The sequence below is a fragment of the Nuphar pumila genome, chromosome 8, assembly GCF_984573655.1.
Source record: "Nuphar pumila chromosome 8, dmNupPumi1.hap1.1, whole genome shotgun sequence".
Lineage (NCBI taxonomy): Eukaryota > Viridiplantae > Streptophyta > Magnoliopsida > Nymphaeales > Nymphaeaceae > Nuphar > Nuphar pumila.
The window spans coordinates 99,063,745-99,207,923 of NC_143256.1; the positions used below are offsets into that span (position 1 = coordinate 99,063,745).

Here is a 144,179-nt window from a genome sequence, read left to right on the forward strand (position 1 = left end):
CCGTAAACCACTGTCAAATTTTAATGAATTGTAACACCATAGTTGTTTTTCGTGTAAATCCTTCACGTATAAGACCCAATGCTTTTCAGATTGCCAGAGTGTAGGAATCAATATCTGCAAATGGATCGTAAAAATGTTGTTAGCATTGTTTTGCTGTAACCTTGCACTCTAGGTTTGTTTACTTACTTTTTCACTTGACAAAAGGTCTCTGCAATAATTACCGTTAACCCAATAAGTTAGGTCGTCTTTAAATCCACTAGAGTATGGCAAACGGCGTAAGATAGTCTGCAAACCAAGACATTGTTAACAACAATGTTAACATACGAATCAACTGGACTAAATCAATAACCAAAAGCAATATAAAATACAACCGATATACCATGAAATATGGGTTGACGATGCTTATAGTCTTGCTTGGTGCGTTGCTTTTAATATAATTGACGAAATCAGATATAGTCTGTTTGCAGCAAATATGGTGTTGTTAACGTACGTACACATGACTTATGTATATAGACAACTCCTACTAGTTTCATACGAACAAAATTACTAATCATGTTGCATTGTGCGAATTCATTGTGCATTCATTTGATGTCCTCCAGGAGTGATTGACTAAGTTTTCGCCCAACTTCGTCGGTGGATGTTCTACTAAAATGAATGACATTGCAAAGAACAATATTGAAATTACATTATAGAGTACACAACACAAATCGCAAAAACGGCATGAAAGAGACGGATTTTGATAAAAATGGAGACGATGTGTAGACAATATACGCATGATTTGCCATTGTTGGTCGTGTAGTTGTCGTCGTCTGCTTCACCAACGATAAATTTCTATGTAGCTGGTTACATGTTCGAGGGAGGAACTCCAGGTTTATAAAGGAACCGTCGGTTTGACTGTTGCTGGTTCACAAAGTAGAAGATAATCACATCGTCCAGTACTTGTGTGACTATTTATAAGCCAAAAGATCTACTTCTCAACCATCGTGATGAATGAATAATGTACGATTAATAAAAAATTTGTGGTTACCGCTTGAAACTGCGTAAGTCGACTTCGTATTAGCTGCATAGCGAGTTGTGGTTATCGCGGGAAAGCGATTTATGCTGTCAAATGGACAGCGATTTGTTGCCATCGCTGGATAGTTTGTATTGTGAGCCGGACAACGATTTGTGGCTTCTGCAGGAAGTCGATTCATGACATCACTGAATGGCGATTTGTGGTTATCGTTGAATAGCGATTTGTGGCATCGCAGCATAGTGATTTGCGGGTATTGTTGGAATGTCAATCCAAGCGGGTTAAGAAGGGTTGTTCAAGTAAGCTTTGTTGGGCCATTGATCAAGGTTGTGATTCATCTTATGATCTGAGTAAGCTTTCACCTGCGTTGTTTAGGTAGGTGGTTGCACAATGTTGGACTTGTGTAATGATAATAAAAAGAAATCATTTTATGATCTGAGTTTTTTTGGTTGATTTAAACAAGTTCTTTATTTATTGAATTGCAATTTACATCCAATAAATAGAATGTGTCCCAACATAGCTGTCAATCTACTTCCAAGATAGTGTCATGTTCACAAGTTATGAGTGCCCTTCTTTATTTATCGTCATTTGCGCTTTAATCATTGTGTAAAGCGCAAACCTCCTCCCAAAATTGAAATAGAAAATATAAGACATTGCATTAAGTTTCACAAAAAATGCAAACCTCCTTAAAACATTTATTACATACCAAAACACTTGTAAAGCGCAAATGACGATAAATAAAATAATAATCTATTTTACAAGATGTTTATACTTTAAGGCGATTTATCATGTAGACCCAGCGATTTTCATTGTCGATAAGGGCTTAAACGATTATTAGTTACGAGGGGCGAACATGCACCATAACAAAATTGTCAAGAAGAACAAGTACAAAGAAAAAGAAGGGCACTCATAGCTTGTGAACATGACAGTATCTTGGAAGTAGATTGGCAGCTATGTTGGGACACATTCTATTTATTGGATATAAATCGCAATTCAATAAATAAAGAAATTGTTTAAATCAACCAAAAAACTCAGATCATAAAATGCTTTCTTTTTATTATCATTACACAAGTCCAACATTGTGCAACCACCTACCTGAAAGACGCAAGTGAAAGCTTACTCAGATCATAAAATGAATCGCAACCTTGATCAATGGCCCAAAAAAGCTTATTGGAACAACCCTTCTCACCCCGCTTGGATTGACATTTCAACAATACCCGCAAATCACTATGCTGTGATGCCACAAATCGCTATTCAACGATAACCACAAATCGCCATTCAGTGATGTCATGAATCGACTTCCTGTAGAAGCCACAAATTAATAACCCACACCAGATTCATGTGTCCCATACCTATCTGTCGAATGCATAAGAGTCTGTCATGAAATAGAAAATATAAGTCACTGCATTAAGTTTCACAAGAAATGCAAACCTCCTCCCAACATTGATTACATACCAAAAGACTTGTAAAACTGAAGCTACCGTTGCCGGAAATCTGGTCGGGAGGAATGAAGGTTTCAACGTTTGGTGTTACTTCTGTAGGGTATTGTTGCATGTTGGACATTACACGAGTTAGATATTGACAAGCTTCACGTAATGGGAAGCAATATAATGTCTTACATACCTGTTCATTCGAAGGGCTTTGTTGTTTTTTATTACAGGTTGGTTGTTTCTTAGTCCTTTTCTTGCCAACCAATTCTAGTGTACCCTTTGCCCTCCGACGACTGCGATCAGAGACAGGTTTTCTTTTGATACCCTTCGCTTCATGAATATGTCAATCATAATAAACAATGTTCACTACTGACTTGTTGAAGATAATGTTTACGCTTCGGCGCAACTTCTCAGGAGTGTCAAGCGAAACATGATTTTCACCTACGTTGTTCGATCCCATTATCTTCGACTGATATTCATTCTCTGCAACGGACTTAAGGTGAATTAACTCCATATTTTCAAGTAACTCCAATGAAGCTTTTCTCACGCATACATAGCCTTCTTCAGTTCTCGATGCCAAATCAGCAACATGCATAAATGACCTACACAGTTGTTGGTAACGAGAGGCTATGTGGCACTTCTCGTCAACACCAGATTTACTCACATTGTCTATAACAAGCATTTCAATCTTTGCACGTCTCTTTCATCTTCGCATTACGTAAGACTCAGGTATTTCTTGTATCTTCTCTTGATTGAGTGTCTTTAATGCATGACAGCATAAAATACCTTTGAATTCATACATTTTGCATGAACATTCAACTCTTCCGTTGTCAACATTGTACGTGACATGTGCTTCTTGCCTTTTGTGATGTTTTTGCCCTGCCATAAAATATGGTATTTGTGCATATTCTCGGTTTGCATGAGTTCTTCTATTTTGCAATTCATGACATGTAACACCTCTTTCTTGATCAATTCAAATACAGTTAGTGTATATAGAGCTGCAAGCCACATCAATATTTTCATGTCAAAAGTTAGAGGTTGTGTATTGAAGCATTTCACGTCTTGTTTAAGCTCATTCTATCTTAGACCGTCTACAAATAATTCATATTGTTCCATGAAACAAAATATTGTTAAACATGAATACAAGGTTTTCTTCTGCGTGGCATGCATAGATTTAGCTCTTTGTGTGTTTATCATACCTGCACAAAAGTATTGTCTTCCATATGACAATGCCCACTTCTCTTTTTCTACATATAAATTTTGTAACCAGGGACAGTCTTTAAGGTTGTATGTCTTAATCATTTCCTCCCAATCTGACATAAAGGTGACCTCGTCTACGCTATGAACTACACACCTTGTAAACTTTTTGTCAAACCCTGTCTTCTGATTAAATATGTGTCTTATGTTCTTTGATGTATTTTGAAAGATATGCCACAAACATAGTCGATGATGTGCATTTGACCACACATGAAGCACTGCAGCCGCAATTGCGTGATCACCATCTGTAAGTATAGCTTCAGGTTGCTTCTCGTTCATTGCTTGTATAAATACTCTGAACAACCACTCAAAGCTTTCCTTGGTCTGGTCATACAAAAATGCTCCGCCTAATATACAACTCTGCGCATGATGGTTCACTCCGACAAACTGCGCAAATGACCACTGTTCAGTATTAATCTTTACTGTAGTATCAAATACAAGCACATTATTGAAGCATTCATAATCTACTCTTGACTTTGAATCTGCCCAAAACACATTCACAACATATCCATCTTCATCCACTTGCATTGCACTAAAGAAACCATGTTCATTGCTTGATTTCTTCTGTAAGTAATCAACCAAAGAACATATTTCTCCATTCTTCATGTTATCTGTCATCTTCCTTCTCAAGTGGTTTCTTAGATCTAAATATGTGAATGGCACATTATCGTGACCACCATCTATGTGGGTAAACAAATTGTATGTCTTCCTTAGTGCAATGCTGGCGCTATCGGCTATTTCAGCCATTGCAGCATGCGCTATAGTTACTTTGCGATGTGACCTTAGCATAGGAGTCATAAATGATGTTGATAAATCATGATTATGATCACTGATTAAAGTACGAACTACAAATTTCCCATTCGGATGTCTTCTCAAAACCATTCTCGCTTGACATCTACATCTTGATTCTGGCATGCTCCTTGTTGGATTTCCCATTGATTTCTTTCAACCTTGCTTGGAACAAACATATGTCTTTCTAACCAAGACATCTTGTGCATTTTTTGACCAAGAAAACCTTTTCACACTGAAGCCAACTATTAAGGCATAATCATTGTAAAATTTATATGCAGCTTTCTTATTATTAAATTGCATTCCTTCTACAGGAACATAGTCAAGTGTAATTCCATGTACATTCTCAGTTCCTACACTTTTATTATGTGTACTGACATCAAAATCTACCTCATTATTGAATTGCATTTCTTCTACTGGAACATTCAAGTAAAGTGTACTTCCATGTACATTCCCGATGCCTACACTTTTATTATGTGTACTGTCATGGTAATCTACCTCATTATTGAATTGCATTTCTTCTACTGGAACATTCAAGTCAAGAGTGGGTCTAATGCCTGCACCCTTCTTTTCATGTGCATCATTAGTGCAGATGTTCAATTCTTCAGTTGCGTCATTACTATAGATGTTCAATTCTCCAGATCTTTCAAGTGATTGAGCTACATCATCTTTATTACAACCTGATGATAAGCTCAACAATGTTTTAAGCAATATATCAATTTGTGTTGGTAGCATAATAGCAAACAAATCGATGATATTAACTAACAAAAATATATCTCACAAAAATGGGAGTATGTTACTAATACAGCGGTTTGAGATACAATGCATATAATGAGAGAATGTAGGATACCTGATGGGGTAGAGGCCCTTCCTAGCATTTGTAAACAAGCATTCTTGTCAACAAGTCTCATCGTCTTACAAATATCGATAAGTTTCCAACCATTGTAAGAACAAGATCTACCTGCAATAACCAAACAATGCCTTAATGGCACACAAGACGACATGTCTTCTTCATCGATAGCATGATGAGATGGAAAGCTACTCACGCCGCCTTAATGGCACTGGTTGGAATGTTTGTGCATTATTGTTTTCTTCCATAATGCCTAACAACAACAAAAAAGAAGAGAAGACAGTGGAATGTTTTGTAAGCAATATATCAATTTGCGTTAGCAAGCGCATACGTTTACTACGATTTAATCAGGATGCATATAACAACGGATACCAATAAGGTTAAGCAAGTCAAAGCAACGATTTAATGAATGACAGTATCAAAGCAAGTGCGGTTTGATATTTGCTTATACTGAGCATCGAGTTGTCACTTACCATGCCAATAAAAGACACATGTCGTACATGTGTGTTAATGATAACACTCTCATTATATCCACGAGGCTGTAAAGCGAGTTCAATAGAAATCGCTGACAGAGCAGCGATATGAATGCAAAAATCGCCCCCGCATGCGTGTAACGATGTGTTTCTGCACGCACATGTTTTCAAAGTCTGTGTACAAATATCTTAGAAATACATATTACAAAACATATAATATCTTACAAAGCGATATACATATCGAATAATATATTGAAAATCGATACGGCAGTTCAGCATAATAACTTACAACTCAACAATACAAAACTATAATATCTAAAAGGTCGATAAATATATCGCACAATAAATTACAAATCGATACGAAAGAAATTGAGCATAATAGCAAACAAATCGATGATATTAACTAACAAAAATATATCTCACAAAAATGGGAGTATGTTACTAATACAGCGGTTTGAGATACAATTCATATAATGAGAGAATGTACGATACCTGATGGGATAGATGCCCTTCCTAGCATTTGTAAACAAGCATTCTTGTCAACAGGTCCCAGCGTCTTACAAATATCGATAAGTTTCCAACCATCGTAAGAACAAGATCTACCTGCAATAACCAAACAATGCCTTAGTGGCACACAAGACGACATACCTTCTTCATCGATAGCATGATGAGATGAAAAGCTACTCACACCGCCTTAATGGCACTGGTTGGAATGTTTGTGCATCATTGCTTTCTTCCATAATGCCCAACGACAACAAAAATGAAGAGAAGACACGGGAATGTTTTGTAACACAAGGCAGGCACGAGAAGGAGACAATGTGTTGTAAAACAAGATAAAAAATAAGGCGAAAACCTCGACTGGAGACGAAGGCAAAGTTTGGGTTGATAATGGAAGTTATTCTTACATCAGATGGCGCAGGAGTTTAATAAATATGGAACATCTCCACTTTAAATAGTTAACATCAAACTTTTTGGATGAAGGACTTTTTTGTCCTTTTCTCGAACCGTAGTTTCTCAACTTTTGAATGGAGGATATTTTTGTTATTTCCTCGAGCCGTCATTTCAGAGCAAGAAAAGCAAGTAAGGGTGATTAAGTCTTTGCAACAGCACCAGAGTCCGATGCAAAGTTATGTCATCATACACGGGAATACTAGCCCCATGTGCGTAAATACCTGGCGCTCATTCGACCCCCGAACACATTCACTGAATCATCGGGGCGAACATACACTACCCCGAGTTTAATCTTTGCCTTTATAATTAGTTTTCAGTTTCACTTAGATATAAACTGATCCTAGCCGTTATCGAAGAGATGCAACAGTTAAGATTGACATAGATCTTTTGAGAGATGCATGTTGGACAGCTCAGTAGGGTCCACGGTCTGACAGGATAGGATCCTTTTTGCGCATGACAGAATCCCTGTCAAAAAGGAAACATAAGATATGGATGGAGATGTCTATTTCAATGAATCTGCCGCCGCTCCCCGCATGGAGCGGCCCTCTCTATATGAGTCTTGAGTAACCTCTTTGATTTCTGTATCAGAACAAGAGATGGCCCATCTTCTTGTTGAAAACTCAGCCACCATCTTTACTGTAAGCGTTGGGCTCTGTTTTCTGTTGTGGGTGGTGTTGAAGAGTGTATTTTACAGGTCCAAAAATCACCCACCTGGTATTATTATAGCTCTTCTTGTCTCTGTAGGTTTTGGTTTCGTTGGTTTGATCATATGTTGAATTTTAGTCGCTTGGTTCCTTTTTCTTTACTAATGGTATAATGTTTGAGTATGTGTGTAGTGGTTCCTGCGTTGCCTGTGGTAGGAAATCTGCATCAGTTGAAGGCAAAGAAGCCCCACATCACATTTGCACATTGGGCTGAAAAATATGGGCCTGTTTATACCATCAAGACTGGAGCTTCAAAGCTTGTGATTCTCAACTCCACAAAAGTAGCCAAAGAAGTAAGAAAATGGTCCTTTTTTGCATATATATATATATACATATATATATATAGAGAGAGAGAGAGAGAAAGAGAGAGAGGGGGGGCTGCGTGTGCACATCCCGAGTTACATCCCGAGTTTACGGGCGAAAGCTATCGTTTTTTAGCTATCCAACCATACAGAAACTGGTCCTTGGTTCATGTTTTCTTTTATGAAGTGCATTTGATGAAATGGTCATCAGGGTCCTGTGTCAAACTGAAGGCTCAGGATCGAATCCTGCTGGTTCATGAGGCTGCCGTTTCTTTTATCACGGTTGGGGCACACGTAAGGCTGGGTGATTGTATCCTCAACATAGAGTTTTATTTCGCAGGAGGGCGGGCCCATTAAGTGACCTGTGACCTGGTTCAGGGTTTTCCTTCATCACAAAAAAAAATATGAACTTGTAATGTTTGAAATTTAAAAATTTGTGGGTCATTGAAAAAACAGATTACATGTCAGAATCGGATGATCCAAAAGCCAATTTTCACTAATTGACCATGTAGAACTCATTTGTACTCAGAATTTTGAAAAATGATAAAGAAAAGATGAAATTTTGATGTACACCATGTTCATGGAAATCGGTGCACACCTGCCCTTATATATATATGGTCTATGGTGGTACACACTTGATTTACATAAATCCAAGTTCCAAATGTGAAATCTTATCTTTGGATCATGTTAATAACATGTTCTATTTAATATTTTCATGTGTTAAAGTTGACTGAAATATAACGCTTTATACCATTTCTAGACCACCCTTATTTTCAAGAATTGTGAGCCGTTGATTTTTAGTGTCTCAAAAATAGGATCTTGATGTATTAGACATGAAAAACCTTCTAACATAGTAAATAAAATTATGCCAACACATCTGTATGGTTAGATCTACCAGTTGGTGGCTAGATCCATACAAATCGTATGGTATCATGGTACAAAACCACTTTATATTTTCCCTATATATATGTGTGTGTGTTCAAGAGAGAGAATTTTTTTTTTTACTGAGTTGATTTTGACAGGTGATAGGCTGCATGTTTCTTGCAGGGATCGTTGAAAGCATAATAACCCATGTAAAAATCTGTTGTATTATGGTTCTTGTGTATGATAACTTTTTGAATGGTATTGACAGGCTATGGTGACTAAATTTTCATCAATATCAACAAGGAAGCTTCCAAATGCTTTAAGGATATTGACTAATGATAAGTCCATGGTGGCCATGAGCGACTATGGGGATGAGCACAAGTTGTTCAAGAAATACTTGCTCACAAGCGTCCTGGGAGCCAATGCTCAGGTCTTGCAGAAAATCTTACTTCTCATTGTATTTCTCTTATTGTGATTGAACTTTAAGATAGAACTGAACACGTTAGCTCTACAAGAAGCCATACTTTTCTTCTTCTGTTTCATCAATTTAGAGAGGTGGCACTTGTTCTTTGGATAAAATGGAAAATATTTGCTTCAAACTTTTGATTGATTGTTGCATTGCAAAAATCACAACAGAAACGTCTTCGGCCTAATAGAGACGCGATGATAGAGAACATGGTAAAGAGTATGCATAGTGAGGTTAAAGCCAATCCAGATGGTGCAGTAAATCTCAGGACAATCTTCAAGCATCAGCTATTTAGTCTAGCTCTGAAACAGGTTATTGTAATTTTGTAATTTTAGTTATCAAGCATACAAGAAAAATGTCTCTTTGTGGCAGTAATTTCTGCCAGTAAAGGTGGTTAAGGGCAGCCACTTTACCGCCACAACGATGTCGGTATATGTCACTGTTGCTAAAGTATCAATGGTAAATGCAGTTTGCTTTTCTTTGCTTTCATGTTAGTGTAAGGCCGTTAAGTTGATCTTCTTGGCTCATTTCTTTATGGAAAGTTAGGCCCTGGGTCAGGATGTTGAGTCCATCTATGTTGAAGAACTTGGTCTTGAACTATCAAGATGGGAAATATTTCGCGTTCTGGTAGACGATCCAATGATGGGTGCAATAGAAGTCGACTGGAGAGATTTCTTTCCGTATCTGAGCTGGGTTCCTAACAGAGCAGAGTCCAAAATCAGGGAGATGGAGAGGCGCCGCAGTGCAGTTATGAAGGCACTGATCGAAAAACAGAAAAAACGAGTTGCACTTGGGAAGGTAATTACAATTGAAATTCTGTTTCAGTATGTTGCTGATTGAACTTGCTGTGGCTTATGTTTTAGTTTCAACAGATGGGAGTTTCCTAACAATTTTAAAAAATGTGCCATTTTTACTTCTGTTGTCACAGGAAGCTGATAGCTATCTGGATGTTCTGCTACATGAAGGGAAAACTCTTACAGAGAAGCAAGTGAGAATGCTGGTTTGGGAACCAATAATTGAGACCTCGGACACAACCATGGTAACCACAGAATGGGCCATGTTTGAACTTGCAAAGAATCCAAAGTATCAGGTGGTGAAATGATCCATTGGACCTTATCAATGCATCCTTGTGTCACATTTGTAATTCCCTCTGATTCTTGGATCTTTTCAGCTTTCTGTGATTGCCCTCACAATCGCAGCACTTTCTCAAGTTTAGTGAAATATGAGAAAGTGCAAGTTGTGATTGCGAATCCCACATGGGAATGCTTCTCTCTTGGATCCCGTGGAAAGTTGGTTACAAGACTGACCATGTGACCAACAATCACAGCTTTTGGATTTTCAGCTGTGATTGTTCATCCCTTCTAAGACTAAAGCAAATGTGATCCTTTTCCCTCTTACCCATGGGAATCTGAAGCAACATAAGATTAAATGTTTTCCTTTTTTCAAAACATTTCTCAAGTGCCAGTTTAACTACTGATTACATTCTTGATGCATGTAGTGCTGGCAGTGTTATCAAAAATGCGCCTTGAGGCACAAAAGGTGCGCCTCACCTTGAGGTGCGGTCCTCTGTGCCTCAAGGCGCAAGCCTGAAGCACAAATATATATATATATATATATATATATATATATATATATATATATATATATATATATATATATATATATATATATATATATATATTACAAGATTTCTGAGAAGTAATCAAAAAGATTTTTGTAGGTTAATTTCATATATTTTCCAGTTATTTCAGTTATGTAATCTGTTTTTTAGTATATTACTATATTTTAACTTTTGTTGGTTAATCTCATATATTTTCCAGTTATGTAAATGGTTTGTTAGTATATTTTTTCTTTTATTGGTTAATTTCATATATTTTCCAGTTATGTAATCATTTTTTTAGTTACTTTTATATGTTAATCTCATATTTTTTAGAATAATCTCATATATTTTAACTTTTGTAGGTTAATCTCATATATTTTCCAGTTATTTCAGTTATGTAATAAGTTTCTTAGTATATTTTAACTTTTTTTGGTTAATCTCATATATTTTCCAATTATATAATCAGTTTTTAGTTACTTTTATATGTTAATCTCATATTTTTTAGTACTTATTTGAGATTTTCTATTTTTTATTAGTTGTTATTTCATCAATAAAGCATTTCTTTATTTATTTGTATTTTTAGATATTTTTTATAATTTTTTTAAAGTTTTCAAAAAAAAAAAATTGAGGCTTACGCTTTACGCCTCGCCTTGGTTTTTGGTGGAGCGCCTCGCTACGCCTCAACGCTTTTCACAACACTGAGTGCCGCACACAAATACAAATACAATGCAATCATAAACATGGCAATAACATTGAGAATGACACTGTTCTCATCTTTGCTGTTTAGGTTCTGTTTGGGAACTAGTAGTTGGGATTGGAGTTTATGCATTTGACAAAAAACTTGGTCAAACTACCTTCGTGGTGGCTGTTTGGGAGAATGGTATTGAAGAGGTAGTTTATGTATTTGAGAATGACACTGTTCCCATCTTTGCTGTTTAGGTTCTATTTGGGAACTAGTAGTTGGGATTGGAGATTATGCATTTGACAAAAACTTGGTCAAACTAAATTAGCAGTGGCTGTTTGGGAGAATGACATTGAAGAGATAGTTTATGCATTTGAGAAAGACGGTGAGATTGTCTCCCCTTGGTATTTACACGAAAAACTGAATTTGGTAACTACCACATCTAGCTGTCAAATCCAGGAATTGGCAGCTGCCACCTTACAAATGAATAAGCTCTCTCCGCCTACCAGCTCCCGGACAGAGCCTTAATTCATTTCATTCTTTTCCCTATCTCAGTGTTTCCATCCCATTCTTGTTGAGTGAAAGAAGGTGAACTTTTGGAAATTGTGTAGCCAGAAATTGACTACTGTGGCTTCAGTATTTTTTTTGACATTTTTGTTTTGCTACAGGAATGCCTTTACCAAGAAATTCAGCAAGTCTGTGGTTCTGAGATACTCAAAGAGGAGAAATTGGCTCAATTGCCATACCTCAATGCTGTTTTCCATGAGACCTTGAGAAAGCATTCCCCTGTTCCAATTGTGCCTCTAAGATATATTCATGAAGATACCCAAATTGGAGGATATGATATCCCTGCTGGCACTCAGGCATGATTTATACTTTAATTAAGGCTTCAAGTTTCAGATCTGCTGATCTATTTTCTTAGGGGGGGTTCGCTACACCCTCACCCAAGGGAAGCTACTTTCCCTTGAAAGCGATGTGCAGGAGGGAAGCTGCTTCCCCATGGGAGAGCTGTAAACCCACTTTGACAAATGATTCTCTTTTGCATATTTCCCATGGATATGTTTGTTACACTTCTCTTAGGAAAGAGACCCTTTTTTCTGTAAAAGCTGGCTTCTTTCACAGGAAAAGACATGAAACAAATGCCCCTCACTCAAGAGAAGCCACTTTCCCCTGAAAAAGGACATCCAGTAAGGAAAGTGATTCTTTATGGAGAATATGTGAACCCATGATGTTTTTTCACATTTATTATATGGGCCCGGAGATGTTTCACTTCTATTAGGAAAGACACCCTCTTTCCTATGAAAAAGGGCTGCATTCATAGGGAAAGCTGTGAAACAAACGCACCCTTAGGCTCCGTTTGTTTTACCATGAAAGATCATGGCCTTTCATAGGATGGGGCATGGATTTCTAAAAAAATCCTGCCAGAAAGCTTTCATATGGGGAGGTATGAAAGGATTTCCACATAAAAAGTGGTAGGTGGTACGAAAAAATGGGTCTCACTTGTGCCAACATGTCAACCATGATGATTTGATGTCTGTTTCATTCATGGTGGGAAAGCAAAAGAAAAGGATTGCCAGCTCAGTACTTTCCCATGAAAGTTGCATGTAACAAACGAGCCGAGTTTGCAGCATTAATTACTTGGATTTTCAGGTTGCAATAAACATCTATGCTTGCAACACCGACAAAAATGAATGGGAAGATCCTGAAGACTGGAAGCCTGAGAGATTTCTGAATGAAAAGTATGAGACCATGGATCTATACAAGACAATGGCCTTTGGAGGAGGGAGGAGAGTGTGTGCTGGATCTTTGCAGGCAATGCTTATTGCTTGCACATCCATCGGAAGGTTTGTGCAAGAATTTCAGTGGAGGCTTTGTGAGGGGGAGGAAGAAAATGTTGACACAGTTGTACTTACAACTCACAAACTCCATCCTATGAAGGCCATTATAACCCCAAGGAACAACGGGACTCTCTCGGCCTAAAGTTGCATTGGTTGGTTGCATTAGTTTATCAAGAGACTGTTTGTGTGGTAGATGCATGTTGTTCTGCTTGCTTCATCTCTTTACATAAATAAAAGTATCATGCTAAGATGGATTTATTTGAATGAAGCATGCTTTTTCGTAGCTTGAATGAAATGGAAAAGTTGTCCTGGGGATTGTTATTTATCTACTAAATAGGACGGGATAATGTTTGCTACCTTTGTGGGTAAGGAGTCCCCTAGTGAAAATTCTAACGTTTTTTATTTATTTTTTTGCACATCTAGCCCTCTATATGTGATCTACATGTTTAGTTTAGTAGAAAGCACTTGGATCAGGTTCCCGAATGTGTGTCAAGTTTTTTCAAGGTTGAAAAATCAACATGATGCAACGTGCCAAACATTTAACTCTCAAAGAATCATATTTTTACATTGAAACACTATGATCCAAGGCCCATTCATATTATTTTCACCATGCTGAATGCATCCATAAGGCTAGATTTGGTCAAAACTTCTGCCTATTAGTTCTAACTAGGGGTTCCTTACCCATGATAGTTGAAAATACTCTCTAATAAAATTGTCATAGTTTGGTAATGTTGACTGTTGGTCCCATTGGATGTCTTCTCTAGTTTGAATCATTCAAATATTTGATAATGGTTGAACTTTAAAGTATGATGCCGTGCATTCATTTGGCCTGAGTTAACGTATTATTAGTTAGGACATGTGGTCACAAATCATGACCCTTAATGAAAGGTCATGAACAATGAATACATCTCTACAGCCAAGGATGCAACTTTCTAAGGAAAGAGGTGTTTCCCAAAGGGTGTGATAGGATCAAACCATTCTTCGTGAGTTTTAAATATGGCAAACTCACTGCCCCGGATCCTTCGGAATGGGGTAGTTGTAGGAGTGGAAAATGCATCGACTGTAGGAATGCGCGATGTGCGTTGGCTTGATTGGTGACGTGTGGTGGTAGCATGACACGCTATAGGTAGCGGTATCATCATTAGTGCATCGTTGTATGGTGGCACAGACGTGGAGCGTTGTTTGGTTAAGCAATGTCAGTGAATCAGAGGATGTTGTCTTTGGAGATTTGGTTAAGGACCTCTCGGCTTGTAATAGTTCTCATGCATAACGGTTGGACGCACAGGGGTGCGTGTGGGTTAGGGCTAATTCTCTCAGGAATCACATTAGGTGATTCCAACCGAGTATGGTGACTCGGGGCTAGGCGAGTGAATGCCTAGGCATCATCAAATGAGTCTGGGTGGTACTCTTCGCTATGGTGTTCAATGGTCTTCGGACTGGGGGCCACAAAATCTTGTTCTTTCGGTGGCGAGGTTTTGCTGTAGCATACGCATGGGGTTGTAATATACTCCATGACACGCAAGGCTAAGGCAAGTTCGTGTCTATTTCAGAAGTGATAGCTGGTATGGTATGGTTATGCACTAAGCGGCATGGACTACATAGAGTACGCATTTTGAAATACACTTGATAAACTTTCGCTAGGCAGCTGCGCACAGAGTGATGCACAGGGCCAATGAAAATAATTTAGCACATTGAAAAGTGTTGGTGCGCAGCCTTTGGCCGTTAGGCTGTTCAGATTGGGCAACTTGGTGCATTGCGGGTTTGCGAGAAATTCTATGCCCATGACAAATTAGACTCAGAGCAGAAATATTCACGGAGACTTTTTTGTTCATAGAGTGTGACACTGAAGAGGACAATGATGGTTTATCTTTGTTACTCAAATTTTCGCAGTTGAAGTATTGTTGATCGAGCACAGAATCAAGATGTTAGCAGGATGATATGGGACATCTTGACCACGGTAAGTAGAAGTGTAGGGTTGGTGTTCAATTGGCTAAGTGAACATAAATAAGCTAAAGATTCCTACTAGTTGTGTGTTAGGCTCGCTAGTGGAGCGTGACGTTTGTCTTGTGCATGCAGAGAATGCACGTTGGATTTGGCTGGATGAATTTGCACCTTTGGGTATGGGAGACTCAACTAAACTTATAGATTCTCTCTCAAGATTGTGAGTTAGCGGAGTACCCATGTTGAGCAAAATGCTCATTGTTTTGGTCCCTTGAATTGGGAGATCCTCTATGAATTTTGTATGTAGAAAAAGTTGTTGTTCGTGACTCATCGGTTCCTGCAAGAACGTTTTGCTGACTCTGGATGAGAGTTACATCGTGTTGGCTTTGGAAGGAGAATTGCAGCATTGGGCTAAGGTGCCCTTGTGAGGACGAGTGCCCAGAAAGACACTTTGAAGGACCACTTTGGGGTGATACGCAAGATGACATCCCCCTACTTGAGGACTAGTTTGGACCATTGGAAAACCATAAGTGGTGTTTAAGAGAGTTGATATTCTCGTGGCACACATTAGTGGTCGTCTTTCTCTGCGAGGACCATAAAGGGCTTAGAATTGCCCTTGTTGGGGTTGGAAGGCACCCCAGCCATGAGCTTGAAGATGACAAGTTTGTCATGTAGGCGAGGATGACCTGCTTGTGTATGAGACTGCATTAGGGTCTCATGAGCAGAGAATGCTCAATATTGATAAAGCAGAAGACTACTGTCTAAGTGATCGGAGATGTGTTAAGCAATGAGACTTGGCATGTTAAAGGTTGCGGCGATGGTGGAGGTAAACCAGAACAAGTTGAGTAGGCTGATGAAAAAAAGAGTAAATCAAAGATAAATATAAAGGAAAACTGACATATCAGTGAAGACTGTGTTCTTACCTGCACCACCATTGTTGAGGACGATAATGGTTTGGGTGGGGGAGAATGTCCTGGTCCGATCCTTCAGAATGGGGCAGTTGTAGTGGAATATGCGGTGTGTGTTGGCTTGATTGGTGACGTGCGGTGGTAGCATGGCACGCAATAGGCAACAATATCGTCGTTAGTGCATTGTTGTATGGCAGCATAGACGTGGAGTGTTGTTTGGTTAAGCAAAGCCAGCGGATCAGAGGATGTTACCTTTGGATATTTGGTTAAGGACCTATCGGCTTGCAAGAGTCCTCACGCATAGCATTTGGATACACGGAGGTGCATGTGGGTTAGGGCTAATTCTCCCAAGGATTACATTAGTGGATTCCAACTGAGTATGGTGACTCGGGGCTAGGAGAGTGAATGTCTAGGCGCCGGCGAATGAGTCTAGGTGGTGCTCTTCGTTATGATATTCAATTATCAACTAGTCTTCAGACTGGGGGTTGTAAGGTTTTGTTCCTTCGGTGATGAGGTTTTGTTGTAGCATGTGTATGGAGTTGTAATATGCTTCATGGCACACAAGGCTAAGGTAAGTTTGTGTCCCTTTCGGAAGTGATAGCTGGTATAGGACATCGATGCACTAAGCGACATGAACTACTTAGAGTACGCATTTTGAAATGCATTTGATCAGCTTTCATTAGGCAGCTGCGCACGGAGTGGTGCGTAGGGCCAATGAAAATGATTTAGCACATGAAAAAGTGTTAGTGCTTGGCCTTTGGTCATTAGGCTGTTCAGATTGGGCAGCTTGGCGCATTGCGGGTTTGCAAAAACTTCTATGCCCGTGACAGACCGATAGGAAGGCTTGCGACAGTAAGGAAGGATCGTCATGCCGCACTGGCTTATTAAAAAAGTAAGCACGTGATACTCACTCTCAAAGTATTAAGTAATGGGTTAGAGGCCATTGGAAGAAGAAACCTTCTTGTTCATTCCCTATGTTATCGCGTAGTCCTTATTTTTTCCACCCGAATTCACCCTCCACGTGATTCTAACATCATCTATCATTAGAAACACAAAAAAAACAATGTAAAGATGTTTGATTGTTGTTGTATAAGTCCATTTGACTCTACTATTTCTTCTTCTTCTTTTTTGTGTGTGTTTTTGTAGTGAGCAACCTGGGGGGATTCGGCTCACACCAAAAACTTTATTAACTACACACCTTATTATTACTCGAGTCGCATGATTTTTTCTCAAATTTTTTAAAATTTTGAAGCATGCATGGATGTCAAAAAAACTTTTTACAGTGAAACCTTAGCATTTAGGCATGAGAGACTCTAATATTTCTGAGAGTTTTTGGATCAAAACCACTTGGTTTTTATTTTCAAAGAAAACGGCCTAAAAACTGGTGATTCAGTCTATTTTTTAGTGGATTTCTTTGGGGCAAGGAAATATCTACCATTGTTTTCCCATTCCTCATCAAAACAACTGATTAAAATTGGGTATTTGCCAAAAATCTTGAGATTTAAAATCTAAAAAGGAAGAGAACGAGGGATTTTCAAAAAATACCGTGTTTCCATCAAGAATCCATCATTTTGAGCCAATATTGTTGTCGAATTCGATGTTCTTGCAGATTGAGAAGTCATTGTGCACCAATTTGCACCAAAAATAGCTCTAAAAATGCTTAAAATGTGAAAATGGGAAAGAAAAGAGACCTGAATGTTTTAAATGTTTTTTGGGGTCGGACGACTGACTTGTCGTTCAACGCCCTTTAGTTTATTATCAGAGTTTTCCCACCTCGGTCTGATGACAAGTGCCTTATCATCACAAGAGTCCGATGACAGTTGTGGTTAATGAATTGTCATGAGACAATCCATGAATTGTCGTCACTGTTGGATTTTTGTTATCGGATCCAATCTACGTATGACCCTTATTGACATGGGCAAATCAAGGGACAACATGGCAGTAGCTTTTCACTTTTTTACTTTTTTTTTTGTTACAGAACCATTGTGTGAATGCGAAGAGATATCATAACTGTCCATGCATGATATCTACCCATTATAAAAACCTTTCACCAATCTTCCATTGTATGTACACGAGAGCTACATGTGTAATACCTGTTTTTCATTCTCTTTGGGGTTCAAGGGTCCTGCTCACCTATCGACTTAACGGTCTAGGATAATCAAGGGTGTCGATTGGCTGAAGAAAATGTCGACAACCAACCTCTACCGAAGTTTCGTTCGAATCAACCATGTCCACTTCCGGTAAGTGGCACTCCCATTAGATTATACTTACATTGGGTTATGTGCCCACATCATAAGTTGCTTCTGTTGCGTGTGTCTTGGTTGTGGGTGCATCGGTGTTCATGCCGTGCTCGACAAATTCGTTGGCATTCTATTCTCCCTCACTAGACTCCCATTTGGTTTTGGGAGTCGACGGTGAAAGAAGGGATGTGTTGATCGACGATACACCGCCTGCCTGTTGCTAACATCGTGAAAGCCCTGTCAAGGCCGACAACAGTCATCGGCGAGCAGAGTAACCGAGAGTCGGGTCGTCTCTCTTTTCCTTTCTCTCTTTTTTTTTATTTGTTTGTTTTTTCTCATAACTTGCATACTTTTATTTGGTGACTTTGGCATAATATTATATGTATTTCATGTTTTTTTGAGTTGTTCACGATATTTAAGCATGAGATTATGATTGTATTCACTATATAAATGGTGTGGTATGCTTTGCAATATGAATATACTTACGATAAAAGATTTTGATTAACTTACTCTTGCAATCACCAAAGAGATTTGAGTTGTGTTTATTGAGGGTTCTTTGGATCATGTTGAGATTGAAATCCGATATTGCGATTGTGTGTGACTTTATGAAGCAATTTCTACACAAAGGCAAGTCATTGTGTTCCAAATTTACATAGGGTATAATGGTAGGTATGCACACTAGCCCATTAAGCATGTTCATACCCAAAGGTACACTACCGAATTGCCTCTAGTTACATGGTCTACCAGTTTCACCAATTAAGTGGCAATTTTTTGAGAATTAAGGAAACGAAACAACTCTGAGTATTATTATTTTTACCAAAGTTGAACGATAATGACTCTGTTACGCTTGCCTTAGAAAATGTGAATAATAAAGGGTCTCATTTTTGCCTTTTTGATATGAATCTTGTATGAACATTTGTTTGATTTTTTTTTTAATTCTTGCAATACCATGTTTCATGATCATAGATGGTTCTAGCAATATCCTTATTTTAGACGGATCAAATTTTTTTGATTGAAAAGAAATTGCGTTATTCACTTTGAGATATATGAACCTATATTTAACTTTAGGAACCGACAAACCTCTCGTTCTTACAAAACAAAGTACAATCAATCAGAAGGTTGTTTATGAGAGGTGAGAGCACTCAAATAGGCTTAGCTTGTTGCTTATGCAATCATGAGTAACTAAGAATATTAGATGTGTCATTCCTTACTGCAGGACAATGAAGAAACTTTTGATAATCATTGAGGCTCAATTTGTCAGTTCTAATAAGGCTAGGCTCAGTACTCTTATGTTCAAGTTGGTATCTATGAAATATTCTGAAGACAGTCACATTCGACAGTATATTCTAAAAATAAAAAATATTGCATCTCAATTGAATGACATGAAACTCACCATTTATGACTGCTTCCTAGTGCATTTGATTTTGACCTCATTGCCCATATAATATGGATCCTTCAAAATCTCTTACAATGCACATAATAATGAGAGTGGTCCTTTAATGACCTTTTAACTAAGTATGTTGAAGAGAAAGAAAGATTTAAGGGTGAGAAAGTGAAAAGTGCACATATGGATTCTCATCATGCAAAGTCTAGGCATGGGGCTAAGAAAAGTTCTTTCAAGAAGAAAAGCAAGAAGAACACTTCTTGGGAGAGTTCTAACTTTTAGGTGAATGTCGAATCCCAGACTAACGAATCTTCTATAAAGTATTTCTTCTATAAGAAGGAACATAAGAAGGTGAATTGCATGAAGCATAAGAAATGGCACGAGAAGAAAGGTAACAAGTCATTTATTTATCATGACTGCAATTTAATCCATGTTCTATTGAATTGCTGGTGGATTTATTCTAGTGTCACTGTATATATTGCCAACTTTTTGCAGACATTTTTTAACTAAAGAAAATCAATAAAATATAAAAGAAGCATCTTCTTAGTAAACAAGATGTGTTTGCATGTGAAGAACATTGAGACCTGCAGAGTTGTTTTAGAGTCTGGATTCATTTTGGATTTGGTTGATACATTTTATGTTTCATCATATAATCAAAATTTTATTTCAATTTTAAAACTTGATAAATATGGTTTTGCTTTTGATTTTGAAAATTTCAAACTTATTATTCTTAAAAATTTAATTCGTGTTGATTCTGTATATATGTGTGATGGATTGTATCATTTGAGAACTAAACTTCATATCCAAAAAATCATACTCCATTAAGAATATGTTGATTGGCAATAAGCGTGGTTTAAATGATGATCAATCTTATTTGCTTTGACATCGAAGGTTAAGACATATCTCAAAAGAGAGAGTTCAAAGACTTATAAAAGAAGAGATTCTTGGATCCCTTGACTTTATAGATACAAAATCATGTGTTAACTGCATAAAAGCTAAGGAGACCAACATATATAAGAAGGATGTCAAACACAATAACAGTAAATTAGAGATTGTGCATACGGATGTTTGTAGGTCATTTACCACGTGTTACATGGGTGAAAAGTATTTTATTACCTTTATAAACAACTACTCTCGGTACATATGGTCTTTCGAGTTTTTAAGAAATCTGAAGTCTTTCGGGTTTTTAAGAACTTCAAGAGAGAAGTAGAAAAATAGACCGATGAAGTTATAAAAGTGGTCAAGTCTGATAGAGGTGAAGAATACTATGATCGTTTCATTGAGATGGGATAAAAAGAATGGCTATTAGCACAGTTTCTAAATGAGAAAGATAGTGTGCCTCAATACACCATGTTTGGTAGTATCTACCAGAATGATATAGCTGAAAGGAGAAACCATATGCTTAAGGAGATGGTTTGAGCGATGTTAAATCAATCAACACTTCCCTTAACTTTATGGGGTGAAGCTCTTAAAAAGTAGTGCACATATTGAACAAGGTTCCTATAAAGACTATCCAAAAGACTACTTATGAGTTATGGATAGGTAAAAAACCTTTCTTGTCATATATGTGCACATGGGATGTCCGACTGAAGCTAAATTATATAACCCACATATAAATGCCTTTGATCTCAAAGCGATAAGTAATTTTTTTATTAGTTATCTAGAAAGATCAAATGACTTTACGTTTTATTATTCATATCATACACCATAATTAATGAAAATAAATAAAGCGAGATTTTATGAAAATAGTTCTATTGGGATACATGCACCTTAAAGTCCTGCATTTGAGAAATTGCAGGATTTTGTTTCTTTACTTGAAAAGAAAAAAGGCTTAGTTTTTCCATCATTGTCCTTTTGGTTGATGTTAGGAAAAATACAGTCAATAAGAATCAATCCCAAGTAGAAGTTGTTGATAAGAATATACAACAACAACAAGATGCAGCGGTTCAAATTAAACTATCAGTTGCACCTGTATGGAGGTCCACAAGGACCAAGAAATATGCTATTCATCTTGATTATGCGGTATATTTGCAAGAGCCTAACGATTTCATAGATATTGATGATAATCCCTTAACATTTGCAGAAGCCATTAAAAGTGATAGATTGACACATTGGATCAATGTCAAGAAAGAAGAGCTTGACTCTATGACAAAGAACCAAGTGTGAGATTTAGTACATCGACCTGATGGAGTCAGATCTGTTGGTTATAAGTGGGTCTTTAAGACCAAAACAGACTCTAAAGGGTGAGTGGAGAGGTGAAAAGCTAGGCTCGTTGTAAAGGGATTCAATTAGATGGAGGGCATTGATTGTAATAAAATATTTTCTTATGTCTTAACTAAGAAATCATTGAGAATAATCATTACCCTTATAGCTCATTTTGATTTAGAACTATATCAAATGGATGTGAAAGTGACTTTTCTTAATAAGGATCTGGAAGAGAAGGTATATATGCAACAACCTGCTTATTTTAGTATAGACAACTCAAACAATTTAGTTTGCAAATTGAAGAAATCAACCTATAGACTTAAACAAGCCTCCCGCCAATGATATAAAAAGTACAATCTGGTGATTTTGAATTTTAAATTTACTAAAAATATTGTTGATCAATGCATATACCTTAAGGCTGGTGGGAGTAAGTTCGTAATTTTGGTTTTGTATGTTGATAATATTCTTCTTGAAATTAGTGATTTGGGGTTACTACATGAAACAAAAGAATTTTTTTCCTCTCATTTTGATATGAAGGACATAGGTGGAGTCACTTATGTCTTTGAAATTAAGATCCGTCGTGATAGAACTAAGGTTGTACTTGATCTCTCTTCGAAATCTTATATATTTAAAGTTCTTAAAAGATATGGGATGAAGAATTGCTCTCCAGGTTCAACATCTATAGTAAATGTAAAGCTTCTGCTTTTTGCGGAAAAAAAAATTCAAACCCAGGTCGGATTCGGATCCAACCCGAGCCTGAACCCGAACCTCAGTACCCCTTTTTACCCCCCTCCCCCATGCCTATTTAAAGAATGCAGGGGAGGGTTTGCATTACATGAAACCCTCCTCTCCCCCCCCCCCCTTTCTCTTTCCCCGTTGCACAAGCTTCCTTCGCTCCCTCTCCGCTCCCTTTCTCTGACCACCATCGACGATGACCCCCGTCACTGCCCTCCCTCTCTGTTAACCTTGTCGGGCACTCGAGTCCAACCGACACCCTCTGTCGTCTGTGCATGCCCTTTCTCTCTCTCATTTCCCTTTGGTTTATCGGAGAAACCCCTGACAACACCGACGAGCCAATCCTCGCTCGCCGCCTCTCTCCCTGCTTGCACCGGCGATGCCCAACCGATACACCCCCCTCTCTCGTTTAGCATGTTTCGGCCATCCATCTGGCAATTTCGTCCGATGACCCTCTTCAGGTAACAACTCTCTCTCTCTCTCTCTTTCTCTCAGACTCCTGCCATCTTCTTCTTCTGCTCTTCTCTTCTGTTAACGGCAAAAGGGAGGGCACTTTCGCCCTCCCCCTCTCTCTCACCATGTTAGGTTCGCAGGGGAGGAGTGTCGCCCCCTTCCCTGCTCCCTCTCTCTATGTGTTTGGTTTGCAGGGGAGGGGCGCTGCCCCCTTCCCTGCTACCTCTGCCTTCTCGGTACTCGGGGAGGAGCTGCCCCCTCCCTGTTCTCCCTGCTCGCCCCTCTCTTTCTGTTGGGTTTCACAAGGGTGGGGCATCACTTTGTTCTCTTCTCTCCCATCTCTCTCTATACCACCAAGGTGGTATCCCATGTGGTAAGCAAGGGCCTCTGTTAAGCTGGAGGACCAGGATGGAACCCCTCTACCACATGGGGGTGATTGTTGTGCTGTTAGGGGTCAACCTAACCCCATCACCTGCCCCTTTTACTTCTGTCGGGCAGGGGCGAAGCCCCCTGCCTCTTTCTTTATTTTTTTGGCAGGAAGGGGTGAAGCCCCTGCCTCCTCTAGCTTTTTTCGGCAGGCAGGGGCAAGCCCCTGCCTCCTCTATTGTCTTCATTTCCTGCAAGGGAGGGGCACTCCTTCCCTTTTCTCCTTTTTACCAAGGAAGGGTGAGGCCACCCCTCCTTTTTTTTGTCAGGCCGGCGAGCAGAGGTTGCTACCCTGCCCCTTCTTTCTTTTCTGTAGGCCAGCAGGCAGGGGCATGCCCCTGACCCTGTTTCCTTTTGGAATGGACTACATGCAAGGGATGCACCCCTGCCCCCTCCCTTTTATGATAGGTCTGTGGGCAGTGGTTGTGCCCCCTACCCCTTTCCTCTCTTTTGATTGGCGGGCAGGGGTTGCACCCCTGCCCCTTCCTCTTTTATGATATTAACCGGTGGGCAGGGACGCAACCCTGCCCTATCTGGGGTCTCGACCCCCTTTTTAATTCCAAGCGTTTGAGTTTAGCTTGTGTGATTCTCACATTTTTCTTTTTGCAGCTTGCACAACGGATCCCGCTCGCGCCCCGCGACTCGAGTCCTTCGTCATTTACACTCGAAGACGTTCACAATGCCGCGACTCCCCAAGGTAGGGGAAAATTGCGCAAAGGACAATGGACGAACTAAAGTAAAGCAATTAAAAATTAAAGTAAAAAGGAAAGGACAATGGGCAAACTAAAATAAAGCAATTAAAGTTAAAATGAAAAAGAGAGGACAATAGACCATGTATATGTATACGTATGTCTATATACATACGCCTTTAACTGAAGGATGCAGTTTCGTGATCTTTGTCCTTTTTACTTTCCTGTTTTTGTTGTCGTCGCGTTTGATGTGCACAAGCTTTTACTTTCACATTTACTTTTTTGTATTTACTGCTTTCTGTCTTTACTTTGTCACTGCTCTTTATGTGCACAGGCTTTCACTTTCGCATTTACTTTCTTGTCTTTACTGCTTTTTGTATTTACTATTCCTTTCTTTACTTTGTCGTCGCGCTTTTTGTGCACAGGCTTTTGTTTTTGCAGATATTTTTTGTTCTTTACTGCTTCATGTCTTTCCTGCTTACCGCCTTTACTTTGCCGCCACACTTCAGTGCGTAGGCTTGGATTTACTATTTCTGTATTTGCTTTGTCGACGCGCTTTAGTGCACAGGTTGTTGCTTTTGCATTATTTCTCTTTGTCTTTTCTTGTCACCACACTGAGTGTGCAAACTTACATTTTTGGCACTTGTGACTCCTTAAATACAAGTCTCATAGGCTGCACAAGGGTGTATACCATTTTTGCTCTTTTCGAAAAGACGTGAATTTGTGTATAGGCCCTTCAGTCTCAAGAAGAGGATTCCTTGCACGAATCCCAACTTCTCGAGTTCGCAGAAGATGTTGTGGGTTGCAAATTACCAACTAGCTTTCCCCCAAGTCAGTAAACTTGGGAGAAGCATTTCATATTCATGGAGATTCTAAATCATGCATGTTGTTTCTTGTTTCACAAAAGTAAGCATGTCTAATTTTGAACTACTTACATCAGGTACTTGTGAAACTCTGTGTTGGGTTATCCTTTGAGAAACCCATGCCCCTACCATCGTAGTTGTACCTTTAGACAGATACGGTATGTTTGTACTACGATGAGTAGGATGAGAGGTCTGTAGTAACGTTGAAGTGTGCGAATGACACATTATGGAAATCATTTGCAAAGTGATGGTTTGCCTTCATAGGCAAGAGGTTTGTGTTGGTTTAAAGGACTAGAGCATGTCAAATATAAATTTAAAATGATTATATCATTTCTTTCACAATATATTAAAGTTGGGGTTTCTTTTTTAGAAACTCATACCCCTCTTATCGTAGTTGTACTTTTAGACTGGTACGGTATGTTTTCCTACAATGATTGGATGAGAGGTTTATGATAACCTTGCAACGTGCAAAGGCACAATGATGAAATAAAAATCACATAAATGGTGATAATTCACCTTCACAGGAAAGTTGCTCGAGTGGGTTAAAAGACCAGAGTATGTAGAATGGGTCTTCAGTTAAATAATACTTGACGCACCCATTCAACCTGTAGTTTTTCGTCAAGAGAGAGGATGAGATGGTACAAAACTTTGATAGACAGGTTGTTAACAATCACCCCTTAGGCAAATGACTCGGCGTCCCCAGTCATCGGAGTTAGGGGACAGGACTACCAAAAATTATCTTAGGTGGTAGATCCCATAGACTTCTGCAAAAGTTGGATGCATCCTTTGAACGAGTGACCTTTGGGAAATTCTCTCTCGGTCATTGGTCGTCCCCTTAGGAGCGGACTCAGCTAGCTAACCGGGGTATCTAAAATACATGTCATAATAAACCCCCGGATTAGTCTCAGTTGTTTCTATATTTGGTGCCTTGTACATACCCGCAAGCCAGCTAATATCGAAACAAAAGTTATCCTTCTCACATTACTATTGAATCTATATTAGTTTATATTACTTGTTGAATCTAGATTTGTTCATGTTAACTTGTTGAATTGTGTATCGTGAATGAATTTATTGCATATGTTAGCTTTATTTACAATACTTGTGATTGAGCCTCTTGTGTTAATTAATTGTTTATCTGTGTTAATTAACTGCTTATATCATGTGATTATGAATTGCTTATCTTGTGATAGTTAGCTGCTTATTTGCTTGTGTAATCAATTACTCATGCTACTTGTAGCTTATTACTTGTTAAAATTGCTTAACATGTTAGAATAGTATGCATTGCTTTAATTTTTATTCCATATTATCTTACTTGCGTACCTACCAGTTTTTTATTAAACTGACACATTTTATAGGTACAGGTGATGATTAGGTTTACGAGACGAGCGATGGAGCGATTGCAAGATAGCTTCAAGATCTCACTGTTTCTGATGGTGTTTCGCATTTAGGATATATTTTGAAGTTTTGTATTTTGTATAAGGGTTTCCTCAGAAAATCCCATTTTTTTATAAACTCGTTATTTTTCTTTTAATGCATATGGTTTTCTGAACATTTTGCAAGGATCCAATTTAGTGTGAAGTGAAGGTTTTTACGCTACCACACCCAAGGTTATCAGCTTATCTCTTTTCTTTTCGAAAAATCATTTCCCCTAATTTACTAAAACAAAAACTTTGAAAAATAAAAGATTTTCTAGCTTCTTTCAAATATTTTGAAAGATTTATAAGTTCAAAATTTTGTGGCGTTACAGTGAAAATGGATAAATTAAGCTTAAAGGATTATCATCAGAATGATAATGAAATGACTTAGATAGCAAGCATCTTATATACTTCAGGGATTGGGAGTTTGCAATATGTGCAGACCAGCATGCAACCTGGCATTGCATTTACTGTTGAGATACTCGGTATATATCAGTCTAATCCAGACATTACATACTGTAAGACTGTGAAGAAGGACATGCACTATTTGCAATAAACGAATGACTATATATTGACCTACAAAAAGATAGACCACCTAGAGGTCGTTGGATACTTGGATACAAATTTAGGAGGATGTCTCAACAATAGAAAGTCTATTACGAGATACGTCTTTCTATTAGCAGGTGGTGTTGTCTCATAAAAAAAGTGAAAAGCAATCTACAACTGCAGCTCATGCCATGGAGGCAAAATTTATTGCTCTATATGAGACTTCATCTCAGGTCGTATATATAAAAAACTTTATTTTTAGTCTTGGTATAATGGACTCTACTAAGGTGCCACTGAAGACCTTTTGTGATAATGAAGTTGTTATATATTTCTCTAATAATAACAAGAGCTCAACTTCATGTAAACACATAGAGTTAAAGTACTTTATTATTAAAGAAAGAACTGAGAATCATTTAGTATGTATTGATACACTCGGTACAAAGGAAATGATTACAAATCCTCTTACTAAAAGGCTAGCACCAGGATTGTATTCCCAACATGTAATGAGGATGGGTCTATTTGATTCATTCTGATGTATGACAACATATTATGGTTTTATGTAATCATATTTCTGAAACTAAATTGATTTTATATAGTTTTGTGTATTATTGATTATGTTTAAAGTGTCTCATTTTGAAGAGAGAATAACAAGATAACAATATTAAAAGGACCAAAAGAATAAGTAAGAGACCAACTTGTACATAAAGGTACTATTAACATCCTAAACACTTTAAATGAATGATATTATAGTATATGAAAATATAACATCTTATAGATGTTTATTTTCATGACTCGTATGATTCAGTATAGCATGTGAACCCACATGAAAGTTGAATCGAGATAACAATAAAGAACCTCGATAATGTGTTTTTCCATGTCAATGAGTCAAGTGGGCGAATGTTGAATTTTTTGAATCGGATCCAACCTAGATATGACCTGTATTGACATGGGCACATCAAGGGTCAACGTGGTAGTGACTTTTTAGTTTTTAGTTGTTGTTTTTAGTTACAATATGAAGAGATCTTATAATTGTCTATACATGATAACCACCCATTATGAGAACCTCCCACTAATCTCTTACTATATATAGGCTACCATGGGAGCTTGATGAGAGCTACATGTGTTGTATCAGTTTCTCATTCTCTCTGGGGTTCAAGGGTCTTGCTCACCTCTCGACTCATCAAGGGCGTGGATTGGCTGAGGAGAACGCTGACAACCCACATCTACTGAAGTTTCGCTTGAATCGACCATGATCGCTTTTGGTAAGTGGTGCTCCCATTAGATTATACTTACAATCAGATCTTGCTCTAAATTGTCGTCAGATCCTTCCCTGAATTGTCATCAGATTTTGCCTTTCTATCGAATCTTTTTGGGGCATTTTAAGTTTTATTTTTCCACTTTCACATATTTTTTTATTAAATCCAACACCTTTTTATGCATATGTTTGTGTTTCATGCATTCATGCATTCATGCATCCATACATTTAAAAAATAATAATCATCATTCATGCATAAAAAATCCATCTTATTGCATTTCAAAAATCATCATCATATAAAAAGGAACAAAAACATCCAAAGCAGAGCGAGAAGAGTCGAAATGACAAGTCAGGCTCCATGAGCTAGAACAAAATACAGACACACATCTATCTGCCACTCCCTAGCAAGAGGCTGACTACAAGAAGACAACTTCAACGTATGCTTCCAGGATAAGATGATCCTATCCAAGATAGCTGGCCAGAAAGAAGAGCTAACCTCAAAACCCATGAGTGGTTGTTATAAGGCACATCCTAAATCTAGGTAAATTGGAGGCTACACCAATTCAGGCGCTAATCCACCTTATAGAAGGGACCCATCAATAAGAGTGTACCATTGCATCGTCGAGCCAGGACCAATTTGGGCCTTTGTTACTCCAAATAGGGCATGATGTCCCACTTAATTAGACCTTCCTTCAAATTCTCAAGCAAATTGCAATAATAATGGTGTTGAGGAAATTCCATAGTGTAAATCAATGTGATACCCCTTTTTTTATTATGTATCTTGTACATACAATTCTTATATATGAGTATTTCTATAAAATAGCATGTACACTTTAATAGTTTTGCCTTTTTGTGTGCTTTATGGGGGTCTACTCTTTTTATGTTTTAACCCTATTTGGTTTACCTGATGAAGTTCATCTTCTTCTCTTTGCTTCTTCTTTTTATAAAATATGGTATTAGAGACAAGGATACAAGCTAAAGAGGAGATTTAAGTATGCTAATAGGAGTGTTGCATTCCTGGTGGGCCTAGGTTAGGTTTTAGGGCTTAAGTAGGCTAGGTTAGGTTCAAGGTCAAGTCAAAAAGTCAATTCGAGTAACAGGGTTGGCTGGATCTGACAAGGTTTGGAATAAATTTTGATATGCCTAAACAATGTGATAAAAAATCCCAAAAATTAGAGGATGATTCTAGATATCTGGAGCTAGCTCGGGTTAAATTTTTGTGGTCAAGGTACTTGTATTTTATGAATTAAAAATTAGACAAGTTGCATGTTAGGATTGGGTTTTATGCAGGCTAGACTGGGTTTCAGTAGAACAAATCCGGTTTATAAAATTAGTATCTTCGTACAAAGATATGATAAAATTCTGATTTTTTGAGGGTCTGATATAGGTATCATAAGGGTATTTGGGTCAAAGTTTCAGACACAAATGACTAACGATTTGGGTTTAGCGACTTTTGCAAATCTTATGAAAATTCAGCTACGTCAAAAAACAGATTCTTGACAAGTTTGGTCTTAGGAGAGGTTAAGGCTTAGGAGAAGGTCTCCAATGACTTACACATTTTAAACTAAAGGTCATAAGGCTGGTGAAAGGTCTGGTCCATTTGGGGTTGGCCAAGGTTGCATGTTCAAGGCTGGGTTGGATTTAATCCTACATGATGTTGATGCAGTCCACATTAACTCAAAGTAGATATAGTCTTACTTTGTACATTAGGCAAATTCAGACCTAAGCAAGGTCTAAACCACCTTCAGCTGATATGTAAGAACCCTTAAAAAGGAAAAATGAGTTACGGGGTAGGGACTCACAGGGGTAAGGAAAGAGAGAGAAAGGGGAACATTAACTAGAGAGAGTTGAGAAGCGAGTAAGATGATTTTAAGTGAGAATGATTTTATTTTATTCAACATATTCAAATACATCAAAATGAGTCTCTTTTATAGGATAAGAAAGTTACACAATAAAAAAACCATAATTAAATGGAAAACACCTACCTCAAGATAAAACGTATTCCTAACTTTAGATAAAACCACCCTTGACTCTTTAATTGGGAAGTTCATTTCACAAGAATCACTTGAGCTTCTTAAGTCATTTAAGAAGCGAACTTAACGGACTACATGACTTCCATGATAGGTCTTAATAGCCCTTGGGAGGCGCCAACTAGGTGGGGCACACACATCTTTTATGGAGGCTTCTAGAGGGTATGCCCCCATGTGGCTCCCACTTGCATTCATTTATCTCATTAAATAAGAGAGTGCTCAAGGGTGGGTCCCACATGGCAGATGTAGTTGCTGATTGAGGTGCCTACATGGCTGATGTGGAGTCACTTTGGCATGGGTTCCATTTAATGGAGGTGGCTTGGAGTATTTGGAGCTTGGATCTTGGATCTTGGATTTGGGTTAGCTATTAGTGGATCCATTTGCATGACTTGGACCTCAAGAGTTGGATCAGGGTCTCTCACTATGAAAACCTTAAAAATTTATGGATTTCTTTTATATTGAAAACAATTTTGATTTAAAACAACAAAAGAAACACAGTTTAAGAAAACTGATTCAAGAAAAAGTATTCTCAAAACTGAACCAACTCAAAAGTTAGAATCCAACTAAACTTTTTCATTTCATCAAAAGAAAATTCATTCATACATAGTCCATTCATAAATCTGGTGAAGTACAAGTATTTATTTACAAAATATCAAAATTTATAACACTTGGAAGTCCCAAAACACACAATGGTCCCAAGACTAGAATGAGTCCACGATCCAGCTCTAGAGATACTCAATCCATGTATCCATCGCCACCACATCACGCCTACCTGTGGGTACCTGAAAAAGGAAATGTAAAGCAGGGATGAGACCAACCACTATCTTAGTAAGAAAATTGACATCCCATCTGGCGATAGTGAACACGACAAGATCTACAAGCAAATTAGACCTACCAAAGATCGAAAGTACAACTGCAAGTTGTACACCCTCCCTCTATGAAAAAAACTCAACATATCCTCTAACTCTAGAGGAAATACCAATAATAGGTCATCCAAACCATGACATGCACAATCCTACATACATGCACATATTTTAATTACTTTCCTCCATTTAGGTTTTTCTTTTGTTTTTGACATGATACAAATACAATTACTTTATTTTGATTTTAATAATTGTTTTCACGAGGGCACCAACGCCTCGAGCCACTATAGAAGAACCAGTCTACATGGTGGTGTATTTTCAAACATGGTATTTTATGTTTTTTATTAACCCTAAGAGCACACGATTGCATCAACACCAAGGTTTAGAACCTTTCATTAAGGCATTCTTTTCCTTGAAAAAGTCATAGTGAACTATTGCTAGCATAGGTAGCATGAACCATCTGCTCTCAAGAATCCTGTCCCCTAAGCCATCGTGGTTGGAGACTGGTCCACTCTCAGTGACCAAGATGGTGCCCACAACAACAATATGCCACTATCGCTAAGAAGGAATTTGTCAGCAACCCACTGGGTTGGTGCAAACTCGCTCTCTAGATGAGTAAAAAGTCACACGAGGTGACAGGTTATCCCATCTTTTATGGCATAACAATGCATCTCTGTGTAACTTTTTTCACTTTATTTTTAGTTCATATGCATTAATGCAAATTATTTAGGTACCTACATCAGTACCTTGGACCCTTGCCTAATAAGTTACACATAAATTTATTTATGCAATATGCATTCTTTTTTTGCAAATACTCTTGTACCCCAATCTGCATCATGACATGCATACAACTATGTAGTGCCCACATCAACACCACAACTTCATAACCTTTACAAATATTAGCACAACCAGATCATGCATGCTTATACCTCACAATGTCATGTTGCGATGTATATACAATACTCTTAACAGCCATACTGAAAAGAAAAGAGCATGAACTTACACATTGCATCATTCTCATGTATGCATGCTAACATACTTATGCATTTTAACATAAATCAGGTCTCTCCCTGGACCATTCAACACATATCAGTGCATAAAGCTAAAAAATTAAGCAAACACAGGTCTACCATCATGTTCTCAAGGTGATTTGCTAGAATCTCAGGCTTAACAACATTTACCCAAGTTCAAAACAACATAATATCGCATTTTGGTGCATATAAGTCAACTCTCCTAAGTATAGGAGTCGACTCATAGGCCAAACTAAACATAAACCATACTTAGAAGTCGACTCATAGGTTAAACAAAATATAACACATACCTAGGAGTCGACTCTCCTTATTTCATGAGTTGACTCAAAGGATAAGGGGTCAACTCTTCACAAAGTGAGTCGACTCTCTCAATACAAGGTGTCGACTCATAGTCTACCAGGGTCGACTCTTCCAAAATAAAGAGTTAACTCTTTTGAACAAGGGTCAACTCATATGCAACAAGGGTCAACTCTTACACTTTGTAGAATCGTGTAGCTCCACCAAAACATCATTTTAAGCTATAAGACTCCATCAAACAGTGGTTTACCCCATCCAACTCCATTCCAACATGCTACGAACAATTTCATATATATTATTCATAAAAATCCCAAGCTTAACACAAATTTTAAGCAATCATAACATGTATATGAACTTGGGTTACTCAAGCTAGCACATATGCATATTTCAACCCAAGACTTAGCTCTAATAAGTTTTTAAACACAAATTTCATTATCAAAACAAATACATATTATTTATAGCATAACTTTTATACAAAACAAAAAACATCAACACAACTAGAAGCATGTAAAACCAAAGAACATGCTTAAATACACATTCTCACATAGAATCTGCTGCATATACAATTTTTGAAAACAATATATTTAAAGCAAGATATTTTTTTTTAAAACTAATAGTCTATTTTTCAAAGAAACACACTTAAAAACATCCAACATGTTAAAACTGCATTTCAGTTCATGTATACGGTACAAAAATCAGAATTTTAAACACACTTTATAGTATAAATGAGCTATAGAATTTTTAGTTCACCTAACATGTATAAAGTCATATTTTTAAACACTTTGAAAACAAGGAGCTACAGAAAATTCAGTTCATAGAACTGTTACAAAAAATCAGTTTTTAAATACCTTATGTAGTAGCAAGTGACAGAGATTTGTATATACACTTTTCTCAATCGCTATAAAAACATATGTTTTTATTCTTAAAACATAACTTGAGCAATAACTTGATAAAAACATATAGCTAAATTAAAAATCCAAGAAAACATGAGTGCAAATCAAAATATACAACATTGATTCAACTAACTAATGCACAATTGCTTCGGGCTGGTTCTACCAAAACCCAAGTCAAACAGTCCAAAAATCTCACATAATCCATCTTACTCATCACATAATCCACTCAAGAGTCGACTCTTCTGAGCAGAGGAATTGACTCTAAGTTAAATACAACATAAACAATACCCAAGAGTCGACTCTTCTGGCTCATGAATCGGCCCTTGGGCTAAACTACACTTAAAAAACATGTTTGAGTCGACACACTCACTAAAGGAGTCAATTCACAACCCAATGAGTCAACTCTCAATGGTGCAAGAGTCACCTTACCCAAACCAATTAGTCAATTCTATCATGACATTGAGTCGACTCACCCCCAAAGGAGTTGACTCGTAGCCTCTCTACAATATTATATAAAGCACAAGTTGGAGGAGTTGACCCTTGATCTACATGAGTTGATCCTTGGATCAACAAAACATATAATTTTTCACAGCAGTCGACCTTGAACAACAAGGGTCAACCCCTAACACTTTCTAGTTCAGTTGTACACTTTTTGAACTCCAAAATCTCAGGGTTCAAACCACCCAACTCGAATGAAACTCAACCCCAAGGTAAGTCAATCCAAGAGGGTAAGATGCCCCCTAGATGGGTCCATCCCTCTTGGCTGAAAATTCTATTTTCTATTATATGGAATTTGCTAGAATCCCAAGTAGAAAAAGGATAGAAAGGAAATTAAAGCAAGAAAAGAAAAAAGGTAAGAAATAAGGCTTACCTTGTGTGTGGGGGAAAACCGAAAAGGGAAGAGGGTGGCACCCCTCTTCCCTTCCAAATTTCATGTGAGGCACATTTGGTAAGGAGCCTCACACTCTCTCTTTCTATATCGCTCACTCTCTCTAACATTTTTGAGTGAGGACCTCCTTCATGTAGTATTTTATGTGGTGGTGACATGTGGCACATGCAACCCATTTAGAAATTTAGATTTTATTTATTTAATATAAATTAGGAGGTGCCACTAGATGGTAGAATCAATGGTAGATTAAGGGCTAGGATTTGAGGAGCATTAGTTAGGGTTTTGGGGTTTTTCTATAAGAAAATAGAAGCAAGAGACCTTTGCACACATTTTGTGGTCTCTTTCTCTCTCCAAGAAAAATGCCCCACCCATTTTAGTTCTTCCTTATCTTCTTCCTTCACCACCAAGTGGCTGGTCCAACAACTATTGTAGTTATACCTTGGAGGTGACCAGATACTACATGAAGGTGCTTTGGTGGTGTGTGAAGTGGAGAGACAAAGAACCTTGAACCCAAGCACCATACGAGGTAGGTGCATCAAACGCATAGGCATGGGTCAGTCTAAACACATAGATTATACATAAGGTTTATTTAAAGATCTAAATCAAGGGTGGTTCAGACCATAGAACAACAAAAAAGGGATTTGGTTTTGGCTTTTAAAATTGGTTTTAGTGAATCCATGTCACCATATTGGATTTTTGAAAACCGGTTTGACAAAAAAAAAGATTTGAAGCTTAAAGGCAAAAATCAGTTTTGGGGAGGATTAGATCAATGATTAAGTGTTAGATCTCAATTATTTTCAGCATATTTAATGTATGAATGATGAGTTTATATGTTGCAAGCATGAGTTTTAAGTTCTAAAAAATTTTGTTATGCTGAAATTCATGTTTTTGGTAGAGGGATTTAGGCAAAATCGATGTAGAGGTTTATATTTTATGTTAGAACATATTGGTATTAGCATATAGTAAGTTAATTCCATGTTAGTTGTATCAATTAGCATGAAAATATATCTGTACGTGTTAATGCCTTGTTGGTTTTATTGATGTGTTTGAACAAATTTTGGTTTTGGGGAAAAACCCAAAAAATAAAAACACTTTTTTGGGTGTCGATATGGTTATGTCAATTCTTGCTAGCATGTTAAAGGCCAAAATGTGCTTATGGTGTGTTATCAAATGTGTTTAAGCTTATGAAATCATTGTTTGTTATGAGTTAATAGCCATTTTGATTGTATTTTTTTTTAATGCATATGAATCTTGAAATTTTCTCTTATAATGTTCACATTTTTCTGCCTGATTAGCTTCTGAATTTTTTTTGTTTCTTCTAAAAATATTAATCTAATAAATAAAAACAAAAATACTAAAATGTTTTTGTAAAACCTGTAAATTTTGATCATTTTTGGAAATAAATAGAAGTGAACGTTCTTCAGAATAAATGTGATAATGTGTTGTTATTCGAAGGCATTAGGTCCAAATAGATCTTGTATCTGAACCAGATCATATGAAACTAGTAGTTCGATCCAGATATAGAAAATAGATTTGGATCCCGAATAGATCCAAAACACATTTGGAATTCAATTAGATTTTATGGATCCAAATATTATATAACCCTAATCAAGATCTGAAAATCAATTAGAGAGTTTTATAAATTCATAATATTTAGGAATCCAACCCAAAATTCAAGATCCGTTAGAAAACCCGTATGTATATAAATAAATTAATGTAGACATAATTGCAACAAAAAGTAAAGTGGTGTTGTAGAGAGGTTTGTTGTCACTTTGGGACTTGGCACAAGTTTAAATCCTACTACACACATGGTTTTGGTAAGAAGGTATTACATTCCTTTTTGACAAAATGGCTATAACACCTATATGTACATAAATAAATTAATGGAGACTTTGTTTACAACAAAAATAACAATAGTACTATGGAAAGGTTCATTGACTCATTGGGAAATCCTGTGCGGATCAATCCTTTAGTCTGTACTGCTCCATCTCTGGTTCAGACCAGATATCTCAAATCTGGGTCGTTTAAACCTTCATCTAATTCAGAATTGACAAGTTTGGGTCACTCTCAGAACTGAACTTACGTAATCTTATGTAAAAAATTTAAATTTATATTTTTAAAAATTCTCGGATATTACAATTGATATGTTCATGTTTTATAATATGTTGCATGAATTTAATCACTATAGTTGTCCAGTAAAATGCCTTACGATTGTCATGTTGTATTATACATGTTACAAAAGAATGTGTGTTTTTATGTATGTTTGGTTCTATGTTTGCTTGTATTTTTATTGTATTCCTACTGAGATTGAGTAAGCGAGTTTAAGCGATGACGGGATGCTATAGGCACCAAGAATCAACTATTTAGGTTTGAGATTTTTTTGTTGAATATAAAGGCTTGTTAATTTGTTTTGACTCTAAACCGTTTATTTAATTGATGGATGATTTAATTTGGTTCATGAATTGTATTCTCTTTTATATCTTGAATTCCAATTCTTAAGTTAAAAATGAATGTTTTTGGTATATTAAAAAAATTAGCTATATTTTTGGGTCAAAATTTTGAGTTTATGAAAAATGGTATATTCAAAACTTGTGATATTTTGAAGATCTCACCTACGACATCATGATTATACCAGTTGTTTTAAATATCATGATAAAATTGAGAGATTTATGAAAAAATGGTCCATACTTATAAGTTTACGAGGGGGCGTTTGAATAGCAGAAAGCAGAGAAGAGAATGGAACAACCTGTCATGTCTGGTCACATCCTGCCTTGTCCAACCATCTTTAATTTTTGTTTTTGGCATTGGTGATTGTTTGTCCACTGTTCCGTGTGGGTCGGGGGATGGGGGTACGGAGCAGTGACAGACGCCAAAATACTGTATGTAGGATGCACCAAATCAGCAGCGTCCCCTCGTCGCACGTTTTCATGGGTGAGTGGACACGCGTGGGGCCTGCGCGCAGTGCATCCTTCAGACGGGGATTCAAACGCCCCATGGAGAAAAGCCTTGTCTGCTGTCCTATTTTTAATAAAAATTTAGAACTCGTGTCGGATCGTACCGGTATCCTTGTGACATCTACTGAGACCCTGAATTCGGACTCGAACCTGACCCGTTTTACAGAACACCATGTATATAATGGAGAGAACTCGATTTTCCCCCCGGAGGCGGGCGGAAGATGGAGCGAAGGATCGTTTGCGCGCTCGTTGGATGGGCAACTCTTATCATTTTCGCCGAATGCTCGGGCTCCCAATCTCGCGATCGTCTCCCGGAGGTAAAATCCTAATCCCAAGGCTCGAATTCTCGTTGATTCGTCACCGGAATCCCAATCCCTCGTTTCACTTGGAGCCTGATCGTTCCTTTGGGGGCAAACTTTCCCTAATTTCCTCCATTTCTTCGTTTCACTACGATTCGATCGCTTAGTTTTTGTTTCTCTGATGTCTTTTTTGGATTGTTTCTTGGGCAGATCGGTTGCAGCAAAACTTGCGTTGCTGATAATTGTAACTGTGAGTGTCTCATTTCTCCTTCATCTGTTTTCTGGTGTTAGATAATATTTTTCTTTTGGCATGGTGTTGTGATAATATTAGTTTGGTCTTTGGAGTTTTAGCCTTTGTTGCAACTCTCATAAGGTATGAATTTGTGTAGAATTGAAAGCTCTAAGTATTACCGTTCTTTATGTGGTGAACTTTGGTGAATTTTCTGTTGTTTATTCTTGAACTCGTTGAAATTTTAAGAGGACAGAAACTGTTTGGTATTTGTGGTCACTGTGGTTCTTTTTAAAGTGGAATTTTCTATCATACATATTGACAATCACTGCCTGTTGAATAAAAGGGAAATTCTAAGTAGTGGTGCAAATTGGTATGTGTTTGGCTAAACATGAGACTGTACTTCCTAAACTTATATCTGATAGCCAACATGGTTTCTTAAAAAATGAAAGCAATATTGGTTGATTGCTATATCGAAATGACATGGCTCATTTACTCCTAGAGCATGCAAAGCAAGTATTATTGTAATCAGAAAGAATTTTGAAAAGGTTGGAAGTTGATATTTGATTTAGATAATGGAAAGACAGATTTGAGTTCCGTCAGACTTTGGATGCGTATCTATTAGTATGGCCATTGGAAGTGACATAAAGTAGGAATAGGGACCTGAAACCTGATTAGACTTGGGCCTGGCCCAAACAGTTACTGGGGATGGGCTGAAGTCTGTAGCAAATAAAGTATTCTTTGAACCAAACCGAAATTAAGTGTATGTATTGGCCCAATAAGATCCAAGCCAAGCTAGCAGAAAGTTAGGACTTCTGGTCCATTTTGTCGGTCCCTAAGGGGCTATGTCACATGTATACGGCTGTGGATACATGGATACAACTATTTTTTTGAAGTTACAAGAGTCAAAAATCAAAATGGAGTATCCGTGTAATGTAGCTAAGGGGCCTGACCAGGTCAACCAACCTGCTTCAACCTAATGTACACCCATATGGGGAAGCTCTCATTCTCACTTGTGGAGAAGCATAAGCATGGGGCCTTCATCTATAATAAATGTGCTTAATACCAATCTTCATCTTCATGATCGTGTGCTGGTTGACAATTATGGCATTCTCCTGTGGTTTTGAAGCCACAATAAATCATAAAGCAAAAATATTAAAATTTTACCTCTTTATCCTCCATAGAAAGCCTGGTTCATTTTAGAATATTAGGGCATGTTTTTGACTATTAAAGCTTTTTCATTGGGTACTTGGGTGTCTAATGTCAAATACCATTTGGCTTATGAGGGAGATAGTTGCTAATACATTGTATGATAAGAGTAGAAGGTTTCTCTTATTTGTAAACAGAGATGCCTGCAACTTTTGTGAAGATATCGATGCTATTGTTGAAGTCCACTTTAGGCACAAAATGATATGTGCATTGTAAGTTGCTTGAAAAACCTTGATATGCATACCGTGAAATTGTGGGGTGATTGGCTTTGTCTTGCCACATAAGACATGAGACCACTTAGAGTCCCTCTCCTATATTACTATGGAAACCCTAAATAGAGTCCTCCTGTGTTACCAAGGAAATCTCATTGAGGGTTTCCCTCTTTATTTTGAAAACTTAGTGTGAGACTTCTATATAAAGAGGGTGGTTCCAAGGTGAATTTCAAGAGAGGTTCTTTGAGGGTTCTTGTTCACAAGGGTGAATGGACGCTTGTTCAAATTGCAAAAAGGGAGGAGAAAGAAGGTAGTGCTGATTTCAGTTTTGACTTGTAGGGTCGAGGTAATCCGTATTGTCTGCATTATTAGTCTATATCTTCTTATTCTTGAGAGCCTTGTAACATCGCATACTTGCTGGTTTCAATAAAGATTTCTCTCGTACTCTCTCTGTAGATGTAGGTGGTTTTGCCGAACCAGGTAAATTCAGTGTCTTGTGTGCTTGATTACTTTCTTGTTCTTTCATTACATTGTGTGTTTGTACACTTCCCGCGCCCTCAAACTGGTATTAGAACAAGACCCGATCTTAGAGCTTGTTCACGATGACAATGAAAGGATCAAGCGTGAAGTACGAGATTGAAAAGTTTAATGGGAAGATGAACTTTGGGTTATGGCAATATAGAGTGAAAAATCTTTTAACCCAACATGGTCTGGTTAAAGTCCTCTATGGGAAAAATAAGAAACCCAATGATATGTCTGATGATGATTGGGATGACATATGTGAAAGAGCGGTTAGTGTTATTCGACTTAATCTTGCAAATGTCCTCTATAATGTCATGAATAGACCTGCCCCAAAGCTATGATTGAAATTAGAGAACTTATACATAACAAAATCGTTGACTAATAAGCTTTATTTGAAAAAGCAAATATATGCTCTTTAGACGGTGGAAGACTCGAATTTACAGGATCACTTGAATGTCTTCAATAGGATCTTGACTTAGTTGTTGAGTCTTGATGTAACGCCTTGGATTTCCAAAAACAAAACTTGGTAAAAAATTCATGGATTTTTTTTTCTTTGCAGCGGAATTTAGAAAAGGTCTTTAGCAGCGGAAATAGACGATAGTTAGTCATCGGTTTTAGAAGATGTTGGACAATTCACAGGTATGTGACCATACACTCATTGACCACCAAAGTATTCCATTTACACAAACCAAAATGAGTTATTTATTGCAAATAACATTGCTTGGTAAAGCGATATTCTATAAATTTGGTTTTATAAATGAAATGTCCAACACAGTCACGAGGAGCCCTGGAACTTGATGCCACCCTACTCCGCATATCACATCGTAGGTCTAGTACTTGTATCTCCCATAAAACAGGGTCAGAACCATTGCTGGTTTGGTAGAAAAACATTCAAATTCTAACAAGTATAAAGCTTGAAAACATGGGGAGTCTCTTCAGGGTCATGGTTGGAATATCGTAGCTCAAGTTTTCACGACTTAGCGTATAAACATGAGAAGCCTCTTCAGGGCCGTAGTTGAAACATCGTAGTTCAAGTCTCCACAACTTAGCGTATAAACATGAGAAGCTTCTTCAGGGGCGCGGTTGAAACATCGTAGCTCAAGTCTCCACAACTTAGCGTATAAACATGAGAAGCTTCTTCAAGGCCGCGGTTGAAACATCGTAGCTCAAGTCTCCACGACTTAGCGTAACGGTATCCCATGAATCAAAGCAAGAGCTCCTCGAGCTTAGCTTAGTCATGCAAATACAATTTGGGTCTTTTGCCAGATCAGTCCAGCAATATACCAATATTAATACCTTGTACAAGGTGATGCATGAGTAACACTAACGAACATTCATTCATCGATGTACCTATAGCTAATGCATCATTTCAATAATTACTCGTTCACCCCTTGGTACGCTAGAGAACTTAACTTTGGCATCAAACGAAGCCATTTGGGGGTTTATTATGCAATGTATTTTGTATACCCTAGAGGCTTGAGTGTGTTAAAATATATGTAATTCATATATATATATATATTATCTAAAATACCCAATAGGGGTATTTTAGTCATTTCACAAGTACCCGATAGGGGTACTTGTTTCTTTTCTTTCTTTTTTGTAAATTCTTTTTTTATTTTTTACTTTTTTATTTTTTGTATTTTTGCCCACCTAAAAGGGGCCCCACCATGGAGTCGGTGGGGCCCCCAACGGTCACATTTGTGACCGTTGGGGGCTCCCAACGACTCCATGGGAGCCCCTAGGTGGCTCTTCTTTTAAGGCCATAAGGTCACTCCTCCTCTCCTCCTTTTGTGTATAAATAGGGGTGAACCCCTCTTGTATTCTTCACTCTTGAGAGCTCTCTCTCTTTTCAATAAGAGACATTTATATTTTTATGTTGTGTTGTCTCTTGTGGGTTTGGGTGTTAGCCCTTTTGTTTGTTCATTAGTGGATGTTGTAAGTGCTTAATGCACTCTTTGCTTTTCAGCATATTTCATTACATGGTATCAGAGCCTTGTGTATGCTCTTCTTCTTAATATAGCTAGTTGTGTAGCTATATTTTTTTCTTGTTGTATCTCTCTTCATTTATCCTCTTGTGAGTGATTAAAATGGAAGGAGAACAAAAGATTGATCTCTCCTTCAACCTCAATGGCTCCAACTACATGATGTGGGCCGCCGCCATGGAGAACAACCTCAAGGGTAAAAAACTTTGGGGATACGTTATGGGCACCATTCCGGAACCACAACTCCAACTAACTAAGATGGATGGTGATCAAGAAAAAACTCTTGAAGGAAATGCCCACATGAAGGCCATTGAAGATCACCAATCTAAAGTGGAAGATTGGGAAAGTAAGCATGCCAAGATTCTTGCTTGGTTCATGAACAATGTGGAACTCAAGATTTGCGCCAACATTGCCAAGTTTCGGATGACTAATGAAGCATGATTCTTTATGAAAGGTATGTTACTCAAAAAGACCTTGCTCATAAATTCTTTCTTCAAGAAAAAATCCAAACTATCAAGCAAGGAGAAATGAGTGTAAGAGATTACTTTAGCACTCTTGGACCCCTATGGGATGAACTATCTTTACTAGAACCAAAATGGGTTTCTAGTGTGGATGTGGAATTAAGGAGAGAACAAATGGAAAAAGAGCACTTTCCAATTTTTACATGGGCTTAGGCCCGAATATGAACAAGTTAGATCTTCCCTCCTACATAGATCTAAGCCTCTTCCCTTGGAAGATGCCATAGCCGAAATATGCCAAGAAGAAACTCGTCTTGGCATGATTAAAGGAGAAGATGATGTCTTGGTCGTATCAAAACCCGACAATCATATGAAAGCTTACAAACCTCCAAATTTTGGAAGGCAAAATAATTATAATGGCAACTATAGAAAAGCCATTTGCCATCATTGTCAAGAGCCGGGTCATATAAGACCTAATTGCCCTAAGTTGAATGAAGCACCTAAAAATAAGGTTGCTTCCGTTGAAGAAGCTACTCAAAAGAAAAAGGAAACCATCAAAAGGAAGGAATCTTTTTCTCTTGCTCAACTATCGGAAGCACTACAAACTTTACTCAAGATACTATCAACCTCGGGTGCCGCCATAGCTTCTTCCTCTCCTCCAGGTATGTCTTCTTGGATCCTTGACTCTGGAGCTTCCTTTCATATGACCCCGCTTGAAAATGAGCTTTTCGATTAGTGTAATAACTATAAAAACTGCTATGTTTCAACTGCCGATGGTACATCTTTACAAGTAAAAAGTTTTGGAACTTTACACTTTTCCAAAGATTTCTTTGTGCTAAACGTGAGAGTTGTACCTCAACTTAATTTAAATCTCTTCTCTGTTGCTCAAATATGTGATCATGGATGTGAAATCTCCTTCTCAACTAAGGATTGCTCTATACAGGATCTCCGGTCCGAGAAACAGATTGGGCAAGGCCATAGGAGGGGAGATCTCTATTACATGAGCAACTTGAAACTCTCCACTAACTCTTTTTGTAACCATGTCCAAGATAAAAATATTGAAATTTGGCATCAAAGACTTGGACATCCAAGTTTCTCAAAATGTACTCATTTCCATTTGGAAAATTTTTTTGTAATGAGAAACATTTTGTTTGCAAGAATTGTATTTTTGGCAAAATGAAATCCACTCTTTTTCCAAACTGAACTTTTGTGTCCAAAAGACCTTTTGAGTTAGTCCATTCGGACATTTGGGGTCCTTCCCCGGTCATGTCTAAAGGAGGGTACTCCTATTACGTTAGTTTCATTGATGACTACACTAGGTATGTATGGATCTACTTTCTCAATTTAAAATCCGAAGTCTTTGACTTCAAAAAATTTCATATGATAGTTAAAAATCAATTTTCAAGTAATATCTCTACTCTTAGATCCGATTCGGGTGAAGAATATTTATCAAAAGAATTTCAAAATTATTTAGAAGTAAATGGAATTTGTCATCAAAGATCGTGTCCTAGGACTCCCCAACAAAACGGCTTGGCCGAAAGAAAGCATAGACACATCATGAAAACCACTAGGACACTCCTTATTTCCAAAGAAATTCCGAAGAGTTTTTGGGCCGAAGCGGCCTTAACCTCAACTTAATAAATAGAATGATATCTTCATCCTTAAAAAATACATCTCCATATGGAAAACTATTTGAAAGAACACCCGATTTCAATAGATTAAGAATTTTTGGGTGTAAATGTTTTGTCCTTACACATAAACGAGACAAATTATCTCCTAAAGCTATTGAATGCGTTTTCTTGGGATATGGAGAAAATCAAAAGGGTTTTAGATGTTTTGACTTGAAAAATAACAAACTCTATGTATCCAAAGATGTAACCTTTTTTGGAAAATGAAAATTGTTTTATGAAAACTAAAGATATTGACGAAAGTGAATATGCTTTTTTATTTGATCTTCTATCTCAAGAAGATGAGACTCCTCAAGAAGAGGAAATCTCTAATGAGTCTTTGAATGACCTAGAGGATATTCCTCTTGACAATGTTGTAGATGAAAGTGATAGACCAATCCAAACCTATGTTAGGCGTGGTCAACAAACTCAAATGAGCGCCTTAGAAAAATACTCTCAAGGATCCAACATAGAAGAAACCTCTTTAAGGAGATCCGGTCGGATCTCCAATCCTCCTAATAGGTTTGTTTCCTATGAGTCCCTAACTCCAAGGTATAAAGCGTGTCTAATTGCGTTGCACTCATTTCATGAACCTTCACACTATAATGAGGCCAAAAACATTCCCCAATGGGTTGAAGCCATGAACTTAGATCTTAGTGCCCTTGAAAAGGCAAAAACTTGGGAAATAACTTTGTTACCCACTGGAAAGAAATCAATTGGATGTAGATGGGTCTTCAAAATTAAAACTAAGAGTGATGGTTCATTAGAATGTTATAAAGCCCGGTTAGTAGCCAAATGATATGCTCAAGAATATGGTATAGATTATGAAGAAACCTTCGCACCTGTTGCTAGAATGACTAGTGTTAAGACTCTTATTGCCATTGCGTCAGTGAAAAAATGGCTTATCTATCAACTAGATGTTAAGAATGCATTTCTGAATGGCGAATTAAATAAAGAAGTTTACATGGATCCCCCACCAGGAGTATCTATTGGTAAAAATAAAATTCTAAAACTTAAAAAGGCATTATATGGTTTAAAACAAGCCCCAAAGGCTTGGCATGATAGATTTAGTAATGTAATGACAAGTTTGAATTTTCGTTCATGTTATACTGACACTGCTTTGTTTGTGAAAAGTGCAGGGTCTTCAGTAGTTATTTTACTACTTTATGTTGATGATATGATCATCACTGGAAGTGATGAACAAGAAATTTATGATATTAAGAAAGTTTTAAAAGAACATTTTGACATGTCTGATCTTGGTTTCTTAAGATACTTTTTAGGGATTGAAGTGACGTACTCTCCTCGAGGGTACATTCTCTCTCAGATGAAACTGGCTGCTGACATTTGTTCCAAATCTGGTATCTCCGATGATAAGAATACAGAAACCCCTGAAGTCATCAATGCAAAATTAAGGTTGGAAGATGGAACACCTCTCGAGGATCCTACTCCCTACCGGCAACTTGTTGGGTCCCTAACCTACTTATCCATTACTCGGGCAGACATAGCTCATGCTGTCCACTCTGTCAATCAGTTTCAACATGCACCTACAACCGTGCACATGAGTGCAGTCTTAAGAATCGTCAAATATATCAAAAACACCATAACTAAGAGAGTTTTTCTTTCCTCCTCCTCATCACTTGATTTAATTGCTTATACTGATGCTAATTGGGGAGGAAATCCCAATGACCAAGTCTCAACTACGGGATTTTGTGTTTTCTTAGGTGACTATGATTTCTTGGAGATGCAAGAATCAACACAAAATATCCTTGTCCTCAACGGAAGCGGAATATCGTGCTATGGCCACTACAACCATGAAACTTGTATGGCTAAGAAGTCTCCTCGGTGATATGAGCATTATCATCTCTACTCCTTCGAAGATGTGTTGTGACAACAAAAGTGCAATTTATATTGCAAGCAATCACACCTTCCATGAGCGTACTAAGCATATTGAGATGGACTGCCATTACGTACGTGATGAATACCTGAGAGGAACCATAGCACTACCTTACGTCACATCTGAGTACCAGTTGACAGACTTCTTCACTAAGGCCCTTGCTGCTCCTCGTTTTTTGTTTCTCCTTAACAAGCTTTCGGTTATATCCCCGTAAAGCTTGAGGGAGGGTGTTAAAATACATGTAATTCATATATATATATGTTTATATACATATATATATATATGTATTATCTAAAATACCCAATAGGGGTATTTTAGTCATTTCACAAGTACCCGATAGGGGTACTTGTTTCCTTTCTTTCTTTTTTGTAAATTCTTTTTTTATTTTTTGTATTTTTGCCCACCTAAAAGGGGCCCCACCATGGAGTCGGTGGGGCCCCCAACGGTCACATTTGTGACCGTTGGGGGCTCCCAATGACTCCATGGGAGCCCCTAGGTGGCTCTTCTTTTAAGGCCATAAGGCCACTCCTCCTCTCCTCCTTTTGTGTATAAATAGGGGTGAACCCCTCTTGTATTCTTCACTCTTGAGAGCTCTCTCTCTTTTCAATAAGAGACATTTATATTTTTATGTTGTGTTGTCTCTTGTGGGTTTGGGTGTTAGCCCTTTTGTTTGTTCATTAGTGGATGTTGTAAGTGCTTAATGCACTCTTTGCTTTTTCGCATATTTCATTACAGAGTGACCCTGTCCGTAGTGGGGTGACAATTTTCATGTCGGGAGACCCCCATCAGGCCGATTCGAATGCATCTTTCTACTGCAGTAGTAGGGTTCAATTGTAGATTTTAAGGATAACCCGACCTTCTAACCTTTGAGTGATGAGAGGTCACCTCAATTTTTTGGTCCATAACATCATACAGGTCACTCGAGGTGGTACCATCGTCGTCATGCCACGATGAGTGCAAGTCCTGAAGGGGTTCAACGATATAATCTTTCTTATTAAGACATTGAGTGCCACATAGGCATGTGAAAATCTCTATAAAAAGAGATTTTGTGTATAAACACAATACTAGAAACACAAAGTGTGCACAAAGGCATAAAAGGAGAACTCTCACAAGTGCACAAAGGCACGGATACAAATGCACAAACGTAAAAAAATATCAACTTCAATATCTTGGGTCCCAAAAGGGGGCTTTACAAAAGTGTAAGTTACAAGGGGGTAACACCCCATATTTATAATACAAGGGAGAGAAGGAATGAGGGAGTGTTGGGCTCCCAACGGCTCTAAATAGAGCTGTTGGGAGTCCAACAACTCTCTCTACTTTATGCTTTTTGACTTTGGTCAAAAAAGCATAAAGCCAAATAAGTCCAAAACTAAACTAAAAAAGAAAAAAAACCTAACCTAGTTAAATAAACTAACCTAATCCTAACTAAACTTAAAAGTTAACTAAAATTATGAGATTACATATTAAATTATGTTACATTATTTAACACCCCCTTCAAACTTAGGGTGACATAACCGAAAGTTTGCCAAGAAGGAAGTTAAATCTTGGAGAGCACAACACTTTGGTGAATAAGTCTACTAGTTGATATTCTGATGTAACATATGGAAGGTCTTTGGTTCTTCTTAAGTATTCTTCACGAACATAGTGGCAATTCATCTCAATGTGCTTCGTACGCTCATGAAATGTGTGATTTTTGGCAATGTAAATTGCACTTTTATTATCACAACATAGTTTTGTGGGCCATTGAATTTGAATATTCATATCTTACAGTAAGTTGCGAATCCAAACAATCTCCATGATAGTAGATGCCATGGCTCTATATTCAGCTTTTGTGGATGAAAATGAGACCTTATGTTGTTTCTTGCATCTCCAAGAAATTAAAGATTCCCCTAAAAAAATACAAAAACCAGTGGTGGAGTGACTATTATTTGGGTCACCTCACCAATCAGAGTCAGTATAAGTAATTAAATTCAATTTTGAAGAAGAAGATAGAAATACCCCATTGTTTACTATGCCCTTTATATATCTGATGATGCAGAGAATGGCGCTCATATGAACTCTAGTAGGTGCATGTTGAAACTAACTAGCAACATATACTGCATGAGAAATATCAGGCCTCGTAATGCTAAGATATGTTAAAGATCCAACCAGTTGCCGGTAATATGTGAGATCTTTTAGGAGAATCCCATCATCAATCTTCATCTTTGAACCTACTATTTCAGGAGTTTCACAGACTTTGTCATCTGTGATTCCTGATTTGTCAAGAATCTCACAAGCAAGTTTAGTTTGAGACAAAAAATAGCCTCTGTGAGAATAAGCAACCTCAATTCCCAAAAAATATGTCCAAAATCCTAAGTCTCACATTTCAAATCTTGAAGTCAGGATAAATTTAATGCTCTTGATTCCTTTGACATCATCACCTGTTATTAATATATCATCAACATATAACAGTAATATAACAATCCCTGCATCAGATTTCTTAACAAACAATGCAGTATCAATATAACATGAAGTAAAACCATTTTCAGTCATTATATTGTTAAACCTATCGTGCCAAGCCTTCAGAGCTTGTTTCAAGCCATAAAGAGCTTTACGAAGACGAAGAACTTTATTTTTAGGAATTTCTATACTAGGTGGAGCATCCATGTAGACTTTTTCATTAAGATCACCATTTAGAAAAACATTTTTAACATCCATTTGGTAAATATTTCATTTTCTAATGGAAGCAATGGTGATGAGACATCTGACAATAACCATACAAGCTACTGGAGCAAATGTCTCTTCATAGTCAATCCCGTATTCTTGACTATACCCTTTAGCTACAAGACGAGTTTTATACCTCTCAAGAGATCCATCACTCTTGGTTTTGACTTTTAACACCCATCGACATCCTATAGTTTTCTTTCTGTAGAATGTAGATGTGATGAGCAGACACCTGTGTAGAGAGAGAGAGAGAGAGAGAGAGAGAGAGAGTCGGCTGCACAATAAGAAAACTTGTTAAACTGTAATTAGGGCTACTCTTTATGTTAAATAGAGAGAGGCCAAAAAGAATAAATTACATCTAAGTCCATCATTAAATTAAAATTTCAAATAACCTCTAATCTAAGAAGACTTAAACTTAAAACCACCTAATCTCAACACTCCCCCTCAAGCTGGAGCATAGATATCAATCATGCTCAGCTTGTCACAACATTTTGAGAAATTTGGTCTAGCAAGAGGCTTTGTAAACATATCTGCAACTTGGTCTTCCGACTTTAGATATTTGGTAGTGATATGACCAGTTTGAACCATATCTCTTACATAGTGGCAATCCACCTCAATGTGCTTTGTTCTGTCATGAAAGACAGGATTGTTCGCTATATATGTTGCAACCTTGTTATCACATATCATGGTCATAGGAGAGGAAACCTTCACCTGAAGATCATGAAGAACAGTACGAACCCACATCAATTCAGCAGCAGTTTGGGCCATAGCCCGATATTCTGATTCTGCACTCGACCTAGAAACCACATTTTGTTTCTTCTCCAAGAAATCAAGTTGTCTCCCAAAAACACACAGAATCCTGTGGTAGATTTTCTATCCACTACAGATCCTGCATAGTCAGCATCAAAATAGGCCACTATCTCCAGAGTTCCACCTTTCCTGAACAATAACCCCTTTCCAGGAGAAGATTTTAGATATCTGAGAATCATTATAGCTGCATTCTAGTGTACCTCAGTTGGTTTGTCCATAAACTGGCTAACTTTGCTTACTGCTAAAGCAATATCTGGCCTGGTCACAGTTACATACAGTAGCTTCCCTACTAGGGAGCGATAGCTTTTGCTATCAACCGGTTTTGACCCTTCTTTAAACAACTGAACTTTATGGTCCATGGGAATATTTGCTGGTTTAGCTCTCAACATTCCCGTTTCCTTTAATAAGTCAAAAACATACTTCTGTTGAGACAAAACCATCCCTTCACGGCTCTTAGCAACTTCTATACCAAAAAAATATCTTAGTGAACCAAGGTCTTTTGTAACAAAGTGTTTTTGAAGATGAGCCTTTGTGGTTTCAATATCTTTCACATTGTCTCCTGTAAGAATGATGTCATCCACATATACCACCATAACAACTATGCCTGCGTTAGTTTTCTTGATAAATAGTGTATGACGCCTTTCTCAATCTACACACCTTCTGACACTCCCCCTCAACCTCGAATCCTGGAGGTTGTTGCATGTAAACGGTCTCTGATAGATTCCCATATAGAAATGCATTTTTCACATCTAATTGGTACAAGCTCCAACCATGCTGAACAACTACTGAGAGAACAAGACGAATGGTACCCATCCGTGCAACAAGAGAAAAAGTTTCAAAGAAATCAATACCATATGTCTGAGTATACCCTTTTGCTACTAATCTGGCTTTGTACCTTTCAATAAAACCATCAGATTTGTACTTTATTGTATATACCCATTTACATCCAACAATGTCAGCATCTGCTGGGGAATCAACTAGATCCCATGTATGCTGAGATACTAAAGCATCCATTTCTTCTTGCATGGCCAGCTTCTAGCGGTTATCAAGATCTGCCTGTTGATAGTTCAGAGGAATAGTTTCGGCAGATAAGGCTGAAATAAAAGTTTTCATCTGATTTCCAATTCTGGCATCGGAGACAAAATGAGATATGGGATATAAGGTACATTGTCGTGTCCCCTTGCGTAAAGCAATAGGCCTATTATCATCATCATGAAGATCACTATTGTTAGTAGAACTTACCTCAGGGGAAGAAGAAGATGAAGGCAACAGAGGTGGAGTTCTACGCACATATACCAATGGAGGATTATTAAATCTTGAAGAGGATGAAGTTTGGTTCGGTAATGAGGGCACAAATTCCAAAGGAAAAGGAGGTATAGGTAATTGAAAAGACTCAGTTGGATCAACCTACAGTGGGGAATCGATACTAGAGTAATATGGAGTGGATTCCAAGAAAGATATATCCGCACTGACATACTCTCGGCGAGAAATAGGATCATAACATCGATAGCCCTTTTGATTTTTGGGATAACCTATAAATATGCATTTTGTAGCTTGAGCAGCTAATTTATCACGGTCAGGGCCAAGTTTGTGTACAAAACAAACACATCCAAATATTTTTGGCGAGAAAGAGAAGAGTGGGGCATTAGGTTTCAGGATATGTAATGGAATTTGATCACCCACAGAAGATGAAGGCATGCAGTTGATCAGATAACAAGCAGTGGTAATCGCATCACCCCAGTATAACGCATGAACATTAGATTGAATCATAATGGTCCGGGCAACATCAAGCAAGTGCCGATGTTTTCGTTCAACCACCCCATTTTGTTGAGATGAATAGGCACAGGAAGTTTGGGGTTGAATGCCATGATCTTGGTAAAATTGTAACAAAGCTTTTGATTTAAACTCAAGAGCATTATCAGTGCGAACAATCTTGACAATAGATTCAAATTGAGTTTTTATTTCAAGAATTAAGGATTTGATAATACTTGGAACTTCAAATCGTTCTTTTATTAAAAACACCCATGACAATTTAGAGAAATCATCAACAATAACAAGATAGTATCGACACTGAGTCCTAGTAGGAATCTTACTAGGACCCATACATCTGCATGAAGAAGTTCAAAAACTTTATTACTAGACTGACTCTGACTCGAAGGGAACGAACTTCGATGATGCTTGCCCAGCTGACATGCTTCACACTGAAATGATGTAGTGGAAGGAATTTGAGGAAAGACCGAACAAAGCTTTGACAATAAAGGATGACCAAGACGACGATGCCAATGAACAGGACTGAATGAGTGTTCCACTGCAGCATGAACATTACCCACTGGATGATGTAGGTAGTAAACTCCATTTTCTTCATAGCCTCCACCAATCTTCTTCCCTGTCAGCAAATCCTGAAAATGACAATCCATCGGATCAAATATTACTCTACAAATTTGTTCTTTTGTAAGGCAACTAACAAAGAGTAAACTTTGAGGAAAGTTTGGAGCATGAAGAACATTTTTCAACTGTAAGGAGGAGGATATAGAAATATTTCCCTGACCAACAACCGGGGAGAAACTCCCATCAACTAATGAGACTCCTCGATGTACAGTAATATCCTTTAGATCTGAAAAAACAAGTGAATTTCCAGATAAGTGTCTGGATGCACCAGAGTCAATAATCCACTTACTGTCAGTTGGATGAAGATGATTTCCTGTTGAGTAGGCAACACTAGCTACAGGAGGAGTGAAACTCAAAGGACGAAGAGCTATCAGCTCATCATATTCAGCACGACTGAGGGTGATACTATGGTCACTTGCAGAGATATTATCCTGTACATTTGTTGCCTCGAGAGTAGTAACATTTGCTTTAGGAGCATATGACTTTGATGAAGAAGAGGTTGGCTGACCATGCTTATCCCAGCAACGATCTTCTAAATGTCCAGATTTTCCACAGAATGTACATTGAAGCTTTGCTCTGCCTTCCATACCTCGTCCACGACCTCGTCCTCTGATATTCTGAATATTTCTACGCCCATAACCAGATGAGACAACAAGAGCAAATGACTGAGTCACAGGCTGAGATTGTGGAAGAGAGATCGCAAGTCTACTCAGACGATTGTATGCATCAACAAGAGTAGGTAGATCTAATCCAGTCAACATTTGGACTTTTGCAACAGAAAATTCTGAAGAGAGACCTGTAAGAAAGCGAGCAACCATAGTTTGTTCTTGATGATCCTTTTGCTTCGAGCAACAAAGAGGCCTGTGAGCATTGAGTCTTTCAAACACAGCTTTGACAGAGGCATAGTACTGGGCCAAGGTCTGATCTCTCTGTTGCAAATTATATATTTTCTGTTCGACTTGCAGGATACGACTCACATTAGTCTCTTGTGAGTACGTATCTCGAAGATTGTCCCACATCAGTTTGACTGTATTATAGTAAATTAATCCATCTGCAATATGGGGTTCGACACTATTCATGATCCATGACATGACTATGTCATTATCTTCATCCCAAGTAACATATTTTCCCAATTTTTCAGTGGGTTCATCTTCCAACAAAATATGTTTTCTACGATGTCCAGATACCGACATCATAAAAGTTCTGGATCACCTGGCATAGTTGTTTTCATTCAACCTTACAGAAGAGCCGTACGAGAAGGGATTGACAAAAGCCTTATACTCCCCAATATGTTCAATTTTGGAATCACATTTCGAAGTTTTAGCCATACTGAAGATGTAATTCTATTTCAGCAAACAAAAAAAAATAATCAGATTACCTCACTTGAACAACAAGTGTTATAATCACGCGTCAGGCAATATGACAACCAGTAAATAACATCAGCCCATAAACAGGAAGAATTTTTCAACACAGCAGGGAATCACTGCTGCTGTTTCCACGACAGAAAGAACAACAACCCACAAAGATCACGCATGTTGTTTCCACGACAGAAAGAACAACAACCCACAAAGATCACGCCTGATATTTTCCAATACAGCAGGGAATCACGCTTGCTGTTTCCATGACAGAAAGATCACGCCTGCTGTTTCTACAACAGAATCTGAAACTAACATGCTTCTTTCACAACATGCATGTTAAAATAAAACCACGACACAGCAGGGAATATTGACTGCAAAAGAACCACAACACAACAGGGAATAACGACTGTTGAAATCCATATTCTGAAATAAAACAACCAACTAAAAACCAGGGAATCACGACCAACGATAATATGCAGACGCAGAAAAGGAATCACGACAATTGCTGCTCTCAAACATATAAAGCTCGACAACCAATAAGAATATCAGTTCTTCAGGGTACGGTTAAACAAATCAGTCATATCTCGATCACACGCAACAACACAGGAAATGAGTTTGCTGCTGCTTCCAAACAGCAAAAAATCACAGCAAGAAATCATAGCAGGAAATCACGGCAAAAAAGAATTACTCCAAACTGAGGAGCTCAAGGGTTACGGCTACTAGACCAAGGGCACACATCCACATCTGCTCCCTTAGATCTGATGACAGATCTAGGTCAAATCCCAGATCTGTTATCAGATCTTACAAAAAAAAAACAGCAAACCTGATTTCAATTTTTTTTTCGTTGGAGAAGATCAATCCCTATTGATCACGCTCTCGAGATCACTGGCTTTGATACCATGTAGAATGTAGATGTGATGAGCAGACACCTGGGTAGAGAGAGAGAGAGAGAGTCGGCTGCACAATAAGAAAACTCGTTAAACTGTAATTAGGGCTACTCTCTATGTTAAATAGAGAGAGGCCAAAAAGAATAAATTACATCTAAGTCCATCATTAAATTAAAATTTTAAATAACCTCTAATCTAAGAAGACTTAAACTTAAAACCACCTAATCTCAACACTTTCCACTGGAAAACGTTTGAAATTCTAAAGTGTTGGCTTTCCCAAGCGCTTTGAGTTCATTCTCCATGACTTCTCTCCATTCAATACATCGTTTGACATCTTCAAAATTTTTCGGTTCAAAATGAGTGAATAGCACTTAAGCAAGCCCGATATTTAGGAGAGAAAGAATCAAAAGATACGAATCTAGACGGAGTTCTTCTAGTTCTCTCGGTTCTTCTAGGGTTTGAATCATGTGGGGGGATAGATTCACTAGGTTCACTATATTGCTCAATAGCACTTCTAAAGGGGAGTCTATCTCTAGGAGTATAGGTGATAGGGTCTCTAGTTATATTTTCTTCTTGAGAGGTAGTAGGGTTAGAGTTATTGTTGATTTCAACCACTTCATTGTCACTGTTATATGTTGATTCATCATCACTAGAGATATCATCATCTTTAGATAAAAGATCAAAGAGAAAGGAATAGTCGACATTTTTTAAATGAGATTCATTCTTTTCAAAACCACTATCATTTTCCAAAAATGTTACATTCCTTAAGACATATAACTTATCATTTTTAGTATCATAACATTGAAACCCTTTTTGGGTTTCAGAGTAGCCAAAAAAAGCACAAAGAATGGCTTTAGGTGAGAGTTTATCATTCTTATCTGTAAGGACAAAGCACTTACAACAAAAAACTCTCAATCTATTATAATCGGGTTCTTTTTCATATAGAGTTTCGAAAGGAGAAATTTTATCTAAATTTTTGGATGAAAGACGATTAATAAGATAAACTGAAGCAAGAGCCGCTTCGGCCCAATTTTTTTTGGCATACTTTGAGAAATAAGAAGGGTTCTAGTGGTTTCAATGATATGCCTATGCTTTCTTTCGGCCAAATCATTTTGTTTTGGGGTCTTAGGACACGATCTTTGATGGACAATACCATAATCTTCAAGATATTTCTTAAACTCATTAAAGATATATTCACCTCCGAAATCGGTCCTAAATATCTTTAAATTACTATTAAATTGATTCTTAATTATCATATGATATGATTTAAAACATGAAAACACTTCATGCTTATGTTTAAGGAAATATATCCAACAATATCGAGAAAAATCATCCACAAAAATCACATAATAGGCAAAGCCTCCCTTGGATATGACGGGTGCCGGTCCTCAAACATCCGAATGAACAATTTCAAAAGGTTTTGTGGTAAACATAGATCTTTGTTCAAAAGGCATACTTCTCATTTTTAAAAAAAATTGATGATGTTGGCATTGATCTTGGTTTCAACGGATGAGAAGATCCAAGATATGATCTTGAAGTTTTTCATTTCGCATTCCTCATGTTTCTTTGAATATTCTTCAAGAGCCTTTTATCTTTCTTCTCCTTCAAGAATTTTGATTTCTCCTCTTTCAACCATCGTAATTTTTGGTTTGGGTTCCATTATGGAACCTTGAACATGTCCTCAAAGCCCATTTCCTTTAACATGAGCTTCCATATTTCCGGCCCATACATGATAATTGGAACCATTGAGCTTAAAGGCAAGAGAGAAATGAGAGTCTTTTTCACCTATTAGAGAGATAAGATGAATGAGAAAAATACGTACCACAAAGAGATTTTAACTCTTGTTGTAGTAATCTTCTAAAATATTTGATAAAGAGAAGTCTTCACGCCAATCTTGAAAAAATTGAAGGCACGCTTTTTGAGGCACTTGATATTGTGAAGAATTACAAGATTTTCCTTCCCAAGCAACCTTGCTTTGGTACCATGTGAAAATCTCTATAAAAAGAGATTTTGTGTATAAACACAATACTAGAAACACAAAGTGTGCACAAAGGCATAAAAGGAGAACTCTCACAAGTGCACAAAGGCACGAATACAAATGCACAAACATAAAAAAATATCAACTTCAATATCTTGGGTCCCAAAAGGGGGCTTTACAAAAGTGTAAGTTAAAGGGGGTAACACCCCATATTTATAATACAAGGGAGAGAAGGATTGAGGGAGTGTTGGGCTCCCAACGGATCTAAATAGAGCTGTTGGGAGTCCAACAACTCTCTCTACTTTATGCTTTTGACTTTGGTCAAAAAAGCATAAAGCCAAATAAGTCCAAAAGTAAACTAAAAAAAGAAAAAGAAACCTAACCTAGTTAAATAAACTAACCTAATTCTAACTAAACTTAAAAGTAAACTAAAACTATGAGATTACATATTAAATTATGTTACATTATTTAACAAGGCAATCCAGTGCATTATGCACCAAGGGAATATGTACCTCAAACGTCACTAAGTTTTTCGAAGCACGGGCCGGTTCTCGTGTGGCCGGGGACTATTGTTATGTTTTATTCATATGCATGCAGGACTTTGCTCTTGGCATCTACGGCCTTCACGAGCGCTTCACCCCTTGCAGGTGGGCAACCAACTCTGACACAATGACCCTTACAAGTGTTGTTGTAGTACAATGTTTTACATGGTCATGCATAGACAATGATCACTTTGGATAGACTGCTCGATGTATGCAGCCGCATCGAACACTGGCCTAACAAGGCGCAACAGCTACTCAGTCGCATCGACCTTTACGAGTATGGTGCCCTTGAAGGCGAAAGTGGAACAAGCCATCTAGGTAGAGTTTCGACAACGGGGGCATCATCGTGCCATTCATACTAGCTCAGGTAGTTAATTTGCCAGAAATTTTGGCAGCACTTTCTCTGTTTGATGGAGAAAGCGCGACATTCCTTTTTGCTATGGAGGGTATCTTGTCAGAAATTTTGGTAACACCTCCTCTGTTTGACGGAGAAAGCGCTACACTCTGTTAAGCTCGGTGGACATCTTGTCAGAAATTTTGGTAGCACCTCATCTGTTTGATGCAGAAAGCGCTACACTCTTTTAAGTTCGGTGAGCATTTTGTCAGAAATTTTGGCAGCACCTCCTTTGTTTGACAGAAGAAGGCTAGGTTCGTTCTGAGATAGATGCACACCGTTGCATGTACTTTGCATCTTCCATGGTTTATTGGAAACTCAGGCCTTACTTAGGTCATACGATGTTGACTTAGATGTTTACGTAAAAGCGGTTTTGTGTAAATTGCAAAACCTTTCCAATAGGAGTTTCTTCGCCAAACAACATCTTTGAATGAGAGAGGGCATTTGGAATCACTTTGGCGATAAGGGGCAGTCACCATTTATACACTTATTATAGCGCAACTATATTTAGTAAAAATGGGAGCCTATGCACATAACAACGCGATGACAATGTAAAAAGCGTAAGCAAGGCCCGGTGGGTGAAACCACACATTGGGCTAAGTAAATTGCGGAAAGCAGGAGCCATGACACCGTTCGACGTGGCGGCAAGACAAAATGCATAAGCAAAATACATATATATTGCGGAAAGCAGGAGCCTTGGCACTGTTCCGCCCGATGACAAGACGAAATGTATAAGCAATGTACATATATATTGCGGAAAGTAGGAGTCTTGGCACCATACAACGCGACGACAAGATACAATGTGTAAGCAAAGTATATCTATAGTTTTACGTATATATATAGTAAATAGCGAATTAGTCGCAAAGATAAGTGCGTGGACACCGAAGCAAGCTTGCGATGTCATAGAGGGCATAATCCAAGGACTAAGACTCTATGACACTTAGTTCACCATAAATATTGAGCGATAGTTGCAAGGCTACATGTGTAGACACCGAAGCAAGCTTGCGGTGTCCTAGAGGGCGTGAACCAATGACTAAGACTATATATTATTTTAGAAAGGTATACGAGAAGGAAAATCCCACCGTACACGACAGTTATTTCACCAAATAACTTGAAAGAGAGAGATCAACGTGCAAACCTACCAAGAATTGGCGACGGTGGCTCAACGCGACGTTTGAGACACTCCTGGGTCATGGTCGACATGTCCTTTACGTCCGGTATGGTCACAACCAAGAGTGTCTCTTGCAGAATTCGACGGTGCGGCGAAACGACGAGGTTTGTACCAAAATCGGATTGGACCTAGTTTAGGGTCAATTGGGTTCGAACCTACCTCAAGTGGGCTAGGCTAGGTCAGATTGGTTGGACCTAGTCAAGGAAATGGTAGAGTAGGTCAAGCAGTTAGGGCTAAGGGGTTTTGTCCCAACTAGGTTCGGTCTAGGTCAGGTGGGTCTAAGCTCACCTCAAGTGGACTCAGTCTAGGTCAAGTGAGTTTGACTTAGGCTAAGACCAAAATAAAGAAAAAGAGAGAAAGGCTAACCTTGTAGGTCAAATTGATTTGACCCAACTGAGCTCAGCCTAGGCTAGGTTGGTTCAAGCTTACTGCAAGTGGGCTTGGTTTAGGCTAGAACCAAGAGAGAGGAAAGAGGCTAGAGAGAGAAAATGTAAAGGGTGAGGGGGGGATGATTTTCTAAGAGGGGTCTCCTCTTATTTATAGAAAATGTTGTGGATCTTGGATCCACATGTGGTCTGGATCCGATTCAACTAGTCCACCTGATCCAAGATCCAAACTTAAGGGCAAAATAACTAAATAACATCCATGTCCCTATGGGTCCCACTTGATATTTCCATGAGATATTAATGTGGGGCCTACAAGATATTTTCGTGAGGTCCACCATATGTTTTTTGTGGGGCTCGCGTATTTTCGGGGTTTCGCCGATATTTTTTCGAAAAAATATGAGTACACCATTTTCTTCGTCTCGACAAGACGAAGCTGATTGGCTCTGCGAAATCTCCTAATTTTGTCTGAGAGAGTTATGACTCCTTGACTGTTTGAGCATATATCCTTTGGGATATATACACCCTAAGTATAATTGGCTCGATGAAATTTGCTCATTTCGCATTTCGGGTCAATATGATAATTTTATATAAAATATTTCTTAGTTTTATTCAGAATTTTTACTGAAAAATTGTGGGTCTTACACTTGAAGTAAAGATTGAAGAAGTAGATCGAGCTTTGTTACTTTTGGTCTCTCCCTCTATCCTATGATCACCTGGTAATCACTCTCTTATTCAAGAAGGAGACTCTTGAGTTGGATGAGGTTACTGCAGTTTTTTTTATTGAATGAGATAAGGAAAAATCCCAGCACCAACCGACCTTAAGGAGAAGGGCTTTTGACAAGAAGTGATTTGGGTTAAGAAAAAAGTAGATCAAAGTCACATGGTCCTGGAAATAAAAACTGGTCAAAGTTGAGAGGAAAAAACAATCTTACTTGATATTACCGCAAGAAAGAGGGACACTTGAAGAGGCACTGTAGGAAGCATAAAGAGGATATCGAGAATAAAGAGAAAAAAGGCAAGAGCTTAGAACAGGCAAGTGTGGCAACTGACATAAATGAAGGTGATGGTGCAAATCTTCTTTTAATTTCTGCAGGTATTAATCAATTCTCATATCATTGGATTTTGGATTCTGGATGCTCATACCATATGTGCTCATATAGAGATTGGTTCGATACCTATCAAGATTACGATGATGGTTATATTCTTATGGGTAATGATATTGTTTGTAAGATCACATGAATAAGAACAATAAAATTCAAGATGTTTGATGGGGTGATAAGAACTTTGATTGATGTGAGATATGTGCCTGAACTTAAGAAAAGTTTAATCTCTTTGGGTACTTTAAATGTAAGTGGTTGCAACTTTGCAACAATAGATGACATTCTTAAGGTAACTAAAGGAGCTTTGATAATCATGAAAGGGCAATTGACAAGGAACTTATACAGGTTGATAGGTAACACAATTTCAGGTGGAGCAACTGTGACCATCAATGAAGAGGCCAATGCAGATCAAACCACTTTTTGACATATGCGGCTAGGGCATATGAGTGAAAGAGGTATGATGGAACTTCGTAAAGGAAATTTGTTGAATGGTATTAAGTCATGCAAACTAGATTTATGCAAATATTGTGTATTGGGAAAGGGTGACTTTCAAAACTGCAAAACATACTAGCCGTGTGGATATAGATGTATGGAGCCTTGCACCGATTAAATCTAATGGTGGGGCTGCATATTTTATTACCTTTGTAGATGATTACTCAAGGAAAATTTGGGTCTACTTCATGAAAAATAAAGCTAAGTCATTATTGAAGTTCAAGCAATTGAAGGCAGAGTTAGAGACACAGACAAGAAAAATGATAAAGTACTTGAGGTCAGATAATGAAGGAGAGTATAAGTCTAATGAGTTTATGAAGTTATGTAGAAACGAAAGAATCACTCGTCACTTTACTACACCAGAGACACCTCAACGTAATGGTTTGACATAAAGGATGAACATGACTCTTATGGAAATGGCTTGTAGTCTATGTCACATGGGTGCGGGTGCGGGGGATTCAGCACTTCCGAAAAACCCGGGTGCGGGGGTGCGGCAGGGGCAAAAATGTATATATATAAGGGGGTCGGGGGTTCCTCCGTCACGGGTCGGGGGTCCAGTTTTTTTTTGTTGGTGTGTTTGTTTGAAGACTTGTTAACCACGTCCTTCTTGTTGTGTACTTTGGCGCAACGGGACAAAATTGATGAACCGAAAGGATTGGCAATCTGATCGACCCAGCCTGCTGCGTTCTGCTGACTGTCGTGATTCAATCATGCCTGAAACTCCCTGGTCTTCACGAAAAAAAATATAAGCGAAAGGTTTGATGTGGTTTGTTGGAGAGAGAGTCTTCACGAGGCCCACAACTCCACTGCCACGCCACTGCCTAGGGTTCTTCAAATTTCATTTTATATACAGTTGCACACAGATGACAACTAAAAGAAATTTATTGGATTTGACATGTGGAAAAAAGAAGTCTACACAAGGCTATGGCTAGAGCACCCATCTCGTCAGGAGAAAAGTAAATACTAATAGCCACCAAGGCTACCGCCACCATTATCATTTATTATGGAGAGAGAAAAACCTTGACTAAAAAGGATCTGGATGGTTGAAGGACAAACACTTTAAAAGGCTCTTGAATTTTGGTTTTAATTTTTGAGGAAGATGGATCATCATTTCCAAGTTATCAGTATGTTTTCCAACGCTGCGAATTAATTGTTTGGAGGCAGGAATAGCATGGGATGCCAACAAAGCTTGTCAGATGTTGTGGACACAAGTGCCCCTTTATAAAACAAGAGCAGCAACAACAAGCAGCTGTCAGCAGATTTTTTTTTTTAAATTACGCAGCCCATTTCATAGGGCAATTTAAAAAAAAAATCCAAAAAATGGACCGAAATGACCCTGGGTGCGGTCGACGCACCCAGGATCGGGTTGACCGTACCCGCACCTGCGTCGAGTCGCGTCGATGCGGGTGCGGCACCGTGCTAGCCGAATCCCTGTGACATAGCTTGCAGTATGAGATTGAATGCAGGATTGGAGAAAAGCTTCTGGGCAAAGGCGATTAACATGACTTGATTTATTATCAATAGGTCACCAAATAAAGGAATTGATGGCAAGACCAGAGTTGCCAGTCGAGGAAGCGGGAGCGGGAAGCGATACGGGAAGCGGAAGCGGGAAGCGAGGCACTTTCAAAAATTTAGGAAGCGGGAAGCGGGGGACCACTTAGGAGCGAATCGGGAAGCGTCTCGGAAGCGACATAGGAAGCGTCTCGGAAGCGACATAGGAAGCGAACCGGAAGCGACATAGGAAGCGAACCGGAAGCGACCTAAGAAGCTATAAATTTCTAAATTGTAAATTATAAGCTACAATGTTCTAAACTCTAAGTCTAACCTTAAAATTAACATAATCCACTACTTCACTTCATCATGCAAGATTCAAAATAAAAGTATACCAAAAAAATATTATAAGACCATGACAAAAAAGTAACATAAAAGTTTTTAAGTTGGACAACTCCAACTACATCATAAAAAAAAAATAATAATTCAAGACTTCATTAATCTGTCATCTTTCTCTTCCCCTTCAAGTCAGCAATAGATCGCGAACTTTCTGCATCATCACGTGCATCTTGTCCTCCACGACCATGTCTTCTGCTCCTTCCTTCATTTCCTATAATGAATACGTTAAAAAGTTAAAATGTTCAAAAACCATAATTTAAAATATAAAAAACACAATATCAACATACCTTGCCTAGGTCTCCGGCTAAAGAAACGATCAATCCGACCATGAGGAACTGATGGTCGCTCTTGTATATCTGCAGTTCTACTAGCTCTGATGGATTGATTTGTATCCTCTTGAACTTCATTTGTACGTATAATTATTGGAGGTAATGGAGCTCTTGGTTGTGCATCTTTATGTTTGGATTTGGAAATAGTGCTTGATTGTTGTGCACTATCATCCAAATCTCTCCATCGCATATCCTCTAATCTCAACGTATTTTCTTCTACAATAGGAAGTTCTGGATTGATATCCCATTTTCGACTAGGCCCTTCTTTATAGCGATTGTTGCACCTTTTATAACAAGAATATAAAATATGAATGTTAATAAACAATCAATGATAAAAAAATAGAAAAAAAATACCAAAACAAAAGTACAACACAGTTTAATTATACCTGTCAATCAAGCGAAGATTGGAATGAATATACACTAAGGTATCAGCACGATCTTCATTGAGCCTATTTCTTTTAACATTGTGAATGTAACTATAGGTGCTCCACACTCTTTCTGCAGAAGATGTGCTAATAGGTTGAGATAAAACCTTAATGGCTAATGCTCTCAACTCCGGTGTATCACCACCATAAAAACGCCACCAATTAAGCACTGACATTGTAGGATTCAGTGCATCTATTCGTGCTGCATTTCGGCTAAATCTTCCACTTCTTGATGCAAAAGCCACAAGTTGTGACCTATAAAGTGTAGATAACTCTTCATTTCCAGAAGATATGACTTCAAGCGCAAGCATTGCACCGTCTAAGATATCATTATCCTTTTCTGCAAAAAAAAATGTTTAGTAACTATAACAAGAGAAATGCAAATGAAATAATAAAATAATTAAATCATTTAACTTTAAACTTTATTAAATAGATAGAATTAATTTTTTACCAGGAGAAACTCGTTTGACCCCTCCTGCTGCTGGGATTTTGAGATACTCCGACTCGTAATATTTTGGAGTAAGCATGTGGGCTAGACTATGGAGAGGCACATTCATTCTGTCCCATCTATTTGAGACAATCTTATGAATCTTTTCATATAAATCTGGTTGTCCTTTTAGATTGTCTTTGATTTCCCCCAACATGTTGTCCATGCCTTCATACACTTCACCAATTATAGGGCCTTCCTGATCACAAAATTTAATCATCTTATAGATGGGTTTTGTAATCAATAATGCTAAACGTACAGAATCCCAAAATTCTTCATCAAGAACAGTTGTTTCTGTTGTAACAGCCCTTTTTTTCATAATTTCATCCGTGCATGATTGCTTCCAATCACTCCATCTATCTGAAATTACTGTGAGCCTTAAGCTCTCCCTCACATCAAGCAAGCGTTTCAAAGTAGTATAATGTGAAGCAAACCTTGTTTTTGCAATCTTTATTAATTCTAATTTTTCATTGCTTCTAAAGATTGCTAGTGCTTTTGAATGATTTGTGATATACTTCACAATTTCTTTACTCTGCAAATATGTTTCTCCCAACCAATGAAACTCATGTGCCAAATCCTTGAAGATCAAATTAAGTGTGTGCACAACACAAGGTGACCAAAAAATATACTTGTACGTTTGTTTTAATTCTTCACCTGCTAACTTGCAATTTGCTGCATTGTCTGTAATCACTTGCACTACATTAGAAGGCCCCACAAGTTTAAATCCCGTTTTCAAAAACTCGGCAATGTTTGCAGCTGACTGTTGCACATTAGAAAAATCGCTTGCATATAAGAACATCGAGCCAAAACAGTTTGAGGCAAGTATATTTATCAAGTGTTTGTTCTTGATATTTGTCCAACCGTCTGAGACAATGGAAACTCCAAACTCCTCAAACTTTTCTCGAAATTCATTTAACTCCCTGTGAACACACTCTTTCTCACTGTCAAGCAACGTTGTTCGCGCTTTTTCATATGATGGGGGTTTATATCCGGGCACTTTACTAACTGCAGATATCATCTCTTCCCAATATGGTGATCGAAGCACATTGAAAGGTATGCCATTTGCACACAAAAATCTGATAATTTTGTGATCTACATCATCTCTTTCTACCTTTTTAAAGGTATCACGAATATCAACTGTTTTTCGGCTTCCACTAGATGATGTAGTAATACTAATAGGCTTCTTTGGAGTATCAATTCTTGATCTCCTCAACTCAAATGCACTTGATGAAACCTCCACTCGACGAACTTGCCTCTTAATTTTTTTTGCCAATTCTGCATTTTTTGCAACTTCAGGGCAAAAGGCAATCCCAACACTTTGTCCCTTTGGAGATCCCATGAGATGTGCAAAAACTCGAGTATATGACCCATGATAAATATTTTTGCAGTGCCTGCACATAAAAACTTGGGTTCCACCTTGCTTTCCTTGCCCACTCTTCTTTTGTTTCAATACATGGCGCCATAACACTGTTGTTTTATGCATGCTAGGTGGTTCATCATCTTGGTCATCTTCAGAATAGTAGTCATCCAAGTCATATTCTTCTTCATCTTCCTCATCAAAACAATTTTCGTTTCGGTCCTCAAACTGATATGGACAAGCAGAAGACCTCTTCTTGCCCTTCCCAACACCACTAGATGATTCATGCTCCAAATTGTACAAAGAATCGTCATCGTCATCAGAATTATCGTGATCATAGCTTGAGATGGTCATTAATGAAGCAAAGAACATGCAAATATATCTGCATCATAAAAGTATCAGAATCAACCTAAAACACTTAAAAAAAGCTATTATTAACAGTAAATAATGGAGAGTGAAGAACACAAAGCATGGGGATGTAAACAAAAGACTAAGCTAAAAAAGGGGGGGAAATTACGTACAATCTGACTATCACTGAACTAAATACTCAAACAGGCACTTCAAGTTCTAATAAGAAACAAGCAACATAAATAACTGAGAATATAGAGAGCGAGAATAGTTTGATTGAACTGCTAAATCAGATCAAGAACATATAAATCCAGTTTTCTTTCAGGACTCCACTAAAGTTCAATACCCGACTCATTGGGAAATTCTCCAAGTACCCATCAACTTAATTTTGCACAAATGGAGAACATTAAAGTGCTACCAGCCTTGGCAAACATTGATCTCTGAGACAATAGACTTAGAACTGAGGTTCTAAATCATTACAGTTATCTTCTTCATGATAATGTTCATTTACTATTTGTACCAGGCACCAGCTCACATCCTCCAGCAGCTCTCAGCCTCTCACTGTACATCGGACTGAAGAAATAGCTTTTAAAATGTGGGAACAGCACACTCAAATGCTCTCCAATAAAACAATAATATTGCATATTATACCCGTTATACACCAATTAGTAAAAAAATTATTCATCAGTGTAGAATAGTTAAGATCATTAAAACCATCAACAATATCATGTTATCTCTAATGATACTTCCACCCCATCCGGTGCACTGATTTTCTTTGCCAACTGATGAAGTATAAAATGAACTTCCACATACATTATCACCATCATATCATAAACAACTGAAGAGTTAAATAAGAAGCTACAGCACATAATGGCCAATGCAAATTAACAATCCAGCTATATCAGAAAAGTTTTGTGACGAATGCATACCATCTGTTTAGATAAGAAGTTAATATTACATTGCTTACGCTATCAATAGACTAGTATCATGGAGACAATAAAAAACAACCCACTGCTTCATGCAGAATGAATAAAAAAAACGGCTGCGATAATGAATCAGAAACTAAAAAAACTACAAACAAACCCTTGATCTACAGTAAAAAAAACCCTTGATAGTTATGAGAAATAGACGAGTCAAAAACCACAGTGGTTGTCAACATCGTCTGAAAAAAGGGAGAAAGGGGGGAGGACATAGGGCCACCCTCTGTCCCTATCGCCCACTGTGAGGAAAAGAGGGGGCGGAAGATAGAGGGTGTTCCTCTGTCTCCACCCGGCACCAACACCAGCACCAGCACCATGAAGAAGAAGTGCGAGACATGGGGGGTGCCCTTGCCTCAGCCACCAGCAGCCATGAGAGAGTCACGGAGAGATAGAGAGAGTGACAGAGCGTGAGAGAGGGGGATAGCGTACCTGAAGGTGAACATCTTCATCTTCGGAAGTCGGTGGAGGCCACCGGAATTTTTTGAGGTCGCCGGAACTCGGAGCTCGCCGAAAACTCGAGAGAGAGAGAGAGAGAGAGAGAGAGAGAGAGAGAGAGAGAGAGAGAGAGTCGAAACGCGTGAAAAAACAAAACCCTAAGCCCCTTTTGATTTTATTTTTTCACGGGTTTTATAAAATACCCATTTTAACCTCGGTAAAAAATATAAATTCATGTGTAAAAAAAAAAATTAAGGGCAAACTCGACCTTTCCATAATAGCGTCCCCCTTTAAAGGGGTACGCGTACCTCTTTAAAGGGGTACGCGTACCCCTTTAAAGGGGGACGCGTACCCCTTTAAAAGGGTACGCGTCCCCCTTTAAAAGGGTACGCGTACCCCTTTAAAGAGGTACGCGTACCCCTTTAAAGAGGTACGCGTACCCCTTTAAAGGGGGACGCGCTTCCTCAATTGAACCTGCGCTTCCCCTCGCGTTTCGGAAGCGCTGCGTTTCGCGCTTCCGAAACGCGTCCCGGGGAAGCGCGCTTCCCCTATTCTATAGGCGTTTCCGGTAACTCTGGGCAAGACTCCACCGGAGATGTAGACTAGTAAGCCAATTTATTATTCTATTTTGAAAGTCTGATATGAGAATGGGGTGAAGGGGTGCAAGTTATGGGATCCTAATTCCCATAAGGTTATCATAAGTAGGGATGTTGTGTTTGATGAGGAGCATATGGTGAAAGCAATTAAGAAGGATTACATGCAACAAAAAGATGGTGAAAAGAAACTGGCACTTGAGGTGGAGGTTGATGAGATTGATCCACCAAAAAGGAAAGATGTGATTTCTTCTCAAGAAGCTCCTAGCATGGTTCAAGAGAAAGAACAACCCTACAACTTGGCAATGAATAGAGAAATGACCCACAAAGTGTAGGTGATCCATCATGCTATAAAGATGCTATCAACTTAAATGATAACAATAAGTAGATGTTGGCTATAATAGAAGAGATAAAGTCACTCTATAATAATAAAACTTGAGCAAGAAAGCTATAGGGTGCAAGTGGGTATTCAAGAAGAAAGATGATGCCTCAGAAAAAGATGGTGATAAGTTCAGGCATTGCCTGAACTTGGTTAATGTTTCAGGTTAGAAGCATGGGCCTTAGGGAGAGGGGGCATTGAAGGTGAGAAAATTTATTTTTGGCATGGGTGAATGCAAGCCAAACCTAAGGTGGAAATTATTGGGATTACGTGGCTTTGTCTTGCCACATAGGACATGGGATCACTTAGAGGGCCTCTCTTACATTACTAAAGAAACCCCAAATAAAGTCCTATGTTTCCAAGATAACCTCACTGAGGGTTTCCCTCTTTGTTTTGGAAACTTAGTGTGAGACCTCTATTTAAAGAGGCATAGAGAGTGGTTTCAAGGTGTGAATTTCAAGAGAGGTTTTTTGAGGGTTCTTGTTCATAAGGGTGAAGGGGCGCTTGTTCAAATTGCAAGGGAGGAGAAAGAAGGTGGTGCAAATTTCGGTTTCGACTTGTAGGGCCGAGGTAATCTCTATTGGTTACATATTAGTGTATTTCTTCTTGTTCTTGAGAGCCTTGTAACATCACATACTTACCGGTTTCAATAAAGATTTCTCTCATTTTGTCGAACCACATAAATTTGGTGTCTTGTGTGCTTGATTACTTTCTTGTTCTTTCATTGCATTGTGTGATTGCACGCTTCTCGCATCCTCAAAAACAAAGTATATGTGGGTAGTAGGCGAGTCCACTTATAGACACCCCAATCTACACCCTGGCACCTATGTTAAACCAATCAAAACAGGGAAGTGATAATAACAAGATCTATGAGTGTCTACGGAGGTCCCTAGCCATAATCCATCTACTTAATGCCCAAAGTTACCTAGACATGGTCAAAACATGAAGTTATATTGCCTTTTATATATGAAAGGTGATCTCAATGTTCAAGGTTGAGACATTCACATGCTCTTACAACCATGTGGGCATCAAGACATTGGTCCTTGCTCCCTTGGAGCGAGTTCACTTGTAGGGACAATCTACGCAAAGTTTTGCAGAGATGAGTGGAGCTTAGCATGATTTGTGAACTCCCACTATAAAATTAATTTATAAGTTGTGAGACACCCATTGCAAATTCAAGATATCTTTCTCTAGAGAAGGTAAATCTAGAATAAGTTGTTCTTTGTAGTTTAAGATCCACAATGTAAGAGATCTGAATATGCAAACTCCAAACTTCAAAGAAGATTTTGCATGCAAGTAAACTCAAAGTCACAAAATGTGTGTACGTAATTTAGAAACAATGATGAAAACCAAGATTGAAAGCAAATTGAAGCAAGAATGAACAAATGAATCTGGATCTTACTTTTCTCGAAATTCGAAGTCTGTTTTGTTTTTGTGCTCCACAGTTCAACTTTTTGTTCTAGTAGTGTCTCCTCTTAGTGTAAGGAGGTGATATAAGGGAGCATCTCTCTTGAATTCAGTAACATCTCAACGTAGGTTGAACAAATCAAAGGTTTGATCGGGTATAACTAGGGGTGGGCAACGGGCCGGGCAGCCCGATGGGGCAAGCCGACCCTGCCTGCCATGGGCCGGGTTTGGGTCAAGGTTTTAGGCCTGGGCCCATTAGCTACCTGGCCAAAATTTGGCCCGTTATATACGTGGGCTAGGTTCGGGTCAGCTTGACGGGCCTAACCTATTTATTAATTTTTTTAATAATATAAAAATTAAAAAAATAATTAATTGCATAGTAACTTGATAATTATTATTATTTACCTAATTAGTTGCATTAATTTTATGAAAACTAGAAAGATAATGAGTTGGGTACATGGGAACTTGTTAATTATTTATTAATTTTATTAAAAAATAACCTACAAGTGGGTTTGGGCCGAGCCAGACTTGGCCCTACCTGCTCCACATTGGCCCACTGGGCCAATGGGTTGGGTCATGGGCTGCTCTTTAAACCTGAGCCCGTTAAGAACCGGGCCATCTTTGGGTCGGGCTGGACTTAAAGCTCAACGAGCCGAGCTCTAAATGGGCCCAGTCCAGGCCGGCCCGGCCCTATGCCCACCCCTAGGTATGACATCCCTATAGTGGATATGAACTCAAAGTGAGAGAGCACCAAAGTAAGTCTAAGCTTCTCTTTAGGGCTAACACTTAGGATATAAGTCTTTTAGATGATTTGGAACCTTAGGGATCATCGTCTATTTATAGGTTTCAAAATGTGTTTATTGGACACTAGGTTTTAGTCTTAGACTTGCTCTAAATGGGTGCTAAATGGACTAATTAAATAAAGATAGGACTTTTAAGAGATTCTAGGAGAGGGAAATGCATTCAAATACATTCTAGGCCATTTGGATAATGATAGAAATAAGCCTAGAAGGCTATACCTATATTCAAAGATCTTAACTGTAAACCCGGTTTGCTATTATGAAACAAATGGCAAACCCAACTTGTTGTTCGGCAATGACGTAGCAAAAACCCTCTTTTTAATGAGGGAATGGGATCTAATTGCAACTTATTTTGCAGTTAAACTAACACTTTTGGCTTTTTTTTTTTCTTTTCTAAATTTAGATTTTTTGTAAAAATACCAACTTTTCAGGTTCAACATTAAGGATTTTGCTAAAACTAGACTACAAACTAGCTATGTCACAGGGATTCGGCCAACCAGGTGCCGCACCCGCGTCGACGTGACACGACACGACACAGGTGCGGCACCCGGTGCGGTCAACACACCCAGGGTCATATATGTCCAAATTTTGGACTTAAAAAAAAAGAGCCCGATGAAATGGGCTTTTGAGGATTAGGGAAAAACATTTTTTCCCTCTCCTCTGTCTCTCGACGCTGCGAGTCTGCGACACCCTGACGCCGGCGTCGCCTACGAGCTGCCACCATCCGGTGATTCCTCCTCTCCATCTCCAAGGTACGCATTCTCTCTCTCTCTCAATCTCTCGGCTACCTCTCTCTCTATGTTCTCCTTTTTCATACTATGTGCCTCTCTCTCTCTCTCTTAATCTCGGCTAAACACCGTTGTTGCTCATTTTTGAAAAAAATATTATACCCATTTTAGGGAAAACTCAGTTTGGCTGGCTCGTTTTATCAAAAATCTATCTTTTAAGAGTTTTTACATGTAAAACCTGTGTAATATAAACATTATACATAATATACATTTAAACATTATACATAATATATCTGTTGGGACGTTGCAAGTTCGAATCCTAATGCTATGGCCCGTATGAGGGTCTGTCAAAAAGTATTTTGCTGCCTTAAGCAGCCATTTTGCAAAACATGTTAACTGTTAAAACTTAATATATATATATATATATATATATTTATATTTTTGCCCTCCCGCACCCCCGCACCCAAGTTTTTTTAAAGTGCCGCATCGTCGCACCCGCACCCGCATCAATGTGAGATAGCATACTAGGTTTTCACTTAGTTTGAAGTTTTTGTTGGATAACTTGAAAACCACACTTGTTTCAACATTAGCTCCTAGGCATCATTGAAAGTTTGATGTCCATATATGTCTCTCTTTGTTATTAATCAAGTGTAGTTCAATTTATCTGAAAGACATAGACCCCCCTCACACGTTGCATTTGAAGGCAAGATTTGTTTAGTGGGAGAGGATGAGGTAGCTTTAAGACACTAGGTTTTGATATTGCTTGATGTGTCATTAAAAGCAAGATTGATTTTTGAAAGCACTGGGTGTCGAGATTGTTTGGAGTCTCGTTGAACGAGGTCAAGCTAGTTTTGAAAAACCACTAAGTGTTGAGACCATTTGGAATCTTCCAGAACAAGGTTATGGCTATGTCACACAGACTCGGCTAGGGAGGCGCCGCACCCGAGTCGACATGCCCCGACACGGGTGCGGCTTCGTACACGGCCTGGACTCGGTCAACGTCGAGTCGGACTCGGTCAACGAGTTGAGGCCGAGTCCGTCCTTGTTTTGGACTCAGTCAACGTTGACTGAGTCCAAAAATGTTCATTTTTATGACAAATATATATATATATATATATATATATATATATATATATATATATATATATATATATATATAAAAAACATATAACCAGACTGTGCAATGCAGTTGCACAGTCACAGACTGTGCAACTGCAACTGCATAGTCACTGCATTGCACAGTCTGTGACTGTGCACAGTCACAGACTGCATTGCACAGTTTGTGCAACTGTTAACGTATACAACAAGATATTTGGTACTCACTTGGAATGTTATCAACATCAAGACACATGATCTTAGCTGTGTCCCCTAATGGGCTATAGCCGACTTATTATTGTTATATATATATATATATATATAGCCAAGTCCCCGTGTCCAAAAATTTTGAAATTGCGCCGCACCCGCACCCATGTGACATAGGGTTATGGCAATTTTAAAAAGTATTAGGTGTCGAGTCTGCTTAGAGTCTCATTGAATGAGGTTAGACCAATTTTGAAAAGCATTGGGTATCAAAACTGTTTGGAATCTCATTGAATGAGGTCAAGCCAGTTTTTAAAAGTATAAGATATAAACTGTTTAGAGTATCATCGAACAAGGGTGGACCAATTTTAAAAAAGCACTAGGTGTGAAAACTATTTAGAGTCTCAGTGAACGTGGTTGGAACAATTTTTTAAATCACTATTGTACTTAATTTTGAGAAAAAGGTGATAGGGTCATCTTATTCATTCTTCAACTGGGTGAGACTACGAATTGGTTTCATTGTTCGAAGCCAATGACAAACTGAGTTTGTCGTTAGGGATCTAATGACAAACTAGGTTTTGCGATTAGGCTTGTAGAGTTTGTTTGAACTACAAAAGTGATCATTACCTCTTTAAAAAGGTGTTTCTCGCCTAATCCCGCTTTGCTCTGCTTTTGTTTCAACCTACAGCCATGTTGAAGATTCAAAAGGGTGATGTCTTTTCAGTTATGCATTACCACATCCACCATGGGCGATTGTTAAGGCTCTACTTTTCCCTCTTTTCTACGTGTTTTACTAATTTTTTCTTTCAATATTATTAATTTTGATCATTTTCACATAGAGTGAATATGGATACAAGGAAGTCATTGTTGTAATCTATTAGTTTGATAATTGGTTAAATGAGTTCCACACAATTCACTCTCAGTTTCTGAATGATTTTGGAATCTACTGTTAAGGAATGTAATACTTATATTACATGTATGTGCTACCCTCTTTCTTGTACATATGTTTATTCTAGAGGTGTATTTTTGTGACATAGCTATAGAGGCCATAATCAACTATTTTTTTGTTCTTGTGTAAGCCAAAGGGGATGTCCCCTATATGTTGTATTCTCCCATTCCTGAAGCTAATGAAACACTCTCTTCATTGCATTTCTCCTCTCTCTTTACTATCTTTTTGAACATGGTATCAGAGCCATGGATGCAAGATTAAGAGGAGAATCATCCTTCTCGTGAGAGGAAATAGGTCTCATTCAGTTGCTGGAACTAGAGCTCTGCTGACATCATCGCTTTCTATGACTTTTTCTGTAATTTCTAGATATTAAGGGTTTTTACATCCAGATTTGGGGTTTTCAATCATCCTGAGTTTATCGGTGGGTGTTTGGGCCTCAAATGTGTTTAGTTTTGGTCGTTTTTATGTTAGGGAGCAGTCAGGTGTTATTTGGGTGATTATTTTTCACATTTTGGCTGAGTTTTGAGGTGTTTTTGGAGTAAGACTAGAGGCGGTAATGCATATTTGTGCTATTTCTTTTATCGGCATTTTGAGATACTTGTATTTTGCATAGTTTTTTGACTTGAATATTGTTGTAGATGATGTATTTGGTAATGTGGGTGTGATGTATGCTGTTTGGGTATGAGTTTGCTATTGCTTCATGCCTAAACTTCATGTCAATGGTTGAATATTAGTTTTCTCGTGAAACTAATTTTGTGGAACTTACAATGTTCTGGTTTGTGGATATATATATTGTGTATCTACTCTTGATGTTTTTATGCAACAATTACGTTGTAGTTTGGGGGTTGTGGTGAAGTGTGAAGAAGGGAGATTCGATTCAGCTCACACCAGTGAAGCTAGCGTTAGAAAATGTTATTCTACCATTCAATCACAAGAAGAGGAGTAGAAAGGAGAGAGAGATACTGGTGGCTGCAGAAAACCCAATTAGGGTCGGTATTGGCTTCCTATTAAGTATATGCTGATACAACTATTAAGGTACGAAAATACCCATTGTTGAGAATAGGTGGTTTTAAGTGAAGTCTTTTTTATATATTAGAGGCTATTTGAAATTTTGATTTTATAGTAGGCTTAAATGTAACTACTCTTTTCAGCCTCTCTCTATTTAACATAGAGAGAGGCCCTAATAACGAGTTAACAAGTTCTATTATTTGCAGCCGTCTCTCTCTCTCTCTCGTCTCTCTCTCTCCTTTTCTCTCTCTCTCCCTCTCTCTCTCTCTCTACCTAGGGTTCGGTGCACTTCATCTCTTCCGCAACATGATATCAGAGCCTACGATCTCAGGAGCGTGATCTACACCAGGAGCGTGACCTACATCAGGAGCGTGATCTGCAATGATCTCGAACCAGGTGTGGATTAATTTTTTTTTTTCAGATTTGATAACAGATCTGGGCCAGATCTGTCATCAGATCTAATGACCATCGTGGGAGTGTATCTTCAGGTCTGGCAGCCGTAACCCCCTTCTCTTGATCGAGATCTGCTGATATTTTCTGGATTTGGCAGCTGATAACAATGTTTACCTTCCATACTGTCGTGATTGTCATGATTGCCGTGATTCTTCATGCTGTCGTTAATTTCTTTATTGTCGTGATTGCAACTGCTGGCATGACTTCAGCATCTATCGTGATTGCAACATCTATCGTTATTGTTTTTTTTTTCATCCTATCGTGAATAGTTAATCAGTTCATGCTGTCAGTTCATGCTGTCGTGATTAGTGGAAACAATAAGTTGGTTTTATCTGCTGTGATGAAAATTATCAGTTTTTTTGTCGAGGGCGTCTGTGTGGAGGATAGATGCTGGTCGTCGGTTCTGGCTGATGCGTGATTGTCTCATATGTGTGTGCAGCTGTTCAATATTCATGTGTGTGGGCTGCTGTCCACTACTGTAGCAGAAATTGCAGGCTTGATTCCCTGCTGTGCTGGGAAAATACTCTTCTTGTGGCCTGCTGTTCCTTATTGTCGGTGTTTTTTTTTGTAACAGCTGCTGGGTTGTTGTGTGAGTGTAACACACGTTATTGAAATCTATCCCTGCTGAAACAGGAGTATATTTTTAGTATGGCTGAAACTTCAAAATGTGATTCCAAAATGGAACATATTAGGGAGTATAAGGCTTTTGCCAACCCCTTCTCGTATGGCTCTTCCGTAAGGTTGAATGAAACCAACTATGCCAGGTGGTCCAGAACTTTTATGATGTCGGTATCTGGACATCGTCGAAAACATATTTTGTTGGAAGGCGAACCCACTGAGAAATTGGGAAAATATGTTACATGGGATGAAGATAATGACATAGTTATGTCATGGATAATGAATAGTGTCGAACTCCATATTGCAGATGGATTGATCTACTATAATACAGCCAAACTGATGTGGGACAATCTTTGTGATACATACTCACAAGAAACGAATGTGAGTCGTATCCTGCAAGTCGAACAGGAAATATATAATTTGCAACAGGGAGATCAGACATTAGCCCAGTACTATGCCTCTGTCAAAGCTGCGTTTGAAAGACTTAATGCTCACAGGCCTCTTTGTTGCTCGAAGCAAAAGGATCATCAAGAACAAACTATGGTTGCTCGTTTTCTTACAGGTCTTTCTTCAGATTTTTCTGTTGCAAAAGTTCAAATGTTGACTGGATCAGATGTTCCCACTCTTGCTGATGCTTACGATCGTCTGAGTAGACTTGCGATCTCTCTGCCACAATCTCAGCCTGTGACTCAGTCATTTGCTCTTGTTGTCCCATCTAGTTATGGGCATGAAAATATTCAGAATATCAGAGGACGAGGACGTGGACGTGGTATGGGAGGCAAAGAAAGGCTTCAATGTACATTCTGTAGAAAATTTGGACATTTAGAAGATCGTTGCTGGGATAAGCATGGTCGGCCAACCTCTTCTTCATCAAAGTCATATACTCCAAAAGCAAATGTTACTACTATCGAGGCAACAAATGTACAAGAGAATATCGCTGCAAATGAAAGTAGTATCACCCTTAGTCGTGCAGAATATGATGAGCTGATAGCTCTTCGACCTTTGAGTTCCACCCCTCCTGTAGCTGGTGTTGCCTATTCAACCAGACATCATCTTCATCCGACTGATAGTAAGTGGGTTATTGACTCTGGTGCATCCAGACATTTGTGTGGAAATTCACGTGTTTTTTCAGATCTAAAGGATATTAAGGCTCAGCTTGGAGTCTCATTAGCCGATGGGAGCTCCTCCCCGGTTGTTGGTCAGGGAAATATTTCTATATCCTCCTCATTAGAGTTGAAAAATGCTCTTGATGCTCCAAACTTTCCTCAAAGTTTACTCTCTGTTAGTTCCTTATAAAAGAACAAAACTGTAGAGTAATATTTGATCTAATGGGTTGTCATTTTCAGGATTTGCTGACGGGAAGAAGATTGGTGGAGGCTATGAAGAAAATTGAATTTACTACCTACATCATCCAATGGGTATTGTTCATGCTGCAGTGGAACATTCATTCAGTTCTGTTCAGTGGCATCGTTGTCTTGGTCATCCTTCATTGTCAAAGCTTCGGTCGGTCTTTCCTCAGATTCCTTCCACCACATCATTTTAGTGTGAAGCATGTCAGTTGGGCAAGCATCATCGAAGTTCGTTCCCTTCGAGTCAGAGTCAGTCTAGTAATAAAGTTTTTGAACTTCATGCAGATGTATGGGGTCCTAGTAAGATTCCTACTAGGACTCAGTGTCGTTATTATCTTGTTATTGTTGATGATTTCTCTAAGTTATCATGGGTATTTTTAATAAAAGAACGATCTGAAGTTCCAAGTATTATCAAATCCCTAATTCTTGAAATAAAAACTCAGTTTGAATCTATTGTCAAGATTGTTCGCACTGATAATGCTCTCGAGTTTAAATAAAAAAGTTTGTTACAATTTTACCAAGATCATGGCATCCAGCCCCAAACTTCCTGCGCCTATTCATCTCAACAAAATGGGGTGGTTGAACGAAAACATCGGCACTTGCTTGATGTTGCTAGGACCATTATGATTCAATCCAATGTTCCTGCATTATACTGAGGTGATGCGATTACCACTGCTTGCTATCTGATCAACCGCATGCCTTCGTCTTCTGTGGGTGATCAAATTCCATTACATATCCTAAAACCTAATGCCCCACTTTTTTCTTTCTCACCAAAAATATTTGGATGTGTTTGTTTTGTACACAAACTTGGCCCTGACCGTGATAAATTAGCCGCTCAAGCTACAAAATACATATTTATCGGTTATCCAAAAAATCAAAAGGGCTATCGATGTTATGATCCTATTTCTCGCCGAGAGTATGTCAGTGCGGATGTATCTTTCCTGGAATCCTCTCCATATTACTCTAGTTCCGGTTCCCAGTTGCAGGTTGATCCAACTGAGTCTTTTCCATTACCTATACCTCCTTTTCCTTTGGAATCTGTGCCCTCATTACCGAACCAAACTTCATCCTCTTCTAGATTTAATAATCCTCCATTGGTATATGTGCGTAGAGCTCCACTTCCGCAAGAGCCTTCATCTTCTTCTTCTCCTGAGGTAAGTTCTACTGACACTGTTGATCTTTAGGATGATGATAACAGGCCTATTGCTCTACGAAAGGGGACAAGACAATGTACCTTATATCCCATATCTCATTTTGTCTCCGATGCCAGAATTGGAAATCAGATGAAGTCTTTTATATCAGCCTTATCTGCTGAAACTATTCCTCTGAACTATCAACAGGCAGATCTTGATAATCGCTGGAAGCTGGCTATGCAAGAAGAAATGGATGCTTTAGTATCTCAGCATACATGGGATCTAGTTGATTCCCCAGCAGATGCTGACATTGTTGGATGTAAATGAGTATATACAATAAAGTACAAATCTGATGGTTCTATTGAAAGGTACAAGGCCAGATTAGTAGCGAAAGGATATACTCAGACATATGGTATTGATTTCTTTGAAACTTTTTCTCCTGTTGCACGGATGGGTACCATTTGTCTTGTTCTCTCAGTAGCTGTTCAGCTTGGTTGGAGCTTGTGTCAGTTAGATGTGAAGAATGCCTTTCTATATGGGGATCTATCTGAGACCGTTTACATGCACCAACTGGTTTCGGGGTTGAGGGAGAGTGTCAGAAGGTGTGTAGATTGAGAAAGGCGATTTATGGCTTGAAACAGAGTCCTCGAGCATGGTTTCAAAAATTGTTTGAAGTGATGTCATGCTTTGGCTTTAACAGGTCAGCAGCAGATCATACACTATTTATCAAGAAAACTAGCTCTGGAATAGTTGTTATGGTGGTATATGTGGATGACATCATTCTTACAGGAGATGATGTGAAAGCTATTGAAGCCACAAAGGCTCATCTCCAAAAACACTTTGTTACAAAAGACCTTGGTTCACTCATGTATTTTCTTGGTATAGAAGTTGCCAGGAGCCGTGAAGGGATGGTTTGTCTCAACGGAAGTATGTTCTTGACTTATTAAAGGAAACGAGAATGTTGGGAGCTAAACCAGCAAATATTCCCATGGACCATAAAGTTCAGTTGTTTGAAGAAGGGTCAAAACCGGTTGATAGCAAAAGTTATCGCTCCCTAGTAGGGAAGCTACTGTATGTAACTGTGACTAGGCCGGATATTGCTTTAGCAGTAAGCAAAGTTAGTCAGTTTATGGACAAACCAACTGAGGTACACTGGAATGCAGCTATTATGATTCTCAGATACCTAAAATCTTCTCTTGGAAAGGGGTTATTGTTCAGAAAAGGTGGAAATCTGGAGATAGTGGCCTATTCTAATGCTGACTATGCAGGATCTGTAGTGGACAGAAAATCTACCACAGGATTCTATGTGTTTCTGGGAGACAACTTGATCTCTTGGAGAAGTAAGAAACAAAATGTTGTTTCTAGGTCAAGTGCAGAATCGGAATATCGGGCTATGGCCCAAACAACTGCTGAATTGATATGGGTTCGTACTATTCTTAATGATCTTCAGGTGAAAGTTTCTTCTCCCATGACCATGATGTGTGATAATAAAGCGGCAACATATATAGCGAACAATCCTGTATTTCATGAGAGAACAAAGCACATTGAGGTTTATTGCCACTATGTAAGAGATATGGTTCAAGCTGGTCATATCACTACCAAATACCTAAAGTCTGAAGACCAAGTTGCAGATATGTTTACAAAACCTCTTGCTAGACCAAATTTCTCAAAATGTTGTGACAAGCTAAGCATGATTGATATCTATGCTCCAGCTTGAGGTAGAGTGTTGAGAATAGGTGGTTTTAAGTGGAGTCTTTATATATTAGAGGCTATTTGAAATTTTGATTTTATAGTAGGCTTAAATGTAACTACTCTTTTCAGCCTCTCTATTTAACATAGAGAGAGTCCCTAATAACGAGTTAACAGGTTCTATTATTTGCAGCCGTCTCTCTCTCTCTCTCGTCTCTCTCTCCTTTTCTCTCTCTCTACCTAGGGTACGGTGTAGTTCATCTCTTCCGCAACACCCATTACACAACAAATTAAAATTACAATATGCCATTAATGAACATGTGCTTAAATAAAACCGAGTTGGGTCTGGATCCTGAGATCCAAACCCAGTCGTGAATGCCGACTTTTTTTTATCCTCTCTCAAGTTGTACATGGTTTTGAACCATGAATAACTTGCATTTTAACATCCAAAATCTATCCTTGATAAGCCCTTTTGTAAACAAGTTAGCAACTTGATCAACAGTCTGAACGAATTCTGGTTCAATTTCCTTCTCTTTGACTTTCTGTCTTACAAAATGTTGATCAATTTCAATATGCTTGGCACGATTGTGGTAGATAGGATTAAAGGATATGTTGATAGCACTTTGATTGTCACATAAGAGAATGCATTTAGATATCGATTCTCCTACTTCTGTCAACAGGTGTCTGATCCATGTTACTTCGGCTGTAGCAGCTGCCATTGATCTATATTCAACTTTTGTGCTTGACCTGTCTATGGCCTTTTGTTTCCTACTGCTTCGCGAGACAAGATTTAGGCGAATGAAAACATAGTATCCTGAGACTGACCTACGCTCATCTGGATCTCCTGCCCAATCTGCATCTGTGTAAGTAAGAACATGCATGTGATGGCCATACATACTCTTTGTGTACAAAAGATCATCTCCAATAGTTTCCTTTAAATATCGAAGAATGTGTTTAACAACTTCCATATGCCCAATATGCGGTTCATGCATGAAGTGAGATACTTGATTAACAAAATAGACAATATCAGGTCGAGTGAAGGTGAGATACTGAAGCATTCCTACTATCCTGCGATACTCTGTAGGGTCCTCATACAAATCTCCATCTTGATAATTGAGTTTCTGATAAAGTACACTGGGTGTGCTTAGAGGCTTGCAATCTGTCGTACCTGCCTTGCTAAGAACATCAATGGTATACTTATGCTAGGCAAGTCTCATGCCTTCAGTAGTCCTGTCAACTTCTACTCCAAGAAAATATCGCAATTTGCCAAGATCCTTCATCTTGAATCTATGGTTCAGGAGTTCTTTAACCTGTTCAATATGTCCATTAGAGTTACATGTAATGATAATGTCATCTACATATATCAATAACATGATAACTATATCTTTGCATTTGAATATGAAAAGAGAATTATCAAGAAGAGATCGACTAAAGCCATATTTTTCTACTTCAAGAGAAAAACTGTCAAACCAAGATCAAGATGCCTACTTCAAACCATACATAGCTCTCTTTATCCTGCACACGTATTCTTTGGAGTTCCCTTCTACGTACCCAGTGGGCTGCTCCATGTATATTTCCTCCTTCAGAGTTCCATGTCGAAATGCATTTTTCACATCCAGTTGACTGAGAGTCCACTGATGCTCAACAACCAATGATAGTATGATTCAGATAGTGCCAATTTTCACGACCGGACTGAAGGTCTCATCGTAGTCTTGTCTTTGCTTCTGTGTGAAGCCCTTGGCAACTAGTCTAGCCTTGTATCACTCAATAATACCATCCGACTTATACTTTATTTTATACACCCACTTTGACCCAACCATATTTCGATCGTGTGGTCTTGGGACAATATCCCAAGTGTCACATTCATGAAGAGCCTCCATTTCTTCATTCATAGCTTCAATCCATCTCAGAATTTACTGCTTGAAAAAATGTTGTAGGTTGATCATCCTTATCTAAAGTGGTTAAGAAGAGTAGAAAATCCATCGTGAAATTCTCATAACTAACCCACCTATCAATAGGATGTCGAGGTCGGGTAGACCTTCTGTGAACAGGGGATGGAATAGAAACAAAAGAAGAATTCATCTCCTGATTAGAGTTGGAGAGTATCTCCTTCTCACGTCGAGAGTAAACAATACCTTTATATCTTTCGGGGGCCAATAGTGGTTCAGAAATCACACTTTCTTGAGTCCTGTGTCCAGCATCAGACACGTTTCCCTCATCTCTTTGATTACATTCTAAAGAACAAACATCATCAATACTAGAAAAGAGATCCGAGTTCAACCAAAGGTGATAAACTTCAATTTCAGGAGAAGTGTTGGCATTATAGTCAAAATGTAATTCATCAAATACAACATTCTTGGATATTTTGATATGCTTGTTCACGGGATCATAACATCTGTACCCTTTATAATCATCAGCGTACCCCACAAATCTGCACTTTAAGGCCTTATCCTGAAACTTGTGTCGCATTGAACTGTCAACATGAATATAACATACACACCCGAATACATGCAAATCATGATAATTTGGATGCACACTGTTCAAAGAAAAATAAGGTGATTTGTTTTCCAAGATGTTCATGGGAAATCGATTTATGACATAGACCGCTGAATGGAAAGCCTCTGCCCAGAGGGTAACTGAAAGGTTACTATCATGCATCATGCTCATTGCACTCTCGACAATATGGTGATGCTTTCGTTCAACAATCCCATTCTGATGAGGTGTATGAGGCTAAGACACCTGCTTACTTATTCCATTTGTCTGGAGGAAATTAATAAAGTCATTTGAAGAGAATTCACCCTCTCCATCACATTGGAAACAAATAATATTCTTGATTTTAAGCAAAATAATGAAAATTTTGAAATAACTTGAAGGTTTCAGATTTACATTTCATAAAGAAGATCCATGTATATCGAGAATAGCTATCAACAAAAATGAGATAATATCTAGTGCCAGACATAGAACAAACTGGAGCCGGATCCCAAACATCAGAACAAATAATTTCAAATGGTCTTGAAGCTCTTTTATTAATGGAATGAAATGGAAGAACATGACTTTTACACTAAAGACAACTAGAACATTTTTTATTATCGACACTTAAATTTAGACTTGACTTGGGAATAAGACTGCTTGAAACAATCTTATCAATAAAACGACTACTACAATGACCCAAATGATCATGCCAAAGATTCGGCTCAATACATTCAGAAAGACTAAAAACACTCTTAGGAGGAACTGAAGATGATGATGTGAGCTTTAAGGTGGAATCAACAGGTCGAACATGAGTGAAAGGATTCTCTTGGAACACGTACATATTTCCTTGTCGTTTTCCTTCAGCGAACGTTTCTGTCGTGTGAAGGTCCTTAACATGAACAAAAAAAGGAGTAAACTCAACTGAAACATTAATGTCATTTGCAAGCTTAGAGACAAAAACAATATTTTTCTTGATATTAGGAGCATGAATGACATTTGAAAGAGCAAGATAAGAGTTGGACATAGGAATTACAGAGTTTTCAATGTGCGAAATATGGTGGTGAGACCCATCTCCAGTGACTATACTATTTCTATCAACATAAGGAACAAGATTTAGGAGCTTACCAGCATCACCAGTGACATGAGTGGTTGCACCGGAATTAACATACCAAGTGCTTTGATCATTCTGTTTGAAATTCAATTCAACCAAGGCAGATAATAATAACTCTTTGACTTCTCCACTATTCTTTAATGTATCTGTTCTCTTTCTTGTCTCTAATTGCTTTCCTTTATTTTGAGGGTTAAACCAACAATTTGCCTTGATGTGCCCCTTTTTGTTGCATAGAAAGCAAGTGAGTATTGTCCTTTGCCTCTGCAAATTAGGAGGCATACTGGGTGTAGGTAATATTCCACGAGTTTCTTATCCATTCCTCTCTTGACCTCCCATTTCTCGAGATTCATATCTACCACATCCTCGACCATAGGTAACTCCTGTGACAAGAACGTCTTGTGCTCCAATGGGAGTGTGAATACCTTTAGAGAATCCCTTCAGAGTCATCTCATACTGTAAGAGCTTAGCACGAAGGTCTTTAGATGTAGGTAAGTCTGCCAAACACAATAAGTAACCATCATATGATAATCGGGTCCCAGCCCGCTCAAAGTTTGTTGCACCATATCTTTGTCACTGACCGCGCAACCCATGATGGCCAATTGATCTGTGATAGTCTTCATTTTGTTTAAGTACTCCATGACAGTCATGGAGTCCTTTCTCAGCATTTGAAACTCTTTCTTTAAAAATAGAACTCTAGCCTGAGAAACTTGAGAATACGTTTGAACAAGACGATGCCATAACTGCATAGCTGAGCAGTCATCTGGGATTGTCACAAACATCTTCTGTGACAGAGTGAAAGTGATGTAGGCAACCAAAGTCTGATCTCACTTCATCTAGGATATATACTCTGAATTTCTAACAAAAGTAATAGAAGTGTCACCCTCCTCATTCTTTCCTTCTTGTGATATGAACTCTAGAGGAACATGAGCAAAGCTATTCAGATGCCCAGAAAGATCCTGACTTCTTATGAATGGGATGATTTGTCTCTTCCAGGGTAGGAAATTAGAATTGTTCTGTTTCTCAGACACAAGCTGACTGAGAAAGTTGGACCATATTGAGAAACACGTTACTTGGCTGCCTCTTTTTTGAGAAGGTGTTTTTGAGAAAGTTGGAAGAAAATGAATCCATAGTCAATGGGAAGCGAAAACAAGATCAAGAGACCAAAAAGAAGACTCACTTTAGAGCAAACATACCAGAAAGAAGATTCACTTTAGAGCAAACAAAATAAAAATTCAGAACAGATATTTGAATTTCAGAGAACTCGGCTGCCTCTTTTTATTTTTTTTAACTATCTGCAAACCCGAGGCAGAAAACCAAACTATGCAGTAAAAACTGTTATGAAAAAAAAAACAATTCAATCAGTAAGAAACACGTTACTTTGAGAATAACGTGTTTTCTTTTCCAAATGAGAAGAATCCAAAGCAGAGAGGGGAATAAGTTCAAAAGTGATATCAGTCAATCAAGACAGATCTGAGATCACGTTCAGATCAGAATCTGATCTGACGTCAATTTGGAAAAACAGAAAAAACGAGTTTGACGTGATTTCAACCTTTGAAATCATGCATATATCAAATCCGATATTGCGTGATTATGTAAACTTGTTGTTTGGGTGAAATCATGTGCAGCAATATGAAAGGAAGAACCATAAGAGAAGAAGAAATCAAGGGAAAGAAAGAATGTTAAGCAAATCCAAGATTTTGGATTGTGGAATAAAAGAAAGGAATGATATGAACCGATAAAGAGATACCTCAGAAGAAGACAAAGAAACTTGGCTGGATGCTCATAAGAAGAACACGATCTTCAAGGTTGGATCTTCCGCTCTGATACCATGTTAGAAAATGGTATTCTACCATTCAATCACAAGAAGAGGAGTAGAAAGGAGAGAGAGATGTTGGCGGCTGTAGAAAACCCAATTAAGGTTTGCGGTATTGGCTTCCCATTAAGTATATGCCGCTACAACTATTAGGGTACAAAAATACCCATTACACAACAAATTAAAATTACAATATGCCATTAATGAACATGTGCTTAAATAAAATCGAGTTGGGTCTGGATCCCAAGATCCAAACCCAATCGTGAATGACGACTTCTTTTCAGCTAGATGGAACCAACTATGGGTTCTCTTTTGATATCATGGTTGCAGTTATTGATGGAAAGGGATTGGGGGGTTTTCTTGATAGGACTAGTGTGAAACCTGAAGAAGATCCGAATTATGATTCATTGATATAAAGGAGTGGGAAATTAATAATGCTAAAGTGAAATCTTGGATTTTGTATTCGGTAGAGCAAAGGGATCGCTTTGAACATTTCCAGGTTTCAGGAATCCAATGATGAATGGGATTATCTGAATCAAGTTTATATGCAAGAAAACTGGGCAAGACAATATCAGTTGATGCATGACTTGAGGTCCTTGAGACAAGGCAATAAATCTATTCAAGATTTATATTATGAGATGCAACAAATGTGGGATTCCCTGCCCTTGATTGAGAGCAACAAGAAGTGTGATAAGTGCAAAGATTGACAGGCCTGTATGGATGTTGAAACACAATCTATGGAGACTGTGAGAGATAGAATTTTTTATGAGGCTTCATCCTGAATTCGATAATGTGAGAAGTGCCATTATACATTGGACATTCCTTTCTCCTGTCACTCAGGCTCTCTCTGAGCTTATTGCTGAGGAGACTAAGATGAAGTCTCTCCAGTCCTATCCTACATGTGACTATGTTATGGTTGCATCCAAGCAAGGTGGCAGTTATGGTGGTTCAAGGTCAGGTGCACCCAAATTTGATGAGTGGCATTAGGTGTAATTTTTGTAAAGAGATGGGGCACATGGAAAAGACATGCCCAATATTGAAGAGGAAGAGTGTGAGGATGGGTGAAAGTGCCTCAGTTTGCAGTGTTGTAGGTAGTGAAAAGAGTACTAGAAAGGATAAAGGGAGTGTGTTGGCAGCTGCATCATCCTCCACTTTTGATACTCAGTCTTTTGTGCACTCAAGGCTAGACCAGCTCCAACAGCAAATCCAACAGCTTCTTTCCCTATCCACCTCGGTTGCAGCTACTCCTTTGGGTACCTCTGGTTGTGCCTTCTCAAGTATCCCTAGTATTAGTTCTAGCTAATTAATAGACTCGGGAGCATCATGCTATATGACTTCTAATGAGTCTATATTAACCAATTGCAAATCTCGCTATGGTGCTTTTCGCACAACAGATGGATCTCTTATGAAAGTCTCTAAAGTTGCTTTAATCACTTTTGATTCCAATCCCAGTGAAAAACTCGATGTTCTAGAAGTTTTCTTAGTACCATCTCTTGCCATGAATTTACTTTATGTTGGTCAAATTACGCAGTACACTTATGATGTGGTGTTCACCCTTGATTATTGTTTTGTGCGGGATTGGTCGTTGGGAAAAAAGATTGAGATTGGGCATATGTGAGACAATCTTTATTTTCTTGATCAATTGGACACGGAGTCGGCTCCAAGGTCGACGCACCCGCGTCGACACGCACGGACACGGGTGCGGCTCAGACTCGGTCAACCCGACCCTGGGTGCGGTCAACTCACCTAGGGTCATTTTGGTCCATTTTTTTGGATTCTTTTTTTTTTTTTTTGGGCTACAAAATTTAAAAAAAAAATCTTGGGGTGGGGGGGTGGGGCGCTGCACGGTTGACTGTGCTCACAGCACAGTCACAATCCTGTGCTGTGTCTTTGCACTTTTTATATATATATATATATATATATAGTCGAGTCCCCGTGTCCAAAAATTTTAAAATCGCGTCGCACCTGTGTCGCACCCGCACCCACACCCACACCCACACCCATGTGACATAGGATCAGAGTCTTGGAGACTTAGTTAGGTATAGTGTTGGTATTGCAGTTTTGGAGTCTTCGTTCCAATGACATCAACAGTTGGGTCATGTGTCTAGTTGAAGGTTAGATTTTATGATGTCTTTTGGTGTTCTTGGTGATAGTTGTGCTCATGGTGTGTTTGATGAGGTCAAGAGTTGTAGGTTGTCTATGTTAAAATACATGTAATTCATATATATGTATATGTTTATATACATATATATATGTATTATCTAAAATACCCAATAGGGGTATTTTAGTCATTTCACAAGTACCCGATAGGGGTACTTGTTTCTTTTCTTTATTTTTTGTAAATTCTTTTTTCTTTTTTTACTTTTTCTTTTTTATATTTTTGCCCACCTAAAAGGGGCACCACCATGGAGTCGATGGGCCTCCCAACGGTCACATTTGTGACCGTTGGGGGCTCCCAACGACTCCATGGGAGCCCCTAGGTGGCTCTTCTTTTAAGGCCATAAGGCCACTCCTCCTCTCCTTCTTTTTGTGTATAAATAGGGGTGAACCCCTCTTGTATTTTTCACTCTTGAGAGTTCTCTCTCTTTTCAATAAGAGACATTTATTTTTTTATGTTGTGTTGTCTCTTGTGGGTTTGGGTGTTAGCCCTTTTGTTTGTTCATTAGTGGATGTTGTAAGTGCTTAATGCACTCTTTGCTTTTCCGCATATTTCATTACATGGTATCAGAGCCTTGTGTATGCTTTTCTTCTTAATATAGCTAGTTGTGTAGCTATATTTTTTTCTTGTTGTATCTCTCTTCATTTATCCTCTTGTGAGTGATTAAAATGGAAGGAGAACAAAGATTGATCTCTCCTTCAAGCTCAATGGCTCCAACTACATGATGTGGGCCGCCGTCATGGAGAACAACCTCAAAGGTAAAAAACTTTGGGGATACGTTATGGGCACCATTCCGGAACCACAACTCCAACTAACTAAGATGGATGGTGATCAAGAAAAAGCTCTTGAAGGAAATGCCCGCATGAAGGCCATTGAAGATCACCAATCTAAAGTGGAAGATTGGGAAAGTAAGCATGCCAAGATTCTTGCTTGGTTCATGAACAATGTGGAGCTCAAGATTTGCACCAACATTGCCAAGTTTCGGATGGCTAATGAAGCATGGTTCTTTATGAAAGGTATGTTTACTCAAAAAGACCTTGCTCATAAATTCTTTCTTCACGAAAAAATCCAGACTATCAAGCAAGGAGAAATGAGTGTAAGGGATTACTTTAGCACTCTTGGACCCCTATGGGATGAACTATCTTTACTAGAACCAAAATGGGTTTCTAGTGTGGATGTGGAATTAAGGAGAGAACAAATGGAAAAAGAGCACTTTCCAATTTTTACATGGGCTTAGGCCCGAATATGAACAAGTTAGATCTTCCCTCCTACATAGATCTAAGCCTCTTCCCTTGGAAGATGCCATAGCCGAAATATGCCAAGAAGAAACTCGTCTTGGCATGATTAAAGGAGGAGATGATATCTTGGCCGTATCAAAACTCGGCAACCATATGAAAGCTTACAAACCTCCACATTTTGGAAGGCAAAATAATTATAATGGCAACTATAGAAAAGCCATTTGCCATCATTGTCAAGAGTCGAGTCATATAAGACCTAATTGCCCTAAGTTGAATGAAGCACCTAAAAATAAGGTTGCTTCTGTTGAAGAAGCTACTCAAAAGAAAGAGGAAACCATCAAAGGGAAGGAATCTTTTTCTCTTGCTCAACTATCGGAAGCACTACAAACTCTACTCAAGATACCATCAACCTCGGGTGCCGCCATAACTTCTTCCTCTCCTCCAGGTATGTCTTTTTGGATCCTTGACTCTGGAGCTTCCTTTCATATGACCCCACTTGAAAATGAGCTTTCCGATTTGTGTAATAATTATAAAAACTCATATGTTTCAACTGCCGATGGTACATCTTTACAAGTAAAAAGTTTTGGAACTTTAAACTTTTCAAAAGATTTTTTTGTGCCAAACGTGAGAGTTGTACCTCAACTTAATTTAAATCTCCTCTCTGTTGCTCAAATATGTGATCATGGATGTGAAATCTCCTTCTCAACTAAGGATTGCTCTATACAGGATCTCCGGTCCGGGAAGCAGATTGGGCAAGGCCATAGGAGTGGAGATCTCTATTACATGAGCAACTTGAAACTCCCCACTAACTCTTTTTGTAACCATGTCCAAGATAAAAATATTGAAATTTGGCATCAAAGACTTGGACATCCAAGTTTCTCAAAAATGTACTCATTTCCATTTGGAAAAAAATTTTGTAATGAGAAACATTTTGTTTGCAAGAATTGTATTTTTGGCAAAATGAAATCCACTCTTTTTCCAAACCGAACTTTTGTGTCCAAAAGACCTTTTGAGTTAGTCCATTCGGACGTTTGGGGTCCTTCCCCGGTCATGTCTAAAGGAGGGTACTCCTATTACGTTACTTTCATTGATGACTACACTAGGTATGTATGGATCTACTTTCTTAATTTAAAATCCGAAGTCTTTGACTTCTTCAAAAAATTTCATATGATAGTTAAAAATCAATTTTCAAGTAATATCTCTACTCTTAGATCCGATTCAGGTGGAGAATATTTATCAAATGAATTTCAAAATTATTTATAAGTAAATAGAATTTGTCATCAAAGATCGTGTCCTAAGACTCCCCAACAAAACGACTTGGCCGAAAGAAAGCATAGACACATCATGGAAACCACTAGGACACTCCTTATTTCCAAAGAAATTCCAAAGAGTTTTTGGGCCGAAGCGGCCTTAACCTCAACTTACTTAATAAATAGAATGATATCTTCATCCTTAAAAAATACATTTCCATATGAAAAACTATTTGAAAGAACACCCGATTTCAATAGATTAAGAATTTTTGGATGTAAATGTTTTGTCCTTACACATAAACGGGACAAAATATCTCCTAAAGCTATTGAATGTGTTTTCTTCGGATATGGAGAAAATCAAAAGGGTTTTAGATGTTTTGACTTGAAAAATAACAAACTCTATGAATATGTTTTTTTATTTGATCTTCTATCTCAAGAAGATGAGACTCCTCAAGAAGAGGAAATCTCTAATGAGTCTTTGAATGACCTAGAGGATATTCCTCTTGACAATGTTATAGATGAAAGTGATAGACCAATCCAAACCTATGTTAGGCGTGGTCAACAAACTCAAATGAGCGCCTTAAAAAAATACTCTCAAGGATCCAACATAGAAGAAACCTCTTTAAGGAGATCTGGTCGGATCTCCAATCCTCCTAATAGGTTTGTTTCCTATGAGTCCCTAACTCCAAGGTATAAAGCGTGTCTAATTGTGTTGCACTCATTTCATGAACCTTCACACTATAATGAGGCCAAAAACATTCCCCAATGGGTTGAAGCCATGAACTTAGAGCTTAGTGCCCTTGAAAAAGCAAAAACTTGGGAAATAACTTCGTTACCCACTGGAAAGAAATCAATTGGATGTAGATGGGTCTTCAAAATTAAAACTAAGAGTGATGGTTCATTAGAACGTTATAAAGCACGATTAGTAGCTAAATGATATGCTCAAGAATATGGTATAGATTATGAAGAAACCTTCGCACCTGTTGCTAGAATGACTAGTGTTAGGACTCTTATTGCCATTGCGTCAGTGAAAAAATGGCCTATCTATCAACTAGATGTTAAGAATGCATTTCTAAATGGCGAATTAAATGAAGAAGTTTACATGGATCCCCCACCAGGAGTATGTATTGGTAAAAATAAAATTCTCAAACTTAAAAAGGCATTATATGGTTTAAAACAAGCCCCAAAGGCTTGGCATGATAGATTTAGTAATGTAATGACAAGTTTGAATTTTCGTTCATGTTATACTGACACTGTTTTGTTTGTGAAAAGTGCAGGGTGTTCAGTAGTTATTTTACTACTTTATGTTGATGATATGATCATCACTGGAAGTGATGAGCAAGAAATTTATGATATTAAGAAAGTTTTAAAAGAACATTTTGACATGTCTGATCTTGGTTTCTTAAGATACTTTTTAGGGATTGAAGTGGCGTACTCTCACGAGGGTACATTCTCTCTCAGATGAAATTAGCTGCTGACATTTATTCTAAATGTGGTATCTCCGATGATAAGAAAACAAAAACCCCTGAAGTCATTAATGCAAAGTTGAGGTTGGAAGATGGAACACCTCTCGAGGATCCTACTCCCTACCGACAACTTGTTGGGTCTCTAACCTACTTATCCATTACTGGGCCAGACATAGCTCATGCTGTCCACTATGTCAGTCAGTTTCAACATGCACCTACAACCATGCACATGAGTGCAGTCTTAAGGATCGTCAGATATATCAAAAATACCATAACTAAGGGAGTTTTTCTTTCCTCCTCCTCATCACTTGATTTAATTGCTTATACTGATGCTGATTGGGGAGGAAATCCCAATGACTGAGTGTCAACTACGGGATTTTGTGTTTTCTTAGGTGACTATGATTTCTTGGAGATGCAAGAAGCAGCACAAAGTATCCTTGTCCTCAACGGAAGCGGAATATCGTTCTATGGCCACTACAACCATGGAACTTGTATGGCTAAGAAGTCTCCTCAGTGATATGGGCATTGTCATCTCTACTCCTTCGAAGATGTGTTGTGACAACAAAAGTGCAATTTATATTGCAAGCAATCACACATTCCATGAGCGTACTAAGCATATTGAGATGGACTGCCATTACGTACGTGATGAATACCTGAGAGGAACCATAACACTACCTTACGTCACATCTGAGTACCAGTTGACGGACTTCTTCACTAAGGCCCTTGCTGCTCTTCGTTTTTTGTTTCTCCTTAACAAGCTTTCGGTTATATCCCCGTAAAGCTTGAGGGAGGGTGTTAAAATATATCTAATTCATATATATGTATATGTTTATATACATATATATGTATTATCTAAAATACCCAATAGGGGTATTTTAGTCATTTAACAAGTACTTGATAGGGGTACTTGTTTCTTTTCTTTATTTTTTGTAAATTCTTTTTTCTTTTTTTACTTTTTATTTTTTATATTTTTGCCCACCTAAAAGGGGCCCCACCATGGAGTCGATGGGGCCCCCAACGGTCACATTTGTGACCGTTGGGGGCTCCCAACGACTCCATGGGAGCCCCTAGGTGGCTCTTCTTTTAAGGCCATAAGGCCACTCCTCCTCTCCTTTTTGTGTATAAATAGGGGTGAACCCCTCTTGTATTTTTCACTCTTGAGCGTTCTCTCTCTTTTCAATAAGAGACATTTATTTTTTTATGTTGTGTTGTCTCTTGTGGGTTTGGGTGTTAGCCCTTTTGTTTGTTCATTAGTGGATGTTGTAAGTGCTTAATGCACTCTTTGCTTTTCCGCATATTTCATTACAGTCTAAGGGTCATGTTCTCCCTTTCAGTCTTAGAAAAAATTAGTTTGCTTGTTTTTTTGATCTTGTCCATTTTGATGTTTGGGGTTCATCTCTTGTGATGTCAAAAGAAGGGTCCATGTAATTTGTGACATTTATTGATGATTTTATCAGATATACATGGATTGACTTTATGAAAAATAGGAATGAATTTTTGATATTTTTAAGAAATTCTACGTGTATGTTGAGATTCAATTTGCAGCTAAGTTGAAGATACTTCGCTCAGATTCTAGGGGAGAGTATATGAGGCCCAACTTGTAGGATTTTTTGGTGGAGAAAGGAATGATGCATCAAAGATCATGTCCTAATACACCATAACAAAATGGAGTTGCTGAAAGAAAATAAGCGCATACTTAAAAGTTAAAACTACGAGAGCTTTGTTGTTTAATAGTGAAGTGCCTAAGGAGTTTTTGGCTAAGGTTATGGGAGTTGCAATGCACTTGATAAATAGGATGCCATCAAGAATTATCGAAAAAAATGTTACCATTTAAGAAGGTTTTTGGAAGAGAGCATGATTATGATATGTTGAGGGTATTTGGAAGCACTTGCTTTGTTCTTGTTCCTCATTGTAGAGATAAGTTGTCACCAAGAACAATTAAGTGTTGCTTTATTGGGTATCCAAAGGGGTAGAAAGAATATAGATGTTTTGACCGTGTGGGAAAAAAAGTTTAGACTTCTAGGTATGTAGAATTCTTGGAGCACATGCCATATTATAAGGGCAAACATCAAGCTAAGAGTTATAAGTTTGTTTTCTCCTTCCTTGTCCCTTTCGTAGAAGATCCTGAAAAAGATAAGGAGAAATAGTGGATTACCTATAGTAGAAGACCAGTAGATGTCCCTACCCACCTTGAGCAACATGATCAGGAGGATGAAGCTTCATCTAAGCCAAGTCCCAATGTTTCCTAGCTCGATCCTGAAGAGCAAGACCTGAACTTTCTCCTGTTCTTCCTTCTATTCCTCAGTTGTGTAGAAGCTCGTCCTTCGATTCCTCCCTCTCATTTTGTTTCTTATGAGTCTTTTCTTGCTACTCCCCATGCATTCTTAGTCATGATACAATCCTATCTTGAGCCTAAGTCTTATGTTGAAGTTGTGTTAGAGCCTGAGTGACAGAAAACTATGTCTGAAGAGTTGGAGGCACTAGAAATAATGAAGGCTTGGGAGTTGTTAAAGCCGATATAAAGCTCGCCTTATAGTAAAGGGATAAAGTCAATAGTTTAGGATAGACTTTGCTGAGACCTTTGCACTAGTTGCCCATATGACCACCATCAAACCTAAGTCACACGGACTTGGCTAGGGAGGTGCCGCACCCGAGTCGACACGCCCCGACACGGGTGTGGACACGGACTCGTCCTGGACTCGGTCAACGCTGAGTCAGACTCGGTCAACGAGTCGAGGCCGAGTCCGTCCACATTTTGGACTCAGTCAACTTTGACCGAGTCCAAAAATGTCCATTTGTCCATAAAAAAATGAATTTTTTATATCTTTTATTTAAAAAAAATATAAAAAGAGTCACAGTGCACAGTGCTGTGCACAGTGGACTGTGCTGCAGTCACAGACACAGTCACAGACTGTGTTGTGTCTGTGCACTTTTTAAAAAAATAATATATATATATATAGCCGACTCCCCGTGTCCAAAAATTTTAAAATTGCGCCGCACCCGCACCCGCACCCGCACCCGCACCCATGTGACATAGCATCAAACCTTCTTAGCCGTGGTTGCAGTTAGAAGGTGTGACTTATGGTAGTTAGATGTCAAAAATGCCTTTTTTGAATGAGAATCTAGAAGAAGTATACATATAGTTGCCTTAGAGAGTGGTTGATAAGGAGTGTAGAGTGTGTAAGTTGAAGAGAGCTTTGTAAGAGCTTTGGTTTGATAAATTCAGTACTGTAGTTATGAGATTGGGCTTCAAACAAAACTTTCATATCCTTTTCAGAAGTTATATGAAATGGATGCAAATTATAAAATGATGAAGGTGTTTGGACGTACTTGTTTTGTGCTTCTACTTGATAGATGCGGAGACAAACTGTCTCTAAGAACGGTTAAATGTTGCTTTCCTGTTTTTTTCAAATGGTAAAAAAAGGGTATAAGTGTTATGATTCAGTTCGGAAAAAAGTTTGGGTATCTAGAACATTGTCTTTCACGTGGATACACTTTATTTTAGTCAGATTGGAGATAAGGTGGGAGATGAATATGATTTATCTTTTTTAGTGTCATTTCTTGAGAAAGAAAGAATAAATGAGCATATGGAGGTTCAAGGGGAGCAAGTTCATTTGAGAGACAATAGGATTGGACAAATCTATTCTAGAAGACACAAAAATATTGTTGAGATTTCATTCTTGGATCAAGTGAAAACATATAAAGTAGAAAATATAGAGGCCAATCCTGATCCAATTCTTTTTTTAGCTGAACCTAATCAATCAAGCTTGGAGTCTCTCCTCCATTCCCTCTTTAAGCATGCCGAAGTTCTAGAATATCTATTTCTCCTTCTCGCTCTGTGTCTTATGAGTCTTTTTCTCCTAAATATCATGCATTTTTTGCATTGATTCATTCCTATGCTGAGCCAGAGGCCTATTCAGAGGCAGCTTCGAAGGATGAGTGGCAACATGCAATGGTTGAGTAGATGAATGCATCGGAGAGGATGCGTGTATGGGAGTTTGGTAAAGCTTCCACTTGTAAAGAATATTGTTGGAAGTAAGTGGGTTTATAAGATCAAGACAAAGGCAGATGGATCAGTTGAGAGATATATGACAAGATTAGTGGCAAAGGGCTACAATTAACAATTTGAAATTGATTATGCAGAAATCTTTGCACCAGTGACCCATATGACTACTATAAGAACTTTGTTGGTAGTAGTTGCAGTAAAACAATGGAACTTGTGGCAACTAGACGTAAAGAATGTCTTCTTGAATGGTGATCTAGATAAGGAGGTTTATATGGAGTTGCCACAAGGGCACTAAGATCTTGAGGGTAGAGTTTGCAAGTTGAAAAGGGCATTATATGGACTCAATCAGACACCTCTGGTCTGGTTTAAAAAATTCAGTTCTACTGTTAGATCTCTTGATTTTGAGCAAAGTTATCATGGCTCAACTTTGTTTGTGTCATCCTCCATACAAGAGAAGTGCATATTACTCCTATATGTTGTTGATATGATTATTATAGGAGATGATTTGCAAAAGGTGGATGATACCAAGAATCTGGCTAGTATTTTTGAAATGTAGGATCTAGAAAATCTAAAGTATTTCCTTGGTTTAAATATTATATATTCAAAGAGGAGGCTATACTTGTCTCAACATAAGTATGCAACTGATTTGGTAGTGAAGGCGAGATTGGTAGATGATTCCAAGTGGGTTTTTTTTCTCATGGAAGAAAATTTAAAGCTAAGGACTTCTGATAGAGTGGAATTAAAAGATCCAGTGGTATATAGTCATTTAGTTGGGAGTTTAATATACTTGACTATATCCAGACTCACTTATGCAGTTCATGTGGTTAATTAATTTTTGAGCTCCCCCAAAACGGGCCATCTTGCTGCAATTCTCAAGATCATTAGATATGTGAGGAACACCATGCATTATAGAATGTTTTTTTGTCGTCTTCCTCTACAGAGTTTAGAGCTTATTGTGATACTGATTTTGGATGCTCTACTCAGAATCGTCTTTCTACTGCTGAATTTTGTATTTTTCTTGGGAGCTCTTTAATATCTTGGAAAAGTAAGAAATAACAAAGAGTTGCCTTATCTATAGCTGAAGCAGAATACAAGGCTATGACTCAGGTTACGATTGAGATTTATTTGGATAAGGTGGAACTAATTGAGAGAGTTAGGAGTTCCTATTGATGGTCAGACCTACTTATATTGTGACAATATGAGTGAAATTCATATTGTAAAGAATCTGAAGTTTCATGAAAGAACTAAGCACAATGGGATAGATTGCCACTTTACAAAGAGGGCCTATAAAGATGACGTTATCTCACTTGAGCATGTGGGCTCTAAGGATCATGTTGCATATGTGTTCACAAAGAGTCTTACTCCTTTACATTTTAGTTCATTCCTTTCCAAACTTGGGATGATTCCACTTGCATCATCTCAAGTTTGAGGGGGAGTATTGAGACTTATGTATCATATGTATATTACCATTATTGTATGCTGCCCCTTTTTTGTATTTATATGTATATAACATTCTATTCAAGGGTATTTTTGTACTTTTTTAAGTAGTGTAGAGTCAACAGTTTTTGTCCTATAGTGGAGTAGAGGGAAAGTCCCCTTATATGGCTGTATTCTTCTTATTTCAGAATTAATGAAGTTTTTCTTCTCATCTGTTTTGCTCTTTTTCATGGTTGAAACTCTATTGCTTTGACAAGCCTCAGCCTGATTTGGCTGGTCCGTACTAAGTTTTGACCTACTTTATCTTTAGGGCCCATCAGCCCCAATAGGTTTTAAGTACAACTTGCTGGACCAGCATGCTGTCTACCCTTCATTGGGACAGTCCTATAGGCCTCAGAATCTTCTGACTTCAAGTGTATTTCTTAGACACGTCCTCTTTGTATCTTCAATTCTTCATGTTGTTTTTACTTCTTTTTATTTCTTCCTTTTGGAGTTCCAAAAACATAAAAGATGGACTATGTTTGGTGCATTCCTTCTGTAAGAAGTGTAGAAGATGGAGAACTGCCATCTATCTCAAAGACAGATGGTGCTTGACTTTGTGTTATATGCATGGACCTCAAAAATTACAATGGTTGCATGAGTTGTGCATCGTCCATCCTTGAGATGGCTATTGGTTACCTATGTTTTATTATAAAACTTTTGTGTTTTCTTATTCATTTTACTCAGTGGGCCTCATTTCATATTTATGAGAGTTTCTAATTTAAGCTGTATGTTCACCTTAAATTTTGGCAGATAAAGTTTGGGAAAAACAATTGCCATTTGTCAGGATGTTGTACATGGATTTTATGCAATTCGGTTATGGTCTTGTTTATACTTTGCATTAATAGAATTATAGTTTGACCTCAAAATTTTGTGCTTGTAATGTTATCACTAAAATATAATTGATTTCTGGTCAGTTGACAATAAACAACAGTTCAAGGTTTAATAGCTTTACCACCATAGAACAGGAATGGTTTTGGAGAATCAGTCCCATATTACTGTTGTGTAAGCTATCGATATTCATATATAATGTAAACAATAGTTGTTTCTTTTCTTTACTGATAATTTTCATATGAAATCTTAAAATCTCTTGTTCTTTAGCTGTTGGTATTAGATATGGAAAGTTTTGTGGAGTAGGATGGAGTGGCTGCCCTGGAGAGAAGCCATGTGATGATCTAGATGCTTGCTGCAAGCTCCATGATGAATGTGTGGAAAGAAAAGGTAAATGTCTTTTCTGTTTGATTCTTCTCATTGAATTGATGGGAAATGTTACAGTTTATCAAGGAATTATTGGAGTTTGACACAGAAAACTTTTATTTAGGAGTTATCACTTCTCATGTACTTTGGCCATATGTTCATTTGATTTGGTGTAGTTGTCTTGAATTTATGATATCAACACTTTTTTACTATTAGAACGAAGATAGAAATGGTGGCAAAGTTGAGTTTTTGGTTCTTAGGTTTATTGATTAAGGAATACATACAGCGAGTTGATTGTCCAGGTTTCTTGTATGGTGCATTAGATATCCTAGTCAATGTCATTTACTGTTAAAAAACAAAAAATTATTTTTCACTAGCCATTTTAGTTGCTTATTATTTAGGATCTTTTCCAAAATAATCAATCTTTAATAGCATGAACCCAAAGCCAGTCCTGCCTCATCAGTTCTGACAAATCCATCCTCTTTTTTGAAACGTTAGGACATCTCCCTCCTTAAATCAATTTCCATCCATTTAGTGATGGTCAAATTACAATTATGCCCATTTATACCTTTTATAATTTGCCACTATTTGCCTTTACATCCATGCCTTCAATGTGTACTTCTGATGGGTAAATTTCCGGTGTGTCTATCCGGCAAGGCATGGGGGATTTCTTGCATGTGATTCTATGTTAATATTTACAGGAATTGCTTATTGTTGTTGGATGCCTCCTTGTTCGCCCTTTTTGATGGGTTTCTTTGCTTCTCCCAAATTGTCTCATGGTGGCATGATTGCCGGCAAGCAATCTTCATGGCTCAAGCATCGTGATGGCAAAAAGCAAAAAATGTAATCCAATCTTGCTGCTATAAACATGATCATTTTCAGGATCATCTTTTGACTTTAGTTCTTCCAGAAAATCTTTTTCTTTCTGATCTGTACGGTGTTTGTGCAGGAATCCATCTATTGGCTGGTGTCATAAGTTCTGAGACTTTTCATCTTTTTTTAGCTGTAGGCTGTTATAATCCCTTCCTTCAATCCTCTCCAGCAGCATCCCACTCAGTTTCAGATGTTCTCCATTCTATTCTATGCAATTCTTCAATTATGGGGAAGAAATTCCCCACAAGTTGAATACCAGGCCTTATATTGCTGTCTTCACCATCAAAAGTTGGATTATTAAGCAAAATTGAAACAGAATTGTTGTCATTTTTCAATGCTGGAAATCCAGAATGTAGGGAATTCTGATTCAGAACTACTGTTTAGAACCTTGCCATCAATCAGTATTCAAATAAAGCAATATTCATTACGAAAATTCAACTGTTCACAAAATTTGTATCAACTGATGCCATCTTTAAACAGGAGCAGTTACTTCCGTGTCCGCTATATGAGATTTGACTAGGTAGCTGGCTTGCACCTATAGCTCTCACTTTTCCTTATCTGACTAGAGAAACCCCAACCCTGTTTATGGTAATATAACAATTGCTTTTCTGGCACACAAACCGCAAATGCATGAAATCTATTAAAATTTCTCACTTGAACAAAAGCTAATAATAAAGGAACATTGAACTTTTTATGTCTCAATCAATTTCAGGAAAAAAAAGAACAACCTCCATGGCTACATAAATGGAATCTAGTAACTGATAAGGTTCATACTGTAAAATGCAAGGAGTCTTTAATCATGAACCAAAAGTCCACTAGAGTGGATAATGACAAAAGTGTTCTCTAAGGAACACAACAACAACAACAACAACAACTACGCCTTCATCCCAAAACAATTGGGGTCAGCGATATGAACCAAAAAAGAAATTCATTTTGGGTCTTCCACATGAATCCTTTTCCTCCAATCATTTCTATCCAATGTCATGTCCTCGGTGAGGTTCAAAGCATTCATATCCTTTCCTATCATCTCCATCCAAGTCTTCCTAGGCCTACCCCGACCTCTTTTAACTAATATATTTTCCCATTTCTCCAACCTTCTAACTGGAGCATCATTAGGCCTTCGCCGAATATGTCCAAACCACCGTAAACGATTCTCTCGCATCTTATTTTCAATGGGTGCAACACCTACCTTCTTACGTATCTCCTCGTTTCGAATCTTATCTTTTATTGTATTTCCACACATCCATCTAAGCATCCGCATCTCAGCTACACTCATTTTTTGAATATGATGTCTCTTGGCAGCCCAACATTCTGTACCATATAGTAAAGCGGGTCTAATAGTCGTCCTATAAAACTTTCCCTTCAACCGCAATGGCATTCTACGATCGCACAGCACTCCAGTTGCACTTTTCCATTTCATCCACCCAACCTTTATCCTATAATTTACATATCCATCAATTTCTTCATACACACTCACAAATCCCACAAAGGGGACACTCACAACAATGAACACAATATAAAAAAAATATTTTATTCCATAAATCAAGTGTGCAAAAACATACTTTACAAAGGGGAGAATACCCCTATTTATATACAATAGGGATAGAGGGACCTCCCAACAGCTAGAATTCTAGTTGTTGGGAGCAAGTCAACAAGTTTGACTTGGTCCCAACTATATTATATATATAAAGAATATATATATATATAATATTTACAATATAAATATATATACACATGATATGTATATAAATATATATACGTATATATTCATATATATATATACATATATATATACATATATACAAATATGTATATATACAATTTAATACTCTTCCTCAAACTTGCGAAAGGATAACCGAAAGTTTGTCTAAAAAGAAGTGAAACCTAGGAGCAGAGAGAAGTTTGGTAAAAAAGTCTGCCAACTGGTATTCAGATGTAACATAGGGCAAAGCAATGATTCTTTGGAGATATTCCTCTCGAACGTAATGACAGTCCATCTCGATGTGTTTTGTTCTTTCGTGAAAAGTATTGTTGCTGACAATGTAGATAATGCTCTTGTTGTCGTAGCATATCTTTGAAGCTCATAAAATCTTGATTCCCATATCAGCCAACAACTTTATCAACCATACCACCTCCATTGTAGTAATAGCCATGACCCGATACTTGGCTTCAGTTGAGGAGAGAGAGACCTTCTATTGATTTTTACACTTCCACGAAATCAACGATTCACTTAAGAAAACACAAAAACCTATGGTTGAGTGCTGATTATTAGGATCATCTCTCCAGTCTGCATCTGTATATTCCAGTAAATCTAATGTGAACAAGACATAAATATGCATCTATAAATAGAATTTTTGAGATATCTAGTAATGCACAAAATAGCTCCCATGTGAATAGATGTGGGAGCGTGCTAAAATTGACTAGCGGTGTACGTGTGCTATATTAGGTCTAGTAATTGTCAAGTAAGAAAACTCCGATGAATCGTCTATAAGGAGTTGGATCATCTAGAGGCTCCTCATCATCAATTTTCATTTTGACATTTGTTACTTTAGGAGTGTCAACCTTTTTGTTATCTGATATATCAGACCTGAAAACAATATCATAAGCAAACTTAAACTGAGACAATAAATACCCTCTAAGAGAATAGGTAACTTCTATTATTAGAAAATAGCGTAAAAAACCCAAATCAGTAATTTCAAAACTAGTTTTAAGAATATTTTTAATATGTTTAACTTCCTGTTTGTCTCCAGTTATTATCATATCATCAATATAAAGGAGTAAAATGACAATACTTGTATCATAATTCTTAACAAATAAAGCAATATCAGTCACACAGGATCTAAAGCCAATATCAAGCATAACATTGCTAAATCTATCATACCAATTTTTGGGCATTTGTTTCAAGCCATCCAATGCCTTATGTAGGTGAAAAACCTTCCCTTGAGGTATACTCATACCTGGAGGCGCCTCCATGTACATTTCTTCTATAAGATTGTCATTTAAAAAGACATTTTTAATATCCATTTGATAAACAGACCAGTTTTTAATTAAAGCAACTGCAATTAGGGTTCTAATTGTTTTGCGGGCAATTGTTCTAAAAAAACCGGTCCAAAGGTTTCTTCATAATCTGTCATATTTTGTGCATATCTTTTGGCAATTAGCCTAACTTTATCTCTCTTAAGGGTCTCATCACTCTTAGTTTCTACCTTATATACCCACTTATAACCTATAAGTTTATTTCCTTGTGGAAGATCTCGAATAAACCAAGTTTTAGCCTTTTCTAATGCATCTAGTTCTACTCTCATGATTTTATGTAACGACCCCAACTCATAAACCTTAAAAACATGGATTTTTTTTTAAACCATTGCGAAAATATTCTGAGAGATTCGGGGCCTTTACAGTTCCACTCCCAATTGGATAACCAAACACACCATAAGGGATCTTACATTTATCACCCAAATCATAGCAACTCATTATTTATTAATTATGAAAGAAAGAATGTTTAGACAATAATTGCAAGAGACATATTAGAGTTATTTAAATGACATAAAACAAAAGAAAAAAAAATTAAGCCACGCTGTCCTTTTGTGAAAATTGTCTAGCAAAAGTGTGACACTCGTAGCCTTCCCAGAAGCGAGTCGCTTCATTGATCCCTTACGGCTGCGAAAACCACAAAAGTAGGGGTGTCAGAAATCCAATGAATTTTGCGTACGAATCCCTTTAATGAAATAAATGAGCATAACGAATACAAATAAGAATTCATGCAATAACTTAGAGGTATGCAATTATGACAACTTCATAATTCGATTAAACATTCATGCAATAGAGACAATTATTAAGCACGAGGGAATATTTAATAAATAATAGAGATCACAATTTAAGCAATAAAATCATTTAACATGCATTAGGGAACAACATTATGCATTCACCAACATTTAACAGTTAAGGGAACAAGTAAACATACATGATCTAATGCATAACAGAAATATGCATGGCTTCAGTGCAAATTATTACCTCTTATTAGAATTTTCTTTTCATATGTATGTTTCCATTAAATTCACACAATTTAAGTTCCTTTTTTTAATTACCGTTGCCCGCGGATACACTAAACGGGTAAAATCTTCGAGGTCAAGCAGGGTAGCTTAGCACACAATTTGTATTTTATTACTGGGTTCCAAACTTAGCCCTCGACCGAAACAGCCTTCGGAACATTAGGCCACCCATCTAATGTCGGGAACACCAGAGATCACCCATTCAGAAGTGTCACTTTTCTTAGTATACCAAACAACAATTGTGTCTACACACCACCCTCAGACAAAGTGACAAACTCTTCCTAAAACCGTGGCCAAGAGAAATAACCTTAATATCGGGTTCAAGGGTAATCAATAATGCACACGAAGTTTTTGTATTCTCGTGGTCCCTAAAAATCGAAGTTCTAAGATTCTCATTCTTTAAACGAGAGATCTTAGAACGTATATTAAATTGTTCTTTTATTTTTATTATATTATTATTATCTTATTTCTTTAATTTGCAATTCAGCATGCAAACAAAGGCAATCACTCGCATATTCTCCTGTGAGAACCATCACGGGACCACCACCCATGAAAAAGCATAGAACAGTGCAATATAATGCAAAATATTAATGTGATTTTTGCGATGCATTATAAACAAGTAAAGAAAGAGCAAACCAAAGCTCAGGGCCCTCCAGGCCTACGATGATTCATTTTGATCTGATCATCGATGCATCATATGCAGAAATCATAACGTGCAATAAATATGCAATGATATCAACATGCTTTTCAATGCACATTCACACGTGCCAATCTAGAAATGTGTATCAATTACCATACTCATACGCATGTATTAACTATCCATGTACATGTGTTTTTATGTAACCACTTCACATCCATGTTTTCATTCATGAACCCATTTGATTTAACATGTGAGCACTCATGCCACTGTCTACATGTAAAAACATATTACTTTCACATATGCACAAGCATAGAGAACAACTATGCATTAACACCATGAACACGTAGGTCATAAATAGTCTAGGCATGTGTACAAAATCATTCTTTTGTGTGCATATGGCTGAACATTGTGAAAATGTCTACAAAGAGACAATACACATACAAGCACAAATACCTTGCACGAAGGCACTCTCACAACACTTGAACAAAATACGCAAAAAAGGATAAATGTAGCAAACATGCACTAAGGCATGTATTTCATAAAATGGCAAATGCTTGAGACTCTCAAGCTTATTTTACAACAAGGGGGAACACCCCTATTTATACAAGAGCAAAGGAGTGCAAAGCGGGGCTCCCCAAAGGAGTCGTTGGGGAGCCCCCAACGGTCACAATTGTGACCATTGGGCCCCCAACGACTCTATTGGGGGGAACCCCAATGCACCTTTTTTTAAAAAAGGAAAAAATAAAAAATAAAATTAAAGAAAGAATTACAAAAAAATAAAAAAGAAATACAACATATTCCAAATGGAATATGCGCAAAATGTGAAATGACAGGAATACCCTTTTTGGGTAAAAGAGAAAAAGGAAAAAATATATAAATATATATACTTATATATAGAGATACGTATACATATAATATATGTATACGTATCTCTATGTATATAAGTATATATATTTATACTTACAATAATGTTTTTGAGTATACATTTTAACACCCCCCCTCAAACTTACGGTGCGATAACCGCAAGTTTGTCAAGAAGGAAATGAAATCTGGGCGAACAAAGAGCTTTTGTGAAGAAGTCTGCAAGTTGATACTCAGACGTCACGTATGGTAAATCAATGACCTTCTTCAAGTATTCTTCTCTGACATAATGGCAGTCCATCTCTATATGTTTTGTTCGCTCGTGAAAGGTGTGATTTTTGGCAATATAGATTGCACTTTTATTGTCACAGCATAGCTTTGTTGGCTCTTTGATAAGCACTCCCATATCTTCCAAAAGGCGTCGAATCCATACAATTTCCATGGTAGTGGATGTCATGGCTCTGTATTCGGCTTCGGTGGATGACAAAGAGACCTTCTGTTGCTTTTTACATCACCATGAGATCAAGGACTCACCTAAGAAAACACAAAAGTCAGTGGTGGAGTGACGGTTGCTAGGGTCACCTCCCCAATCTGAGTCAGTATAAGCAAATAATTTTAATTCAGAGGAAGAGGATAAAAATACTCCCTTGTTCATTGTTCCCTTCATATATCTGATGATGCGAAGGACAACACTCATATGAACGGTTGTAGGAGCGTGCTGAAACTGGCTGGCGATGTGTATAGCATGAGACAAATCAGGTCGAGTAATGCTAAGGTACATTAAAGAACCTACCAACTGCCTGTAAGGAGTAGGATCAGTTAGAGAAACTCCGTCGTCAATCTTCATTTTTTATCCCACGACTTTAGGAGTCTCGCATACTTTGTCATCAGAAATTCCTGATCTGTCAATAATCTCACAAGCAAGTTTAGACTGAAATAGAAAATAACCACGTTGCGAATAGGCAACCTCAATTCCAAGAAAATATGTTAGAAAACCCAAGTCTGACATATCAAATTTTGAAGTCAAGACAGACTTAATACCCTTGACTCCTTGAACATCATCACCTGTAATTAGCATGTCATCAACATAGAGTAATAGAATCACAATTCCTGCATTAGATTTTCTAGTAAATAGAGCAGTATCAGTATAACATGAGGAAAAACCATTTTCCATCATTACACTTGTAAACCTGTCATACCAAGCTTTGGGGGCCTGTTTCAAGCCATAGAGGGTCTTGCGAAGGCGAAGAACTTTGTCTTTAGGAATCTTCATGCTTGGTGGAGCATCCATGTACACTTCTTCGTTAAGATCACCATTTAAAAAAACATTTTTCACATCCATTTGAAAAATGTTCCAATTTTTAATAGATGCAATAGTAATAAGACATCTAACTGTAACCATTCGAGCTACAGGAGCAAAGGTTTCTTCATAATCAATTCCATATTCTTGCCCATATCCTTTTGCGACTAAGAGAGCTTTATACCTTTCCAAAGATCCGTCGCTCTTAGTCTTAACCTTAAAAACCCATCGACAACCTATAGTTTTCTTTTCTATGGGTAGAGTTTGGAAATCCCAAGTTTCAGCTCTTTTAAGAGCATTAAGTTCATTTCGCATAGCTTATTGTCATTCTATACATTTTTTAGCTTCTTCAAAAATTCTTGGTTCAAAATAAGAATGAATGGCACTAAGACAAGCCCTATATCAGGTTTGAAAGGAATCAAAAGAAACAAAACTAGTTGGAGGTCTCCTATTCCTCTCAGATCTTTGGTGATCGAGAGCAGGAACAAGCTCACTATATTGATCAATAGCACTTCTAAAGGTGTCTTGGTTTCTACGTGAGTAGGTTATTGGATCACTTGAAATTTTGTTTTCTTGTTCATTGAGTGAGTTATGTTCTTCAACATCACCATCAATTTCCTTATCATGGTTTGATGATACATTATCATCACTAGATATGTCATCATTACTAGACAATAAGTAAAAAAGGAAGGAGTAATCAAAATTTTCTTGTTGAGAAACATTTTCTTCAAATCCACTTTCATTTTCTAAAAAAGTTACATTTCTAGAGACATACAACTTATCATCTCGAAGATCATAACAACGAAACCCTTTTTGAGTTTCGGAATATCCAAGAAAGGCGTAGGGGATAGCTTTGGGAGAGCGCTTGTCATTTTTATCCGTAAGTATAAAACATTTACACCCAAAAACTCGTAACCTATTATAATCAGGTTCAAGCTTATATAAAATCTCAAAAGGGGATATTTTCCCTAATATCCTAGATGGTAAGCGATTTATCAGATAAACAGAAGCAAGAGCTGCTTCAGCCCAAAATTTTTTAGGAATGTTTTGGGAAATAAGAAGGGTCCTAATAGTCTCAATGATGTGCCTATGTTTCATTTCGGCCAACCCATTCTGTTGAGGGGTTTTAGGACAAGACCTTTGATGAATAATTCTGTGATCCTCAAGATATACTTTAAATTGGTTAGAGAGATATTCTCCTCTAGAATCGCTTCTAAAAATCTTTATATTACTGTTGAATTGATTCTTGATCATTAAATGAAAGGTTTTAAAACATGTAAAAACTTCATGTTTGAACTTAAGAAAATAGATCCATGAATATCTGGAGAAATCATCCACAAAAATGACATAATAAGAAAAGCCTCCTTTTGAAACAACAGGTGCGGGTCCCCAAACATCGGAATGAACAATTTCGAAGGTTTTAGATGAGAACATAGTTCTTTGCTCAAAAGGTAAACTTTGCATTTTTCCGAGAATACAATCATTACAAGAAAATGAACTTTTACATAGGTCCTTCGCAAAATGTAAATAAGATAACTTGGTGATATTAAAGTGACCAAGTCTTTTGTGCCACATATTTATATCTTTGTTTCAGGCAACATTACAAAAAGATTTTGGAACTTGAAGAGATTTCATATAGTATAAGTCTCCTTTTCTAAAGCCTTCCCCAATCAATTTCTTTTGAGGACTAAAAGGGGCTCCAACCTTTGAGTCGTTGGAGCCCCCAACGGTCACAAATGTGACTGTTGGGGGCTCCCAACGACTCTATGGGAGCCCCCTTTTGGGCTCTCCTTTTGAGGCCTTTTGGCCATCCCTTCTCTCCTCTCCCTCTTGTATAAATAGGGGTGAACCCCTTGTATATTTCTCATTCTAGAGAGCTTTCTCTCTTCTCAATAAGAGGCTTTTTATATTGTTGCCTTCTTAAAGGCTTGTGCTTGTATTGTCCCTTTGTGGACTTGTGATATTGTCTCTTTTATTCATTGTTGTAAGTGCTTGTATGCACTCTTTATATTTCTGCAATATCTCATTACATGGTATCAGAGCCACTCGATTCTTGAAGGAAAGGTGTGGTTCGTGTATCTCATATTTAGTGGATATCTTCTCACTTCTTGGCAACATCATGGAGGCAAAGATTGACCTATCTTTCAAGCTCAATGGAAAGAATTATATGATGTGGGCATCGGCAATGGAAAATAATCTCATTGGAAAGAAGCTTTGGGGGTTTTGCCATGGGTACCTTTCTGGAACCTAAGCTTATGCTCACAAAGGACGAAGAAGGTCAAGAAAAGGCTCTTGAAGGAGATGCTCGCATCAAGGCCATTGAAAATCATAAAAAAGAAGTGGAAGATTGGGAAAGCAATCACGCAAAAATCCTTGCGTGGTTTATGAACAATGTTGAGCTTAAGGTATGTGCTAATATAGCTAAATTTCGTAGAGCCAATGAGGCTTGGTCCTTTATGAAGGGTATGTATACCCAAAAGGATCTTGCGAGAGCATACTTCTTGCAAGAAAAGATTAGAACCACCAAGCAAGGTGATTCTAGCATTCAAGACTATTATAGTGCCCTAAACCCACTATGGGATGAATTGGCTCTTTTGGAGCCAAAATGGGTTTTATGGAAGATATTGATTTAAGGCAAAAACAAATGGAACAAGAGCGATTGTTTCAATTCCTTTTTGGGCTACGTCCCGAATTTGAGCAAGTGAGATCCTCACTTCTCCATAGATCCTTTTTCCTCCTATTGAGGATGTTATTGCCAAAATCACTCAAGAGGAGACAAGGCTTGGCATGAGTAAGCATGTTGATGAAGTCCTTGCCGTATCAAAACCGGGTAACAATGTTAGAACCTATAAGCCTCCTCATTTTGGGAAACAAGGAAACTACAATGGAGGAAGAAAAATGATTGTTTGTCATTATTGCAATGAGTCGGGTCACATTAAACCCGCTTGTCCAAAGCTTATTGGAACCTTCAAGCCTAAGGTGGTCTCTCTTGAAGAAACCACCATCAAAGAAGATGAAGGCAAGAACAATGACATCAAAGAAACTCTTGGATAAATATTTATGGCTCTTCAACAAATACTAAAATTTTCTTCCTCCACATCGGGTGCGGCTATTGCCTCGAGATCATCACCCGGTACGTATTCTTGGATCCTTGACTCCGGAGCTTCTTTTCATATGACCCCTCATGAAAATGCACTTATTGATGTTTGCACCAATTCAAAGGACTCTTGTGTCTCTACGGCCGATGAAACCTTTTTAAAAATTTCAAGTATTGGCTCTTTTAAAGATTCTCAAAATTTTTGTGTTCCAAAAGTAAGAGTTGTTCCCAAACTAAATTTAAACCTATTTTCGGTTTCTCAAATTGCCGACCATGGATGTGAAATATCTTTCTCATCTAATGGTTGCTTTGTGCAGGATCTCCGGTCCGGGAAGCGGATTGGGCAAGGCCATAGAAAGGGAGACCTCTATTATATGGACCATCTCGATCTCCCTACAAATTATTTTTGTTCTTATGTCCAAGAAAAAACCATGGAAACTTGACATAAAAGACTTGGTCATCCAAGTTATTCCAAAATGTATCTCTTTCCTTTTGGAAACAAATTTTGTAAGGAAAAAGAAATTAATTGCAAAGATTGCATTTTTGGAAAAATGAAGTCTATTCCATTTCCAACTAGAACTTTTCTTTCATCAAGACCTTTTGAATTGGTGAATTCGGATGTTTGGGGGCCTTCTCCGGTTATGTCTAAAGGGGGCTATTCATATTATGTTACGTTTATTGATGACTTTACTCGGTATGTTTGGATTTATTTTCTTAGTCATAAATCAGAAGTATTTACTTGCTTTAAAGATTTTCATAAAAAGGTTCAAAATCAATTTCAAAATAACATATCTATTTTAAGATCCGATTCCGGTGGCGAATACTTATCTCACGAATTCCAAAACTATTTAACCCAAAATGGCATTTGCCATCAAAAGTCATGTCCTAGGACTCCCCAACAAAATGGCCTAGCGGAAAGGAAACATAGGCACATTATAGAAACCGCTAGAACATTACTTGTTTCTAGGAATATTCCAAAGAAGTTTTGGGCCGAAGCCATTCTAACCTCAACCTATCTAATCAATAGAATGCCCTCTTCTAAGTTAAAAAATGCTTCTCCCTATGAAAAACTCTTTAAATTTTCACCCAATTTCAATCGTCTTCGTATTTTTGGCTGCAAATGTTTTGTCGTATTACATAAAAGGGATAAGTTATCTCCAAAAGCAATTGAATGTGTTTTTCTAGGATATGGTGAAAATAAAAAAGGGTATAGATGTTATGATTTTAAGAATGATAAACTATATGTTTCAAAAGATGTAACATTTCTAGAAGAAGAAAACGGTTTTGATAAAATAGAAGAAACAAATGAAATTGATTATATATTCTTATATGATCTTATTGATGACATACAAGAAGATTTTCTTGAAAACATAGACGATACACGTGAGGTATCCCCTCTTGACATAACACCCTCAAATGATAGTGATTCAAATATAAATGTTCATGATAGTGATACCAATATAAATGTTTACTCAAGAAGAAATCAAGAAAATCCTATTAGTGCCCTCGAAAAATACTCTCAAATTTCTGAATCCACTAAGGAACCACAAGTTAGACATTCTTCTAGAATATCAATACCCCCAAATAGGTTTGTATCCTATGATTCTTTAACCCCCAACTATCGGGCGTTTTTAATAACCCTACATTCTTATTTTGAACCGGCTCACTATAATCAAGCTAAATCTATACCACATTGGGTTGAAGCAATGCAAGTTGAACTAAATGCTTTAAAAAAGGCCAATACTTGGGAAATAGTTAATCTACCCTCACACAAAAAACCTATTGTTTGTTGCTGGGTCTTCAAAGTTAAAACTAAAAGCGATGGCTCTTTAGAACGATATAAAGCTAGATTAGTTGCTAAGGGATACTCCCAAGAATATGACATTGATTATGAAGAAACATTCGCTCCCGTAGCTCGAATGACCAGTGTCAGGACCTTAATAGCTGTCGCATAAACCAAAAAATGGCCTATTTATCAACTTGACGTAAAAAATGTCTTTTTAAATAGAAGTTTAAGTAAAGAAGTTTACATGGATCCGCCACCCGGAATTAATATTAAGCAAGGTCAAACACTTCGGCTTTTGAAGGCATTGTATGGTCTTAAACAAGCTTCTAAGGCTTGGTATGATCGTTTCAGTGATATCATGATAAAGTTAGGATTTCACTCTTGTTATACTGACACTGCTCTTTTTGTTAAACATGCAGGTTCTAGTATCGTAATTTTGTTGCTTTATGTTGATGATATGATTATCACTGAGAATGATCAAAATAGTATTATTGATGTTAAAAATATGTTAAAAAATAATTTTGATATGTCTGATTTAGGTTTTCTCAGATATTTTCTTGGAATTGAAGTTGCATATTCTCCTAGAGGATATATTTTGTCACGGATGAAGTTTGTTGCAGATATATGTTCTAAGTCTGGGATTTCTGATGACAAGAAAGTAGAGACTCCCGAGGTTATTAATGTCAAATTACGGTTGGAGGCTGGGGTTCTTTTGGAAGATCCCACACCTTACAGACAACTCATTGGGTCTCTTACCTATTTAACCATCACCAGACCAGATATCGCCCATGCGGTTCACTCGGTTAGCCAATTTCAGCATGCTCCTACAACTGTGCATATGAGTGCTGTTCTCCGAATCATCCACTACATTCGGAATACCATCAATAAAGGGCTATTTCTATCCTCCTCTTCTTCTTTGAATCTTTTTGCTTATATTGATGCAGATTGGGGAGGTAATCCCAATGATCGAGTCTCAACTACTGGTTTTTGTGTCTTTTTAGGGGACTCTTTGATTGCCTGGCGATGCAAGAAGCAGCATAAAGTTTCACTATCATCCACTGAAGCTGAGTATCGGGCTATGGCAACCACGACAATGGAACTTGTATGGCTTCACAGTCTGCTTAAAGACATGGGAGTTGATATTACCGAAGCCTCAAAACTATGTTGCGACAACAAGAGTGCCATCTGTATTGCGAGCAATCATACCTTTCATGAGCGTACAAAACATATCGAAATGGATTGCCACTATGTTCGTGACGAATTCTGACGAGGAACCATTGCTCTTTCATATGTCACTTCAGAATATCAGTTGGCGGACTTCTTCACTAAAGCTCTTCCGGCTCCTCGCTTCATGTTTATTCTTGGCAAACTTTCCGTCATTTCCCCATAAAGTTTGAGGGGGGTGTTAAAATGTATCTAATATATATATATATATATATATATATATATATATATATATATATATATATATATATATACACACACAGATGTATATACATATATTACATCAATACCTGATAGGGGTATTTTTGTAATTTCACATAGTTGTTTTAGAAAACAACTATTTTCGTTTTTTGATAAAATGTAATTTTATTTTTTTATTTTTTTAATTCTTTTTTTTTATTTCTTTTGAGGACTAAAAGGGGCTCCAACCTTAGAGTCGTTGGAGCCCCCAACGGTCACAATTTGTGACCGTTGGGGGCTCCCAACGACTCTATGGGAGCCCCCTTTTGAGGCCTTTTGGCCATCCCCTCTCTCCTCTCCCTCTTGTATAAATAGGGGTGAACCCCTTGTATATTTCTCATTCTAGAGAGCTTTCTCTCTTCTCAATAAGAGGCTTTTTATATTGTTGCCTTCTTAAAGGCTTGTGCTTGTATTGTTCCTTTGTGGACTTGTGATATTGTCTCTTTTATTCATTGTTGTAAGTGCTTGTATGCACTCTTTATATTTTCGCAATATCTCATTACAGAACGGGGCCCCCTGTTGACACCACGAACAGCAGGAGGCTCTGCCCCCCTGCCGGCAAGGAAAGAGGGACAGGGGAAACGGAGCCCCCTGTCGACACCACGAACAACAGGGGGCTCTGCTCCCCTGCCGGCAAGGAAAGAGGGACAGGGGGAACAAATCCCCCCCGTCGACAAAATGATCGGCAAGGGCTCCGCTCCCCTGTCGGCAAAGAAGATGGATAGGGGGAATGGAGCCCCCTGTCGACACAATAAACAACAATGGGGGGCGGGGTTTACCTGAGGAGAAGAAAGGCGGGTGGCGGCCGTGAGCGCGGTAGCCGGAGGTCGCTGCTCGCAGCAAAGAGGAGGGAGAAGAAGGTGGTGGTCGGCGGGCTGCCTCGACAAAGAGGAGCTCGCCGGCTTCGGCGTCGGCAACGAGAGAGAGATGGAGTCGGGGAGAGAAGAGAGACGGAGGTGGCGTCGCGTTTGCAGGCGAGGTTGTCGCCCGTAGGGAACGAGAAGGGGGGGCGGTGCATCGATCCTCCTCCCGCAACGCTCTTAAAGAGCTCAGGGAGGGGCGAGATCCGGGGAAACCCTCAAGGGGTTTCCTTATCCTACCTAAAGGGTGGAGCGGCGCGGGTGAGGAGCGGCGCATAGGGGAGGGCTTTGCCCTCACCCTGCATCGGGCTTTAAAACCCTAACGAGGGCGGGCCTGGGTCGGGTCCCGACCTGACCCGGGTCCGGTAATGTTTTTTTTTTTACATGGATTTGACAATTGGGGTTTCGACAGTTAGATAAAGACTTGTGGAAAAACCCTATTATTATGATCATGTTAGTATTAATTTATTGTGGTGGTAGTTGTTATAATGCATGACTTTTGTGTGCTCTTGGTTAGAAACCAACATCATGTAAGGAACATTTGTTCTCTTTCTGGAGCTGTTTTGTCTGCATTTACTTTGTGCATTATTTTTGAAAAGGTCTCTTTGCTTTTGTTAAATGATTGACACTCCCTCGTCATTCAGTATGGTCCAATGCTACCAAAGTTGACTTGAGACACTTTAAGGGGGCATTTGATTCGCGGACAACCCTGGAAAAGTATGCTGCTGGCTGTCCATGTCCAGGACAGTTACAGTGGTGTCCTTGTCCAGCATTTGCATCAACCACTTTAGAACGTGATTGTCCATGTGTCGTGTGTTTGATTCAGTCATTGCGGACAACTTAGACATATATAATATGGGTCAGATCAGAGTTACCGGAAGCTTCTTAGATAGGTGGGAAGCCCGCTTCCTGGAAACTCGATTCGGATGCGCGATACTCCTCGCTTCCAAATCTTGATGGAAATCTCGATTCTCCCACTCTTCTCCTATGCTTTCCACACGCTTCATCTATTCTTCTTATATGTTCACGCTTCTCACTCACTTCCATGTGCTTTATCTAAATTGGCAGCCATCATTTTTAGATTTTGTTAAAAATTTAATTCTTACACTAAAAAATCATGGAATTTAAGAATAATCACTTTTATGTTAATTTTTATTTGCGTTCCATTTCTATTCTCATTCAATTCCTATATTGTTTTTTTATTCCTCGCTTCTCGCTTCCTATATATTTTAAAATGCATCGCTTCTCGCTTCCGCTTCCCATATTGTTTTCTGCTTCTTCCTAGTTTGGCAACCTTGGGTCAGATAGCTTCATTGTGAATCATACGACCCGATCCACTCCAGTAAAACAGTGTTTGGACAAGTTTTTGCTGGATTTTAACCTTGGATATGAATATCTTATTGGATCCAAATGGCAAAATATGTTTAAAAATTGTGTGTTTCTTACAAAAAAAAATGTGGAAAGTCATATTCTTGCTATATATGCCTGCAAAATGTGTATTGCACAATCCAACATGCTCATCCTGAACATTTATCGATGATTTTGGCTATGATTTTAGCCTCAAATATGGGTATTATATTAGATTAAATAAATTAATGCAACCAATTCTACTGCATATATTGAATAATATACAAGGCACCAATCCTTCTCCAAGTTCATAACCGGATTAAAGGAAGAAAAAAACAAAAATCCAAACTGCAAAAAACATCAAATGTATTACAACTGAGCTTAAAAAAAATTAACAGGAAAAAAATGCTAACCACCATTAGAACCAATTTCCGGAAAAAGAAAAAATAACTAAAATCCTCACCTCATCATCTCATCTTCTTCTTCACCGTCACCATCCTCATCCTGATCCTCATCCTCTCCCCCTCTTCTAGAAACTTCTCCAAATCCTAAATCTTCATAAACTGATCTTCTATGTCTCCACCTTCATCCTCCTGGCTCTCCCCTTCTCCCTCCTCTTCCTCCTTCTCCACCACTGACCCCATCCATTGCCTCCTCCACCGCCTCAATTCCGCCCCTTCGCTCCTCCAAACCCTTGCCATCTGCCCCAACCCTCCTCGTGCTAGGCGGATTCTTCTCCAACTGCCGGATCTCATGATGAAAGCGACGGGAGAATTGGTAGGGCTTGGAGGTTGATTTGCTGCCATATCTGCAGAGAGGGAGTCGATGGGGGAGAGGAAAGAAGTTGGAGGGAGGCACCGGGGTATACCCCGACACCTTTTTTTTTCATTTTTTTTGTTCATGCATGTCTAGGGACGTTCATACACCCTTGTTCCAGGGGGGAGAGGGTGGAATGGCCCTGGACAACTAAAATCATCCCAGCAGGACACCACATTCCAAGCATCATGTGTTTGCATGGTGGCTGGGCCGCATGCGTTGCACGGACAGCGGACAATGCTGTCCACGCAATCAAACGTGCTCTAAATAACTCAAAGGATCACTTTTTGGCTTCTAGAGACTACTTGGTAAATAGGCAGGTTCTTTGCCTGATTTCATCATCTCAGTTGTTCCTCTACTTAGATTATGACTTACCCAAGGCATGATAGCACCAAAAATCTTTCTGGTTCAGGTTCATTTGGTGGTTTATTGTAAAGGAAAATGATTAAGTTTATGTCTACTTATATCAATGTGTTATCACCAAAAAAAAAACAAAGTCTCTTGTAGATGAAAATGATTAGTTAAATTAATTTGTGTTATCACAAAAAACCAGTCTCTTCCATGAAATAACTGGCATTGCTGAACTCTTAGTCACATTATCTAACCTAAAATAAATCTTGACCATATAGATCTATGAAATTATACATTCATACAATGAATATTAATAAACATGGAACCATCTCAAGTTGATCCCTGGCGAGTTGTGAGCCTGTGCAACGGGTAAATTTTGTCATAGTTAGTCTTTTATCCAATAAATCAGTGTGCATTTCTGATTTGGCTTTCATGGACAGTGTTGTGCAACTTCCAATAGTTTATTTATATTCAGCTTTGAATTATTCAAAATATGTGATTCCCAGGATATCTGGTCTCAGTGCGACAGTTTTTTCTAGGTAAAGTTTCTGTCTTGCCTTTTTAAATGACCTAATTGCATGTGTTTAGTAAGAAGCCCATGAAAATGAAACATATGATGGGTAGATGGCAATCAAAATCTTGTTATGGATCCATTTCCTTGGTCCATAGATTACTTGTGATTTATACACTTATTCAGTGAGTTTTCTCTGTTCCACTTTCTTCATTATTTGACATGGAGTCATAAGACATTGTTTTATTTGGATCATCAACCATAGAGCTGGTTACTTATTGGATCCAGGACATTTTTAATCGCTGATTTTGCAACTTTTACAGGAATGATGAATGTGAAATGCCATGAAAAATTTAAGAACTGCATCAGGAAAGTGCTGAAGTCTGGAAAAGTTGGTTTCTCTCAAGAGTGCCCTTATGAAACAGCCATGCCAACAATGTTACAGGGGATGGACATGGCAATCCTATTTAGCCAGATAAGTAGTCCATCTTATGAGTTATGATGTTCTAACGATTTTGCCCAGAAAAAAGGCATGAATATTATCATCCATTAATATTGAATTTTTTTGTTGCCATTGTGTGGTGCAGTGGCGAGATCACTAAACCAGTGCTGCTATGTGTCTTTTTGGGATCCTAACAATTTTTGCTTGATGCGTGAATTTGTACATGCATATGTATAAACGTAAAAAGTGTGTTTATATGCATACATATGCAAATGTAGGGTTGTTTACCAGATAACAATTTGATTTGGTTCAACTAAATAGTTGGAACCATATATTTCTGCTTTTTGGGTTTAGACAGTTTGACTTTCTAGAATCACCATAATAAAGTTGGTGATTTCCTTTGAATGAGCTTTCAATCCTGGATCTAAGGCACTACATTTGAGGTTAGCCTCATTTGTGAACATCTAAGGAAAATGTAGTAGTTCTGGAGTCCTTTGAACGAGTAATTTGCTGGATGGTGGAAAACAAGAGGTGAAATTGTTGATGGTAGAATGTGTGTGCGCATGCACATGTACGCATGCTGTGCACACATGAGAGCTGCTAGATCATGGTATCAAATGTACCAATCGTGTTAACATTATTATCTTTTAAAGTTTGCTATCGGCATAGGTATCTTGGATGCAAACCCAAGTTTAGGCAATAGAATTTGAATATGAAAATGACGGCTAATTCATTTGGTGAGAAATGATTGTACTGTCCTTACCAAATGGCACACTTTTTGAAATGCCTACCAATTTGACAAAATCCCCCTCGTATCCAAAATCTTTGATTTTTAACCCTTTTAGGACATTTTTGTCTTTTGTACATGCGAACCAGTTGAGGTTTGTGCGACATATAGGTACCTTCAATAAAAAGATCGCTCGCAGAGATTTGCAAATATAGTAAGACTTGCGTGAAGATAACCTGTCGACCTATTTTAAGTAAATAATTCTTAAGGAGCTTCACAAATGTTGACATTCACATGTTGCCAATGTTTTGACTTTTGTACCCTTAGTACACCATCTTAAAAATTGTACTATCTTCACAAATATGGTACTACCTTTGCAAATATAATACAATTTTAGTGAAAAAAAAAACTGTGAACCTTCTTTAACTAAATACTCAGGTAGGACCTTTATAAATGTGTGTTGACATTCACAGTCACCTGTGTGAATGTTCTTGACTTTCGCACTTTAGTTCGACATTCACAAATATGGTATAACCTTAGCAAATATACTTGTTGTGAATGTTGTACCTTTGCATGCTTGTTGATTCATATATAAAGTCATTTAATTCTTTTTTTTTTGTTTGCTTCTTGATAAAACCTTAAATGACTTGTTAATTTTCATTAATTATTTAAATAAATAATTAAAATATTATCTTAATTTTTAAGTAGTATCTTTACTTAATTTATTGAAAAGCAAATAAAATTATCTGCTTCAGTGAAATTAAAGGTTTCAAGAAATTTAAAACTTGAAATTTAATTTCCCAGTTAAAAACCTATTTGGATATGGTATTTGGATCTGGATCTTGAGTAGATCCGAAATTCAATTGTAAAAGTGGTTGAATTTGATATTTGGATTTGGACCTTAGGAGGATCCAAAATTCGCTTTGGAATTTGATCCAAATAGAATTGGATCCAATCCGGATACAAGATCAAATAGGAAACTTGGATTAAGGTCTAAATTAATATTTTAAAATTTAATGTATTAAATAGTCTATCTACTTAAATATATTGCCTAAAACTAAAAACCATGATAAAGTTTATACAAATTTTATCTAAGCCCTTAAGGAAAAGAATTAAACCATATAATAAACAAAAAAATATAATATAGATATAAGTGAGGGTCACCCCTCCCTAATGGGCCTCTCCTACGTAAATGAGAGACCACCTTATTTTTTTGTCTTTTATTTTTTGTAATCATGAGGGGGAAAACAAGGGTGAACCGCTTCCTCTTCTTCAAGGAGTTAATAAAAAAAAAAGGGAGGATAACATTTAATGTAAAAGAAGAAAGAGACACCACGATGGAATATGACCTCTCTTTCTCTCCCTTTTTTCATATTAAATGAGACAAATTTAAGAAATCTCATGCTTACTCCATTCTCTCTATTTTCATAACCCTCTCTTCTTTAAGGAATTAAATATAAATAAATAATAAAAGGTAATAAGTACAACATTAAATTACCTTATGAGAGAGACACATGACCCTCTCTGTCCATAACACACACTCTCTTTATCTCTCCCTCTACCTATCTCTCTCATTTCTCTTTCTCTCCCTTCTCTTTTCTCTCTCACCCACACCACATGGCTGAGGGAAGAACCCCATTTCAGATGATGGTGCATGCATCCGATGATCGACCAAGAATCGCATTCGATCCTTGCCAACTTGACCGATAAAATGTAGGATCTTTTACCAAGTGTGCGTGAGTAACAGGTCAGCATGTAGGCCCATGTAGGATTGTACTCCGACATGTTTGTCAATCCACCTCCCGTGGTGAGATCGACGACATATCAAGTGCGATGGAATCCCATGATGTTTGTGTGTGATTCAAACCATATAAATGAAGAAAAGGGAATTTTTACACATATTTGAATGCCTACTACCGGTAATAGTTATATCCTTGATTTTTAAGAGTTATTTCAAAAAGATATATATTGCTTTACACGAGTATCATGTGATATTCACATTCATGAATTTGTGATTTACCATTTTAAAGACTATTCTTTTCTTTATGAAGAAAAAAAAAGGTATGCCTCCATGATTGATATGAGGCATAGATTTTACATGTTTGCACACACACACACCTTGCATAGATTGTTTTTTATATATCTATTGTTTGATTGTTAAAAAAACGGGTGTGAACGATGGGGTGTAACTAGGAACGGCCAGGGGTCGGTTCGACCCTAACCCTCATTTCTGGATAGTTGGCATCGTTGGTCAGACCAACTAATTTGGCTGGCCTGATCCGGTGTGACCTGGGTCGGCTGGCCCTGAACTGGGCATAGCGAGCACAGCAGGGCGCACCCTGCCGGTGTCGCTGCTGGCCATCTCCCACTTAAGGTGCAGCAGACTAGGGTCTGCTAAGCCCCTAGCCTGCTGCCTTGTCTTACGCAAGGCCGACGGCCATTGTGCGCAGCAGGGCATCCCGTACCCTGTTGAGCAGAGTCGGCCGGGGCCAGCCGCGACCTGTTGTTGCTTGCTGTTTGGGTGCAGCAAGCGCAATGTCACCCTAGTGTTTGGCTGTTAGGGTCTACCTACCTATATATATATATATATATATATATATATATATATATATATATATATATATATATATATATATATATATATATATATATATATCAGCCAGTCGGTTGGGTCTGCCGACTGCCATTATGGTGTGTAGTTGGTGGCTGCTACACGGTTGAACACAGCAGAACCGACTGCTGTGTTGGGCAGCTGGCAGCTGGCAGCAGGTAACCAGCAGGGTGTGCCACCTGTTGGTGCGCTGTGACCTTAACTGCAACAACCCGATTGCAGCCCATGAAATGTACACGTGCAATGTAAAAAAAAAAAGGGTAAACGAATTATTCAACTATTTCAACTGAATATATATAGACGAAGCAAATGTTCCTTGGTTGTATGCAAATGCTTGAATATGCAAAAGTTCGGTTGAATATATATCTAGGATGTTTGTTCTTGACTGTAATCCAAAGAAAAATGAAAATTGGATAATTTTGGCTGCCATTTCATGTGAAATACTGTATGCAGCTGTACTTTCATAAAATTGGCACAATTTCTTCTTTATACTCAAATTGAATGATTTATTTCCTTGAAAAGTTTTGCGAAACACAATACGATGACTGTGAAGTTTAATTCGTCTACAAATGCTTCACGAATTGAATAATGTGATCCGATCTCATTCACAGACCATTTCCAGTAATTTCATGCAGGGGCATGCTAGTGCAAAGGCTAAAAAATGAGCATGAGGTTATTATGTAAAACCCTTTCGGTGCCACCCTTTCGGTGCCACATGAGCACTTGCCATGTTTTATGTGTGACGTGAACTTTGTACTGTTGATCATAAGTGTATTAAACACACGTGTGGTTGGCTCTAAACTGGGCTTGTGGTCAACATTGACCTACGGGGTTCTCTCTGTACACTCAAGACATATAAACTGATAAGTTGCATGTACACACACTTAATAAAAAGTCTGACTGATTAAAATGTACCAAGGCTTGATTTTTGTACTCATTGGTTTAAATGCACCGTGAAAATATAAATGTTCTTGACTATCTCTTTCATTTAATATGTACCCAAAGTGGTACTTGGGTTCTTGAAACCCTGGTTTGCTTAAGAAAGGTAGGTACTGGTTTGCTTAAGAAAGGTAGGTACAGATAGCCTAAATGAATCAAATTAAAAAGAAAAGGAATGGATACTCATCTAGTGCCGGGCTATCATAGAGAGGGTAGATGGTATACAAACTTTGCTGGGCTGTTATTGTTGAAACATAAAGCGTTGAAACTATGCTATGAGTGATAATAGCTCGATGGCCCTTCACCCATAGAGTTAGGAGATCCAAACTACCCAATTTTGTCCTAGGTGAATAGGTCTTGTAACTTATGTAGAAGTCGAATGCATCATATTATCTCGTCCTTTAGGAGTTATCTTTTGGTCATTACTCTGCCCTTTTGAGAATATGATTCAAATAGTCAATCGAGATATTAAAATACTAAAAAATAATAGACCCCTGATTGATCTCATTTGCTTCAACGTATTTGAACTGCGCGTACCCTCAAGGGGTTAAACAAGTAAAACATAATTTTATCTGTACAACTTTAATGTCCATACTTAGACGTACATATATGCTTGAATATGGTTTTTGTTATGCATATGCTAGATATTACTTGTCTGGTATTAAATATGCTACTTAGATTGCTAAAATTTCAACATGCTCTTGTATGATGACACTTTGCTTGCGTGCCTTGAGAAGAGATTTTCTATTGAAACTTGTGAAGTCCGACCTCCGATATTAACATTTCACAGGTCAAGATAATTGAGCGGGAGTTGTTGCGAGATGCTTCGGTTGGGGTCATGAAGATCTTTTCCTTGCCGATCTGGGATCACTTTTTAATTGTTCAAACATTGTTATTTAGTTTTTGTTAACTTAGTGTAATAACTCTTTAAAAACTTGTTTGATTGATATTTATTTCAGTACCTCTGTCGAATGTGAAATGATTTGTAATTGCCCAGGATTTTTCCAACTGATTATTTTCATAATATCAATATTTAAAAAAAAATATGGATAAATTTTGGGGTGTTATAATTTTTGTGAAATCATCTTACAACATTTCAATGAGGTTGCGACATCCTTTTAGTCAACTTTTTCGTCTTTTAGTTAGGTTAAAAAATGAGTTATATATATATATATATATATATATATATATATATATATATATATATATATATATATATATATATGACCTTGTAGTATTTGTGTTTGGTTGTTATCGTGAATGATTTAGGTATGTTTGTCCGTATTTTATTTAATATTTGACATCAAATCTTTTGTTTAGGGTTTTTAATATATATATATATTTATTTATTTATTTATTGGTGTTGTAGATAATTTATGTTTATTTTTTATCTTTTATTTAATATTTAGTAGTTTTGTCTTGAGATAATGGGGTTAGGGTTGATTGTGCATATGCGTTCAATTACTGTGATAGGATTGGTGTTGACTGTACACAAGTATTTAATAGGGGTTAAGGTTTTTGTAGGTAGTTGCTTTCAGAGTGGTTGTTGTAGGTAGTTTGATAATTGAATAAAACAAATATATATATATATATAGAAACAACCTTTTTGTCACATGCTATTTTCATTAGATGAATGATATGTTATGTAATTGGTGTAGGCAATTAATGATGACTTCTGAAAAGGTTAAAGTAAACTACCATATCACTGATCACCTTAATTGGAGATCTATATTGGTCTCCAAAAACAATAACTTTAAAAAATTTACAACTTTGATGTTTCATAAAACTAGACATGTGGAAGAGTTATTGAGCTTCCGGTATAGTTATTCTCTAAACGTAGATAGCTAACAAATATGGATAGATGTTTTGAACGATGATGATGTAGAATCAATGTTATTTAGTAGTGATGTTTACTTGAATGCTCACAAAGTTAAACAATGAGCATTGCTTTGACACTATTTATTGAGCTCAATCCTTTGGCAAACACCAAATTATCTCAAACAACGATTGATGTTGTTCTTAAAATGCATGCAAAACACATACAATTGCCCGAATCAATTAGAGATATAGATGTTCGACGTGTAGGCAATGAAGAACTTTCACGAACAATTGATATTGTACATGATAAGATAATCAATATAGAGCACGTGAAGTTATGTTAGCAAATCAGTGCTATTAATCTTCACCAGAGTATTTTGGATAATATCCAGCCTTTCAGGGTAGATGACATAATTAGGTACAAGTTGTTAGACTTTGTAATTTATGTTTGAGAAGTAGGTGTGATTTTTATGGTTAATATGTTAAAGTTTTAAAAAAATACCAATTTATCAATTAAATTAGATGATTTTAAATATCAATATATGACCATGCTCATATTGTACTTGAGTTTGTACCAGGTTTTGTTTTTGACTTTTTTTTAAAAAAAATAAGCGAGAAGAAACCACAATAATGGTTCCAAAAACCCATTACAGTTGAAGATATTTCAAATTGACCATGGCCCTGTTAGCTTCGACCTTTCAACAAAGGTGCACTCTTCACTATCGAACTTGTGGTGTCTTTCAACTTGAACGCCTTAAGTTGACCCACCTAGGTAGGTGTGTGAAGCTCTTTTGGCTAACCTGTATCAGGTTGATGCATCATATTGATAATTTCAAAGGTTTGTTTTAGACCTTAAGAACATTGATTATTTCATGCCAAGGTCGTGTTATGGAGTTAAGGTCCAAAATATAGAATAGAGAAGTATTTTTTATGAGTTCTGTTTAAAATCATTTATCCTCACCTAGGTCTGACTCCATGTATGCAACTTTACATGATTACATGTAAAGGTTTCTTAATTAGATATTATGCTTATCAAAAAAATGATTCTTAATGAGATATTTAAAAAAAAAAGATTGTTTAAAGCTTTTATCCTTTAATTTTTGTTCACAAAAAATGACAGTACTATATGATAAATTTGATGTGTTTCTCAAAATGCTCCACAATTTATCAAATTCACCAAGTAACAATTTCGTAGGTTCTTAATTTTTTTGGGATGCTTTTACCCCTCGCAACTGTGAATTTTCAATTTTTACAGGTCATGATGCTAAAAGTTGAAATTTCAAAAAACTTGTGAAACTCATGAGTAGTATCACAAGTCATGTTGCAAAAATCCTTTACCTTGCAAAATTCCCAAGGAGCATCGCATGAAGTATTGCGAAATTACTAAAAACTCACGAAAGTCCTATATTGCAAATTTTTTTCCTCTAATTTTTTTTCATTATATTCTTTTACAAAATGAAGTCGCTCATACATTGCATTCATTCCATTATTTCACAACATAAAGTCGCACATATATTTTGCATTCATTTTATTCTTTCACAAAATGAAGTCGCTGATACATTGCATTCATCTCATTCTTTTACAAAATAAAGTCACTCATACATTGCATTCATTTCATTCTTTTATAAAATGAAGTCACTCATACATTTTGCATTCATTCAATTTTTTCACAAAATAAAGTTGCTCATACATTTTTCATTCATTAGATTCTTTCACAAAATGAAGTCACTCTTACATTGCATTCATTTTATTCTTTTACAAAATGAAGTTGCTCATACATTGCATTCATTCCATTCTTTCACAAAATAAAGTCGCTAATGTATTTTGCATTCATTCTATTCTTTCACAAAATAAAGTTGCTCGTACATTGCATTCATCTCATTCTTTCACAAAATGAAGTTGCTCATACATTGCATTCATTCCATTCTTTCACAAAATGAAGTTGCTCATACATTTTGCATTCATTTCATTCTTTTACAAAATGAAGTCACTCATATATTTTGCATTCATTTCATTCTTTCACAAATGAAGTCACTCATACATTTTGCATTCATTCTATTCTTTCACAAAATGAAGTCGCACATACATTTTGCATTCATTTCATTCTTTCATAAAATAAAGTCGTTCATACATTACGTTCATTCCATTCTTTGACAAAATGAAGTCGTTCATACATTGCATTTATTCAATTCTTTGATAAAATGAAGTCGTTCATACATTGCATTCATTCAATTCTTTCACAAAATAAAGTCACTCATATATTGTATTCATTTTATTCTTTCACAAAATTAAGTCACTCATACAATTTGCATTCATTCCATTCTTTTACAAAATGAAGTCACTAATACATTGCATGGGAAGAAAACATTATAATCATCTAATACATTTTAGGGGCTTTCACAGTTCATTAGAGTGGAGGCGCCCCATCAATTCTACATCATCATCCTTCATGTTCTTTATGATGAGAACAAATTTTCAGCTGATCAACTTTTGTACTCAGGAACAACTCACGAACTTTTGGTTTTCTATTCCACCCATACCGTTGCCAATGAACCGCTGCCAATGAGAGATTTTTATAAAGCTGGAATGTCGCCTAAATGTTATCGGAATGTCATCGAAAAGATTGGAGACCATCGGTTGGAAACTAAAAGAACCCTAGGATTGCGAAAATAGGGCATCTATATGTAAATAAGGGTTCAAGAAATGAAGCGTCATTTATATAGATATAAATTTTGCAAGAAAAAAATTTCACAATACCTTTGTGATACTTGGGAATCTTGCAATACAGGACTTTCACAAGTTTTTAGTAATTTTGCAATACTTCATGCGATGCTCCTAGATAATTTCGCAAGGTAAAGGTTTTTTGCAATAATTTTTGGAATATTGCAATATCTGTTTTGATTTTGTTGACGACTTTTGCAAGTCCATCAACTTTTAGTGTCGCAACGTGCAAAAATCGGAAATTGGGTAATAGCATCCAAAAAAAATGAAAATCTGTGGTATTGTCCATTTGACGAATTTGACAAATTGTGGAGTATTTCGAAAAACACACATTTTTTATTTTATTTATATCCCCCTTTTCATGAGGTGAAAAATCTATTTTGACATAACAGTGAGTCGGACTATGAACTAGGATAGGTTATTGCAATCATGTTTTCTAATTTAGGCCTTAAACATGTCCAGATCCAGAACTAATGCACGTGCATCCACACACGAATTGGATTTGACACCTCTTACAATTTACAAATACAGAAAGTGTTGAATCCTTATCATAATTTCCAAACTAAATCTGGGTCCAACTTGATTTTAGTAGACTCCGAATCCATTTGGGAGAAGGATACCATTTTGAGTTTCCAAACTAAATATGGGTCCAACTTGATTTTAGTAGACTCCGAATCCATTTTGCAGAAGGATACCATTTTTAGATCGCCAAAAATGGACCTGGATTGGGTCCGGTGGAGTCCATATAAAGTCCAACCGATTGAAGAGGCCTAGGATGAGCTGATCATTATCGAACAAACATTTGTGTTCACTGATTCAATAAATGCTGATGACTGCTTGCGGTTTCATCAAATGGTATAAAAAAGACGTTGTGCGTGGATATCCTGTAAAGTCCAACTACAATATTAAGGGTTTTTTGTCATGTAACCAAGTCAAATCATAATGCCTAATCACCCACAAAGGCGAGAGCAGATCAGGTGATCTTCCAAATCACTTCAAGGAAAGTGATTTGGCATCCTCACCGTTCACAAATTGCATAAAGACTGGGGATCTTATGGGAGAAAGCAGTGAACGGTTAAGATGTCAATTAACTTTTTTAAAGTGATTTGACAGATCACCTTATTTGCTCTACACAAAGGCTTCGCACACTTGGCTAGGTGGGAAGACATAAAGCGTTCAAGTTGAAGGACATCACGAGTTCGATACATAGAGTTGCATTCTTTACTGCGAGGTCGATGCCAATAAAAAACTATCCCTACTTGGTAAAGGGGGGAGTTCTTGAATAGGGTACGGTCAACACGTCACCTCTCGGTTCGTAATGGGATGCCTAATGGTGGTTTCAACAAATAAAAAAAAGCCATCAATGAGGTCTCCGAGCTAGGGTACGGTCAGAACGTCACGTTGCAGGTTCAAAACCCAATGGTATATGTGTACAACTGGCAGGGGCCTGCCTAACCCCAGCTTGCCTTTAAAAAAAAAATAAGAAGAAGAAGAAAAGCCTAATCCTTGGATAAGAATGACTCTTGTTTATTTGTTTTTTTTTTTTGTCACATTAACAAAGTTGGCCACAATTTTGTTTTGATGCACCTTGAGCCCAGTATTTGAAAATACAAACAAAAGTGAAAAAGGAAAATAAGAGGCCCATTGGCATCATGGGACCAAGAACCATTGTCTCAGTGATCCAAATTTCAATTTTTTTTTTGTTATTATTGTTATGAACTCATAATTGCTAGCAACGGGTGTGGAGCCATCCACCCGGTCCGTGGCCCAGACCAGTAAAAAATAAACACGGGAGCCGGCCCGTGCTTGTCCCTCTTACAAATGAGGCAAGCTGGTGAGTAGGGATGTAAATGGGTCAGACTTGGTTTGTGTGTAGGATTACTGAATCCTACTTACAATGAACATTGCATAATCGGATCCGTTGTAGGATTCAGATAGGGAAAATCTGAAGCCATTTGGATCTGATTAGCTTATGTAATACTCGACACTAATCCGGATCCAAATATTAACCAGGTACTGCACAAAACGGATCCAGATTCGGTTAGATATTAATCAGATGTAACGCCTAGTAAGTAAAGAATGCGAAGAATCTCTGCGCATCAGGAAAGAAACCAAGCACCAACCTGAATTAATGTGAACCACAAAGGATCAGAGTTTGTAATATTTGGAAAAACACAAAATGAAGAAACATCTTTAAAATATTTGTTGCAGTTGACAGGTTCAACTCAATCATGGCTTATCTGAATGTTGCCCAATGTCATAAATCTCAATAATGGGATTTTCTCCATAAATCTAAGAATATAAAATGAGGAAAAATCTTTAAAATATTATTGCAGTCGACATGTTCAGCGCAAGCATGTCTTATTTGAGTGTTCCCCAATGTCATAAATCATAATATTGGGAATTTACCCGTAAGAGAAAGCTTCTCAAGAAATTTTAGTTATTATTATTATTATTATTTTTGGGGGGGGTGGGGTGTCCGGAAAGTCTCTGAATATGTAAAATTTTAAAATATAAAAAATGTAAAAAAAGGTAAAATATAAAAAACCTCTTCCAATATATTGAAAATAGGCAATATTTGGAATATCGGGATTTTATCATTTTCTAATTTATTATGATAGAATTGTAATAATTTCACCAAAAGTTGGCATATGAGACCAACTTTTGGTGCTTCCTTGCATGTTCCACTACCATTCCATGTGCAATTATTTAGAGAGAGAGAGAGAGAGAACCTTAAGGTTTGTGTGTCCGGAAAGTCTCTGAATATGTAAAATTTTAAAATATAAAAAATGTAAAAAAAAGTAAAATATTAAAAACCTCTTCCATATATTGAAAATAGGCAATATTTGGAATATCGGGATTTTTATCATTTTCTAATTTATTATGATAGAATTGTAATTATTTCACCAAAAGTTGGCATATGAGACCAACTTTTGGTGCTTCCTTGCATGTTCCACTACCATTCCATGTGCAATTATTTGGAGAGAGAGAGAGAGAGAGAGACTTAAGGTTTGTGTGTCCGGAAAGTCTCTGAATATGTAAAAATTTAAAATATAAAAAATGTAAAAAAAGTAAAATATAAAAAACCTCTTCCAATATATTGAAAATAGGCAATATTTGGAATATCGGGATTTTATCACTTTCTAATTTATTATGATAGAATTGTAATAATTTCACCAAAAGTTGGCATATGAGACCAACTTTTGGTGCTTCCTTGCATGTTCCACTACCATTCCATCTGCAATTATTTGGAGAGAGAGAGATCCTTAAGGTTTGTGTGTCCGGAAAGTCTATGAATATGTAAAAATTGTAAAATATAAAAAATGTAAAAAAAGTAAAATATAAAAAACCGCTTCCAATATATTGAAAATAGGCAATATTTGGAACATCGGGATTTTATCATTTTCTAATTTATTATGATAGAATTGTAATGATTTCACAAGTTGGCATATGGGACCAACTTTCGGTGCTTGCTTGCATGTTCCACTACCATTCAATGTGCAATTATTTGGAGAGAGAGAGAGAGAGAGCCTTAAGATTTGTGTGTCCGGAAAGTCTCTGAATATGTAAAATTTTAAAATATAAAAAAAAGTAAAATATAAAAAACCTCTTCCAATATATTGAAAATAGGCAATATTTGGAATATCGGGATTTTATCATTTTCTAATTTATTATGATAGAATTGTAATAATTTCACCAAAAGTTGGCATATGAGACCAACTTTTGGTGCTTCCTTGCATGTTCCACTACCATTCAATGTGCAATTATTTGGAGAGAGAGATCCTTAAGGTTTGTGTGTCCGGAAAGTCTATGAATATGTAAAAATTTAAAATATAAAAAATGTAAAAAAAAGTAAAATATAAAAAACCTCTTCCAATATATTGAAAATAGGCAATATTTGGAATATCAAGATTTAATCATTTTCTAATTTATTATGATAGAATTGTAATAATTTCACCAAAAGTTGGCATATGAGACCAACTTTTCGTGCTTCCTTGCATGTTCCACTACCATTCCATGTGCAATTATTTGGAGAGCGAGAGAGAGAGATCCTTAAGGTTTGTGTGTCTATATTTGCTAGCTTAGAGTCTTCTACTACCACTACAAGAAAAACGTGGATTAGCGACAGACGATATCCATTACTAATCCATCGTTAAACTGTTTAGTGACGGATTAATGATGGATATTGTCCGTCGCATAATCATGGTCGCTAATTAGTGACAAAACTTATTTGTCGTTACTTTCATCGCTAATTTGGGATGAATTAGTGACGGATCATATCCGTCGCTAAATAAGCACTGATTTGGGTTTGCGACAGATTATATTATGTCGCTAAAATAGCGACGAAATATAATTTATCGCAAACCATCGAAAATTCATCGCTGAATATTAACGACGAATATTATCCATCGCAAAATTTTAAAAAAAAAAGCGTCTTGAGGCATGCGCCTCATACGCCTTGAGGCGCGCCTCAAGCCGAGGCGTACACGCCTTGAATTTTTTAATCAAATGAGAGTCAAAGTCCTCATTTGACAAAAAAATAGGATTTTTTTACGCAATTTTAACTAAGCTGCTAGTAAAAAATCGGGTATGATCCATAAGAAACCGGGTCTCAAACATAAGTCCAAAAAAAAAAATTGGTCCGGGGGCGCTGCCCCCCGAGCCCTCTGTCAGAGGCGCCCCCCCTGGACCCCCTCCTGTAAGGAAAAAAACTCTGAATCAAGCTCCAAAACTCATCACGTATCCCCTAATGGGCACAACTTTGACCGAGTCTTATTATATATATATATATATATATTTTAAAATCAGTTGGTTAACTGGTGTGACATGTCATTTTTGTGGTGTCTGAGTAAGGTGCTTCTCCATGAGCATAGGGTCTAATATACTAAGTTTAGTGTTTTATTTCTCACTATTTGTTTTCACCTGCAAATGTTCAATGAAAAATTCTATTTGAATTCTGAATGGAGAAAACTAAGTACTATTTGATTGTTGTAAATTTCAATGAAAACTTCTGAATTATGTTTACAGATCACATACCCACAAAAAGATGAGTTAATGGCACACAAACCAAGCAAATTTAGTAAATGTTTGATTTTTATAAGCTACATCAACCACATCCACCATAGAGACAACGCTTTGATATCGTAAGTTTAAAAAGATTGAAAATATATAAATAATAAGAGAAAAGATAAAAAAATAATAGTTTTGCATGATTTTTCTTGCAAAAATATAAAAAAACAAGTTTTAGAAGATTTTAAAATATAAAAGAAACAAAAAAATATAGAAAATATATGCTTAAAATATTTAAAAAATGAGATTTTCCATACTATGCTATTTTTTTTAGATATTTTCCAGTACAGAATCCACCCAGTAACCTGCATAACCGCTTGAGGAACAAAATTATATATGATGCAGGAACTTCACAATGAATTTATACCAGGCACTATCTTCCCCTTCCAAATACTCAAACAATACCATTTGAGAGTTTGAAAGTAACATTTCAAATCAACAGAATACTGAGATACATTGATTACTTAGACCAAGATCACATGAGAGCTGATCTGAATAGAATATGTTCCCCTTCCAAACACTCAAACAATACCTTGATTACTTAGACCAAGATCACATGAGAGCTGCAAAACAAGTGATGCAAAAAAATAATATTTTGCATTGACATATGTATACAAAGTTATGTCATTACAAGAAATGAATATCTCCTCCTACCACTGATTTAAAAATATCCATATTCATATCTTATCATAAATATCTATTCTTTTGAACATATTTTATAAGGGCTACATCTTTCAATATTTCTCAGTGACAATAAGAGGTATATGATATTTGTCAACTTGGAAGCCTTATGCCTTTCCAAAGTTCTACACAGTTCATCCAATCTTAGACGATAGATTTGACAATTCACTCAAATCTGCTTGAAAAAAATTACAAGGGAAAAAAAGAAAGAGAATATCTAAAGTTTTCCTTCTTTCTTTATGTGTGTGTGCATCCATGTGCGCGCACATTATATTCCAACATACCTTTTCATCTGATGTTCCATAAGCTTGTGCTAAATTTCCAACTGAAGTTTTTTCCAGTGGTAACGAAATATTCAACTTAAGTTGTTTGACTCCATTACCATCTTCATTTCCTTTTCCATTTTCTAGCTCACACTAGGGACCCAGTTTGTCATCTGCCTATTGCAGAATTGGAGCTTATTAGGAATCTGTACATGAAACTTTGGAATATACAGAATTCGTATTGAAGAAGAGACCAAACATGATGAAACAAAAAGGTGACAGACCACACTACAAAAGAGAGAAAATCCTGGCTGATTACCTGAACTTCCCTTATCTTGAATAAAGCTTCATTCTGCCAACTCCATTCTTCTGCATTTCCTTCAGAAATGCTGGAATCTTTATGTCTGAGATTGACAGGAACAGATCCTGGTGATGCCAGGTTATCCTCTAGTTTTCCATAAATTTCAGAATAGCTGAGATCCTTAACAATAGGAATACTAACAGGACCATGCTGAAAACTGGTTTTATTGTGAGGACTTGTCTTTGAAAAGTCACAACATGTTTCATATGTTGCATTCTTCAGTGTTCAAGTCAGTTTTAGTAATGCTGGTTTCAAAATCATTTATGCAGTGATATCAGAGGAGTTGCCATTGTTGGAGTTGAAGGGGAGTCTGTCACACTTACAGAATCAGTAACTAAAGCAATAGGTGTTGCTTTTGCTGCATGGTTGCTAGAAAAAAACAATGTAGATTTGTCGAAGCGTTTGAGAATTTCCGTGGGGCATGACTCAAGGATATCAGCACAAGCGCTGCAAGTATTTATATTTTCATGCTTCTCAGACATAAATAATGTGTTTTTTGGTTGAAGTATTGATAAAATTCCACTTAATTTATTATTGTTACTAATTGATTGATATCAGTACTAGAAGACTGTTTCCTTCCTGTTTCTGGCCTCTTGTTGGTTGTTGTTAAAATAGTAAACACCTAGTTTTAAAAAAAAATGTTGATCAAATTTTCATCAATACCTTTGCATGTGCTACTGCTGCATGGTTAGTTGATTTAATCCGTTTGCTTATCAATGTTCATGTCTCCCTTCAATATATGTTTGACCATAGTTCTTAGATCCTGTAACTTACATAATTGTCATGGTACACAACTTGATTGATGAACCATGGGACTCCAATTCAACCAACATGAACCTCTCTCTCACAGACACAAGAAATTTTCACACTATAACCTTAAAACTCTTAGGTTTAAGGTCATCTCTTAGTTCACTTCAAAATGCTCTTGCTTCACCTTCCATAAAGTAGGCTGAATGGAGAAGCTAACTTGTTTTTTTTTATATTCAAGCTAATTAAGACTTGAGTCACTCATTTTCCTGATCAGAACCTTTTCATAGGTGTTATACTAATTTATTCTATTAGAAAGGTGCATTAAGGTTGTAAAATGTGTATCATGGCTAGCATACTAAATACCAAATTCAACACTGTATAATAAACCATTATGAAAAATATAGACATTGTAACATATACAATTTAAGTTGAGTAGTAAAAAATTAAAGTGGCATGAATGAAGCTGAATAAATGTCTTAAGAAACAGTATGCCACAATAAGCAGGCTACATAGTAGAATCAGTAAACAAACATACAACTATGCAAAAATCAGGTTCCAGCAAATGCATGCCTACAAGACGGCTACTTCACTAACCTGCCAGAGTTCAAGTTCAGTGGAAACTTTTAGCTGCTCAAACCTGGTGTCTTAATAAAGCTGTAAGCTCCCGGGAGCAGACAAATCAGGTCAATCTACATTCAACAGATTTTTATCAAATTTGGATAACTCCAAATGTACAAAATTGGAACGAACACTAATTGCCAATTTAGCAAATGAATTCAACAATAGATTCTAATTGTCGATGCATATAAACAAACAAAATATCCAAAAAAATTGTCTAACACAACCACTTAGCACAGCCTTACATTTGAGCCTCATAGAAGGGTCAATATCAATCATTAAACATGTCAAATTTAACCTCAATGGGACCCAAACAATATCGTAGATTACACAGAGAATAGCATGGATTAACCTCGTTTTCTTGAGCATTCTATCAAATAGTTGGTATGCCTATTCAATGAACTGGTTCAAACCCTAAAAGCAGGGACATTGAACCAGAGCGTGTCGAACAGGCCACAACATTGAGCCTAGACTTTGTTTGGAAACAAGCAAGGACGTTAAACCAGCGTGTTGAACAGACTACAATCGTTGAGCCTTAGGCTTTGTTTAGAAACAAAAAAAGTGTGAATATAAAAAAGAAAAATCAAACTCTCCTTCCGCGTAGAATTGGTGTCGGTAAATGCCTCCCCGGTTACCTTTTTCTTGCTTTTCCCTCCATCCAAAACGCTTATGGGGGCAGAGTATTCCACAGCACCAATGGAGTGTTTCCAAATAGGGCCTAAAACCACCCAGGGAGCCAATGCTGCCATTTTGGGGGGGGGGGGGGGGGAGGAGGGAAGAGGGAGAGATCGTGCCCTAAATGAGGCTTTTTATATCGCAAATTAGCGACGAAACTTTTCCTTCACTAAATTCATCGATCCGTGCCTATTTTGCGACAGATTTTGAGACTCAATCTTTTTGTAGCGAATCTGTCGCTAATTAGCGATGGATATTGCGATAAAAAAATTTTGTCGCTAATGCCATCGCTAATTTCAATTTTGACGATGACCGATTTTCTCTAGCTAATCTGTCACAAATTTAAGATGAATTTTTTTCGGCATAAATTTTCGTCGTTAATTAATGTTTTTCTTGTAGTGTGCAAGGTTATTAAGGTGGGTTTTTTGCGTAGTCGTATGAAAATTCTGCACCTACTCTTTTGAAAGCTTTTCAGTGGAAAAAAGGATGAAGAAGACCGTGAAAAAGCTTTTGAATCTATCACTTTTACCTCGCACAATGCAAATTGTCTCATTCAAACCTCAAATTTGTTGTCACCCTCTTCTTGACACCAGAGTGACAAAAGTTTTTATAGGCAATTTTTCGTTTTTCAAAAACTCACAAGAAAATGAAAAAAATCCATAAATCTTGCATTTTTTGGCAAAATCTCGGCAATAAAAAATCAATTAAAAATATATAAAAAATATTTTTCTAAGAAAATATTAATAAAAATTATTTAAAAATAAAAATATAGGATTTTTTTTGCGGTAAATAGCTGTTTAAAACGTAAATATCACATTTAAATCATGGCATCTATGTTTTCTCATAAATCTCGCGATATTTTGAAAATCTCGCGAGAAATTGCTGTTTTAAACTTTCAGGCAAATTTTCGTGATATTATCGTGTAAATCTCACGATATTTGTCACACTGCTTGGCACGCCTCCTCTACTTCCTCATGCTGGTATTGCATAATAACTCCGGCTTATGAACCAGCGAGGTGGTATCCGGTGTGGTAAGCGGCGTTGTGTGTCAAGCTGAAGGCCCAGGATCTAATCCCTCTGCTACATGGGGCGGGTTCGCCTAACCCTATCTTGCCTTTCAAAAAAAACTACTACGGCTCATGAATGAAGTTCACGAAATTTCTCTTTTAACTAATTGTTTTTTTTTTCTTATTGCATTTAATCACCTGACTTTTCTTAATTTACTTTATACTGCAGCAGGCATGAGCTTTTCACCAAGGGAATTTTACTCCTCCATTGACTAAAACATTGGTCGACTGAAAGCCTAGAGAAGCCAAAAACTGGGCGAGTAGGCGAGTCGCGTTTAGTTCCAAAAAGAGTTTTCCCTAACTCGTTGACGTGGAGAGATTTGCCGAGTCAAACTCTGCATCTTGCCAACTCTGAGCAAAAGTGCCCTTGACTGCCATTTATTGCACCCATCACGTCTTCCTAAGCAATAACCTAGAAAAAGTCACATGGATATTTTTATTATTTAAAAAATAAATAAGGCTTTAAAACCGATGGCTCATAATCTTTATAAATATTCAAGCATTCAAAAATTCTATTTTTTTCATAAAAAATACAGAATTCAATGATAGATTCCTAGAAAATTCACCATAACCAACACATCTACATGGATGGATTTGCACAAAAAGTGTTGTTATTTCTATTTCCCATATTCTAGTGACTCTATCGATCATAATAGTTTAAAGTTGATCTTGAAGTTATTTGGTCAATGGCCCATGCTGGCTAGGAATGAGCATAGGCGTAGCTTCTTGGTAAGTTCAGTTGACTTGGGCTGGTGATTTCTTGGTCATGGTTTTTGAATACCAAATTAGATGAAAGCTAGGCTTCAGGATTATATAGTCATTTTTTGTGCACGCACACACATATATACGAGGGCGGATCAGGTGCAATCACATTGCACACCAGAAGTGTGCCCCTGCACCTGACTGCCCTCCATCTCTGACTGTCAAATGTGGGGCCCAACAGTGAGATCGAGGGCAGCCAATCATAGCAGCACACTTTTGGTGTGCAATGTGATTGCACCTGATCCTTACAAACTTGTACAAGCTCACCTAAATCTTTTAATCCCAGTTTGGTTCTCATGCTAAATTTTTATATTCGATGTGGGAGTCACTAGAATATGAGAATTAGAAATATGGGCATTTTCAACACTTTTTTGGCAAGTCCAACTATGTGGATGTGCTTGGCATTGTGAATTTGCTAGGAATCAACCATTTCATAGTGTATTTTTGATGAAAGTGCCATTGATTTTAAAGACTTAAAAATATCTAGTTTATGCATCAAAATCTGATGATTTAAGAGCGAGTTCTTATAAAACCAAGCATGCAGATCACATCCTTATAGTTAGATTCAAGAGAAAAGAACAAAAAATATATGAAAATCATGATTCACACATTAGTTCTCATATTCTTGTGACCCTTGAATGTGGTTATTAAGTAATATTAAGATTTTGTTTTTAAGAAATATGGGCATTTTCAACACTTTTTTTGCAAATCCAACTATGTGGATGTGCTTGGCATGGTGAACTTGCTAGGAATCAACCATTTGATTGTGTATTTTTTATGAAAAATGTGATTTTTGAATGCTTGAATATTTATGAAGATTATGAGCCATTGAATTTAAAGCCTTAAAAAAATCTGATTTATGCATCAAAATCGGATGATTCAAGAGCGAGTTCTTATAAAACCAAGCATGTAGATCGCGTCCTTATGATTACATTCAAGAGAAAAGAACAAAAAACCATGAAAATTGTGATTCACACATTAGTTCTCATATTCTAGTGACTCTTAAATGTGGTTATTAAGTAATATTAAGATTTTCTTTTTAAAGGCATCAAGACAAGCTTGTTATAGTTTGGGAATATCAAGAGATAAAAGGTAATACGGCCTATCCATGCTCTCTCGGACATCTCATCATCAATTCCTCAGTGTGCACGCTCATGTGATAAAGCCAAAGGAAATATCTTTCTAGAATGCAAGGAATGTAGTACTAGGGGTTTGCTACCCAATAAAAGGACACTCTATAGTGAGCACAAATTATGATCATAAATATTGCTGAGATTTTGAAAGCTGGTGATATTTTTGCAGTGTGTTCATAAAAATTGCTAATCCTGACAAGATCATGAGATTTTCAAAATATCATCAGTTTTCAATATCTTGAGATATTATGGTGACCTAAAATATGCTAGCATAGTGTGCATGCACAAGTACCCGCTCTTTATTTTCATAGGTGAAGAAAGCAAGTAAACTATGGGCCAATTACTTCCATTTTAAGGAAGAGTAATTCAATTTTTAATTTTGAATTGCTTGGCATCCCTTAATATTTTATGTCACTTGTCACAAGACTTTAGGTGTATGTTTTTCAAAATTTCCCTTTTTAATATTTTAAGTTAGTATTGGGAAGTAATTTTTTTATTTTGGAATTATTTTTAATTCTTTTATATAAAACACATGTCATCTAATGGCAAGTAGGGGTGTCACCGGGTTGGGTTTGGTTTGAACCCAGGTAAGAACCAGACCTGGCCTTGATTTGCGGGTCTGGTACCGGGTCTAATCAGACCCACCATAAGAGAAACCATACCCGGATCTAATAAGAACTACATAAACCAGACCTTTTTGTAATGATTCAATTATTTGCCATTTTAAAGTTTTAATAAATGTATGTCCTTGAGTCAATCACTTCCATTCCTCTCAAAATACCATCTGTAGCCCTTCCTCGATCGATCATTCTCTATTTATTTATTTTTGTTATTGTTATTGTTAATTGCATGTGTAATCAACTTGAGATCTCATAATTGTGAGTTGTTTTAACTTGGTTAACATGGTTGATTTGTTAAGAATCAACCCTTTGATCATGTTTTTTCAGCAAAAAAAAAAATCTTAAAGTATGAAATTTGATATATTTATGGCTCTAGATTTTTGCATTGCAGGCAAACCCAAATGCCAATCCTCACTAAATGGCACATGCATGACTAGAGTTAGGAGAAAAAAAAAGAACTAGTCAACCATATATATATATATATATATATATATATATATATATATATATATATATATATATATATATATATATATATATATATATATATATATATATATATATATATATATATATAGGGTTCCATGGAAAAGTCATCGATCAGCAATATGGGCGATTTACTCGCTTGCAAGCGAATCCCATTTTTATCATGTAATCTAACGGCTAATACGACGATGGTTCCGCATGATCTCTCTCTCACTTTTATATGTATATTTATATAAATAGTTTTATTAGTATATTTATACAAATATAAATATATATGAGAGAGAAAGAGAACATTTTTTAATATATTTACGAAAATATAAATATATATGAGAGAGAGAGGTGTATGCACAAATGCTGCCTGCATTTTCTAAGATTGGCCTGCAGGTCGTGATTGTATTTATTAAAAGTGAATCTCAGCTGCATAGAAATCTATGCGATGCTTCTCTCTGTTCCATCCACATGATTGATACAGCCAACGTACCGGATCCAATCTGATCAAGGTTGGACCCGAACACTGTAGGGAGGCTCCAAAACGTACCTGACTAATGTGATCATGTTGGTCATAAATGACCTGCTGCACCTCATGCATTGAGGAGAGAGGTGGACCCACTTTCTGCTCAACGCACGGGTCGCCCATTCGTGGGACTATCCAAATGGGCTTAATTTAAATAGTTTTTCAAATCGGTTATGCTTCTTGAGAAAATCTGTTGCATGATGCGTTAGCTGAGAAACGGCTACCCAGAGGCGTCAACCTTATCCCCAGCCTTTGCTCTTCTATACGAGCAGGTTTTATCGATAAGGAATACACAATTTTTGAATATCAATAAGATAACCCCTCTAAAGAAGGCCGTTTATCTTTTTCCCTTCATCTCTCTCTCTCTCTCTCTCTCTCCTCTATTCTATCTCTAAATCATTTCGATGATAGCAGAGCAAGGGTCTTACTAGTGTGCCGTAGATACGTTGCTCAATGCTTCTCATTGTCGGCGAACTTTGCATCTTACTCACGTTCAGCCGCTCATCACCATCGATTGCCGTACGACATCGATCACACAAGAAAAACAAAACAAGGAATAGCATTGAAGGTCAGTATTAGTTTTTTTTTTCTTTTTCTGATGACCAGAAAATCGTATTCCACACCACAATACGTAACTAGATTTAAGGACTATAAATCCCTCTCGAAAGGGCAGACCCATTTTTTTTGCTGAAATTAAAAAATAATAATAAATAAATAGAAAAGAGGATTTTTTTTTTACCTTGGATTTTTGTCTCTTGCTGTAAAACTTAGAGATCATCGACCCTTGGTCGGCGGTGGTGTCTGAGGCGAGCGGCTGCAATGCCTGAGTGAGGCAACTGCAAGCGATGGGATAACGTCGTCGGTCGATTGTATCCTGCAATACTGGGTAGTGGCGGAGTGTAAACACCTCAAATTTTCTAAATTCATTTTTCACTACAAGAAAAATGTTGTTTAGCGATTGACATTTGCGACGAAAAAAATCCATCACCAATTGGCGACGGATTAACGAGAGAAAGATTTTCGTCGCTAAAATATCGTTTATTTATGATTTTAGCGACGAAAAACAATTTGTCGCTAATTTGTCGCTACTTTGCGATGGATGCTATTTCGTCGCCAAATTCTCCGCAATTTAACAAGGAATCAGCGACAAAAATATTTCATCGCTAAGGCATCGTCAAATAGCGACGCCTTAGCGACAAAATTTTTCTATTGCTAATCCGTCACTAAGTTTCTCGTAAATCCCTAATTTCTCCTTTCTTTCTCTTTTCTGTTTCGTCTCCGTCGCGCCTCCCGTCGCCTCCCGCCATCTCCTGTCGCCTCTCGCTGTCTCTCGTTGCCTCCCGGCTCGCCTCCCCTCGCCTACCGTCGCCCCCCCGGCCCGCCTCCCGTTCCCCCTCAGCCAGCCTCCCGGCACCTCCCGACGCTTCCCGTCGCCACCCGGCCCGCCTACAGTGCCCTCCGACCCTCCTCACGTTCCCCTTCAGCCAGCCTTTTGTTCTCCCTGACCCGCCTCTCGTCCTTCTGCCTCCCGTCCCCCCGCCTCTCGTTCCCCCTCAGCCCGCCTCCCGTTCCCCCCAACTGCCGCCCTGCCTCCAGTTCTCCCTCAGCCAGCCTCCCGCTCCCCCGACCCGCCTCCAGTCCCCCTGCCAGCCCGCCTCCTGTTCCCCCCGAATCGCTCCCCGTCCCCCCGGCGGCCTGCCTCCCATTCCCCCTCAGCCTGCCTCCTGTCCCCCCCAGACCCGCATCCCATCCCCCCGCCAACCCGCCTCCTATCGCCCACTGGCCTGCCTCCCGTCGCCTCCCTGCCCACCTCCCATCGCCCCTGACCCGCCCCCCGACCCTCCTCGGTGACGCCAGAGCAGCCACAACGCCGACATCCGTCATTTCGCTGACCACATGTGAAGGTTTTCCCACCTTCGTCTGTCTTCTTCCTTATTTTTTTTCTTATTTCGTCAGGTAGCCGAGGGGCCAAGCCCCTGTGGCCCCTTCTTGTCGTCAGGCAGGGGGAGCCCCCTGCCTCTGCTTATATTTCTTGGTGGACAAGGGGCAAATCCACTGCCTTCGTGTCTTTCCGACAAACAAGGGGGCTCCGCCCCCTGCCTCCACGATTACTTTAAGACAGGGCGCTTAGCAGAAAGAGGTCGAGCCCCTTCCCTGTCTTCTTGTCTTAAGAGATGTGAGGGAGTAGATAGTTTTGTATATTTGTGTGTTGCAGGTACGTAGCTAAGCTAATTGCGCGATGTTTAGTGCTAAGTATCGCATGTGACTAAAAATGCAATGCAAAGAGGAAAAAAAATGCAAATGCAAAAGCAATTCAAATCGGGTAAATACCTGTGGTGAGTAAGTGATGCAAACACATCACATGTTATTTAATTTTTTGGATGCAACACTTTTTTATTCACACACTCACTTAATTGTGGATATTTAAGACTGCTTTGATGGAGTTTGGAGGTCATACTAAGCATGAATTTAATGTATAATAATAGAAGTATTCTTATTTTTGGAATACAGATTTCATGTTAGGCATGATAGTAGTTAGCGAGATATTCGAGTGTGTTTGCTGCAGGTACATGTTTGATATTGTTTTGATATTAATGATTTTAATGTATTGCAATGTTTGATGTTTCTGTATTCATGCTTGCATGAAGTTATTTTGTATTTGATTATGCTTTCTATGTGAAATTTTATCATGCATTTTTTGTTTAAATGAATATATTTGTTTCATCATAGCATTATTAAGAATTTTTTTTAACTGGTGATAAAAATATCTGTAATATTTTAGGATAAAATGGCTGTAAACCGTGAATGAATGTATCGTAGGATAGTTGATAATGAGGTGTCGCATGAATATATGGATGGTGTTGACAGTTTTATTGAATTCACAACGGCAAGTGTCAGTACAATGGATCCCACCGGTCGGATCAGATGCTCCTGCACATTGTGTAAGAACAATCAATTTGTAGAACCTCATGGCGTTAGACATCACCTTTACAGAAAGGGTTTTGTTAGTGGTTATCAAAATTGGACGCTTCATGGTGAAGAATTTTGGAATAATTATGACGCAAGGGTGGATGTGGTGCACGATAATTCATATGTGAACATGATATTTGATGCCGCAGGACTGAAAATGAGTTATGCTGTGGGACATAGTGATGCACCAACTGGGATACAGGAAGAAGCAACAAACGATGCAGCTAGTACATTCTATGACTTACTTTGAAATGTTGATGAACCACTGTGGAATGGTTGCGAGAGTCACACTATCCTGTATGTGGTTCTTCAACTACTAAATTTGAAGTGCGAGTTTAATTTAAGTCAATCAGTTTTTGACCGTCTGTGCTCTATTCTGAAGAGTATGTTTCTCAAAGATGAGAAATTGACACAAAATCTCTACCGGGAGAAGGTTATGATAAATGCTCTAGGTATGGGGTATCAAAAGATAGATGCTTGTCGCAATCACTGCATGTTGTATTTTAAAGATCAAGAAAAAAGCAGATTATGTTCATCATGTGGACATCCTCAGTTTAAGCCAAAGACAAGAGAAAATGATAGCACTAGGTCAAAAGAAGTGTCGTATAAGTCACTCTGCTACTTCCCTCTCACCCCTATATTGCAACGTCTTTATATGTCTTCGAGGACAGCTAAACAAATGACATGACATGCAAATAAAGTTCGACATGATGAAGACAAGATCACACATCTTGTTGATGCAGAAGCTTGAAGACACTTTGATCGTACTCATCAGAACTCCGCTTTGGAAGTGAGAAATATTAGGCTAGGTTTATGTACATATGAATTTAATCCATTTGGGAGTAGATCATCCCCATACACGTGTTGGCCGGTATTTGTCACTCCATACAACCTTCCTCCAAGCTTGTGTATGAAGCATCAAAATCTTTTTTTGTCTCTATTGATCCCTAGTTCGACGTCTCCCGGCCAAAATCTTGATGTATATTTGAGGTCATTGATTGATGAACTGAAAATACTATGGGATGACGATGTTCTCACGTATGATGCCCACAAAAAATAAAACTTCAATATGAGGGTTGTTGTTCTATGGACAATCAGTGACTTTCCTACATATGATATGTTATCTGATTGGAGCACATATAGGAGGTTAGCATGTCCGTACTGCATGGAGGATACAAAATAGTTTAGATTGACGCATGGAAGGAAGCCGTGTTGGTTTGATTATCACCGTTGATTTCTACCCAGCGATCATCCATTCCGACGACAAAAGAATGTGTTTCACGCTGGCACAACTGAAATAGAAGGTCAACCAACAAGGTTGTCTGGCATAGAGATTTTAAGAAGATTGCGATACTTTCCACATGGACTGACAGATGCCTGTAGGTCAACGTCCTTTATTGGATTTGGGAAGGATCACAATTGGACAAAAAATCTATTTTCGGGAACTACCATATTGGCCAACCTTATTGATACAACATAATTTGGATGTCGTGTATGTGGAGAAAAATGTGTTCGAATATATTGAAATGTGTTGCAATGTTTGAATGTATTGCATGAAGGTTTTTTCAATTTGATTTGAATGATTAGAATGATTTGAATGTATCAAATTGTATTGTATTGATTTGAATATATTGAAATGTGTTGCAATGTTTGAATGTAGTATATTTTTATTTGTTAAAATATGGTTCGTGGAGGACACAGTCGTCGAGCACCCAGTGGTAGCCAGTCTGAGCCTTCATCTTCACGGTCTCCTTCGATAGGTATATCATTTAAATAATTATATATTTGATTAGTTGAAAGTTACATTATGTGAATTTCTAACTCATTGTTCTGTAGGTGTTGTTTTGCCTACACATGACCCACATACGCCGGATGCAGGGTCTTCTCAGTGTGACCCACGACAAGTAATTCAAATAGTGTATATCGATGGTCGATCGTAAGTATTTCATTGTCACTTGTTCAATATTTAACTTATAAAAAATATATATATTGATGGTCGATTGTTAATGTGTATCTTTTCATGTGCAGTGCGGGGTTTGAGCAACAAGAAGTAATACGAGGAATTATGAAGTCATTACTGCATCATCTTTCAGGACCGATAGCACAATGGAAAGAGTACCTGAGAGAGGTGTTGAACAACTTAATTTCCTCATTCATGGTATGTGATCATTTATCATAACAAGCAGTGTTTTATATTTATGTGTGCTAACGTTCTGAAAGTATTTGTAGGCCTCCCATCGCTTTGCGAGTGCAAACGAGGAGAATGACATGAGGGTAGTATGGCAGAATGTGGCTGCCAATCGATTTATCGACATGCTACACAATATGAAGACTGCAACAAAAAAAACAACTGGTGGGATAGATGATCCATTGCAGTGGAAGGGCCATGTGTCGGCTACTGTCAGGAGAGATTATTGGGGGGGCATGTGGGACAAATGGACGAGCAATGATTTCCGAAACCGCTCAACAAAGACTGCACAAAACCGAGCAACGATGCTCGATGCACATCTACACACAGATGGATCTAGGACTTTTAAGATCCACCAGAAGAAAATGGTAAGTCATCAATATATATATATATATATAGTCAAATTTATAGGTATTTTTGCATACTTATTAATCAATTTTTTATATCATGTGACATTGTAGGAAGCAAAAAAAGGAAGTATTGTGCCTTACAAGGATGTATTTGTTGAAACACATAAACGTAGGAGCACGGGAGATTTTATGTCAGAGAAGGCGAGAGCGACAACGATATGTATTTATTGTATTAATAAATATTATAATATACAAGTTACTTTGAATTATTTTATCATAAACATTGTAATTCTTAATTCTTAATTGATATTCTAATTATTACTTTGTAGGAGTCATACGAGTAGCAAATGATACAACGATATGACGATGACTCCACTCAGCATCCGTCTTTTGATCCTGCATCATGGGTGACTGTTATAGATGAAGCTAAAAAGGGTCATGTGTTCGTGTTTGGGAGTAACATGAACACCACACCAGTCGTTGCCTCCTGCAGCCCGCGCTCACAAAGTTCTCCCGCCAGCATCAACTCCCAACGTCCTAATGACCCTGCTATGTCTTGGGATGGTGTTTGTCAGTGTATTGAGGACAAAATGCAACACTTTTTAAACGAAGTCATTTCCAACCTTGTCCGTAATGAGTTGTGCAACTTTTTTCAGGAAAGGAGAGCTTCATCTGTATTCGACATGAGCTCAGGTGCCCGTCAGGTATGCATGATTGAATTGCTATAAATTTTTCCTTATAATTTTGTTAATGTCATTCAGTTTATTACTAGTCTATTTGTCATTCAACTATTTACTTTGTTGCATTAGATTAGGTGGATTGCATATTTATTTCATTATGTTTTGTTTATAAATACTAACATTTCAATTCTCTTTTGTAGGATGATGGAGATGATCGGCGTAGAGAAACGGATGGAGACATGGAGGAAGGGGCAGATCGAGAAAATGAAGAGGATGATGCTCAAAATCTTGGCGAGAATTAGATTATTTTGTTTAATTTGTTTGACAAACTTGTAATTAATTATAACTTCACAAGGACTGTACTTGGTAGTTAAAGTTTGCTTAATTTAGCAATTTTGCTTAATTTGTATGCATTTTTTATTAAAACTATTTTTTTATAAGCAGGATATATGAATTGTATGAAAAATTTTTCTCGGATTTCAAAATATTTCAAAAAAATTATTTTAAAATTTTTATTAAAATTTAGCGACGGAGTAGCGACAGATATTATTCGTTGCTACTCCGTCGCCAATTCGAAGTAGGAGTTGGTTTGCGACGGAATGTAATCCATCGCCAATTAGCGACGGATATTTATCCGTCGATAAATGTTAGCAACGAAAATAGTGACAGATTAAATTCCATCACTTAACCAAAGCGGTCATTGTTTAATGATGAATTCATGACGTACATGATCCGTCGCTAAGCCATCGCAACATAGCAACAGATTGGCGACAGATAAATTCCATCGTACTTTAGCGACTAGGGTTATGCGATGGATGATATCCGCCGCTAGTCCGTCGCAAAATCCATCGAAAACATGTATAGTGACGGATAGCATCCGTTGCCATTATGCAATTTTCTTGTAATGTTTGGACATCCCCTTTCACAGATGCCAACCCCTTTAGCACAGTGTAGGAGTCTAACCCCTAGGACCATTTCAATTTAGGTATCGTTTCACCTCATTTTACCAAAAAAAC

General features: G+C 37.6%; 3 protein-coding genes across 4 annotated transcripts; 2 read left to right on the forward strand and 1 right to left on the reverse strand.

The window, feature by feature from the left end:
- Positions 1 to 7,358: 7,358 nt before the first annotated feature.
- Positions 7,359 to 13,410, forward strand: LOC149830036 (ent-kaurene oxidase, chloroplastic-like). The gene is made up of 8 exons (XM_090015362.1): positions 7,359 to 7,506; positions 7,599 to 7,759; positions 8,901 to 9,062; positions 9,269 to 9,409; positions 9,645 to 9,896; positions 10,027 to 10,188; positions 12,049 to 12,243; positions 13,031 to 13,410. Exons 1-8 carry the CDS (start codon positions 7,359 to 7,361, stop codon positions 13,358 to 13,360), a joined length of 1,551 nt encoding a protein of 516 aa, XP_089871488.1. The 3' UTR covers positions 13,361 to 13,410.
- Positions 13,411 to 37,444: 24,034 nt separating this feature from the next.
- Positions 37,445 to 115,564, forward strand: LOC149830037 (putative phospholipase A2 homolog 1). Of its 2 annotated transcripts, XM_090016274.1 has the most exons (4): positions 37,445 to 37,552; positions 37,745 to 37,784; positions 96,664 to 96,783; positions 115,041 to 115,564. In XM_090016274.1, the coding sequence occupies exons 1-4, from the start codon at positions 37,457 to 37,459 to the stop codon at positions 115,217 to 115,219; spliced, it is 435 nt and encodes a 144-aa protein (XP_089872400.1). In that variant the 5' UTR covers positions 37,445 to 37,456; the 3' UTR covers positions 115,220 to 115,564. The 2 variants fall into 2 exon arrangements, with proteins under 2 accessions (XP_089872400.1, XP_089872401.1); XM_090016275.1 differs by lacking the exon at positions 37,745 to 37,784 and having other exon boundaries at positions 37,448 to 37,552.
- On the reverse strand, positions 62,512 to 64,912 carry LOC149830038 (uncharacterized). The gene is made up of 2 exons (XM_090016181.1): positions 63,012 to 64,912; positions 62,512 to 62,900 (listed from the first exon to the last, which is right to left on the reverse strand). Exons 1-2 carry the CDS (start codon positions 64,774 to 64,776, stop codon positions 62,512 to 62,514), a joined length of 2,154 nt encoding a protein of 717 aa, XP_089872307.1. The 5' UTR covers positions 64,777 to 64,912.
- Positions 115,565 to 144,179: the final 28,615 nt, after the last annotated feature.

What these genes read in the sequence shown, in the direction of transcription:
- LOC149830036 (XM_090015362.1), top strand. Translation starts at nt 7,359, where the DNA reads ATGGCCCATCTTCTTGTTGAAAACTCAGCCACCATCTTTACTGTAAGC. An exon ending in AGCTCTTCTTGTCTCTGTAG is followed by an intron (nt 7,507 to 7,598) that starts GTTTTGGTTTCG and finishes GTATGTGTGTAG; the next exon opens with TGGTTCCTGCGTTGCCTGTG. An exon ending in ATATCCCTGCTGGCACTCAG is followed by an intron (nt 12,244 to 13,030) that starts GCATGATTTATA and finishes TTGGATTTTCAG; the next exon opens with GTTGCAATAAACATCTATGC.
- LOC149830037 (XM_090016274.1), top strand. Translation starts at nt 37,457, where the DNA reads ATGGAGCGAAGGATCGTTTGCGCGCTCGTTGGATGGGCAACTCTTATC. An exon ending in CTCGCGATCGTCTCCCGGAG is followed by an intron (nt 37,553 to 37,744) that starts GTAAAATCCTAA and finishes TTTCTTGGGCAG; the next exon opens with ATCGGTTGCAGCAAAACTTG. An exon ending in CGTTGCTGATAATTGTAACT is followed by an intron (nt 37,785 to 96,663) that starts GTGAGTGTCTCA and finishes CTTGTTCTTTAG; the next exon opens with CTGTTGGTATTAGATATGGA.
- LOC149830038 (XM_090016181.1), bottom strand. Translation starts at nt 64,776, where the DNA reads ATGTTCTTTGCTTCATTAATGACCATCTCAAGCTATGATCACGATAAT. An exon ending in GGTCAAACGAGTTTCTCCTG is followed by an intron (nt 62,901 to 63,011) that starts GTAAAAAATTAA and finishes TTTTTTTTGCAG; the next exon opens with AAAAGGATAATGATATCTTA.